At 41.0% G+C, this 119,252-nt stretch overlaps 3 protein-coding genes across 4 annotated transcripts; 1 reads left to right on the forward strand and 2 right to left on the reverse strand.

The window, feature by feature from the left end:
• Positions 1-1,960: 1,960 nt before the first annotated feature.
• Positions 1,961-47,231, forward strand: il16 (interleukin 16). Its single transcript, XM_073464235.1, has 26 exons — positions 1,961-2,263; positions 5,955-6,198; positions 6,496-6,775; positions 10,524-10,663; positions 12,851-12,968; positions 17,938-18,078; positions 18,215-18,320; positions 19,484-19,632; positions 20,907-21,017; positions 21,591-21,705; positions 22,371-22,444; positions 23,928-24,177; positions 24,843-24,960; positions 25,643-25,775; positions 26,041-26,128; positions 27,825-28,051; positions 28,237-28,374; positions 31,441-31,587; positions 36,046-36,142; positions 37,879-39,044; positions 40,055-40,206; positions 40,465-40,630; positions 42,848-42,949; positions 43,073-43,301; positions 43,783-43,911; positions 44,396-47,231. Exons 1-26 carry the CDS (start codon positions 2,251-2,253, stop codon positions 44,560-44,562), a joined length of 4,800 nt encoding a protein of 1,599 aa, XP_073320336.1. The 5' UTR covers positions 1,961-2,250; the 3' UTR covers positions 44,563-47,231.
• A 97-nt stretch (positions 47,232-47,328) lies between these two features.
• stard5 (StAR related lipid transfer domain containing 5) lies at positions 47,329-61,840 on the reverse strand. Its single transcript, XM_073465272.1, has 6 exons — positions 61,338-61,840; positions 60,659-60,708; positions 54,551-54,683; positions 53,943-54,060; positions 52,656-52,749; positions 47,329-52,516 (listed from the first exon to the last, which is right to left on the reverse strand). Exons 1-6 carry the CDS (start codon positions 61,425-61,427, stop codon positions 52,366-52,368), a joined length of 636 nt encoding a protein of 211 aa, XP_073321373.1. The 5' UTR covers positions 61,428-61,840; the 3' UTR covers positions 47,329-52,365.
• A 724-nt stretch (positions 61,841-62,564) lies between these two features.
• On the reverse strand, positions 62,565-108,320 carry LOC140994983 (transmembrane channel-like protein 3). 2 transcript variants are annotated; one of them, XM_073464855.1, is made up of 23 exons: positions 108,199-108,320; positions 104,208-104,354; positions 99,986-100,061; positions 97,402-97,483; positions 96,882-96,988; positions 94,462-94,560; positions 92,355-92,497; positions 90,590-90,737; positions 90,260-90,303; positions 88,834-88,981; positions 87,146-87,255; positions 86,958-87,036; positions 85,786-86,040; positions 85,187-85,315; positions 83,742-83,809; positions 83,217-83,345; positions 81,070-81,180; positions 79,205-79,330; positions 79,012-79,090; positions 71,068-71,110; positions 70,701-70,974; positions 65,965-65,967; positions 62,565-63,558 (listed from the first exon to the last, which is right to left on the reverse strand). In XM_073464855.1, exons 1-23 carry the CDS (start codon positions 108,318-108,320, stop codon positions 62,565-62,567), a joined length of 3,516 nt encoding a protein of 1,171 aa, XP_073320956.1. The 2 variants fall into 2 exon arrangements, with proteins under 2 accessions (XP_073320956.1, XP_073320955.1); XM_073464854.1 differs by lacking the exon at positions 65,965-65,967.
• Between the last annotated feature and the right edge of the window lie 10,932 nt (positions 108,321-119,252).

Raw genomic sequence — 119,252 nt, forward strand, 5'->3', positions numbered from 1 at the left:
CCTCCCCACCCTCTCTTTCTCCCATCCGCATTCTCGCTCTTTCAAGGAAAATCATGTCATCATGTTCATTGATGATTATCAAACCCAAATTCATTCATTCAGGCAGGACTCGCGCTGCAGCAGCCGTCACGCACCACACAAGCAGGCAATGTGGCCAGCGCGTAAGACATGCATTTCAACATGCGTCTCCAGTGACCACCTGTGATTGGATGTCACTTTCCCCTTCTATATGCAAATAAATATGTACATTAGTGGAACAAACGGACACCATGTTCTTGACACATCTTCATGTGTAATGTTTGCCGAATTTATAAGAAAGGCCCAAATAATGAAGAATTTGTCAGAGACAGCGTTTCACAAAGTTTATAAAGTTTCTCCTCACTCAAAAACTCTTATATTCAGGCGATTTGTTAAGGGAGTCTGGTGATATTGTGGTTACTAGCTCAACGGTTGGATCAGTTGAAACAGACAGTGTGTTCACAAACATCTGTCGCTAACATCGGCAGGTTAAGACAGCTTCTTCTTTTTCTTCTTCTCTTCTTCTTCTTCTTTTTCGTCTTTCACAGAGGACGTCAGTTGAGTAGGCGGTCCTTCAGTGTGGCCCAAGACATACTGGTAAGAGAATGTGGTCACACTTGTCACAGACCACCTCTGAATGTAGCCTGACTGATGGGCTGGGCCAGCCACCAACACAAAGCATCAGCATTTGATGACCTGGGATTGAGACTCAACAGTCAACTACAGTACCTTACATATTGCACTTCAGGTGCATTATCACTGAAGTCACCCGGCAGTGTGACATAGACAAAATGGAGGTAATCTGTGGAGACTCTAACCTACATGAATGGAAAATAATTACTGTCAGCTGAATTTTTTGACATATTAAATCAAATCAGCCTGTGTTGTGTGTAGAAGTGTTCACTGTGACGCATTTAAACATTTAAGGGGTGATGAGAGTATTTCAGTCTCACTGCCGTTTTCCCCACACTTAGGTGCACAATTTAAACCAGCTCAGCAATACATATCTTTGTCTATTGGCTTGAATGTCATCAAATGAGGAAGTGCTTTATGAATCCCTTTCCATAGAAATTCAGTTTTCATCACACACGTGCACAAACAGGACCTATACACGTGCATTAATGGAGAGGTGTCAGAGCGAGGGGGCTGCCCACTATGGAGCGCCTGGGAACAGTTAGGGGTTCTGTGCCTTGCTCAAGGACACCTCTATAGTGGTCAGGAGGTGAAGTGGCACCTCTCCAGCTACCAGTCCACACTCCGTATAGACTGGTCTGAAACAGCAACCCTCCGGTCCCTGCTGACTGAGCTTCTGCCGCCTCAAAGCTGAACGTGGCTGTCGTGTGTCGACACAAAAAAGTTTGACAGCTCCTGCTAGACAGCATCTTGTTTGTTAAGAATCTTGGTTTCCTCCAAGTTCAAAAATAGCCCATATTTAATGTTCATCCATATCCTAAACCACACACCAAACTCTGTAAAGGCCAATCAGAGCCCACCTCAAACTAACTCAGTTCACCCAGAGTGGTCCTCTCCACTAAAATCAACCCAGTTATGTATATTTACTGCCCAGTGCAGCAGGTCAAACAACACTGAAAACTCTCTCTCTCTCTCTCTCTCTCTCTCTCACACACACACACACACACACACACACTTAGATGAGGGTTGTATGTTTATGTGTAAACTGGAGCGGGCCACAGAGAATCTATTCATCCTCTGCAGCATACAGAATGTACCTACACATACTGTGGGCACACACACACACACACACACACACACACTGACACACAGACACACAGACACACACATGCACACACCTAAACACACACACACGCACACACACACACACACACAGAGAGAACCTTGTAAAAGACCAGTGTATGATGCAAAGTAGGTGTGAGGTCAGGCCCAGTTAAGTGCGGTGTGTTTTCCTCTGGAGCCAGCTCACAGGAAAGGGGCAGTGATTTTGGGGAGCTGTGCCTTACTGAGACACACTGCTGTGTTCTCCAGACAGAGGGGGAGGAAAAGGAGGGAGGAGGAGGAGGACGGACGAGGAGAAGAGGTACGGGCGTGTTACCCCAGATGAATCACAGCGACGGAGCCATGCTCTGAATGATACATCAGTTTTTGACCTGACGTTCTGTGCAGACTTCTGCCTGTCCGTCTGGAGTGAATCCATCCTAGGGATCTTCTGTTTGCACCTTCAGTAGAAGCTGTAGATGCTGGCGCAAAGACAACATGATCGACTACGGTGAGTAGGACTTCCACTCCCATCGCTAAAGAGGATGTTTATCAGTGCAAGTCTATAATAATCTGAACCATGTGTCTCTCAGACTGCTATCCAAGTTGACATATGACTAAATGAGAGGAAAGAAAGAGAAAAAAATGTTAGTTCTTAGGTCTGTCTGTGAGCCTTGTGTAACTATCAAATTAGTTGCAGAGCGCAAAGTTAAATGATGCACTTGTTGGCCTGAGGGCTGGATGTGTGTAATAGCCTATGTGTGTGTGTGTGTGTGTGCGTGTGTATGTGTGTGTGTGTGTGTGTGTGTGTGTGTGTGTGTGTGTGTGTGTGTGTGTGTGTGTGTGTGTGTACTTGCACACAGAGGTTCTTTATGAAAACACAAATTACATAATGTCTGTCCATTCCAAGGCGACCTTTAGAGTACAAATAGCCCATGAGGCCAGCTGTAGATGGGCATGGCTTCCTGCTCTCTCCACAGCCCTGCATATAACCATAGGACCAGGCTTATGTACAGCCACATGGCCACGCAGTGCATGAAGTTGACATTCCACACTGACACAAAAGAGGCCAAAGTAGCTGATCGTCTTCTCGTGAGAGAATTCAAGATCAGTGTCCCCTTATGGACTAAAATTAAAATTAATCTCTGATTGTACACTTTGTGAAAGTGGAGGATTATTTATTTGACTTTCTTCAGGTGGCTCTCTTGGCTGTCCTCTGTAGGTCCTGCTCCGTCTCACAGACTAGAAAAAATCCCCAGCGAAAAACTCCAAACAACACACACGTTGTTCAGCTGCGTAGCAACCCCACCCTCTGCCTTCTCTCAATCAGCTTCTGTTAGGCTGGAGCTCCTGCCCCGCTAATGCTAGAGGCAAAGAGTGTGGTTCTGTGAGGGCATGAACACATTCATACGCAGATACACACACACACACATATGGATATGCAAACACATGTACACACACTGTTCACACTATTCAGCCTCCTAAACACACCTTTCAACATGACCTGCCCGACTCACTCTCCCCCTCCTCCTTTTTTTCCTCTTCGTTTTCTTACTGAACAGTGTAAGTGCTGTGCTTACATCAATAGAATAGAGTGTGTGTCAGAGGAAAGTTGGACTCTGCACTTCTGCTGACATCACAGGAGGCAGTCAACACCTTCAAGGCTCAGAAACAAGTGCTTTTTATGAGGCTGGGCTTTAATTGTGCATACAAACCAACATTAAGTTCATTTAAAAACATATGTTACTATCAAAATACTGCGGCATTTCAAAATAAAAGGCTTAAGTGAAATGTCTTAATATTTTTGTTTCAGCCTGCTATGTAGTAAAGTTCATGCGTGCATATGCACCACCGATAAGTTACAAGCTAAACTCAAACTGTGATGACAAGATAGTAAGCAAAGGTTCAATTAAAGGTTCAAAAACACTATTTACTCGGCTCTAAACAGGAACTATTAGGAAGAGAAGTGCAAAGTAGGAGAATATTTCGAGCATCCCTGATAAAATAGAAGTTGACAACAGTGAGCGAGTGCTAGTGGCTACTAAGGCAGCACCACTGTGTCCACAGCACCTGCTAATGTTAGCAGGAAACGGCGCAAAACAGTAAACTGAATGCAACAGTGTCATTCAAGTCATGATGGAACTGGGAAAGTCTAATATTTTCTTTTTTGTTAACAATTATTTACTTGGTTTATAATTTAACAGCACAAACTGTAGCAGGAAGCAAACATGAAAACTAAAGCACAAACATAGAATCAAAGTTAAGTCATTAAAATAAAATCAGTCAGATTAGGTGGCAGTCACAAGGACGCAAATTCAGATGAAACAACAATAAGTAACAAAAATGTTCTATGGTAAAGCATGAGCCTGATGTTTTCTGAGGTGATGCAGCTGTTATAACTGGGACAACACTTTCCTCTTAAACTCACTAATTGCTTGCTTGTGTAATCTGGACACAAAGACAAACATTCTCTTACATTTTATTTTTATAAAATGATGTTTGGAGCTCTTCTGTCCTGAGCATGTGTTTGGCTACATAATAACTGCTCTTAAAAGATGCTGTTCAACCCTCCCTGTCCATTCTCATAACTCACCACTCGACTCCAGTCTATCAGTCTGCTGGCAATTGGCTATATATACGTAAAATATGTGCTAAATATGCTCAGCTGCAGTATAGGAGCACAAGCAGGTCAGCTGCAGATGTGACATGGCTTTTTCTAAATGCACCTTGGCATTTATATTCACCAAGAGCTCAGAAAGAATATGATGCTTCAGTAGTTAGTTTAGAGACTGAAGCTAAGATTGATTTCCATACTACTGTAAGTGTTCCCACTGTGCTGGCATACATCCAGCTGGAGAGTGTATAAGCGTATGAAAAGAGAGGAGATATGGAGTCTGTGGGGCTCGTAGGCCTCCAGCATAGAGATCCATGTCTCTGTTTCCTGTCTATCTGGCCAACACAACAAGCAGACTAATGCTCCATAATTGCTAACACATTTCCAGGATCAGATTCACCAGAAAAGAAAGCCTGTCTTCCACACATTCACCAGATTTCTTTTCTTTTCTTTCTTCAGTGGGGATATTCAGATACTAATCTGTTTAAATTAAAATAAGTGAAGAGATGGACAGTCATTTTAACACATTCATCTTAGTGAAAGAATTCTCAGTATACTTCTAATCAAATCTATGTGATTGATTCCGATTATAGTTTTACATTTGTTACATCTTCTTACTTATTTTAGTTTTATTTGCTGAGACTGAGAGCTGTGACTCCAGCTCACTGCCTTGATACAGTATACAGTAGTTACTGTTTGAGGAGGTCTGTTATATTCCACCTGCATGCTGTAATATTCACAGCACAGAGAGGCATTTGTCAGCATGAGCTGCCACATCACTGTAACAGAGCAGCAAAGCCAGCTGCAGTAAGTCTTATCCAGGGTCTCATGGGGTGATTAAGGTTAACATGAAGATGTGCTGATTTGCTTTCTTCTGGAGAGTTAAATGAGAAGCCATACCACTCGTGTATGTACGTTCAATATGCAGCTGGAGCCTGGCAATGCTTAGCTTAGCTTAGCATAAAAGAAACACAGGGAAACAGCTAGCCCCTCTGAACCAGTCAGGCTCTGTGTGACTGTGGTGGTTTTGGAGAGAGGGTAGGGTAGAAGATAGTGATGTCAGACCAAAGGCCTAATTGGCTTCAGTTAAAGAGCATCTGCACATTGTTTACTAAGTGTTCATGGTAAATGTGAGAAGCCATCTACGCTAGCATGTATAATGCATTTGAGGGTCATCCTACCCTCTGGGGTGTGAGGCGTTGAAGAGTACAGACCATCATTCACTCCAGCCCATTAATGGGAGCTGTCCAACATCGCTTACACCATTATCTGTTCTCACAAAGTACACAGTATGTGTACATTAAAAGAGAAATTGAGCTTATAGTGAGCCTCGGCTCCCTCTTCAGATGCTGTTTTGTCCACATTCCGTTCCAGACTTTGCATGTCACTGTGTGTGTGTGCTTGTGTGTGTAGTATGATTAAGCAGCAGCATGTGGACTGAGGAAATCTTTGCCTTTTTTTCAAAGCAGGGAAAGAAAAGCGCTTTTATCTCCGCTAGCCTCCACAATTGCCTCAGCAGTTTCTCAGAACACTTACACACTCGGATGCAGTCAGACTGTCCTAACTGAATTTTCTAATTGCCCTCCAGAGCGTCCCTCTCCATTAGGCTTCAGGCCGGCTGGGAGGAGTGTGTTGGTTCCTGAGTTCCCGGTGCACACACATACGCACATGCTGACAGCCATGCCTCAGAGATACTCCCACCAGAGGAGGAAAGCCAGCACAGCGGCTGCTAGGAGGATGGAGAGGAGACGCAGGGACCAGGGGAAGAGCAGCAACAACAACCCAACCAGCAGCCACAACCACCGCTCCAAGAAGCTGGCCATGCTCTCCAGGTACCAGCACCACTTAAAGGCTTACAACTAGAGCTGTACGGGGAGCTCAAGGCACATAAAGTTGGGTTTCATTGGCATCAAACCTTCTCTACAGGCTCATGTCAATCTGGTTATATTATTTCATAGTCTAGAATAGGCAAAACATAGGCTTAGTTTTGTCTTGTGACGTCCTTGATAATAGTTTGAGTACTTTTTATTTTATTTTTCTATCACTTTCATGGCTGCATTACTCCAGTATTCCATCTTTCAGGGTTGCACTTTATGTCATTTTAAATGTCTGAAACTGACTCTGTCCAGGTCCCTGATCCTGTGTCACTCTAAGACTAACGATGACTGTCCAGAAGAGAGGCATGCTGGTGAAGTGTCAGACGGGTGCAGGACATGGGGTCCAGGCTGGACGACGGACGTGACTGCTGGAGATCAAACACGGTACAGAGACACAGAGAACAAGCACTGGAGGACAAGCCAGCAGTCAGCCCTGGAGAAACGAGGAGGCACTGAGGCAGATAACCCGGTGCATCATACCACCACACTCAGGGAGAGTAAAAGGAGCGTAAGGAGGTCCTTCAGCATCAAGGTACGACTGCAGGAGTTTGCATAAGAGTGATCCTTTGCATGTAGAAATTATTTAAGCAAAGTCTTTGACTAATTCTCACCTTTCTGGTCACAGTTTGGTCACAGTAGTAGCATTGCTCTAGGGATGAAAATAACAGTTGATTAGTTGGTCCACCACCTTCATCCAGACTGAAATATTTCAAATAGAGACATACAGACATTCATGGCCCTCACAAGACCAACTCTGTTGACTTTGGTGATCCCTCCCCTCCAATTTCTTGCTGTTGAGGATCGTTGTACTCGGACAGTGACATTGAGCTGTGCCCTTTATATTATGAGATATTTCTCTTGACATTGTCAACAGAGAGGCTTTTGAGAACTTGTGATTGTGTGATTATCAAACTTAACCAGAGGGTTGTGTTTGCGTGAACCTGCTCTACTATCCATCCCATTGGTGTGAAAGCAGCATTACTTTCACTTACGTCGCTTAATGATGATGTCAGAAAAACAACTGGGACAAGAGATTTTTCTGATAAGACCTGTCCCATTCCGCCTCTGATTAGTTTGTGTCCATCCTTTTCATATGACAAAAGCTTTGACGCCTTGTGGTCCTGATCACAGGACTCTCTGCTAAATATACTGTATATACATCATGTTTTTCAACGGGAAAGGCGAGAAAAGTTCAACTGATAGACGCCTTCTTCCCGACTAAGAACCAAAAAATCTGTCAGACACTTTTGATGCCCTGGTAGTCCGCTGGACAACAAGAGGAAGGAAGATCGGTGGGGCTTGTTCCCACGGCCGAGTGTTCATGGATGTCATCCCATGTCCACACTCCCGTGGGTCCCCTGGTAGTCGAATGGACAAGGGGGAGGGAGGTCAGTGGTTAATTACACCACAAAAGAGAATTAGCTAGCTAGGGTACTATTTCCTAACTGTATGACATATTAATGGGTTGTGTCTGTGTTTTTATAGCAGTTGGCTTGTAAAACAAATGTTTCAGAAATAATCTCTGTCCACACAACACCCCTGAAAACTCATATCTCATGGCCATTCACATACACTGGGCATGTGTGTACCATCGTAAACAGGAAGCAGATTGTATACTCCAATCAGTGGCATCGTTACAGAAAATACACTGAACAAGGCAGGGTCACATGACTACTCTTCAAATACTACTTGGATAATGACTATATATTCCTATAATATGTTCCTGAATAATTTCTGCCCGTCCAGATGTTAACTCTGAAAAAAGAGTCGGACAGGTATTAGAAAACCACTAGGATTCATAATGACGCAGTGTAGCATTTCTCTGTAATCACCACTTGTGGCCAGAGTGGCCGATGTTCAGCACAGATGACCTGGTCTTGCTTTGAGTGTGCCGGTGCTGTTTTTCCTGGTGAGAACCGTCTCTTAATCTCAGTTCACTCACTGAACTGTGAGTGACCTGTGTTTGAGAACAACATGGATGAGTTCCAACACATTTGATTGACAAATACATTTGATTTATATTTCTTTGAACTGACGAGTTAGAACAAGTTAAGCACATCATAATCACGAGGCATTCACTTTCAGTGTGTCGAAGCCTTCAGCCACAGTCACTTGACTGACTGCAGCTGATACAGGAATGAATTGTTATATTCATGTTATAGTAAAACTAAGTCATGTGTGCTGAAACGTGCTGAAAGTACTCATTACAGCACACATGGCTCCTGCATCCTCCCAGTAAAGCGTGATTCATTCCTGTCAGATGACAGAAACATCCACTATTTAACACAGCCTTCACATGGTCAGATTTATTACCTAGACATCAAAAACTGATGTTCAACAACTGGAGATGAGTGTTTATTATGTATACATCCCAAGCCTGAGCATGGTATCAACATACTAACACTGTGTTATACACCGTGGGGAATGCTTCTTATCTAAATGTAATGATAATCACATGCCCTGTGTTAGTGTGTTGGTAGACTGAGGGCTGTGTCTGGCCTGAATGTCAAACATCCAGACAAAGACAGGGCTTGTTGTGCTGTCCTGTTTCTGCTGCTCGGCTTCATTCTACTAATATCAAACACGATTAGACTGTGGGTCACTCATCACTCACCTCACATAAATGAGTAATAGATACTGTACAGCAGTTTAAAACTACCATGTCTGTGGTCTACAGATGTGCCCACAGGTTAGTCTCATGCTGCGTCTGATACTGTGGACAATATTGAGCTTATTCTAACATTTAGTTCTGGACCAATGAGCACCATTGGTTATGTTTCCAATAAATGTAACACATGTATTATGCACACTTCTGAAATTTTGAATTGGTCTTGTCTGATCCATGAGAACCCTGTGTGGTTTACCCACTGTTGCACGGTTTTGAGTGTAACCGCTGTGAAACAATCAGAAAATAACATTTTATTTCTCTGATTCACTTCTTTGTTGGTAATGTAAGTCATTTCCAGATTAGACATGATTGTAGAATAACATTGTGTTATCTGCATTTATTTATTCATTATTCATTCAACAGTAATAGACTTTATTGGAGAAGAAATCAAAATGATGCATTTAAATATTTGCCTACATGTCGTCTTCTTAAGCAGTTGTGGGTTTTGTACTTTGTGTTGTGGTTCGATTGCTCTAACTAAAACCAGAAACTATAATAAATAAAAATGAGGCGACTGCCTCCTTCTTAATACAGTACAGTGTACAGTTAGATTATAATCTCTGTGACATGCTGACATTTTTAGGTATTTTTTACCATGCTCACTATTTTATCTAAGCATGTTAGCATGCTAACATTTGCTAATTAGCACAAAATACAAAGCAGAGCTGAGGCTGATGGGAATGTTTTACAGGAACGTGGTCACAATGTTTTTTTAAAATGAACCAATTTTTAAATGACCTGATGATGGTCAGAAATGAAATCACACAATACAGAACCAACTTTTATTACAATACATTCAATAGTTTTTGAGATATTTCAGTCTGGACCAAAGTGATGCACCGACCAACATTGCCATCCCCTGTTATCGGTTAAAAAATATCCAAGAACACATTAAGACTTCTGACACAGAAGTTACTGAAAAAAAGCTTTATGAATTTAACCAAAAGAGATTGCATGCCAGTCATAGTGAAGACTCTCAGCTGGTTGCTCTTACTTCATGGACTCAAGCCTGTGCTGCTAAACAACCCTGGCCGAGGCTGAGCTCAACAGTAATTTAATGGAGCAGTGATTTTCCTCTGGGAGTAATTCATGCCAGGTTAAACATCAATCACTCTTAATCATCTACCAGACAGAAACAATACCGTAACCATATCCTTTCGGCGTTTCTTGTTGAGTCTAAACCCTTTAGAGTCAAACAGAGGTTTAGGAATGAAGTCTGTGTGAATAAAGTTGTCATAACCAACGTAATAACAAGAACCCATTCAAAGTACTATTCTGCTCATCAGTCATTGGATTTTGTGTTTAAAGTAACTGGCATACAAGAGATACCTCAGTGCAGATATAAAGAGCACAACCATTCTGTCTGTATTATTACATTTAATATTCTGGTCACATACTGTCCCCACTGAAACATCAATGACATGACCTCCAAACACTGTTGCCCAGTTCATTCACCTATAAAACCTTACTGCTGTTTTCTTTTTCCTTGCCTGTCACCTCGTTCAGCCAGATGGTTGATATGCTCATAAAGCTGGCTTTCTACCTCCAAGTATAGAGGTTCTCTTATGCTTGTTCACTGTGTGTGTGTGTGTGTGTGTATGTGTCGTTATAGGAGAGTAGTATCTGGAGGATGTGTGTAGCCACAGGGCCCGCTGAGGAGGTGTGTGGACCACAAAAGGCTGATAACAGCGTCCAGACACAGGACAAAGACACTAATGTGGAGCCAGGAAGGAATGGAGGGAACGTACACAGGTAATAAAACAGTACCAGCTCTAAGTGCTTGAAGAAAGGTGAAAGCTGCACATAAAATACACTCAATCATCACTAATATACACAGTTCATTGCCACAATTACATTGACATATAATCTGTGTCATTGTCGTGTTAATACAGCTGTACAGTAAATGCACACAGAACTGTAATCTGTACAGTGCTGGTGAAGGTGTGTTGCATCATGTACAAGTGAGACGATGGAAGATGATCCACGTCCTACAAAATATTGTTGGGTTAGTCTGACGTTTATCATTTACAAATATGTAAAGCTGTCAACAGTTGTTTTATCCATCATTGTGATGTTTGTGAAAACAGTAAGAGTAATCTACCTGCAACATGTGCAGGCATGTGTTTGACTGACGAGACAAAATCCAGACAGATTCAAGTGTTTTTGCCGGACAACTTTCTTTTGCTGAGTTTCACAAAATGCAGATGTTGGGGCATCGCCATCAGAAAGTGCCACTGCAAAGAGGGGGTGCACTTGGTATGCAAGAGTGTTCAGGTGGGCGGTGCGTGTCAAGTGGCTTCCACATGAATACCAGAACTCCTACCAGGATTTCCCTGCAGAACAATGCGTTGTAATGGGATGATTAATGTCATTCACTTCACTTGTCAGTGGTTTAGATGTTGTGGCTGGTCAGTGTATCTCCTACATCACCGAGCGATTGCTTATCTCAGAGAAAGCTGAATGCACCAACATTTAAGTCTTCAGTTCATTCATGGATAAGAATCCAAAATCCAGTCTGTTGCTGGTTCTCTTTCATTCAGTTAATATCTTTGCAAAACCTTACCTTAGCATTCTTTAAGTAAGCTTTCATCAGGTATCCAAGTATATTGTAACTAAACTGACAATGACACTCTCCACTGAGAGCTCCAATGCTGAAAGCTGCTGATTTACAAAGCTACACTGATGACTCAGCACAGTAACTTCATCCTGAGAATTTAGTGGTGAAAATCCATTTGTAAATGTGCCGAATGCCTGTGATTGCATATGTGTTCACTTTCAGCTGTTTCAGCAGTCATGTTTAGTTACTGCTGGTGAAAACACAACGTTTCCTGTCATGCTGCTTCATAATAAAAGCTTTTAAATGACAGGGGGCTTTTATTGTGAAGAAGTCATAGTAAATGAAACGTGTTTGTAACTGAATTAGCAGAGCCACTTTGTTAGCGGTGATTCTTTGATAATACTGTGGGGATCAGAACAAGACGTCATTTGTTTAAGACACGCCTTCAAGCAGTTGTAGTGGAAATGCAAATCCCTGCTCCGCTGAGTCAAACCGAGAAGAGCCAGGCTGGCAGATGTGATAGAAAAACGGCAATAGAAAGACTGATGAGAATTTCAGCATGTCCACAGAATGCTTGTTTATTAAGTAGACTGATAATTAAGTGGTGTTAGTGGTGTCACAGCTGCATATTGAGATGAAACATTTCTGCAGCATGTCTAATCTGGTACACCGACTTTCTTGTGATGACACATTTAACTTTAACAGCAGTTTGTGATTTTTTTTATCCTGGTCATGGAGACTCTGATTGGCTGCAGGGTATATTATATATATTATATTCAATTATAATAACATTTAATTAACTTAAGTTACAAATATGTATGGATCCCAAATGATTTGCAGTATGCTGGTGAGTGGCCATGGTAAAAAGCATGACAGCAAGTGGCACCAAATCCAGATCATGCATCGTTTTTTGGTAATCAGACAGCTCATTGAGGATTACAAAATTATCCTAAAAAAAGGGCTGAGGTTCAGATTGTGTTTGTCTGATTTCACGGCTGGCTGATACTCATTGGAAGTCAAGACCACTCGAGTCAGTTCCAAGCAGTTTTGAGATTGGGTAGCTTGCAATGATGGTGCATTGCTTCGTTTCTTTACCGCCAACAACTGTCAGTCAGTGGAATAACCTGGAACTGGTGGCAGGAATTTATGTTTGACTGTAAATGAACCCACTTTGTAAAAATGTTGCTCTATATCAGAACTACAGGTCCAAAATTCTGCAGGATACCTTTCATCGGCTAAATGGCCTTCAATAATATGCTAATACTTAGTGTGAAACACTAAGTGACTTCTGGCATTTCAGTCTAACTCTACTAATATAATGTCTTTTTGAATGAGTCATGCAGGTTGTGGTTTCTCAGCTGTCTCTGTGTGTTTTTCTTCAGAGGCTGCAGCTTCCTGAGCCCAGACAAGCTGGCACCCTTTAACGGACAGATTCTAAACGGCGGTGCTCGGATGGCGGGGGAGGAAACGAGAAGCATTCACATTAAAGCCTATAGTGAGGTAACAGAAGCGGACACGTGGAGTGGACTCGTGTGTGACATTGGTTCTGCTTTTCATAATGCATGCATTGATGTGTCTTATTGCAACCTCTACAACCTCACATCCTGCACTTAGCTTTACTAATATTTTAGGGCACATGATGTTCGATACCTATTGTTTGCTCTGTTCTTATCAATATATTGTATTATGAAAAACAAATTATAAAAAGTAAGGCTTTATAAGGTGAATAATGCCTTTATGTTGGGGCTATGCCATGCAGGACTTTGTAATTGATTAAGAGAGGCTGACCAAAAAAAACAGTTATAAATAAAGTCCTTATCTAGCAGATGCATGCCCTGCATGGCTAAAACAGTCCCCTCTTCCCTCCGTTTCTGTGTGGGCATGGCGTGTTTCTCGTGCTGCAATCACATTCCAGGTCTTCCCACGAACACTGACACACAAGGCTCTTTGTAATCAAGTCAGAAATGTAAGACACATAAAGGAATTTAGAGAATTTGAGTTTGGTCAACACAAAAGAGTAATGTGAGAAGAAAATTCATTAATTTTATATAATCCGTAGGCTTCACAATGCTGGTGGAATTTCTGAAAAAACATGAAGAAGAAGGATATTCCAGACAGGGACAGTTCAGGAATTTGATACATTCTGACATCATTGACAAAGCAGGAACAGAGCACGCTTTGGGAATCTCATCAGCTGGTCATGGAAATTCAGGGAAGTGTTATGTAATTGTACATCCTGTTCCAGGTGAAATCTTAAAAATGTCAAAAGTTATTGTAAGAAAACGAATTTTTGTTCCTATATACAGAGACTCTTACCTTTACACAAGGAACTGCATCAACAGGAATGAGCAGCACATGCTGGATGTAATAATGTGTCAGTCTGAGCAGAGGAGTTCATACTGAACCCAGCGTGGTGTGTTTTCATTGCTCCTTAGCAGCCACAGAGGCAGAGTTGGAGAGTTTTTTTCAGGTATTGGTATTTTTGTTGCTGCGGCCGCTTTCCTGCTGGGCAGTGTAACACCCTGTCATCGTGCCAAGTCTATTTGAGTCACTTTTAAGAGGCTGTGGAAACCTGAACAGCAGAATGAAGTAAAGATGGAGAAAAAGAGCAGTAGGAAAGAATGTCTAACATGTGACGTCTGGGCTCAGCTGATTCTGTTCAACACTGTGTCTGTTTGAGTCTCTTTTTTTTTTTTATAAATGCTCCCTTCAGCAAGAAAACGCCCCTTTCCTGTGGTTTCAAAGAATAAATTGCCTCAGCCAGCAGCCATTAAACAGGCAACAATAGGGAATGGGAAGCATTCTGGACCGGTGCTGTCATTTTTAGAGGTTTGTGTACTAGTTGTCATCACTGCCACCCATCATCTGTCAATCATTCATCATCAGAAAGGTATAAAGTACATGCAAAAGACAAATGCCCATACAAAGAGAAACTCTCAATACTCTTGTCGGAGGAAAAGGAGCGATATATTACAAATCTTAAGTCAATTTAAGGTGTAATATGTAACATTTCTGCATTAAAACGTCTGAATATGACCAGACCTTTATATTTATTCTGTTGAGTTGTGAAATTTTCATTATCCAAAATGTTTCCAACAATGTTCAAACCAGCGAAATCTATAATTTTACTCGAGGTAACGGTGCGTTTCATTGGTCGCCTGTCACTCTAACTTACACTTACACACTAACATTTCTGCCTGGGTCACGCAGTTTGATTTTCATCAGCAATAGTGGTTGCTTAACAGTGAAAAACAACAACCCATGATCCTATGCACTTTTTGACAATTAACAGCCAGCAGGTTGCACTCTTACCCGTGTAGATTACGTTCTGTATACAGTTGTTCAAAGATCCTGAGTAACAACCATTCTATGGAGCCTCTGTCTGTGTAACACACAACATCTTATAGCCTACATAACTAGTAAAATGTCTAATTTTAACTACCTACCAATAATATCTCCCCATCCAGCTGAAGTGAGAGAATGTTAGAGCTGTAGTCACACACTGGGTTTAGTTCCTGCTCTCACGGCACCTCAGCATGGTCTCAATGTTTGTGGGTTGTGTAATTGGCTCTTACTACAGAGTTTATGACGGTGACACTGAGTTGAATGGGTTGAGACTACCTAGCTCTGTGGGCAGTGATATACAATACTCTATATTGTACTATATCATAATACACTATTTTATGAGATACTTTGTTATACTCTACTGTCTGATAATAGACCTAACCATACCTAGGAGGGGTGTGCATCTCTCCCTTATAAGACCATTTGATATGTATTTAGATACGTGGGCTACGATGTGATTCAGGGACGACTCTTTTTATTACGGAACGATTCGAATGCGATCCAGTTTCAGTACGATACGATACAATCCGAGACAATTCTTTGCTTCATGTAGACGTTCATTTTCTATTATAAATTAGAATAAGCCAGTTCTATAAAAGAGCATTGCTTACCTTCAAAATAGATATTTCATAAAAGAGCAGGGAATCCTATGTATTTTTCTTACTATTATGTATATCTTTATCTTAACCTGCTTATACCTCAGTGTATAAAAACACACCTGTTGTCTCATCCTGATCTGAGGAACAACTATCCTGTTGTCTGGATCTCCATGAGCAGGCAGGGTCTGTCTGAGCTGGATCTGTCTGCATTGGCCCTCTCTGAACTGGATGTCCCTGACTGTCTGTCTCCTCTGCTTCCTAATAATCAGTGTATAAAATCACACCTATGATTAACAATCAGACAAATGTTTCCTACTGATAACAAACTCAACAGTTGGATTAACTCAACAGTGTGCACCGTGCAGCAACTGTCAGTAGACAGTAAACCCTGTGCAGTATGGTTCAATTCAGTACATAATGTCAGTAGACAATGACAGTTTACAGTGTGCAGTACTACCAGCAGTCACAGAATACAGCTAATGATAGCAACATGTTCAAAAGCAGACAGGCCGTAAGTCCTTAGCAATAAAACAGGCTATAGATGCTGTGATTACCGTAGACCTCGTTGTGGCTTGAAAAAGTGTTTAATCTCTGTGTTTTTGTCTTGCATGTTCTTGCCAGTGCTTGCTGAGCTTACAACCGGCCTGCTTTTGGTCCAACTCTCCATCCTTCTTATGAAATCCAAATCTCTTCCAGACTTTTGATTTTAGATTTGACGGTGCATTGTAAATTTTGCCGGCATTGTCGGACATGATGCAGTTTGTTTAGCTACGCTAACATTACTGTGAAGCATCTCGTGAGAGCCTCGCGCTGACCTTTGAACTTTTACGTGAGTTTGAAGACACTGTGAGGAAGTAGCAGCATAACAGCCTCAACCAATTAATAAAATTGGCCCACTGAGCGGTTCACAGTACATTTAGATCGATCCATAGGTCTGCGTATCGGTTTAGTCGTATCTTTAACTTTAGAACCGATTTCCAATTCATATCGGTTCATTTTTACACCCCTTATACCTAGGCTATAAATGCTGAGGTGTATGGTATCACTTTATGCTGTGTGCAGTACTTGTCCCTACACAAATAAACATACATACAATAACATTGAATATAGTACTACAATGTTTTTAATGCATTATGTATAGCACTCGCCTTGTCTTGCCTACTAACTGCTCAGTGCAGTGAAGTGTCCTGATAGGCAGGAATCAGATCCAGAAAGATAAGTGTGATTATTGCTTTGTACTGAATTAGTACAGTCCTGTGTTTATGACTTGAGAACTGGAGGGGAAAAAAACTAAAAAACCTTTATTTAGCAATGAGTACATAATGTTTTACAATGTGTGAAACCGAGTGGGGAAAAAAATTCAGGAGGAAATAAAAAATAATTCATGTGTGAAACCGAGGCTGTGTTCGAACTCACACACTCACTCACTCACTCACTGCTCCCTACTCACTGCATAGGGAGCTCTACACAGAGGACTATATAGTGAGCTGATCAGTCAAATGAAAAAATACTTTTGAACACCGTTCCAGTCATTTTTTTTTTCTGTCCAGCTCAATGCAGGATGGTATATAATGCTGGGTTCATCCCCATCAGTTGTACACTACTTTTCATGATGCACTGTGGGATGCTTTGAGTCAACTGTATAAGGCAGAATAATTCTTACTATATATTCGGACAGCGCTACAAAATGGTGAACTCACTATATAATGGGTAGTGAGGGATTTCAGACACAGCCCGCATTAATTTTGTTTTGTTTTTCTCAGGAGAATTTTTATTTCATGTGTGAGAGTGAGTGAGAAAAAGCTTAGCAGGCTCATGTTTCCAAGTTTTTTTCCAGGGGTGTTCTAATTACTCTCTGCACACAATGATTATAATGGTAACTGTCAGTTGCAGCAGTTAGAGTACAGTACCTTTGTGTTTTCTGGTGTTTTATGTTCACGCTGCCATTATAACACCAACAGTAGTAGTTACCAGGGGGCTCCAGCAGGGGGTGCAACTGTTGAGCTATGTAGCTTTATCCTTTCAGTCATTATACACATGATCTGAGGAAAGTTTGTGTCACTCATCTTTTATTCAAAATTCAAAAGTAATTTTACATAACCTCCTAACATACAATAGATATATCGTGTGTTTAGTGTGCACAGAGAAACTGAAACTCCCCTGACAGAAAACATGAATGCTTTTGGTCCTATTGGGAACACGAGGTAGTGGTGCACTGCAGCCTCTTGTCGGCACAATGACTTACAAAAACAAACACTTTTTAAGAAAAAAAAATCACTCGGTTTCACAAATAAAGGAACTTAGAGAGATCATCCTAGCAGAATGTTATTTTCCACCAGTTTCAAAGTCAATAACACAGGAGAGAAAGCAATTTAGATCAGACTTAGAAAATGGATCACCGGAGAAAAAAAGGCTTCACTTGCCCCTCAGGGCAGGTAAGGCAGAAGTGAACTATACATGTTTATTCTGCCATTGGTGTGCCTCATGTTGGACTGCAGTTGAATGCTGGTGTGTTGTTACTTCAGGGCATCTCCACATGTGAAGACACTCTCCATTCACATAGTCTGACAACAGGCCCACAGCATCCAGCTGTCATCTCCCCATCTGATCTGTCATTGCCTGGATACACTGAGGAGGAACTTATGGCCAACAACAACCACCTCAAGGTAAACTAATCTTTCTGCCAAAACTGTATTCTGAACCACTGTAATATTTGTTATTATGTCATCCTTTCATTTTTTTTTTTCAAGGGAACTCCTGTTCTCTTTACATAAATGTGTGTCCATATGTGTGTGCATGTAGTTACCCATCCCAGAGGTGAACGAGGAGAGATGCTGGGAGACGGAGAAGACAGAGCAGAGCCCGCCAGGACAGATGGCCGGCAACAGGACACGCTCCAATTCAACCAGTGTGTATCATACAGTTTTCACTCAGTTCAATTGCCAGTCATCTGTCATCCACCAAAAGGAGTGAGAACCGTTAAATCTACTGCGTTTCATCTAGCATGTACAGTACACGAGTGAGATTTGAGCAGAGAGCTGCGCAAACAGCAGGAGGCTGCTGCTGTGTCTAGCTAAAGCTTTTAGAGTGTGTGGTAATGACACATGTTGCAAGGGGGGGGGGGGGGGGGGGGGGGGGATTGTTTCTAATATGTTTATTGTCTTCAGGGAGGTGTGAAGCCAGGGAGTAATATCCTTTTAGCACTGGGAAGCCACGCCGCTTATGGGAAATGTGGTCCTAATTGTGAGAAGTGCTGTGCTTACACCCCCACTGGTGTGAGATGCACGTGAACAGATTGTAGTGAGCAGTGCGGGATGGCTCAGATATCATTTCACTTGCACTTTTGATTATGAGGGATGGGAGAGCCTGTGATTATAGAGGATCCATTGACAATATGCTGAAACTTTTGCCCCTTTGCCGAGCTGTTGGACCAAACAAATGTTATTATTAAAAATTAGATGGATTAATAACAATAAATCAAATAAAACTCCTTTGAGTACGACGATATAAAATGTACCACAAATCTGAGTGAACAGGTAACTAGTAGCAGTCGTCTCAACATGAACTGAACATTTTAAGTAATACAGTTCAAGGCTGCAGTATTACATTGTATCATGTAGTGTAGCTGGATCCACTCTGTGTATAATTAGACAGAGAAACAGAGATTTTGGCCTATTTAACCACTATTTTAGAAGATTTGAGAGGACTTTTACATTCCCTGTGGCTGACCTGTAAAACTAGGAAATTATTTTTTTGGCAATTAGTTTTCACAATTGAAAAAGAAACATTATATATATAAAAGTACATTAAAAAAACAATGTACCTTTTTAATTAGACAAGAGTATTTTTATGAATAAAGAATGGGCTCAATACCCAACTAACAAAAATACTGACGGGCCAGAAGGAGGTTGTTGAAAGGCTGCATTTGGCTCATGCGCGGCCTGTTGAATAGCTCTAATTTAAACCATCTCACCAAAGGCTTGAATGTAGGTTCTGGGTGTATTTTTACTTCATTTTTTCGTTATTATTGTTGATTTTCTGATGATACTGTGTGTGTGTTTGTATAACCAGGTGTTCATCCTTATTGGATTGGGGATCTGGACAGCATCATCATGAAGACCCCAGAGCTGTACACAAGTCATCCTCATGGGAATGGTGGTTTATATGGAAACAGGAAGTCTCTGTCCCAGCAGCTGGAGTTTCCTCACACCACCACACAGGTATGTCATTTATCTGACATTCTAAACAGAATATACATCAAGGATCACACCATCACAATGACCAGAGTACAGTTAAATTGCATGCGCAGGGCCCTGATTCAATAGAGCACACGCAGCCTGAAGGTGTTTAAAGAAGAGCTGTGAGTTTTACAGTGTCAGTTCATGTCAAACACAAACAACATTTTATTGAATGAAAATAGAAATGACAGAAGAACCTGAATCATTGACTGTGGTATCCAAAAATATGTAACAATACACAAGACTAACTTGATGCAGCAGATGCAAAAAGTTATTGTTTCAATGAAACATACTCTCCAGTTCTCTTAGAACTGATGCTATAGCCACAGCTATGCTAACCTCTTGAGGAGCAGCCATTGCAGTTTTCAAACAAACAGTTGCCTATCTCGCTTGTTGTCACATCCAAAAGACACACCAGTAGCCTGCCAAAACACACACCTGTAGCTGCCACAACAAACCAGTAGCTGCCAAAACACACCAGTAGCTGTCAGAACACACCAGTAGCTGCCAAAACACACACCTGTAGCTGCCACAACAAACCAGTAGCTGCCAAAACACACCAGTAGCTGTCAGAACACACCAGTAGCTGCCAAAACACACCAGTAGCTGCCAAAACACACACCTGTAGCTGCCAAAACATACCAGTAGCTGCCACAACACACCAGTAGCTGTCAGAACACACCAGTAGCTGCCAAGACACTCCAGTAGCTGCCAAAACACACATCTGTAGCTGCCAAAACATACCAGTAGCTGTCAGAACACACCAGTAGCTGCCAAAACACATACCTTTAGCTGCCTAAACACACCTGTAGCTGCTATCTCTAGCTGTGTATTCCTAATAGGACGATGAATGGTTGAACCACTGTGTTTGGCCACAAGCACATTTTTGAAGCATGGCAAGATGGATTTGTGAGCTCATGTGATCTCGTGAATCCAGCTTCCTGACAAGATAAACACAGGACTAGCCAGCAGTAGAAGACAAAGGCTGTGTGAGAGTGTAAAAGATGTTCTAACAAGTAAACTTAAAACTTCCTAACTTCCTTAAAACTACCATGATCAAATCATGATTGATTTGATCAATGTCAGCAACAATGTTCTTAGTTACTGGTAGTGAAGGGAAGAATTCAATTGTGACATAATTCACTACACTGTGTGTGTGTGTGTGTGTGTGTGTGTGTGTGTGTGTGTGTGTGTGTGTGTGTGTGTGTGTGCGTGCGTGCGTGTGTGTGTGTGTATTCCATGCTGTCCCTCTCCAGCCTGTGCCCCGTCCCTCCCGCTCTCTCAGCTCTGCCCAGCTTGTACACTCCTGCAGCAACGTGCAGGCCTTCATAATCTGTAATATTGTGCTAATGAAGGGCCACGGCAAGGTAGGAACCACCACCAACACCACCACAACACCACCTACACCACCACAACACCACCACAACACCACTACAACACCACCTACACCACCACAACACCACCACAACACCACTACAACAACACCACAACACCACCACCATTTCCCACGTCATCACTTTCAGCAGAATACTTTAGTTGTAATTATGGCTCTACTTTATGACACATATATGCTCATAATACTCATTGTCACAAAATGTACTCGACTCAAAATGTCCTCGACTCAAAATGTACTCGCTAGCTTTTTATAGCAACTGATCTTAAGGTCTTGATGAGCAAGTGCAGTTTGCTTCCTGTCAGTCTACACAACTAAAATATCTTCACTGCTTAATGTGAGTCTGAACAAACTCCATCCTTACATGAACTGCTCTACCCCTAAACGTGACACTCGACTGCTAATCTAGTCTCAGTTTACTTCTCCTGTATGTATATTGCATTCCAAACTGTTCTGATTGCAATAATGATTTAACTTAGAGTATATTGTTGTTTAAAGATGTTAATCACTGCTAATGTTATTACTAATCATTCTGCTGCTGTTGCAGGGTCTGGGCTTCAGTATAGTGGGAGGGAGGGACAGCATGTATGGACCAATGGGGATCTATGTGAAGACCATTTTCCCGGGAGGGGCAGCAGCTGCTGATGGACGGCTGCAGGAGGGTGAGAGACGACATACAGCACATGAAGCTCATGCACACACTTTAAGTGTTTGAGTAATCTGATTAGTGGCAGTCTTTTGACTAGGGCTTTAATTTGCTATGGCTCTATGCACTCTCTATATATTATATAATATTATATAATTTCAAATGGAAACTTTTTAATCTGGCTTTTAATTTGGAGTAATATTATATCCTTAGTTTTTAAACTTTGAATCACCGTTTTTTTTAATCTTATATTATCAATCAATCAATCAATCAATCTTATCAATGCTTTGGGCTGCATGTTTGTATCTATGAAGTGAACTCTTATTTAAAAAGCACATGATTAGAGCAGTCGAACATGTGTAAGCAATGAAAGCAGTTGAAATGTGAGTTGAGGTGGACGTAGTTGTAGCGTGCACACTTACAGCAGTAACAGCTGATGTGCATGTACTGACATGTTGTTTGAGGAGTGAGAGGTGACAATAGTTCACATCTCAGACTATGTGTTAATGAAGTCTTACAGTCTGTGTGTTAAAATTGATCAGTCTCATCCACATCTTACATATAGTGTCATCTGACATGTCACAGAATACAGCCCTCAGTGCTCTCAGATCTACTGTTTGTGTGTGTGTGTGTGTGTGTGTGTGTGTGTGTGTGTGTGTGTGTGTGTGTGTGTGTGTGTAGGCGATGAGCTCCTGGAGCTGAATGGAGAGTCACTACATGGTCTGACTCATGATGAAGCGCTGCACAAGTTCAAAGTAAGGCAACTACATTATGATACTAACAGCAGTGTTCCTCTCAGTTCAGTTCAGCGGTTTCTGTGATCAGAATAAAGAGGTGGTGGCACAACCATGACCTACTACACCACATGTATTCATATAAAAATGTCAAAAAACAACTTGGCTAAAACTGACTTAACTAACTAACTAAACTAACTAACAGGGAAGATCCACATAAAACATCCAGTAGTTACACAGGTGTCTGATAAGAACTCTATGTGTAAGTTTGGTGGAGCTGTGCATGGAAGTATGTCTTCACCAAACTCTATGCACTAAGAATGACAAATGGGTAGGTTGCCCTGCCCGAACAGGTGCAACATCAATGGAGGTGTGAGAGAAATGGCCATCCAGCACAGCACTAATTAGGACTGTGGGTGTGCAGGGCCTCTAAGATGATACAAATGATATGATACACTTCTAAAATGTGACATATTACTATTGATTAAATTACCCAACAGTACAACAGAAGTAGTTGGCCTTTGCGTTGGCTACCTACTTACTTACAGCTACTAAAAGGAATTTTTAACTAGAAACAAAACAGTCTCAGTGTAATACCGATGCCTTTTAATGACCTACACAAGCAAACAAGACCACCAGCATGAAGATTAACTATTTCTATTTAGTCTTTTTTAACGCCTCTGACCGGGTCCGTGTGCAGACTGGAGGAGGCCGTGTTTACATTTCCCCACCCGACCAGTTGGAAAGAAGCAGGAGGAGCTTTTTCTTCATAATATTTTGTGGTTTTGACGGTGGAAACACAACCGCTTTTGTCCCCAGGGGCCTCCAAAATCAACAAAATAACAAAGTTCCATGTAGTAGCTTTAAGTAATATTTTAAATGCAAGACTTTTACTTGTTAGAGAGTGTTTTTACCCTGAGGTATTCCTACTTATTCTTAAATAAAGGATTAAATACTTCTTCCACCGTTTTTTCCCCAACATATCTCCTACAAGTTCATCTGGAGGAAATACAAAACACACAAACAAAAATACATACAGCAGTTTTTTAGCTGTACACTGTAGCTTGAAAAATAAAGTTAATTATGTGACCTGTTCAGTAAGTAACACGCATTTTTGTGAATGGGGAAAATGAATCAAGTTAAGCACAGTGGGCCAGCTGTTGGATCTTTGTGCTAATTTGATTGGTCACATAATCATAATCATAATCTTGTTTAGGGGCTCTGAGTTAAAGTCTAGTTTTAAAGCCTTTGTTATGTCAGTGTAGCTTGTGCTGATATTGTCCATATTCCAAATAGAACGTGTTAAGTTAATGAAAATATCTCAAACTAAATTTGCATTCCTCATTAATACATGCATGATGAACACAGAGTTCAGGGTCCAGAGCTCATTTTTGCTCGTGTCAGAGTTCATCCAGCTTCACTTTATCTTCAAAAAGAGTTTTAGCCAGCAAACATTTGTAGTGTATGCAGATTGAAATATGAACTGTGTTTTTTGTTTGTGCAGCAAATCAAAAAGGGCCTGCTGACTCTGGTGGTGAGGACCAGCCTGCGGGTGGGGGCTCTGTGTGGTCAGACACAGGTAGCTCAGCTGTGCAGATCACGCTCCCTCAGCTCCACCACAGGCATGGCCAGGGTCAGCGCTGACATAGGCGACTGCAGCTACCTGAACAACAACTGCAGCAACACAATGAGCATCCCGGGTCAGCCTGCTAAACCCAGAGACCGCATCATGATTGAGATTATCCTGCAGAAAGGTCAGCCCCAGGGACAGAATGGACACTGTGGTTGTTGATTTTGACAATTGATTATTGAGCTCATTGAAGTCTTTCTGCTATTTTAACATTTAAAATACCAAACAATTCTACTCACAGTTTCTCTTACTGGAAGAGATTATAAATAAAATATTCAGTTGTTTATTATTTTTCTGTACTGTGCAAAATAAGCTGTTTATTCAAATTCACAAGAGAAAATTTGAAAAGATTTTACAAAATGGTCAAACGTTGGATCCTACATTTCCCATTAGGCAACTAAAAGTATATTTAGGTTGCTTTTAGTGGTATTATGGTCTGCCTGGTAAACACCCACATCTTCCTGTTATAAATTTGTAGCTTCCGAGCCAAGAAACACAATCTTCACAAAGGTCAACATGCAGAGTCGTACCCCATAGGACTAGTAAAACTGAATGAGTTCCCTTTTACAAAGCACTTCTGGCTCTGGTAACTTGTGATGATCATTTAACAATATTTTTCATATTTTGATTGACCAATGAATAATGAAAGCATATGTTAGTTGCTGCTCTTACAGACAATTGTTACCTGATTTCTATGGCTCTTCTGTGGTCTACTGAGTTTTTAATGCTAAATTAATATCATCATAAAAGTATCATTATAAAGGTTAATATGCATGTGTAATCTCCCAGAGGCTGGTGTTGGTCTCGGTATTGGACTGTGCTGTGTTCCATCTGGTGACGGATGCCCTGGGATCTACATCCACACCCTTTCTCCTGGATCTGTAGCACACATGGATGGTAGACTCAGGTAAGGAGAAATTACTACAGCGGTGTAAACAGGGTCGGAAAGAGAACTAAAAATTATTTAAATTTGTCAAATGGCAAATGTTCTCCTTCAATGGACATTTGAGAGAAATAACCCTTTATATGCACAGTTCTTGGATCTTTTATTTCAACTAGGGGTGTCGCTGATAACCGGTATCGACAATAACCGTGATATTCAAAAAATGAAATATTGATATCGTGTCATTAATAGACACATGATGAGATTGTGTAAATAATCCAGTGCCTCTTAACTCATTCCTGTTTCTCTCTTTTCTTGCTTTGTTATAGTAGGTGGGAGTAATGCACCTCAGAAAAAGCTGCAGTAACAGTTAACTGTTTCATAGCTAGCTAGTGTATGGCTGCAACTCATACTGCTACTACTTGCTACTGCTGTGCAAAATCATGTTGAAACAAAAGACATTTATTGTTACGTAGACTTGAATAAGGAATCTTTTTCATTTGACAAAAAACAGACAAAACACACATTAACAAAGTTAAGATGAATTTGCAAGAGAGCAATTTTATGTTTCCTTTTGTGCCTTACAATAAAATACAAATGTTACTTTAACAGATCCTCAGATCAACACTGTGCATACTCTTGTACACACTTATGTTTCACTTTTCTTTCCAAAACTTTTTTTCCTGAACTTCCTCCTTTCCTTTAGGTGTGGTGATGAGATCATGGAGATTAACGACACTGTGGTTTACAACATGGCGCTGAATGACGTCTACACAGTCCTGAGCCAATGCGCACCAGGTCCAGTCCACATCATCATCAGCCGACACCCGGATCCCAAAGTATGCAACGCCTCCACCTTTTTTACAAGGGCAAAGCCTCTGCTGAGTCAGAGTTAATGTTGGCTCATGGCTTTAACTGTGGGTCCTGTGCTGTTAGCTGTTCTGCTCCCTTCATCATTTTAAACTCCCAACAGGTTGGACTGGAGGCTCTAACTTTGTTTGTGTAGTGTGTGTGTGTGTGTGTGTGTGTGTGTGTGTCTGTTAGCTAAACCCGGTTTATGCTCTTATTGATATTCCCATCTTCTGCACTGTTTGTGTGTCACAGGTATCAGAGCAGCAGCTGAATGATGCTATCGCTCAGGCAGTGGAGAACAGCAAACTGAGAAAGGATAAGAGCCAGTGGAGCATTGATGGTGAAAAATGTATTCATTTTGCACAGTCACATACTGTATTCCTGTTCAGGGTCATGGTTGGGTCACAATTTTTCACATGGAGCATGTTCACCTGGATTGTCTTCATTCATTCTCTTACACACTTTAAAGCATTCTTCCATGTTGTTTTTTGCTCTACTGTAAATTTAAAAAGGTTTATGCTACATTTACTGTCAAAGTGCCATTTTTATGAAATCTTTTATTCAACGCATCATTACATTTGCAAGCATTTGCATATTTTAGAAGATTCTCCAAAACATTCTTTTTTATAGTTATACATTTTTTTCCTATGGTTGATTTGTAAAACAAACAGCCGGCTGTAGTTTACCCAGTAAACATACCAACCTTCTCAGCTGCTGCACCTGTGTCTCTGGGCTATGGAGAGTGGATAGGCCAGGACTGCAGTCGAATAGTCACCTCATAAGTCCTTTCCTAACTTCTTTTCCTTAACCCCGATGGAAAACATCATGAGGTCAAGGAAAGGACATTTCAAAAGGACTTACTAAAGAAAACTGTTGCTGTGCTGAGAGAATCTAACTCCACTCACACTAAGCTACGTAATTAAGTTATGCGACAACATGGGTCTGCTGTGGTGAAACTACAGTGTTCTGAGGATGGACCACTAAAAGTGCATATTTGATCATTTGCCCCATACATTCTTATTGTGCTTATTGTAATCGAGGCTATATGAACATGACAACCTGGAGAAAAACACTACTTCAATTGGGGTGCTGAGAGGACTGCAGCACCACCTAACCAGGCATTATAAAAACCAGCAACTGGTTAAAAATGTGATGCAGACTAACGGAGAAACAGAGGGATGTGGATGAGGGAGCGTAATGACAGAATGTCGACGTGATATAAAAACTTCTGAAGACTAATGTAAGACTACACTTCTGTGTTTTTCAGTGAACTGTGTCCACAGCAAAAACAGACAGACTGATCCGCATTATATACGCTCATCAGGATTGTAGACTACCCATAATACAACTCAATTGCAACCCCGTCATGTCTTTCAAACCCCCAGTTTGAGACACAGGCTTGCTGTTATACATTTTTTAATCTGTGTGCCAGCCCAATCCAAGACAAGCTTGATGACATCATTGGGGTTATTTTCTCAGGCTTTAGAAAGCTCCCTACAACAGCAAGACAAAGACAAAGTTCAACTGTTTTCACAGGCTGAGTAGTAATGCTCATGAAGAGTAAATCTCATGTGTAAAATCAGTGGAGTGCCCCTTTAAGTTTTAAAAATACTCCCATAGACATCAGTTGTACTACTTATCGGTGACTGTATACTGCACAGATTCCATTTATACTTCAAAATGATTTAGTCCCACTGTATTTACATATGTATAACTCAGCACCAGTATACAGTGAAAACACCAATCAAATTTCAAATGCTCACTGTTACTTACTGATGAAGTGTGCATAAGCTCATTATGAAGACATTTACAGTTTAAGAGATACACGCCTAATGAAGAAGCATTTAAAGCTTTTAAAGTTCACTCCCTTTACAGCTCTAATTCAGCCAGTACATTAAGATCAGAGAGTGTTCTTGTGATTATAAAGTCAAGCATCAATTCCCAGAGTAATCACACACATTTTCTCTCAGAAATGTATCTCTAGTTTTGATCATAATTTATAATTGTATTATTATTATTTTTTAAAAATGTTCCAGGCCTGCGTAGGCTTGAGTCGTCCTCTCATAGCCGGCAGAGATGTGAGCGTTGTATGGAGAGGAGTTTCAGTCAGCTGATGGTTCGACGAGCACAGAAGACCATGACCCGCTCCTGCAGCGACAACACCAACAGCCACCACCACAACCACTGCTTCACCATCCACAACCTCCACCACAACTCACACCATAACCCGTCAGCCCGCGTCCACAGCTTAGACACACCCAAGGTGACCAAACATACCTCAGGTTGTATGGAGAGTGAAAAACGTTATACTGCTACTACTGAAACGTGTCACTATGTTGATTAATGATTTTCTTAACTGAAAATAAATCTTTAAGTGTGTCCAAGTTATCTCCTCTTCTGATGTGTTAGCCTCATCTTATCTTGCTGGGTCTCCTTCTTGTTGTGTAGTCTATGACAGAAACATGGTCTGACAACAGGCTGTCAGTGCCCGTGTATCCTGATGAAGACTACAATATCCCATACAACTCTCCTGCTGCCAACCTGTCCAGTCAACAGACCCTGGATCTGGTCTTCAGGGGCACCAAGGTATCCTGCCTTCCTTCTTTGATGAGAGAATATACATTTTAACAAAATGTGCTGAAACGAAAATGAAATTTGTTTCTAGCCCAGTCGCCAGGATGAAATGTTGGTACTTAATGGTTCTGCAAATCACAGACATGTTCACAACCACTGGATATGTTTGGAGAGGGACCACATAATTTCAATATTTGTAAGTGTGACATGTTTGTTGCGACCAAAACAGGTATCTTAAGTTAAAACATGATGTTTTCCTAACCCTAACCAAGAGGTTTTTATGCCTAAAGCTAAGCAGAGCATAAGCACAGCGTTGACAGAACATTAAATTTAAAATTAAACCTAAAGAAACGTAAAGTTGCAACATTAAGAAACATGTTGATAAAGGGTCTTGGTCGTCAAGTCATCCAGGTCCCGGTAATTCTAAGTGCTGTATTGTAGGCAACTGGACTTGTTTCAGTTTCTTGAAGACGTCTCACCTCTCATCCAAGAGGCTTCTTCAGTTCTAACTAACTGGAGGGGAGTTGCAGGCTTTTAAACTCTGTGTGGGAGTGTCCTTACAGAGTCGTTAAGGACACGTGTGAACTCTGAGTTTCAGGGTTGTTAGGGCCACTTGTGGGTCGTTGACCCAACCGGCCTTCATGTGGGTTGCTAGGGCTAGGTGAGCCCAGGTGTAAATCATTGTTAAGCTGTCTCAGGAGGGAACTCGGTACTGCATTGTAGGTGGGTAATAAATAATGTCGTAGGCCACCTCCTCTGTTCAAAGACGGTTGTTCCAGTTTGACATAGATGGATTCTTTTACTCCTCTTTCAAACCATCTGTCTTCTCTGGCCAAGATGTTTTCATTGTTGTCCTCAAAGGAATGATTTTTCTCCTTCAGATGTAAGTGGACAGCAGAGTCTTGACCTGCGGAGTTGGCCCTCCTGTGTTGTACCATTCGTTTATGGAGAAGTTTTTGTTTTGTCTCCCCAGTGCACAAATCTGTGCAGTCCTGTGAAGGTGATCAAGGCTCTTCTTCCATGTAGAGGTTGGCCACTATTGGTGAGCCCATGGCACAGCCGTGCTTCTATCTGTAGAAATCTTCACTGTACTGGAAGTAGGTGGTCATCAGACAGAGGTCAAGTAAGGCACAAATGTGGTCTGAGTGAAGTTGGTTCTGCTGGACAGAGTGCTGTCTTGTAGCAGGCGTTTCTTCACCATCTTTACCGCTTCTTGAGTGTGAATGCATGTAAAAAGTGATGTGACTCTTGAGGATTCCATAGATACATGGGATGGCTTCCCCGGGGTACAGTCGGTAGTATAATGGCCTGTCAATAGCTGTGTCCTTTTCCAGTTTTTGCAGATATTCTATAACCTTTTTTTTGTAGCTACTGGTAGGATCTTGCCTCAGTGTCTTATAGGAGTTAGTATCACTAAGCAGATCAGTGACTTTGGTGTGGTAGTGCATCTCCCTCTGTCTGCCGGCAAGATGGTGATGTTCCGGTCTCTTTTGAGTGATGGCAGGGCCTTCCTTTCCTCAGTAGTGAGGTTGGAGGGGGGTGCTTTTGCATTAGCAATTAACTTGTTGTTTCTGGTGGCTGACTCTGTTGCTGTGATGAGATCTACTACTGGTTTCTGTTCTGGAATTTCTGCAAAGTTCAGTCCTTTGGCAAGGACATCCTTCTCTGGTTGGGTGAGCTCACTGTTGGACACGTTTTTCACCCACTCCTATTGTATGTCCAGATGTGCTGTGTTGTTGATGTCCTTATTTCTCCAGGTGAGAGCTTCTGTTCTATGTTGCTTTGACATGCCTGTAATGTTTGGAATTTTCGTGTCTGCCGTTCCTTATGTGTGTTGTGATGCTTGTGCCTTCTCAACAAACTTGGAGACATTTTCCAGGACATTGCTTGGTAGCAGTGATGTTAGTTCCTCAAGATGTCTGGTCAGTCTTAGTAATGAGTGCATCGATGGTGAAATTATTTTGTCACACTCTTTCACTGAGCAGCTGGTTTTGAGCCCTCTGAAGGATTCTCGTGGCCCTGTTTCCTTGAAGCCTCTTGGATGATAGGTGAAAGTCTTCAAGAAACTGAAACACAAGTTTAAATTTATTTTATCATGATTAGATTTTTTATGGATTGCAGAAATGTGCATTAACCAACATTTATTCTGGCCATTTGGTTGAGAACTAAGTACTAAGTAAGAGTACTGAGACCCACAACGCTCATCTTTAAAGTCTATCCATTCTCTAGATCCATGTGTCCTGTACAGGGTCATAAGGGCTGGACCCTATTCCATTGTTCACTGGGAAAGATACATAGTAGGTTAGGGGAAAGTTGCCATTGTCAGTTGCATCACAGGTCTCATACTGGAATGAAATATTGGGTCTTGGGAGAAAAAGTTATTTTATATTATGTGTGGCAGCAGCAGAATTGTTTAATACTCAGCTAAATACAGGGTAAGTTCCAAGAGTCAACCGAAGAGTTACAAGATTTTGAGCACAGTTTCATCAGTTATGGGCAGTAAACCAACATCACTGGTCCTGTCTCTGTCTATGTATCTGTTCACATTAGCTGACTTCATTACAAACTGCATTCCGAGGAGGAGTTTGCAGTCAGAGGAGCATGACATCTGTGGATGTACTATAATTCCAGTGATTCTTTGCTCAAGGCACATCTCTTAATATGAATCGACTTACTGTGTTCATACGGCCACTGAATAAAGTTGAATGTTCCACCATATTCATATGACCCACTCATGTTTCACACGGTTTACTCAAGTTCATACAAAGTTAATGTGAACAACAACCAACCTGCTGGACATCTGACTTACAGACAACTGTTCACTCTATAATTATAACTCTTAAAGTTCCACCAGTCCCATGGCTCATGGCACATGTGCCAGTAAACATGAACATACTGCTGGTAGACAGACACTTGCATTGTTAAAAAGGTGTAATCATGTTCAGAGTCATTTCAACTGGCATTTTGTCTTGTCTTTGATCAAACAGTTTTAGATACTGTCTTAATACAGCTCTGTGTGTGCATGTGTGTGTGTGTGCGTGCGCGTGTGTTTGTGTGTGTGTGTGTGTGTGTGTGTAGTCCAGGGTGCGAGCTGTTCCACGCCGGTACTGCTGGCCTCAGGATGTGACCAGTGAGGAGGGTTATAATGGAGACTCCAGCGGCTCCAGTAGAGGATCTCCAGTAAGAGATGAAGGACTGGAGCCCTCATCACACACCAGCTGCCAGGTGCCAGCACACCACTCTAAATACAGCTGCTGAACTACAGAGGGAAAGGTTATAGATAAGTCTGTGGTAGTATTTGCTCTTGAGTTAAAAAAAAACAAACTTTTATTTTTCTTATTTCTTATATGCTTATCTCTTATTTCACGTACAGACTTTGAAGGTACCCTGTGGTAATTTGACAAAAATCTTGACCTGCATTGTTTTCATCAATGTTTGCTATTACAATTTGCACCTTTTGCTGCTACACTGGCATTATTATGGATTCCATTGCTTTTCTTGCAAGACACACCCTACTCTGCCTCTGATTGGTTTGCATCTATCATTTTCATATCGAAGAAACCTAATAGCTTTATGGTCCTGTGACTCCATGCTAAATACAACCACCACGTTTATTGATGAGAGAAGACAGGAAGAAAACCATGAAGTTCAACTAAAAGGTGCCTTCTTACTGTTGAAAAAATGTCAAATCTGACAGAATTTTTTGCGGTCCTGGTAGGCTCATGTATAACTAGAGGGAGGGCGATCGGTAGAGCCTGTGCCCACATGCTGAAGAGGTCCATGTGTTCACTAGGGAAAGTACAGCTCATAAACCACTATGTCAGAACCGCAAGAAAAACAGACATAACAACGCTACACTATGAGTTAACAGGTTGAGTCAAGGGTAGAGAAGGTGACCAACGAACCAACCAATCAGAGGCGGAGTTAGGCACGTCTTGCAAGAAAAGCAGTGCGATCCACAGTTATGCGTTGCGCTGCTACATTTCTTTGTGCTCAGTGAAATAGTGTGAAGCTGTTGTCAAACTGTGTTTTTCATATCACCTTTGTGCTTGTGCTCCTACATGTGCATGCTAGTACAGAAGAAATAAAAAGAATAGAATGACCTGCTGATAACATCATTGCTTAGTGTTTGTTCATTCATGTTTGTTGTTTTAATTTAACAATCCTAAAATCAACGCAGATACTCTGTCATACTGCAAACATACAGTCTGACAGGTATCTATCTGCAAGTAAATAATTTAACACATTAACCTGATGACTAAAAATCCATAGGATCAAAAGTACTGCATGGTAGCTGACTGTTTACGTGGTTTTAGGGCAAACAGCATCTTAAAGTAATAAATGCAGCAGGACTTTTCATGATGAAAATTGATGCCCACACTCCTAACACCCTAACTTGACTCCATGGCAACACTATACTTGCTGTTGAAGTTATAAAACTAACGACATAAGTGGTCGCCAGATTAAAAAGTCCATGAATATGAGTTTTTTTCTTTTGTTTTTTGGATCATTAAAATAATACATTTTTGACAATTGACACTACCTCTCTCTTCTATCCATTCATATACAGATATAAGATCATTAATATTCATATAGAGAGCGCCATACAGGCCAACGTATTTAGGAGACTCACTAAATGCCACAGGCTTAGATGTGACTATGCCACAAGCCTGTACATTAAAGGCATAGAAACTGAACCTAGGGTTCAACAGTTTCCACAGGACAACATACTGGCTGCATACTGGTCCTTTCCCTCCTCCCACTGGGAACATAACGTGCAGTTGGCAACAGATAAAGGGTATTTTTTAAATGATATACTTGAAAATGACCAAAACAGAGCTCAAAGTTTGGCACTGCAAAATTGGTCAGGAACTGCCATGTTTGTGTTCGATCACTGTTCACCATTTGTGTCAGAAGAATCAAAAGAAAAACAACTTCACAATCATCCTTCCATCACATCATTTTAAACTTGAAAGTGTATAATTTGTGTAGATTTTTCTTATTCAATGTCTTGACCTTCCACCGTCTGACAGATGCTGCACACACAGTAGCTACATTGGTTTCTCAAACAGTACCTTAGTTTAGCTGTCAGCTCTCTGTGCATCACAGTCTTTTTCACTTTCACTCTGTTTGACTGTTACCTACTCTTCCACCATCTACTGTTCCTGTTGGTACTAATCATGCATCCCTCATTGTACTAACCTTCTTCTTATGAAAAGAGTCATATGTAACTCGCTCCTCTCCTTCCACGGCCTGCAGCTCTTCATCAGTATATACAAGGCCTTACGAAACATCCTCAGGTCACTCTTAAGGAATGTATGTGAAGTGATGTGGCTTGCAGTGTTTTGCTGGTAAAAGCATGCTGAGCATGTATAGCTTTTTATGAATGAAATGTAAAGCTGTCAGCTTCAGAGTCACACAAAATAGGGTCATTGTTTTAATCACAGTACTTTGACAGTACAGTGTTTAATCGCTTTACCTTTTACATACATACTGCTTCAGAGGATTTACAAGCTGTAACCACAGGATTTATTAAGACTCAATGCCATTTGGACAACTTGTTAACAGTTACACTGGCAGACTTAATGGAGTAATGTATGAGGTACCTCAAGATTTCCAGTTGTTTTCATGAATGACCTTTAACTTTTCTATAGATTATTATTAAACGATTTTATTAATACCATTAGTTACAGCTTACAAACTCTAAAGATGCCTTAATAGTTGTTGTTTTTTTTTACCATAATATGAGAACTACTGCCCGGAATACTAAATTCTACAATCAAAAGTATGTGGACACTGCTGTCCAGTGTAATTTTGTGCTGGAGCTGTTTTCCATCTCTAAATCGAGGCTGTATTCGCAGCAGATGGTTGTACAGCCAATACAAGAACACTGTAATCAGAAGATTCTGATTCTCTGCACCCATGATGCTCAGTGATAACATTCATATCCAAGGTTTTTACGGTTCCCTTTTCTACAACATCAACTGCAGGTCTGTGACAGACTGTAAAGTCTGGTCTCCTTAGCTACATAACAGTCACACTACTTCCTGCAGATGATTTGAACATTGGTACTGGATTTACTGTACATTGTGAAATTGTCTAATATGAATGTAATTCCTGGGTAAACTGGGCTGGAGTGTAATGTCCAAGTGTGCACATACTTTTGACTGTATATAGTCAATACCCATCTTATGTCCCCTTCATGCATATTATGCCTGCTTTTTACTACTGTATCTGTGTGTGTGTGTGTGTGTGTGTGTGTGTGTGTGTGTGTGTGTGTGTGTGTGTGTATGTGTGTGTGTGTGTGTGTGTGTGTGTGTGTGTGTGTGTGTGTGTATGTATGCATTTCAGCATGCAAGCACTGCATGACATGTGTTTGCAGGAGTTAAATTGGGCAAATTCCACCCTGTTGCGGCTCAGTGTCCTCCAGTGTCCCAGCTACCAAATCTCACACATTTGGCCTGAAACATCCCCTATCAGACACTGTCTCACGCTGATCAAAGAGATGTAGACTGTGTTAAATAGCTGTGGCCATCCCACAGCATAAGGACTTATATGTTTGTCTTCAAATTGTTTAGGCTTGTGCGCAATTTACGCACCTGGCACAACAGCAGTAGCATCATTAATCGTTTCAAACTCGTGATGTGGCATTGTGATCATATGGTAGCCTCATTAAACTCAAGGCTTTTCTGGACTGCAAATCAGTGAGCTGTTGCACACAGATTCCAAGTTTACACACTGAAATCATTAGGAACAAAGAGGCAGTGTTCAGGATGAATCCAGCAACATCAAAGCTGTCGATTTTTATTTTTTCAACAAAATCCAAGTATTAAATCACAGTCATATTTTTTTGTGGATCATTGCAATTATGAACATGAACCGCTTAAACCAAGAAATAAGGCCCCAGATAGTTAGCCTCATGATGAAAACACACTTTATTGGACTAAGCCTACTACTGTATACCTAGTGTATTTGTTTCAGTGCACAGATATGTCTATTTTGATGAATGGACAGGAATTTCACTTTTTTGTCAACCATAAATTTAAAATCACTGGTAGTGCATTTGGTTATGGGCCTCTGTTTGCAGTGTTGTATTATAATCTTTTGGGACTTCACGTTTGTCCCTCTTGTAAATTTAATTGGTTGATTCATCCAAATTTGCAATAAATACATCAAATAAAAATAAAAATGTTTTCTTTCTCCCCACTGGATCTTTCCATTTAGATAGTTAGATTAAGTTTTAGACGTGTGAAATTTAACCAGTATAATGGAGGTGAATGGAATTTAGTTTGTGCGACATCTTGGAAATTCAGCATCTCTCTTCAGAAACAGTGCCATTGTTACTCTAAACAATTCATATCCACACAACACAGTTTCTACAGTTTTCATAATTGCAAGTGAAGAAATATTCCCTATGAAAACTGCAGACTGTGTGGTCTGTGAAACCAGCCGACCTCATATCATTGCACAAGGGAACCCCCTCGTCATAAATCCCAATTCAACCCCTGTCTGTATGCATCATGCTTGTTGCTGGTTAGGATATAGGCCTGACACTGACTGAATGAAAGAGTGTGAACACAGCAGCACCGATGAATGTCTGAGCGGAAGCAGGGTACATTATTGCACCTCTCTGTGGTTGTTGCTAGAGAAACTGTTGTGACACAATACTTCCTGTTTGTGTAGCAGGAAGGAGAACGAAAAAGAGAACAGTCAGAGGGGTGCAAAGAAGGTTTCACTCATCCAGACACTGCAGCCTGCACCACCGACAGACTACACCCAGGTAGGAGACAAGTGCTGGTACCTTTCATTTAAGCACCTGAATGCAACTTCAGGACTAGCATTGTAGTTAGTTCAGCAGTGTGACAGCAAATGCACCTGGTGCTGTGGTTATCAGTATTTGGCTGGAAAGTAACTGAGATTCCATTTCCTGTTTGAGGCAGAGTTTTATGTGTCAGTACATAAAATGCAATCAGGATATAATGATTGAGTTGAAGTGAAGCTGCAGTGATGTTGATGATCACCTGCTTTAGTTACACCAGGGCTGTCAGGGATCCTTGAGCAAAAGCACAAAAACTAAAGTTCAACTTTTGTATGATTTACTTTACTTGAAACTATCCTAGTTGTATATAGTTGTCCTACAAAGAGCAACTGTAGCATCACATGGTTGAAGGTAGTAAAGTTAGACACCACACCTAACAGTGTATTACACGTATAGGATTGGCAATGAGAATCCTCTTTTGTGGTGTAGGTCATGAGGTCCACATGTTAGTCTTGTGAAATATCTCCACTATTACTGGATAAGTTACCATTACATTTTAAACATAAAAATATATAGTGCTAAGACAATGTACCCTAGTGACTTTGGTGATTTCTAGTGCCATTATGAGGTTCACGTATTACCCTACTTTTCATGCTATGATTTAGCCCAGTCCTCCTTAAGGCCCCCTGCCGAAAAGCTAGCTCTGATTGGTCAAATCACACAGGCCTGAGCAGGCACCGCTCACTGTGTCTCCAGTCAGCTCTTCCGGTGTTTTAAGCTTCCTGTTAAGCTAGCCTCTACCCTGAATATCACCACAAAACTCTCCAGAGTGGGAGAAATCACATCAGTCAAACAACATGCTTACGCTCAATTCATTAAGCTAACCTACAAAATGACATTAAATTAACATGTTGTGGTACAGCTTCCAAGATTGAAGTCAGGTTACAGACAGCAGGATTGATCCATTCTTCAGCTTGTGCAGTTACTGGCCCTCTTTGATTGCAGTCTGTTGTAAAATCAACACATCCCATCCACAGCTTGTGAAGTAGCGGAGCAGTCGGGAATAAAATACACACAGTTCAATAGTTTTCTAGTCTACGATTTTCATCAAATACTGAATTAATCCAGTGGGTCTTTAAATCCTCACATAGGAGCAGTAAAGACTTTTGTGATGACGCTTAAAGCCAACAACAGAGCAGCCTGCAGCTTTGCACTGGCCCAAAAATTATTCCCCCTTTAACTTTTCATCTTATACAGTCATCAAGTCAAAATATTATTGGTCCAATAAAACCCTTCAAAGCTAATGACATCCCATGAGCCTCTACTGCACTCAGTGTTAACTGGTAATTAACAAATGTTAGCATGCTAACACGCTTAAGTTGGTGAACACGGTTTACATTATACCTGCTGAATATCAGCATGTTAGTATCGTCACTGTCAACATATTAGCATGCTGATATGAGCATTTAGCTCAAAGCACTGTTGTGTACAGGCTTACAAAGCTGCTAGTTTGGCTGTAGACTCAGTCTTGTTTTGTAATACATTTGTACTCACAATTATTATTGCAATTATTAGATTTAAATGTATCATGATATCACCTTCATGATAAGAGTATTAATAGCGGCAGAGGCCTGAATGATGACTACACATTGTCTCTGAAAAAGAGATCTGAGTATGAGTTAGTTACATTAGTTACATTAAAATGTTTGAAACACACGTGTCTGATTTTTCTGCTCTCCTCTGTGGTGTGTGAACAGGTGATTCATCAGCTGTGTTCTGCTCACAGCCAAAGAGAGGAGCTCTGAGGAGACAGGCTCATATTGACCAACATACCCAAGAGCAGCTTCAGGATCCCTGGGTTCGCCTTTCAGACAGCTCCCCTGAAGAGCTGCCCGAGATCCAACACCATCACCGGCACCACAACACTGCAGATAAGTCGCAGCCTACAAACGTCCACAGCCAGCCTACTATCATGAGTGACGAAGAGAACACCTCCGAGCTCAATGGCACAGCAACAGACGCAGCTTCAGATCCTCCTGGCGACAAAAGTTCTGAAAACACATCTGAAACTCCTCCAGAAGCAAAGAAGGGGCCCCCGGTGGCACCCAAGCCCACCTGGTTTCGCCAGAGTCTGAAGAAAATTCGGAATGATCAGGACCAGAAGAAGCAAGATATAAAACATAATAAAACAGCAGAGCAGAGGCCGACTGGGGGCTTCACCAGAACCTTCGGAGGCAGGTCTGCCTCATCCACAGCCAACCTGTCAATCAAACAAAAGATTCACTCATTTGAGACTTTTTCCAGTCCAGAGGGTCCAGAGAAGGGGGACAACAGGAGGCCTTCCACCTCCCTTCCTCTGGTGGAGAAGGAGTCCAGGAGTCACACAGCCCCACATGTAGATAACAGGAAGGACAAAGATGAAACCCCTAAAGAGATCCAGCCAGACCAATCTGCAAGTGTAAGGGTGACAGAGACCACAACTGTGTCTGCTGCACCCTCTGCTATCACCTCCTCCCCTTCTGAAGCTTGTAGTCAAACAACAGCCGAGTCCTCTGAAGATGAACCTCCCCCAGCCCAGTCCCTAACAGATCTCCCACTTTCTGACAGCACCAGCACTGATCTGGTCTCAGGGATACAGGATTCTTATGATGACAGGAATGTCTTACCATCAACACAGGAGTCTGAGCTAGACAGAGAGGATCTTAGCAGGACCACAGAGTCCAAGGTCCTACCTCCTGCGACACCTGTGAAAATCAGTCAGGCTGAAGAGACAAGTCCTGCAGAGGGGACAGAGGGGGACATAGCACAGAGCCAAGGTCAGCTGGTGAGCACAACTCTGAGTGCTGCACCACCCACTGACAGTCACCTCCTCAGAGGCCCGGAGGAAGAGAGTTTAGGGAAGATCCTCGCCTTCAGTAACCAGGTAATCTGTCATGTGAGGAACTATGGTAATGTACTTTGTTTGCGTTTGACTTTGAACAGGGGATCATCTGACTTCATCGCGCTACTCGTGCAAGTGTTTATTCTCCAAAAAGTCTGATGACTCTACGTTAGCCGTAAACTAGCGAGCAATGGCATCCACCGAGTGTCCGTCTGTTTAAATTCAGGTCAATCACACAGCAGAGACTCTGGTTCTCTCTCTTCTTCTTCCCCTCTCCTCTCTGTAACATTACGTTCATGAAGTAAAGTACATTTCCCCTCCAGCTCCAGTCAGCAGTCAACATTACAGAACATAAACACCTGACAATGGAGGTCAACTCCGCGGATCACTGCTGCAGTCAAGTTGATAAACAGGAGTGAAGATAAATCCACTTTTTAACCCCAAAAGTTAAAAAGTAATCCCTGAGCTCTCCTCCGGTCTTTAAACGGCTCTGGATTGAGCAGAATCTGATGTGCCTCTTGGTGTTTATTCCTCCTGGATGTCTGGCTCTTCACCTGACTCTGTCCTCCAGAAGGACTCCCTAAAAACGTATATATTGTCCAGAGGCGGCGCCTCATGTCCTGCAGTGCACTGAGCGTTGTGTGCCTGATGCACGTTCACACAAAACCACCCAAAGGTTCTTACAAGGCAGGATATCACCTTCCATGCACATAATGTACATACACAAATTCGAGGGAAACAATGCGCACTCAGAGCACCACCTTAGACGTTCACGGAGCTCACTGAAACCACATCCATTTGGGGGAAATATCAAGTTTTGAGCTTCCAGAGCTGTCCGGCTCTGAGCACTGGCTCTGCCCCCATACTATTTTAGTACACGTTATTTTCTTCAGTCTACAATTTGAATGTACCCATAAAGCATGGAAATTGTGTTTAACAGCTCAATTTGTTTATATTTTAGTTTCTAACCTAACTGTCTTTGCAGTATCATCCTTCTGTTTGGTTCAACAATAACCAGATTGTTATCTAATTTAAGATGTTGTTTTTGCCAGGTTTCTCAAGCATTCATGCGTTCTCTTCCCATACACCCCTGCCATGGTACTTCAGGCTCCCCAGACCTGCAGGAACCCTCTGCAGTGGACTTGACAAATCCACGGGAGTCAGATTCCGCCCAGGAGAGCTCAGACAGGGGATTCTCTGTCAGGTAAGACTTCTGCACGTAGGTTTGGGTAGACATGACACCTCCCCCACCCTGTTTTATATTCATAAGGAAGTGGGTTCAGGTTTAAAAAAAAAAGACTTCCTGTTTTATCTGAGAGGCAGCAACAAGTTTTTACTGTAAAACATTTTTAATTCAGCACAGTATACACTGCTGTGCATGCCAGCAGTGTATACTGTGCTCAGAGGTGTCAAACTAGCATTACATCCTCATCTCTGACATGTTTTATCTTTTTAAACACAGCTTGGCCACACTGAGGGAGTGTACCATTGAGCGAGGGGAGGGTGGATCTCATGACGAAGCAGCAGTCACGTCTGCCTCTGTTCACTCTGTCATCTCAGCCATCCCTTCAGAGGAAATACAGAGGATGATGCAGGAAGTCAAAGCTCTAGATGAAGAGACACTGAAGGTAAAAAAAAAAAACCTCAGAGACTTTCACTTGGTACAACCCACCAATAACACATGGAGATTCGTTTAAAATCAAAGCTACAAACTAACATTCAACACGGGGCGAATACACACCATTTCACCTCACACTGTATTAATCAGTTCTTACTTTGGTCATTCAATCTTATAACATTTATCAAGCAAACAGATTATGGATCCCCCACATGAATTGAAAAACACACAAGCTGAACTTTTGAACATATAATTATCAGAGGCAGGACAAACATATTTATTCCAGGGCAGCAGACTCCACCAACCAACCAACCACCTATTTCATTTGGACCAGCCACCAAAAGTAATTTTGTCATCACTATGTTAGATATCAAACTTTATTGGAGAGAATGCTTAATGAATAGTGTTGTAAAATTAATTGTAAAATGTAATGTAATGAGACTAATATCAGTCTGAACATCTCACTCTGGAAAGAAAAGGGCGTGTTTTTAAAACATTGAACTTTTCCTTTAAAGGGCTCATCTCTTCATACAAGTTTCAAAGTATTATCTTGTTGCAGCTTTCAGCAGAACATAAAGGGTATTAAGCAGGTGTTCATCAGCTCATAAACAGATGATGGATGAATTGATGGACACCACATTCATCTTGTTGAAGCACAGTGTGTGGGTGAATCTTGCGCCCCCTGGTGATTGAAGGCAGAGTCAGACACTTTATGAACAACTCAGGAATCAGGAATACGACTATATCTACTGCAAACTTTCATGTTGTATATTTTTTACATGCATTAAATATTTTGCAGTGCTCTGTTATTGGATACTTATATACTGTGCAGGCCATACTGTTACTGTGTCTGATTACTAGAAACCAAAAAAAGGCCATGCCTTGTTGAAACATTTGAATAACGTTATCTGCCACAAAGGTCTTGTAATTGGTGAGTTTTGTGCCATTTATTTTGGTCAGTGTGTGTGTGTGTGTGTGTGTGTGTGTGTGTGTGTGTGTGTGTGTGTGTGTGTGTGTGTGTGTGGCCTGATTTCCATCAGGCCACACCACCCACAGTACTTTACATGTCTCCTGGCTGAACGGGAATCTCAGTTACAACTCATATAGCTGGCCACCTGAGAGTCGTCACGTGCTCAACATCTGCTGTGTATTAAACTCCACACTGAGCTCCTTCTGTGAATACAGATGATCTGAGCACACAAGGTGCCTCAGTGCACTGTGTTGTGGGTAAAGCAGTCCCTCACACTGTCTGAAAGGATTTAACATGTTAAACTCCCTGCTCCCTTTACCTCTCACATTCAGACCTCATGAAGTCTGCCCTTGTTTTTATGACTGCACCATTACTTCAGATGTAGAACTGCAAAGATTTCATGTATCTGTCTGTACCAAGTTTACAAAGACATTTGTAAAAAGTCATTCATGTACAGTGTTCATCATTCAACATTCATCATTCACTGCTTGTTGGCACTGGTTACTAAAATGATCCTGATCATTTTATTAGTTTTTTTTGGCAGATGGTGTGTTATGGGATGCTAGCATTATGGCTCTAGGGACGTCAGTCTGGCAAAATGAAATTACATTTTGTACATTCATGCTCCTCCAGAGGTTAATCCACTGACCTAGCCTCTAGTGCCAATGGCAGGTCAACATGTCCATTTTCTCTGTGAAATATCTCACCTACTTCACAGTTTGGCGCAAAATATGGTTCATTCATTGACATCCATGTGTCCTCTACAATGAATCCTGCTACTTTGGTCACCTGACTTCTTACTGCCACCATGAGGCTCACAATTGTGCATTTTTGTGAAATATCTCAACAAATTGGATCAATATCCATGACATTTGGAAGACTTTAGAAGACTTTGATGGATATGGAGGAAACTGAGTTATGATGAGCACTGCTGGCTTGAAGTTTTCTCACGAGAGCTGTATTTATTTCTGTGCTCACAAAGCAATCATTCAACTGAAATACCGACTGCCATTGTGGATGGCAATGTCTCTTAGAATGTGGGAAGTTATCCTGAGGAACTTGGTTTCATTTTGTCAGAAGAAAGGAAGAAATGCTTTGTGAGAGATTAGTTACAGAAGCTGGTTCAGAGGATGTGAACAATGCTCTGTGGCTCAATGTCTCTTCATAGTAATACACCTGTTAAACATGTAATCTGAGCTAATCATATAAAAATAAGATTAACTTCTGTAGTAACTCTGTCTGTCTGTGTTCCCACAGCAACTGGTAGACATCCATGTTGTGATCCTGCATAAAGAGGAGGGAGCGGGGCTGGGCTTCAGCATTGCTGGAGGGTCTGACCTGGAGAGCAAAGCTACTACAGTAAGCAGCACTATACAGATTCGTACTGATCACATGAGGGCAAGGCTTAGACTGACAGATCTGTCTGTCTTTCTCTCTCAGATTTTAAACTCATATACTGTACTGATACTGTCTTCCATCCAGGTCCACAGAGTGTTTCCCAGCGGCTTGGCAGCTCAGGAGGGCACCATTCAGAAAGGAGATGAGGTGTTGTCTATAAATGGACAAACGCTGCGCGGCCTCACACACGCTGATGCCACTGGCGCTCTGCGTCAGGCCCGCGATCTGGAGTTGGCTGTGGTGGTGGTCTGCAAGAGAGCAGAGGAGGAAGGAGAGGGAGGAGGCTGCCGGAGCAAAGAGCCCAACCCTGCAGGTGAGTCGCACCACAACACAACAGGCTGCAGTCCATCACCTCGAGTGTGTGAGCCTCTCCAAAATGTACGGTGCCTTTTCAAAACATGGTTTTTCAATGTATGCAGTAAATAAGCCCTGTGGTTCACACTTTGACTAAATTAAACCAGTAAATATCTTAACTTTGAATTTTTCAGCTGTAGTGAAGGTGTGCTGGCTACTGTAGCTCAGGAGGTAGAGCGGGTCGTCCAGTTATAGGAAGGTCGCTGGTTCGAATCCTAGCTGCATGCCGAAGTGTCCTAGAGCAAGATACTTAACCCCAAATTGCTCCTGATGAGCAGTTGGCACCTTGCATGGCAGCCTCTGCCATCAGTGTGTGAATGTGTGTGTGAATGGGTGAATCTGACAAGTGTTGTGAAGCGGCTTTGAGCGGTCAGTAGACTGGAAAGCGCTATAGAAATGCAAGTCCATTTACACTTGCCCTATTTTAAATTGTGCTGCAGTGGAGGAGCAGGGAGAACCAGTGAGTGTGGAGCTGGAGAAAGGAGCTGGAGGAGTTGGGTTCACTCTCGAGGGAGGAAAAGGCTCAATCCACGGAGACAAACCTTTAGTCATCAACAGGATCTTTACAGGTATGATTATGCCAACATTATACATCATGATTTCACTTTATCTACAAAAAACTATTCCCAGTCAGTTAATAAGTTATGCTTTCATATTGACCATCACTAATCAACTATCAGCTTTTTAAATTTTCTGAGGGAAGCACTGTGAATGAATGTTACCACAGAAACGAAACGTAATTCAGACATCTTGATTTTCTTAAAGGAGGAGGGGATGTGTTCATTGTTGGAGTGCAGCTATTTTCAAAACTAGGAAAGGAAGCTGCGACAGACATGAGTGCTGCAGCAGAAGTGTCACGTCTGTCAATGGAGCAACTATGTGAAACTGTAAACTACTGAAACTTCCCAATGAATTCTAGGTCACAGTTTTAATCTCTGGTTCATTTGGCTTTGGTGAAATGAAAAAGAGGTCTGTAGGAACATTTCACTAAGTAAAAAATAATCAAAACAAATATGTAATTTGTGTGTGTGTGTGTGTGTGTGTGTGTGTCAGGTGGAGCAGCAGAGCAGAGGGGTCTGCAGCAAGGAGATGCACTGCTGCAGGTCCAGGGAATCAATCTGCAGGACATGACTCGCTTTGAGGCCTGGAACCTGATCAAGAGTTTACCTGAAGGACCAGTCACAGTGATGATCAGGAGGAGGCAGGGCGGGGCTGAATGAACAGCTGCTGGGAGCCGCTGACAAATGAAGAGATGTCTGCATTTTTTCAAAGGTGCAATATTTAAGAATTGGCCACATGTAGAATTCATACTCCAAACAAATAGGGGGCACCACATCACCAGAGTAATTGCTAACTGTAATTGGCATTAGCTGCTTAGCTCAGTTAGCTGTGCAGCTAGTGACTCTGCCTGGACTGGGAGTTCAGAGTACGGGGGTAGTGTTAGTGTTATTTACTATCGGACTATCACCTCATGAGGTACAGAGTGGCTCAGGGCTAGCTAGCATGCTAACTTCAATAGATATCTCTGCAACACAACACATCACAAGTATTATTCTGTCGACATTCTGTTCATTTTAATTAATTTGTTTAATGTGTTAAACTTAAATTCTTACATAGTGCACCTTGAACACTCTCATAGAAATCAGGGATCAGCCCACATTTGACAAAGTGGTTCAGAGAACAACTTCTGCATGAATTTTGATTATGTATACAGTATGTCACATTTCTGACCAGATAGAAAAGTTTATTAAAGGGTCAGTTCAGCCCATAAAAAAACAAAACCTCAATTTTCTCACTTACCCACACTGGTAACTAGCCGTGCAGATAGTTTCCTGTGAATAACCGTCAGTAGTTTTTCACCCTCAGTAGAAATCTGTGCATACAAATAAATAAATCATGCTCTCACGAATGGCCAACTGCTGTCCTTGTATTACTAAAATTGTGCTCTGGATCATGTCAAACATAAACAATGGTGTTCAACAGGCAAAAAGACTCAGATCCTAAGTATATCCATATGTTTTCATCAAAATGAACACAAAACTGCAGGAAATCATAGTGGCTCATTTAGATAAGACTTCCCACTGTTAATGTGACCTGTGTTGGAGTCCACAGTGATGTATGTGTGCAGCACAAGCCAGTATTCCTGAAACATTATCTAATGAAGCAGAAAGTGTTCATGGTGCAAGGACTAATGTAACAAATGTGATACTTTATTAATATGAAGGAATTAATTTTTAAATCTGAGGCACCTAATTACCAAACACAGCCGCTAGCCTGCTGTTTACACCCTGGATGCTATTCAGTAAGAAAGCACAGTGCTACAGGCAGATTGGACTGTCAGGACATGGACACCCTATCTGCTCTGATTTAATGCAGCCTTGTTTCAATTTTACATAGAGATATGTGGGTATACTCGATCCCACTGACTGTGTCGCCTTTGACAACCTTTTCATATAATATTAAAATATGTTTAATTGCTATGTTGTCATGAGCATAAAGTGGTAAAATGTAATATATATGAATTGATTCGATAGCTTCATTGTGCAAACTAGTCAGTACTTGGTTTTACTTTTTCATCATTACACCTGCCGCAGCCATAGCTGAAGAAATGGCTTAAGGCTTTTTTTGTCTCATTGGAAGATATTTTTCGTTCAACTTCACTATCTTGAGAAAGAGGTGGTGAGTGCATTATTCTCTTAAAATACATAGTGTATTAAGTGTATAACAGTCAAAACTACGGTTAAGTAAAAAGGCAGTAAAACTTCCATTGTAAAACACTATTTAAAAAATATTAGTAAAAAGCTTTGAACATTACATTGGAGGAAACATATTTCAAATCTTATTTCATACCACAGTTATGATATTAAGCAGTTTTATCCACTCCAGCCATGACAGCCCTAAACAACAAGACACAAATCAAGCCATGTGAGCCAAGTTTCATGAAAGCCTGACTTTAGCTAATGAGATGCAGGCGGTCTCTGATTATTTTCCTCCTCGCTACAACAGCTGGCTTACAAATCAGTCGTGAAGTCTACAAAATGGTTCAGTCTGATTTAAATCAGACATTTGCACAAGCGAGGGAGAAAGAAAGAACTACAGGAGATAGACACAGTAAAAGCTACACACTGTACAGACCAACGCAACTCAACACAGAAGCCCAGCAACCAGATTGGACTGGATCAATCTGGACTAATGAAGGTTGACATGTGTCTGAAGTACAGGTGTTCACTAGTTTTGCCTTGATGCTCTTGTACTAAAATGGAGTCGCGTATAAAAGAAGAGAATTATATATGTTAAAGGTCTATTTTTCTTAGCAGTGGTACTGTATATGTAAAATCAGAAGATTAAACCGTAGAATGCACTTTGGTTGACTTTGAGTTTGACTCTCCTGCCTAAATACAAAGTTCGGTCAAACCAAACTCAACTAGAATGTTACGGTTTTGTGTCTGAATCCTGAGCACGCAATGGGACAATTTAAGCACAGATTTTTTTCCAAGTACATGCATGAAATTATGTAGAGAAATTCTCTCAGCGCTTTCTGCGTTCAATACTGTGGATGTATTTGCATGTTTATTTCCACAAAAGCACACAATAATATCAATGAGACTGTAAGCAAAGGGCAAATGTGCATTTTGTTCTATTTGATCCAGCCCTGAACACGTTTGTTGCTCAAATTCAAATATTCTGAGTGAGAATAATTTCTCTACACAATGTAACTTGTGTTCAAATTTTTTTCAGTGCTAGAAATGTCCTGTTGTGCAGAGAATGTCTTTGTATGCAACCACAAAACAAATGTTTTCTACGCTTAAAGAACAGATGTCAGAGTCACAGAAGTGATACATCTGCTGTAAGAATTCAAAAACTTGAATAAAACTGTTGAAAACTGAAACTCTGAGTGATGTTTCTTTCTCCACAACTGTAGATGGTTTTAAATGTTTGAAGTGTGATCTACTGCTAAAGAAGAAGACAAGTGGTGGACAACATGATGTTCCTATTAATCATTTTAATGCTGGTGAGATACAAATTAACTGGGTGCAGAACAGTACAATATAAACAGTTTCATGTGGTCTGACAAGACATGTAAAACTCCATGTTAAGGGCAACAGCAGCTCTCATAAGAGCAGTAAATGATCAACATTTGACGTGTATCATTTTAAATATATTCTGTTGTACCGGTCATTAAATTAGCCAGGACGCTGTGTGATCAGTGTGACACAGGACACAAGAAATGTCTGAACTGGTTGTTGGAGCACAAGTTGTCAGAACAATGCACATAAGGAAACTTTGGATCGGTATCTGAATCTCAATCACAAAACACAAAATTTGGTCTCATTGGTGGTCAAAAAGTCCACCACAGTCACAATTTAGTGCTTAAAGGGATCAACCAGGATTGGCTCCGCCATAGTTTACATGCTCTTTGACCACCTTGTCATTGTGGATACAGTACGCTGTTGGTCAACGTTCACTGAGGTCAGAATATACACAAAGTGAAAATCAATACAGGATCACATGCTGCCAATTTTCAAAGAAATTACATTTTCCCACTGATGAGTTGTATTTTCTGTCAGTGGACTGTAGTGAAGAGGGTGACTCCAAACATGTTTAGTAACTAGAGGGAAGATAGTGACAGAGGTGCTGGTGCTTCTGCAGATACAGTAAGTCACAACTTTCAGCAGCAGTCCTCACAGAGACGACCCAGCAGGTGTTCCCTGTGAGCTGGATAAGGACCCAAATTCCATCGAGTATTAAAGGGGAATTCCAGTATTTTTAAACCAAAAGTGTTAGAATTGGTCAAGTAGACTGCCTAGACTGATAGCTGCAAGATGATATTTTGGGACAACTCCAACCGTCAAAGTTACATAATGTTGTTTTAAAGCAACACTAGGTAGTTTTTCGACCTTAAAATAATGTTTCTAAACTCAGCTAAGTGGTAGAAAAACGGTTAATAGGATGAATGGTGACGTCTCTGCAGCCTGAGGGGGGTCGTGCCGGCAGAAACCGCACTGTGTAACTTCTCAGAGCAGGTAGGAACCAATCTGACGTAAAGGCATCTAGTGCAACCTGCTTTACGGCATGTACGTCACACGTTTATTCGTCGGTGGATTTAGCCAGCAGCTACTTGGATTTTTCATAAACCAACGCCATGGCCGAGCCAGCTAAAAAAGCCAAGAAGGTATTGACTGAGGAGACGAAGAAAAGAAAAAGAGAAAGTGATAGAACAGAGCCCGGACACGGATTAATATTGAACCAGCTTACACTCGGTGGAGCTGAGAGAAGAAATGGGTTTCAAGACTGATGGCGACCTAGCCTTGATGCTACTGGATTTGTAAGTCATATATTACATATATACATATTTATTATCTTACCGACTTTTACTTTGAGTTGATTTGTTGTTATGTGGTGTTCACTGGGGCACTATATGTCCACAGTTTATAACCGTAATAAAGCCGGGAGATAACCTAATGCTGTCCGTTTCAATAGCTTGCACGTGTTCATGTAGTGACTGTAAACGATGACTAACTTACTAAAACACTATGAACGTCTTGTCTTGAAAAGTTGCAGAGTCCTTAGTTCATGCAGATAATCAACGTAATTGTTGAACAGTGTGGTCGGGAGGTAACGTTAGGCTATTGTTGTTATCGGTAACGTTAGCATGCTACTTACTGTTGTCGTACCGAGTTGGTTGTAGTTATTACGCCAAACACAACGTCAACTTGCGATTGTATTTAGTAACTCCCGAAAACATAGTTATATTTTCAGACGTTACTAAACAAATTCACGTGTATTCATTTTCCCCAGGGATGCTCATACAGTGACAGTATTTACGACACTGGTAACAGATAATTGCGCTTCTCAACCAGCTGGGGGTAGTAATGAGTCCAAACTACCTAGTGTTGCTTTAAGACAAGGTGAAACTGAAGAAGCCTCTTGGATGAGAGGTGAAACATCTTCAACAAACCGAAACAAGTCAAGTTTCCTACAACATAGCACTGAGAATTTAACACAAAGGTTTAGCTCCATAGGAATCATTTCTGTAATGTTGTCAGACACTCAGCCTGTCAGTGGCTATAACAAGCACTGGCAGTGGAACTAACTTTGACAGAGTACCCAGAGGTTAAAACGGTCAACTGGACTGATTCCAAAACTTTTGGTAAGTATGAATAATTTACAGTTCAAAATGTGTCAACATTGGGAACATGGGTTTAAAAATACTGGAACTGCCTTTTAAGGATGCCATCTGTATTTGTATATGGGTCAAGAAAAAACATGAGTAATGCATGCAGAATGCAAGAAATGTCTTTATCCAGATAAAGTAATTAGTTAATGATCACATGTTAAAGGTAGAAATGGGCTCAGGAAGTCAAAAAGGTGATCAGTATTGATTCACTTTGTATTCCTCATGTAATTGGGTGTTTCTTCTACTTCAGCACCTACCTGTATGTACATTGAGACAATCTAAAAAAGAAATGTAATAAAATAAAACATCTGGGTCCATTTAAACATTACACAGATTAAAATGCTTTTACATCCACGTTAGCAATTATCTCTCAAGCTCGTACGACTTGGAGATGGTGGAATGCATTTGAGAGGTCTTTAATAAAAGATAACTGGCTGCACTGTGAGGTAAAACGATGTTACAGGTAAAGCGCCAAAACATTTTAAAAGGAATGCTGATACTTAAAAAAGACTAGTTAAAACATGTCACCCTGTATGGCTTATCATACACACAAAGGCTCTGGAGAAGGTGGGTAGACAAACAGTTCAAAATCAGATCCTTCATCCAGCCTTCCCTGACTCAGATACTCATCTTCATTCATTTCATACTGAGGGATTTCTTAACAAAGTTCTGAATATGCTCAAGCAATATATATTTTATCCAGTCAGTTCAGTGAGAAAATCCATAAGTCATCAATAAGGAAGTGTCCACTTGAACCTTAATGAAGATGGATTAAAGGGAAGGCTTACAGTGTCCTTCAAACCACCAACAAGAAGCATTTGAGCTAACAGAGCCTCAGTGTGTGAACATTAAAACTGGTATGTTACAGTACTTTTGTGTTTTTTTCTGAGTACCTGATGAGGATTCTGGCAGTTGTGGATTAACTAACATTTGTATATAACATTTATGTAAATATAATGCAGTAGCAACTGGCATATTGTTAAGTTATTAAATACGGACATGATGTTAGATGATTTTCTTTCAAGTGCTGTAAGACTGATTTTAGTGCGCAGGTACAGAGGAGAGACTGTGTCTGACCTGAAAAAGTCTTTACGTTAAAAAAACGACGACAGGATACAGTGTGGAGGGACCTCTGAGTGTCTGTAAGTGTTACGCAAGAATTAAAGACTGCTCTTATCTGGACAAGTAAAAATACTCCCATCAGCGCCTGCTTTCACAAGTACATTTCCCCATATAAAACTATCAATGTGCAGGCAGTGAGCTCACCTTATGATAAACTGATAAATACTGTATGTACTGGACCTGGACAATAACAAATGGACTACGTCTACAACATATTCCAGCACATGACATATGTGGATTTTAGAGTCTGTCCACATACCTGTCCATCTCAAAATTATGTTGCCAGGAAACTTCACCTGCTTTATATAGCCTACAGAGTGAGAATTCAGCAGTCTTATAAAGTTTTGCAAGCCACGCTACATGACATCAACTTGGGTGCGACATCAAGTTTGATGTATGTAGACTATAACATGGTAACACCTACGGATTCACAGGCTAAGATGTAAGTCCAGGGTATCGTTGGCCAACCACCATCTTTGAACCTCTCTCACAGTACAAAGGACCACAGATATCAAACACTCTTCCCAGTGCTCACTTTACCAGCATCAGCTATGGAAAATGGCCTACTGACTTAATTATTTAAGATCCTAAATCATGTTATTTTACACATGCAGTGACCTCATTTCACTACAACAACAACAATTGTATCTAATTGTATCTTAAAATATGTGCTTGGCATTTGTCCATGTTACATGGGATTTTTCCCCCACATCACATGCCATTGATTAAGAAAGGGCTAGTAGCAGACCTGGAAAACCCAGTGTTAGCTGTTGTCTTCCTTTGTAAGCCAAGATAGTCAAAAAGGTTTGGAGGAGCTGGCTGAAACAGTCTCTCTAGAATGGTGAGACTCTGCTGAACTTGTGAGACAAACTGCAGGAAGCTGGTTTGATTCAAATCTTAAAACTGAATAAGGACTTTGTTTTGTACATAAAGAAAAAAAGGGAAAGGGAAATGTCCTTTAGAAACGAATGCCATGAAAAAAGGGGAAGACACTTTTCTGCTCAATAGTGCACAATAAAACTTGTCCTGTTCAAAGGCGTTCTTTTAGAAAGAAAAAAGCTGCCTTTGTTTAAAAAGGCCACCTGTGCCTTCCCACCTGTGCTTCAGTTAGCTGATACAAGATCTTCATGGTTTACAGGTGAGCGGAGACGAGTTAAACTATGGCATTTCAAGTACAACACAAACAACTAAATATGAGGTATGAGTCAGAACTCCAAACCAATAATCTGATACCAGCATAGGGTAAATAAGGTCCATGCAACATGCATGTTTACAGTACACACTGAAGTATGCAATTATAAGGAGAGGAAATGTCTGTTGTCTCATCATTCGGGTAGAAAGTAAACATATTCTGTATGTTAAGCACATGTACAAATATAGATTTTCCATCTTTAGATTGGAGAAAATAAATTCATCCTACCGATTGGGATGTAAAGAGACGGAGTTTAAGTTTCAGGATTTGTCAAATGCAAGCCCTCATTCTTACTGTGGGACTTTTCAAATGTTTTCACTGCTTTTAAATAAGGAGGCTGACTACTGAAGATTTACTGGATTCCTCCTGCAGTAACAAAGGAACAGAGGAAGGTACATTAAACAGAAATTGTGGATTGGACCTATTTAAAAGATGCAATTGTTTGATAATCTCAGTGTAAAATGGAATGAACATTTGGCCTCATCAGTCCGCAGGCCTCAGGTCTGAAGGTAGGTTTCTTAGCTCTTGTTGTCAAAGGTCCTTGAGTGATTTGACAGCCTTGGCCAGGTTTCCGTAGAACTCAGCCATGCTGGAGGGGAAGAACGAGTCGACGACGGAGCGAGGGAGGAGGCCACCCAGATCCGTCTGAAAGAAACTGAACACCTGGGTTTTGTTGGGCTCTCTGCAAATGAAGTAGAAGAAACACTCAAGATAAAATGTGATGCACAGAAGAGACGCAAAAGTAACACAGTGAAGATGGACTATAGCCAGCATATCCTCTACAAACACACACTGCACATGTTCAGTGTGTTTGGACCTACCCTGAGATGGGGACACAAACACAGCCACATCGATGGTTGAATCCTCTCACGTAGCCGGACTGGGGAGGACAGCCCGGGTGAATCACGTTGGTGGCTGTTGACATGACACAAAGAACATGTGATTCTCTACATGATATTGATCTTGTGAGGGGCTGTTGTCTAACCAGAGCCGCTGGGTTTCCTTTCAACAGAGAGAACATCTGGCCTTTTGGTAAATACATGTATTTACTTTGCTGTTGAGAAATAGATGAGAAGACCAATATTGTTCTCATATGTGTCTATTCACTATGAAGCTTCAGCTAAACTGAGCTAACCGTCTCCTGGCTGTAGTCCCACAATGAATGGATAGATATGTGAAGTGTATAAATCATCTAATCTAACTCTCTGCCAGGAATGAAATAAGTGTATTCACAAAAAGGCAAACTATTCCTTTAAACGTTACAGTGGCTGGTCTATGTGGGCTGGCTGAAGGCGTTTTACTGGATTCCCCTGGTGAAACCTTGAAGACACAGAATTTAGGATCAGATGTATCTTACTGTATGTGCTGCCTGACACTGAGGACACACTACCTGCCTCCACTAGGCCAATTATAGACAAGATTTTACCAAGATCACTTCGGAGCAACCCAAAAAAACACAACAATATTAACTCTACAATATAGCATAACACTAGTGGCACAAGCCACTGCCAGACAAAATGGGCACGCACTGTTCAAAACTGAGATTAACAGACAATACATTCATGTTGAGGTTGACAGACTGATAGATTGTCCTGTCTGCCAGCCAGGGACACTGTGGCCACCTGAGTGCCGGGGAGATTTGTTTGCACAGGACATTGAAAGACAAAGTTCGGAAGCCCTGAGAGGCAAGTGAAGAAAAAAAAATTCTAAGTCTGATCTATATAGTTCTCTCTCCTGTGTTTCAAATTTTTTGCTAAGTTCTCAATTTTTTTCCCCAACTGTGGAAACAGGTGGACAAAGGTTTTGGTAATAAACACATGTACCTGGTCTATATATATCTAATGGAAATGAGATCAGTACAATTCTTTAATTGTTGGGTGATACCAACACTGAAAGATGGAATAACATTAATGCATGTGACACATAATCTATTTGTTTGTTCAGGCCTGTAGTGTATCCCCAGCTGAGTAAAATCTTAAACCTTGCATCCACAATCACTCCTGTAAATAAAAACAGTCCAGTCCCTACTCCATGGCACAATAAATCTGAGAAAGTACAAAAGAAACAAGAACAGGAAGTAGAGGAGACAAGAATGAGTCATTACGCACCATTTGATGAAATGGTGCCATCTTCGTATTGCTTAACTAAAATAACATCTACAAAGTCTCGTGGAGCTATGATACCCATAGCTGCTGAAGGCGTGACTGTTCGGCAGATAGAGATGTCCTGCACAAGAATGGGAGACAAGGGAATGTACTCAAAGACCAAGTCGAACAAAGCAAAAGCAAAAATGGACATCACCTCTGGTATCATGTGTATGCATTTAAAGCTGCACTGGGCTGATTTTTAAAGATGTGGTTTCATACTAATTGATCAGGCTGGCAATGGTAACTAGCAAAAAGTAATCACAAGCAAAGATAAGTGAAAGTTGCCCCTTGTCTTCCTTTAGTGTGTTTTGTATACACACATACCTCATGCTTTAATAACCTTACTGGGTTACTGCTTTATTAACAGATCTTGACATGACCCTACTAAATTTCTGACATTGCAGTTTCAGAAGCCACCAATATGTCAAGACACCCAGTGCAGCTCTAAAAATAATTCACACATTCCCTGAGGGAAATCAAAAGAAATCTGACAACTATATGGAGTGAAAACTGGGTTAACTAATACAGAGTGATCATGACAAACCAGAAGAGAGAAATTAGTTACACACCTCAGTGATTTGTTCCAAAAGCTCAAACCTTTTGACGTTGTTGTCCCACTTGACCCTGAGCCCGTTGGGCACTGGTTTCAGACATTCCCACACTTTCTCCGGGCTGCCGCTGACAATGCCCTCGCCCTTATAACTGCAGAGGAAGTCAGACAATAGAACAGTCAGGAGAGTGGATTATTAAGGTACTACAGGACAATGATTTATACCAGGGGTCTCAAACTTTCATTCAGTCTGTGGGAGAAATGAACAAGAAGGAGCTGTTTGATGAAGAGCTGCAGGCGACAGGCTGCACACCTCCAACTTCTCAGTGAGGTAACAACTCCTTTTCCCTCATTAACGTTATCAGGTTCTTCATTATGACTGAGTTTAAAACTGACATATTGCCAAACAGGAGCTTTTGCTTTTCGCTTTGACATCAAATCCTCCACCATTGCCTTTTGTAGTCAGCTCTCCTAACTCTCTCCCAGCTAAAAGTTAAATGTGACTCCTGTTACTCTGAGCTGTGACTCTGCTGCTGGCCCCGCTGCTGCATCTGCTGCTGGAGTAGACGCCACCAGCAGTTTGTAATCTGAGTGTCTGTCGTCGGACTATTGATTTTTTTTTAACAAGTAAAATGACAATGGAGCGGTGGGCAAGTACTGTAACCAGTGTAAGCCCAACCACCGTGTAACCGGGAACACTGACAACCTTGGCAAGCCTGGTGCAAGGTTTAAATACGTTTTTTTTAAGGAAAAAACTGCAATTTTAAAACTAATGTGCATAAAGATGTTTACTTCTGTTGCCATTTTTTGTGTTAAATATGAAGACGATATGAGCAGGAGTGCTGCCAGGTGTGTGGCAAGAAATAAAGTACAAATGTATTTCATTTGTTAGTTCAGTGCACAGTTTTGATAAGTTGTTTAAGAGTAGGGAAAATGATAAAAGCTAATCACATAAAAATGTATACTACGGCTGTTTGTCTTTTGTATTAATATGTTAATAATGGAGATTAAACCTGAATTTTCAGAAATATTGTGCTTTCTTGTAGTACAGAGTGCTGTAGAGGCGCTCCTAAGAGATGACAATACCAGCAGTGGCCCCAAGCTAATTTGAGTTTGAGAGCCCTGATTTAACCCCTGCACACAGATAAACAGTACACTTCTTCTACTCTACATGGCTCATTTCTAGGGATGTAAGGATACAACGAGTTTCACAATATTGCGATAAAGAAATGCCGCGCTACTGTGACGATACTTACCAACCTATCATGTGGACGTTCTCATAAGACCTGCCCTACTCTGCCTGTGATTGGCTGGCTCCGTTGGTCAAAAATCGTCAAAAAGCCTGTGGGATTTTTTTAAACCGGATTTTGGAATATCGCTGAAAATATTCTCTGTGACAAACAAGTTTATGATACTTACAGGTTTTGTTCATCAGGATAATCTTCACAGATGAACACCACTTTGTGATTTTTGAAATGTAATTCAAATCTGTAGCAGTAAAAAGCTAATGTTTAATGCTATAAACAGACTACATCACGGTCACATGACTTAAATGTCACCACCACTAAGCTTCTTACTACACTGTACTATACATACATTAATATAAATTCATCAGTGTACAAGTTGTAAAGTTAGTTAGAATAGTTTGTAACTAAAGTCGGCCAGTAAAGACAGACTAGTGAGTAGCTGTAGTCTCATTTAGATACTTAGCAACAGCTGTTTTTTACACACGTAAGAGTTTTATAATTAAACTGTGCCCTGGTAGTCCCGCTGTACAACCAGAGGGAGGGAGGGACTGCTACTTGCTGCTGTATTGTTTTGTAATTGTTCAATCCACTGGCTACTTTTTACAATGCGTAGGTAATGATCAGCTACCTTTATTTTACTTAAGAAGGAAAGACTTACAAAATTAAAAACATAAACTGCATACAAATAATAAAAACTGTACACATCACAGTTATTATAAAGGGATATTGTTCAAGTCATCTTTTTATTTTTATTTTTTTAATATTGTGATGAATATCGTACATCCCTATTAATTACTGATACCAATTGGTTAATGATTTTAGACCACATCATCCTTAAAGATCCAGTGTGTAGGATTTTGAGGCATTAAACATTGAGGTTGCAGAATGCGACTGACTGAACACCCCTCGTCTCATCCCCTATGGCCACTAAAGATATGAAAGATACTTTCTAACCCTCGTATTGTCTTCCCATTTACTACGCACCTTTTGTCCTCTCAGGTCAAATTGACCCGGTCTGTTTTGACTGCTTATAAAGCGTGAGGTATGAAATGATCACCAAATTTTTTTGTTTCAACTTTTTAGTGAACATATATCTTACATATCTAACATATATTTTCATTGTAATTTATGGTATGATAGACCTCATTTACATAAAATTATACCTCATTTTTGAGTAAAAAAAAGCAGAAATTCTCAATTATTTTCACTATGGTTATGATCACAGGCACACAAGTAGATGGAATATCACAGACTGGTATATGTCAAAGTTTAGTCAGGATATTGTTTTGAAACCACTTAATTTTTTTGAATGGCAGCAAATAGCCACACCTGTTGTCCTCCCGGGTCAAATTGACCCGGTCTTGTTTGACTGTTTTATAAAGCATGAAGTATAAAATGATAACACAATTCTGTGTTATACCTTTTAGTCAACTTGTTTCCAACACATTACCACAAATTTTACATACATTTTTGTAATGTATGATATAATATACCTAATTTCCATGGAATTATACCTATTTTTTGAGTAAAAAAGCAGGAATTATGAATTATTTTGACTCTAGTTAGGATCAGAGGCACATATGTTGATGCACAGACTGGTATATGTCAAAGTTTAGTTAGGATATTTATATATATTTTTGAAACCATTTAAAATTTTTTCTGTTGTCCTCCTCTCTTTAGGTTAATTAGGTTTACACATCTGTAGCTTTGAAGTTGTGTGTGTGTGTGTGTTGTGTGAGTGAGTGTTAGAGGTCATTGTGTGTGTGTGCGTGTGTGTGTGTGTGTGTGTGTGTGTGTGTGTGTGTGTGTGTGTGTGTGTGTGTGTGTGTGTGCGTGTGTAGCCCCATGTAGGTAGATCAGAAGTTGTGATGAAATTAGGTTTACACATCTGTAGCTTTGAAGTTGTGTGTATCTGTGTGTGTGTGTGTGTGTGTGTGTGTGTGTGTGTGCGTGTGTAGCCCCATGTAGGTAGATCAGAAGTAATGATGAAATTAGGTTTACACATCTGTAGCTTTGAAGTTGTGTGTATCTGTGTGTGTGTGTGTGTGTGTGCGTGTGTAGCCCCATGTAGGTAGATCAGAAGTTGTGATGAAATTAGGTTTACACATCTGTAGCTTTGAAGTTGTGTGTATCTGTGTGTGTGTGTGTGTGTGTGTGTGTGCGTGTGTAGCCCCATGTAGGTAGATCAGAAGTTGTGATGAAATTAGGTTTACACATCTGTAGCTTTGAAGTTGTGTGTATCTGTGTGTGTGTGTGTGTGTGTGTGTGTGTGTGTGTGTGTGTGCGTGTGTAGCCCCATGTAGGTAGATCAGAAGTAATGATGAAATTAGGTTTACACATCTGTAGCTTTGAAGTTGTGTGTATCTGTGTGTGTGTGTGTGTGTGTGCGTGTGTAGCCCCATGTAGGTAGATCAGAAGTTGTGATGAAATTAGGTTTACACATCTGTAGCTTTGAAGTTGTGTGTATCTGTGTGTGTGTGTGTGTGTGTGTGTGTGTGTGTGTGTGTGTGTGTGTGTGTGTGTGTGTGTGTGTGTGTGTGTGCGTGTATGTATGTTCATTGTGCTGGAAAGCGCAATAGTGTGACCCATTGCACCACTAAATGTGGTTGGGTCAAATTGACGTGGGAAGACCACAGATGCTATAAATTTTAATAAAACACACATAATTTAAAAAAAATAGTCATAATTAATTTGACAAAGAGCATAGTATGGAACCATCCATGTAATTTTGAGGCAATTATATGGAAGAAAACCAAAGTTCTGACATATTGACTTTTGAAAGCGGGTCAAAAAGACCCGAAGACAACAGGAGGGCTAAAGCCAGTGTTGGGTTTGTCATTTATGGGCCATCTGTGCCAAACGCATGACATTAGCATGCGTCAGGTAAGACATTTGCAGTAATCTTATAATGCTGATTTGCCATTTGGTGTTAGCATGCTAAAAGTAGCTGGCTGTGCATTCGTCTTTCATGCTACTTGTGGCCAGTGCAGTCGACACGGCCAATTGTCAATCAAATGCAGGTAAATTATTATATCCTAAATAACGACTTAACTAATGTACTATGATAGTATTAGGGCTGTGTTACAACAGTAGCATAGCCCCTGTAAGAAAGAAGGCAATGGGTGATGTATGTACGTGGACATTGCTTGTCGAGTAAGAGAGCGAGCAGCAGGGACTGCCAATGACTCATTACAGACTGTTTTTTTTTAGTGAGGTTAGCGGGCGTGTACGGGGGGGAGGAAACACCCTTTTTCCATGCAGTGTGGCGAGTACTGGTGAATGGAGTGGAGCAAGAAAACAGTACGCTCTCCTTGATGTAACAGGTCAGTTCGGCTTTCTCAGTTAAAATCTACAAAGGTCAGGGACAAGGACATGAGTGAGTTAGCATCTACAGCTAAGTTCACACCGCAGGCAAATCTGATTTGTTTCTCAAATTAGACTATTTCACTAACAGGTCACTGTAATTATAATAATAGCTTACAACATCTTAGATAAAGTGAGATGTACTGAAATTCATTTTAGGTTGGATTTTATTCGTACAAAAAAGCTCTGTCCAGGAAAAGAACGCTATTTTGAGATTTGTTTGAGTGAGAGAAGTTTCTGTAACCTGGTGCAGTTTTGAAGAAAATGTTTGTGTATGCCATCATTTACAGTTTTTAGAAAGAAAGACTTTCTGACTTAAAAGAAAAAATGGAAATTTTAATTGGCCAAGAAAATCGCAATCGATGCATCTCTAGTAAACATGGTGGTGCTACATGGCAGACCCTTTGGAAGAGGTCCTTCTCCCTCTATAGACATAAGGATCTCATTCTAAGGTAATGAAAGCATAACAGTTATTAGTTTCAGTTAATTAGTTAGTTTTAATGAAACAATTATGAACAATATATTGCATTTCTGCCAATAGACCCCTCTAAACCCTAAACACTGGACTTTTAAACATACTGACGCACAATTTTTCTGAAAGAATAAATAAATAAATAAATAATAATAATCCAAAAAGATATATAATGAGCTAGAAAATAAAAGTCGAATTCCATTGCCATGTACTGAAATTTTATGTCGTAGCCTATTCTGTTCTGATCCCAATTGATAAAGTTGTAAGAGATTTATTCTCAAGTCATGTGATTCAAATTCATCCACAGGTATGTAAAATACTGTGCAAGGCGTCCTGGCGTTTAAATGAACAGTACCTTCTGGGAGCAGCGGATAACAGCTAACACTATTTTAAAGTACACATAGGTACATTTTTATTAAATTAAGTGTTAAATAGATCTATATTCCAGAAGTAATCATTGTTATAGAGTGTTTGGTCAGTAACCCATGTCTCTCCTTCTGCTCATGCAGTAAATGAAATTGAATTTTCTGGTATCCCTGCCCATTTTATCCAATCAGGACAGAGAACCCAATAAAGAGGCGGTCCTGTCCATTTGTGAACTGCAGAGAGCAGGATTCTGTGTCTTGCAATTACCACTGCACGTTCATGTGGTGACATAGAGAGAAGGGAGCTGATTGTTAACTGCAAAACTCACAGGAAGTTAGCTTAAACAGCAACAACACTTACAGCAGCTTTAATATTCTGTAAAAAAAATAAAGAAGCCTCAGTGATTTGCGCAATGCAGACTCACCACTACTGTCACAAAATCATTCCTGAGGGATGTCTTGCTGCAAATGGCTTTTATTTGATTTCAATCATGCTATGTAGTACAGATAGCATTACAAACCTTTTTTCTTAGTTGTAGGCATAAGACATCAGTGCTATCCTTGTGCTAAACTTAACACTTGCAGAACAGCAAAGTATTCTTTTATTTACTGTCTGCAGATTTCATCATTGAGTTGACAAAACTAGATGAGAAAGAAAAAGAGAAGATGAGTTCTCTCACACATTCCCGGGGAACTCAGACGAGGGACGCCACGACACAACCACGTCGTTCTGCCAAAGAAAAGAGTACATATACAGTGAGCAACATTTGCCTTTGTGTCATCAACTGCCCTGGTACATGCTGTTCCCTCAGACACTACACACTGCATACTTCAAAACAACACAAAATAAACATTATATCCTTCTGTATTTCTACTTGAGGAGCAAGTGTAAAAGGTTACAGTCAGTGATAAACCAAGCTGACAGTCAACCATCATGCACCAGTGGTTGACCGTTGTCCACCAGCCACTGACGCTGTGGTGAATCCAACCAGGCACACATTTATTTTAGAAGTTTCCATTTTTTTTTAAATTGGTCCACACTCCTGCAAACACTAAACCTAAACTAAAATTGTGGATTTCATCACAGTTCGGACCAACCACAAACCAAGAGTACACACTGTGCATATTTTTACACTTGCTTGCCAAATGGAGAGTTAAGCCTCAAGTTTCGTAAAAGTTTTTAACCCTTTCCTGTCAGGTGTCTGTGAGGAAGGCCACATCATGTGACACATGTACAAATGAACCTACCTGACGGATCTCTAACGTTATACCAAAAGACCCGGCATGTGTCAGCACAGGTGGATCCCAGCTACATATCATTCAATATTATGTCAGACAATAACAAAAGCAAATATTTACCGATTTCTTGCAGACTTTCCAGCCGGACTCATCCCTTTTGTAGCTCATCAAGCAGTCTGCCGCTGCATTGGCTTTATGTTCATAATCCATAATAGCTGGTAAAAGTGAAAGCTATCTTGTTAACCTAATTCTCTGAGGACTAGCTGACGTTACAGCGGCCAAGAGGTGGACACACGACACTGTTATCTCTGTACTCAAGGGAAATCACAGTCACACTGTAGCTGGACTATATAAGAAATAGCATTACCTAACGTTAGCAAGTACAACTAAACCTGCTCAGGTGAGTGTGAACCGCCACTACACAGCTAACGTTAGCCAAAATGAATGAAACGTGCTACGCACTGCCAGCATCGTTGACTAACAAGCAGCTAGCTCGCAGTTACGACTTATGTGAATAGAAAAAAACGTCCACAACTCGGTCAAATACTGTCATATATAAAACCTAATTGCCTCAATGCCACACTACAACCGACGTCTGTGTCTGTTAAAACGGTAAAATCCAGAGGCAGTTGAATGAATAAATACGACGGGAATGGTTTGCAGCGGCGTCAACTCATCCCAAAAAAACTAGCTTCCGGTTACGGCTTTCAAAATAAACCCCTATTCACAAACTCGAGCGTTTATGAATATGTACCATGTGCTATGATAACACTTTCACCAAATGTTCAATAGTATCCGATGATTTCATCGAGTCTTGCACCTTTGGTTTGTATAACAACTCAATATTTAACTGAGGGTGAAGTTCCACATATTTTATTTTGAAAGCAGACTCTTCTTCTTCTTCTATTCTGGTTGACTTCAAGCACCTGCAGCTGGAGTCCTCGCATTTGCAGCGAAGCATGCTGGGAATTGTAGTGGTCATTTTCTGGTCACATTCCAGATGAAATGCTGTTATTCAGGGCACAGGCCAGGTCGGATCAACGTGTGATGCAACTATTTTATTGTGGTTGCAGGAGAAGCAGGTGATTATGTGAGCTGTATATTGATGCAACATTAACAGTGTCACTGATATGTGGTTTTATTGTTATACACATTGCTACAATAACCCATTTAATCAGCTAACACTACTGTTTTAAAATGACACAAGGCCACACACATAGGAGAAAGAAATCACATTTATAATGAGCTGTGCTATCAATGCAATGTATTAACACCCAGTAGCATAATATATTCATCAATTATATTTTTAGAAACATTTGAACAGAATACATAGTTTTAGCAAAGCTGTCATACATTAGAGGAAACCAGGTCATTTGACTCTGTAACATTTAGATCGAAGCAGGTTTTGGACCTCTTTTTGGGCAGCTTTCCTTGCCTGGCATCAGACTTGAGATAGCGCTCTTTGTTGTGGATGACCTGAATGTACTGGTCAGTGCTGCTGTTCTGCTGGTCACTGCTCGAGGCCAGAGAGGCTGAGTCAGACTCAGTCAGAGGGGTCTCCAGTTTTGGTCTTGTCTTGGGCTTCACATAAGACTCCATGTGCCTGACCCTGGCCGGGGACTGATAGTGTCTGCCTGGTGAATGGATATGACGCCTGGTTCGCACAAGAAGAGGGTCTGCTTTGGCCTGGAACCGGGAATGTGACTCCAATTCTTCCCAGTCCATTTCTCCTTCAGCATCCTCTTCTTCATCCTCGTCTGGTGCTCCATGTCTTCCTCGAGCAGTGCGGCCATCTTTAGTCATGGGCACGTGGCTCTCCACGCGCTCACCGATGTAGAAGTGTGCTGGCTGGTGGAGGTCCGAGAGGGAACGGGGCCGATGAGCCTTCCCCATGGACATCCTTCTCCTGCCCTTTCCCTCTTCCTCCTCTTCTTCTTCTTCACTCAGATGCTGCTGTGAAGGGTGGGACCGGTGAGGATGCGGTTGGTGGTGAGTTGTGCGGGGTGTGTAGCGTTTGATGTTGCGTGGGTACAGCTCCAGGATCTCTGCAGACTCCTCCATGAGGTAATGCCGTGGGATCCGTGTAGCTGAGCGCAGCAGCTTCTTCCTGGGCTCGTGCTCGTTGACGATCACATAGCGGGTGGTATGACCACGTCGTCCTCCATAACTCTGTGCAGTGATGATCCCTGCAGCTTCAACAGGATGTAAGGAGCGTATGGTCTTCCTGCACAGGGGGTCAGAGTGGATGTTGTCAGAATAGCGAGCTGGGTGATTGTATGCCATGTGGTGGTAGGACTTGGACCTGCAGGTACCACTAGGGCCACCAAGAAATGGTGGAGGCCTGTTATGAAAAAGGACAACACATAAGAATCAGCTTATTTTATCATTATGTAACATCATTGTTAGCATATTATCATTGCATAAAGCTGTTTAAAAGCATGATGTGAAATGTCTGCACTGCATTGCCGCATAACATTTTTTTCTTTTGACAAAATTAAAAAGGGAATGGTGTTTACTGGCATCGATATTGGAACAGGTCTCAATGACTGTTACATTCTGAAATGAATGCAACTAACGACTGCATGGAAAAATGAAACACACCAAAAAAAACAAAAAATTACGTATGGTTTGTTCAGCTGTGATGTAATGTCAAATTTGTACAAAAATGGTTTTAAACACGAAAAAGTACTGGTATGATGATCCTTTCAAGCCAATATTCAGCAGGTTTAAAATCAACATTTTCATGCCAAAAGGGTTCCATAACTTACAAGTACTCAGTGCTTCTTGTCAGGATGGGAAAGAAACTGAGATAGCATTTAGAAAATTCCCCACTGAAACCCAGGTTAATGATAAAGGAAGTACAAATTAGGGCTGAACAATTATTCTTTTTTATATCAAAATGTACACTCTCAAATTGCAGGCACCACAAACTAATTAAAACTTGGATTAATAAGCTGTGGGAGTTAGTGTTTTAGTTTAGGGGGCCATAGTTACAGCTGTTGTGAGCAGATGTAGTCAGCTAAAGGTCAATAATGTTAATACAAATTTACTGTTGGCGTATGTATTATTCACACTTGGACAAACATGGTTAACTCAACAAGAAAAACTTAACGGTGACCTACAGTATACAGTATATACATACATGTAATATATGTGCATACACATTTAATATCAGACACTGTAAAACTTTTATGCAAGTACTATTTATATGGATGACATTTACTTCTGCCAAAGTAATAGTTCATCACCACAATTTTTACTTGTATGTATGTAATTTCTACAGTAAGTATGACTTACTTACTTTTTACAATACCGTTTTTAAGTGTTACATTTGGACAGTTGTTGTGGCCTGTCGGTGGTGTTTTTTGTGCTTGTGTGTATTCAGAGGTGCTGTGGAGTTGCTGGCCGTGTTTTCCCATATGGCCGGAGCTGCTACCTGTCACACACCTGCAGCGCATTGATGCAATCAGCGCCAGGTTACTCCCCTCACTCCCCCCAAACACTCGTTCTCTAGAAGCTTCTTGTGACTTTTGTTTTTTCCACTGTTTTCCCTCAACTCCTCCAGTGATCAGTCAACTCTAGGCCCTACCACGACCCAGCCTCCTGCATTTCTGCCACCAGCCTGCTCCACCTGTGATTCCCTGTGTCACGCCCAACCGAGTTGTAACTGTGCAACCCGTGCATCTGTGAGTCACCGCTCCTCCTCAGCGGAGCCACCAGCCTGAGCCCTAGCCCTCATAACATTTAAGTGTATTCATGGTTTTAGCTTAATCTTCAGCTCTCAAGTGCTTTGGGTTATGTCTAATAATTAAAGAACATTTGTAAACATTCATAGAACACATAACTTCAAAGTCCAGTCATAAACTACTGTGTACTGTTCTTAGTTAAACTTTAAGAGCGCCATACATATTGGTTTAAAGCTTATCAACTTAAAATGCAGCTAGTCCTGTCTGTAAAGCTAACATTAGCTCAAGCAGCTGCCCAGCTTTCATCTATCTAATGTGTGTTACTGTATCATGTTAGGGGTTGTCAGTCAGATATGATTAGTTAACACTGTCAGCGTCATTCACAGCAGGTTGTCATTATTACCATTAATGTACAACATATGGAGCACCTGACAAAAGGCTTTTGACTTGTATGTTATCATACAAGTCAAAAATATGTATACTGTTCATATACATCTATGTATGTAATTGTATACATCAATAAATAATACAGTCATAAGTCATTTAAATGGAGTGGTAAAAATAAATATAAAGCTTAATACTTGACCAACTACCCTTTCAATAGAGAAGTATACTTCAGGTTCATTTCGTCAAGTAGACTTAAGTGTAGTTTAGCTATATTTCTTAAGTCTACTTTATGCAGTAACACTAATATAATACACTAATATAATGTATGATGCTGGGCGCATCCTGTAGAAATAATGCAGAAAGCCATTTTTACGTTTTTTTACCACTAGACTGTTAGAAGCTGGAACCATTCATCGGAATTCTTACACAGAGATAAACAAACAACCGTTTTGGACCTGACAAACATTGGAAAATCATTTATTCACAATCATAATAATGTTTTTAAGGAAAAGAGATACTTTTATTCTTCACCTTTCTGTAGATGTATTATTTTTAAAAGGGGAAGAGAGGAAGTAATATCCTGGACCATGCAAATACAAATATTCATGGCAGCTACAAAGCCCTCCCACGTCCTCACTTTGGCCTATCAGATCATATTTCTCTGCTTCTTCTACCTACTTTCTCTCAGTTGATAAAGAGGCTCAAACCATCAGTTAAAACACAATAAAGTGTGGACAGACAGTACGATCATTCCCCAACCAGAAGGCCTGGATGAATGGAGAGGTGAGGGCGCTATCAATGCCAAAAAAGTTGCCTTACAGTCAGGGGACAAGGAAGCATACAAGGGCAAGTCTGAAAGCTGGCATCAAGGAGGCAAAGAGGAGACATCAGCAGAGACTGGAGAGGGACCTCAACAACAACAGCACTAAAGATATGTGACAGGAGATTCAAGTGTTACAGGCTACAAAAGCAGGAGTGCCCCCATCATATGCAAGGCCACACTGCTGGATGAGCTGAACGCATGTTATGCTCACTTTGATGTCCTCCTCCTCCTCCTTTTATGCTCACTTTGAAGAACAAGATGGTGGACGTTTGCACATCAAGGGCGAATAAAACCTTAGCTTCACAAGACTGTTGACGGCAAAGTTATTGACGAGGATGACTATCTTAACTTCTTTGCTGTTAAAATTAAGACATCAAGCCAAGACGAGATCATCCTGCTGGCCACTAACACTTTTGACTGATTGGAGAGTCCTCAAAGATACTGTTGTTTGAGATTTGCACTGCGGTGCGTTTCCCATAAAGAGCCGCAGAAAGACACCAACAACATAAAGAGCTGCCTTAAAGTATTGAATGAGTGTGGGGATAACATTCCCAGATTTGTCTCTGATTTCTTGTATGAACTGCTGCCAGTGGTGGACGCAGAGTCCGCTGCAACAACGAAGAGCCCTGGTGGAGTAACATCCTTGCCATGCTCTCCAAAGTGGAGTCGTGTTGTAAAAAAGACGTCTGGCGCATGTTCAGGGGAACACTGCTGTCCAGTCCGGGTTGCGCAAAATTCGACAACTTTGTGGCTATTGTTGGCACTGGTCAAGAAAGAGAAAATTGACGCTGCACACAGCAGATTTGGCTCATTTAAAGTGTTGTGTGTATTGAGTGCAATGACGTTTGCAAAATGTACTATCCGTACCTCTGGCCCGAAGGCGCTATTATGAACCACGCAGGGCTGGAGTTACGGAGTCTAAATCTGCACTTGCTATGGGGGGAATGAGTGTGCCTGTTGCTGCTAAAGACACTCTCTAATTTGTGCCCAGTAGCTGTGCTGGGTTGCTTGTATCCATGGTGCCTCCAGCTGATCAATGAGAAGAGAGCAAAATCTGTGCGCACGGTTTGTGAATCCGTTCCTACCATTCCCACAGATTTCCACATCTATTTTTTTTCTACCATGTGACCCTAGAGGGGCTCCGTAAAAACTGGTTTCTACAAAGTAATGTCAATTAATTAAAAATATATAATGTAAAATAAGTGATTGCATAACTATTCACCCCCTTCAAGTCAGTATTGAGTAGGTGCACCTTTTGCCTCAATCACAGCATTGAGTCTGTGTGGATAGGTCTCAATCAGTCCTGCACATCTGGACACTGCAATTTTACTCCATTCTTCTTTGCAAAACTGCTCCAGCTCCGTCAGGTTGCACAGGCATCAGGCGTGAACAGCCCTTTTCAAGTCCAGCCACAAATTCTCTATTGGATTGAGGTCTGGGCTTTGACTCAGTCAGTCCAGAACATTCACCCTGTTGTCTTTAAACCATTTCTGTGAAGCTTTCGCTGTATGCTTCGGGTCATTGTCAGACTGAATCAGGTTGTCTTCCAGGATTTCACTATATTTTGCTGCATTAATTTTATGCTCTACCTTTACATGGCCTGCTCTAGGCAGATTTACACATGTGCCATATTCCTTCAATTTCTTAATGATGGATTTAACTGAACTGGGGATGTTCAGTGACTTGGATACGTATTTTGTATCCATCCCCTGATTTATACTTTTCAATAACCTTTTCATGGAGTTGCTTTGAGTGTTCTTTTATCTTCATGGTGTAATTGTAGCCAGGAATACTGATTAACCAGTGACCTGACCTAGACCTAGGTCCTAGACTACTTTCACCAACTGGCTGGACCTGTCTTGAATTAGGTCAGTTAATTTAAATGGGGTGAATAATTATTCAATCACTTAGTTTTTTACATTATATACATTTAATTAATTGACATTACTTTGTAGACATTTTGTATATTGACTATGATTCCATTTATAAAAGCATTAAAGGGGGAAAACATCCAAGGGGGCACTGTATGTTCTGTGTATGGTGTTAAACATGGCATAAGATACAATGCCAGTAAGAGTGTTGTGTTAATCTGTAAACTCAAACAGGACAAATGTCAAATATTCCATGACTTCAGATTGTCTGATAATAATCTCAGACAATCTCGGTTGCTATGAGGTTAAATATCTTGGACATTTTATTACAGAACAAATGACAGATGATGATGACATTTATAGGCAATGCCGCAAGATGTATGCACAAGCAAACCTAATTTCACACAAGTTTAGTGTGTGTACAGATGAAGTGAAATGTCTCTGTTCAGAGCATACTGTACACTTGTGGTCAAACTACAGAAAAGCAAGCATACGGAGACTTCAATTAGCTTATAATGATGCCTTGAGAATATTAACTAAGAGACCTAGATGGAATAGTGTAAGTGAAATGTTTGTTGCTGCAGGAATCAGTACTTTGCAAGCTGTTTTAAGAAATGTTATGTATAAATTTATTTGCCACCTTAATGAGTCTGAAAATGAAATCAGCCTGGTTTTATCAAAACACAAGGTTAAGCACTACACGCTACTAATTCCAGTTTTGGAGAAATTGGTACAGCTATCTCTTTGTAAGTCACTAATTTATATTGTTTTTAAATTCTGATGTTATTCTATGGAATGTTTTGTCTTGTCTTGGAATTGAATTCAATTGAAAGATTGAAATCCTCAACAAAGAGTCCGCTGTGAAGTCTGATCTAGATAATATACCTGGCCATGTACTAAAAACATGTGATGATCAGCTAGCTGATGTTATTAGCACCATTACCATGTTATCTCACTCTGACAGGAGACTGTTCCCTCCCACTTCAAGACAGCATCATTGTTCCTGTACCTAAAAAGTCTGCTGTTTCTAGTCTTAATGACTACACTGTGGCTCTCATCCCCATCCTGTGGTGGTGCTTCGAGAAACCGGTTCTCCAGCACTACAAAGACAACATCCTTGCCAGTCTGGACCCTCACCAGTATGCTTTCAGAACCAACTGATCCACAGAGGATGTCATATCTAGTGCCCTTCACTCAGTCTTCATACACCTGGAGAATAAGAACAGCTACATCAGGATGCTGTTTGTTGTCTTCAGCTCAGCATTCAACACAATCTCACCATGAAGCTGATTGGAAAACTTAACACTCTGGGCTTGAGTTCAACACTCTGAAACAGGATATTGGACTTCCTCACAAGCAGACCCCAGAGAGTTCTGATTGGCAGTCACACCTCCTCTACATTAGTGTTCATCCCTGGAGCCCCCCAGGGCTGTGTGCTCAGCCCCCTCCTTCACACTGCACACCCATGGCTGCACTCCCAGACATCAGGAGAACTCTACTGTGAAGTATGATGATGACACCACCATCATCTGCCACATTACAAACAATGATGAGTTCATATCAGGAGGAAATCAACAATCTTGCAGAGTGGTGCACAGAGAACAATCTGCTGCTCAACGTCAGCAAAACCAAAGAGCTGATTGTTGATTTTATAAAGAAGGAGGCAAAGACACACACCCCAGTCTACATCAGTGGAGCTGAGGTGGAGCAGGTGAACCGTTTCAGGTTCCTTCGATTTACCATCACTGAGAACCTATCTTGGTCATCACACATCACCAACCTGGTAAAAAAATGACAGAAAAGGCTCTACTTCCTATGGAAACTTAGGAAGGCTAAATTCCAGAGCGAGATCCTGGTCAACTTTTACAGAGGAGCAATAGAAAGCATCCTGACTGGAAACATCACAAACTGGCATGGTTCATCACGGCCAAGGACAGGAAGGCTCTACAGCGGCTGATTCAAACCACCAGAACATCACTGGTACCATCTACAGAGCATCAGTGACATCAGTGAAGTGAGATGTCTGCACAGAGGCCAAAGATACTAAACGACAACACCCACCCAGCCACAGTCTGTTCACCCTGCTGCCATCTGACAACAGGTACAGAAGTATCTGCTGCTGTACCACCAGACTACAGAGCAGCTTATTCCCCAGGCTACACTCATTTTCTAAAATAGATGTAGCACAACAACATATTAAAACAATTTTAAATCCTTGTTTTAAAAAATGATAATAAAGTTACATTGGAACCTATATACTGTTAGTTTACTACTTATGTAATACTAGTCCAGTTTTTAGTTTATGAAAGTATACTTTAAGTATTCAGTAGGTGTAAGAGTAGTAAACTTTGAGTATACAACACACTGGCAGCTAGAGGTGGAACAGTAGAAAGCTTTATATTTAATTTACAATCCATTTTACCAAACAAATGTGTAGAAAAAATGGATGTATATGTGAGTACAAATCTTTGTTGTTGAATAATGTTTAGACCATGAATACTGGCCTGGAGGTACACTACTGGAAAATTGTAACTCTTATAATTACAATTGCAATATTGGTCAGAAAAATTACACTTGGATCCTGCGTTCAATCGTTCAGCTCTAACTAAAAGCATGCATACTTGACTAATAAAAATGTATAATAGGACATTCCCATGGGCTGTATGGGCAAAAAGAGGTCACCTGTTGTCTAAACCAATATATCAGTGTGTGAGACCTGTTAGGTACGTGCTCCGGCCTGTGTTTGGGCAGAATGGTCACTGTTGGGCTCCTGACAGATCCAGCAACACTTCCTCTGTTCAGGTCTGCCCTAGACGCTGATTGGGTGATGGTGCGGATGCTGTTTCCACGGCGAATAGGAGACTGAAAGTTTGTGACGCTGCCGTTCCGTCGGGGTGATGGAGTGTGGATGGAGGCCTCCTGGCTTGTGATGTCACTCTCCTGCTGATCAGGCTTTTTGTCCGCTGCAGCCTCTGGAGCCTGCAGTCTAGCTAAGGTTGGGTTAACAATCACTGGGTGAGGGTCATGACACTACCAGAAATAAAGGAACACACACAGGAGAGCTTAAAAAACAGCAGAGATACCTGCAGCCATCTGAAAGACTTTCTTCTTGTCATCAGTCCGCTCCTGAAGAGATTTAAAGAAAGACCCACTTTAGACACACTTAGTCCATTGGATATCATTGACTCTGATGTTTTAGTTTAGGACAGCATCTAAGGGTTATTTCCAATCATTATTTTCAAAAAAAAAAAAATTATATCAGAAATAATCTAAAATGCATATTTTGTTATTAAAATGGCTGCCAATTAATGTTCTGTCAATCAGCTACTTAAAAATAGATTCATTTTGAAAACTGTGGAGCTGAACTGTGGGCCACGCCCCTCCAGCCTGGATACACCAGGTTGAGTGCCTCTCGCAGCTGAATGCAGCAGGCTGAGTGCACCAGGTGAGGGTGGTTGGTTAATTAGCTGGGTTTGGAGTCACACACACACTCACAATCACTACAGAGCAGCAGTGGGAGCACGCAGCATGAGAGGTGACTGAGATTTGGACCAGATTACCAAGATTTGTTTGTGCAGAGCTGGGCTTTCGGGGGAGATGCAGCCGGTGAGCTTGTTGCACTGCTGGTGTCCACTTAATGGTGGTGAGCACTTGGGTGATATGGTTGGGATTAATTATTTGCTGCTTATTTACAGGGTTTATTTCTGGTTATATAAAGAATTTGTATGTTTATCTTGTTTCATTTTCTTAACATGGTGTTTGTTTGTGTTTAAAGGTTTTTCACCTGACCACTATTCACAATTGCATCCAACTTCCATAAATAAAAAGAAAGAAGTAAAAAGAGCAAAGGTGTGATGAGTGGAATCCTGTGAAGTCCTCCCGAGATTAGCTACCTTTCAAGTGGGGAGTTCTGCACTAATACCTTTCAACAGTGAGGGCACTTGACAGTGAAAAACCGGCTGCATCTGGAGAAGAGAAACCAGAACAGCGACCGGCCAGGCCTAGAAGAAGCCTGATGAGATACTGAACGTCACCTTACTCCATTCTGCTGTAAAAGAAGATGGCTGACTCAAAGTCACTGGAGCAGCTTAAAGCCAACAGAACGACGGCGAAGCGTCAATTCTCCCGGCTGGCCAACAATGTTGTGAGGATGCATGCAATATTGCCTGAAGAGGAGCTCAGAGACAGTTTCAAAAAGCTTACAATTGAGGCCAACAAAGTCATGGAGGCAAATGAGGATGTGGAGGCCCAGTGTATTGCAGAAGCAGAGTCGGATGCAGGTGCTGAAGGAGGTCCTGCGTTGAGTGAGCAGCAAAAGGCCGATATTGAAAAAACTGCAAGTGAGTGTGAAACGAAACTGAAGGAGGTGAAGGACCTCATCCAAAAGACACTCTGGGCCAACTTTGGAGAAGAGGAACTGACTATGGCAGTAAAGGCAGCAGAGGAGAAAGTAGAGTGTGTGGCGTCCTTCGAGCTCAGTGGAAACAAGGAGGCCTTCAACTTCATGTTCGACTACCTGGAGAGACTGGTCAAAAAGGCAAAAGAGCTGCATAAGCAGTGGAAGTGTTGGGCCCCTCCTGCTGAGCAGAAAGACTTCCAGTGGCGCATGCGTCAGCTTGAGCAGGCTATTCCCAAGTTAATGTCAAGAAAAGCAGATTTTATTCAAGCAAAAGCTGAAGAAGATGCTGGAAAGGTTGTGACTGCAGCTCTTAACAGCTACCCAACATCAGTCATAAGACTGAAGCCAACCTCCCTCCCTAAATTCACTGGCATCAAGCGTGACTTTCACCGCTGGAGAAGAGACTGGGAGGCCCTCCAGATGCAAGGGGAACCAACTGGGTCAAAAGAAGTCAAAAAGTTCCAGCTACTTGACAGTTTGGATGAGAGAATAATGAGAGATCTTCGCTTGACAACTTATAACACGGCAGAAGACATCTTCCGTGTGCTGCAGAATCGGTTTGGAAGCCAAACTGCAATCGCCATTGAGATAGTCGAGGAACTGCAGAGGCTTCCAGCTGTCAGAAGCCACCAGCCAAAGAAAATTGTTGAGCTCATCCAAGCTGTTGAGAAAGCTCTTGAAGACCTGAGGGACCTTGGTGACACTGGTGCTTTAAAGAACCCTCTAGTGACTAAGTCAATTGAAAGCAAACTTCCTGATGCATTGAAGAAAGAGTGGCTTCTCCATGCAGCTGAGAGGAGCAGTGCTGATCCAGACAGGCGCTTTGACAGTCTGTTAGCTTTCCTCAAGAGTCAAGAAAGCATCTATGAACAGCTGGACCAGTTGAGGGATGAAGACCCACCAAAGAGAGAAATCCGGTCTGAGCAAAGGCAAGCCAGAACCAGGGCATCAAACCAGTCAAGTAGCCATCCTTCAGAGTGTGTCGTCTGTGGTGACATCAAGCATAAGAGAAAGCTCTACTTCTGCAAAAAGTTCCGCACGCTCAGACTCACAGAAAAGAAGGATGCAGTAAGAAAACTGGGAGCCTGTGGGAAATGCCTGGAGATCCATGATCATGAGGGTCACTGCAAAACAACATTCCTGTGCAGAAATCCTGAATGCGGAGGCAAGCGAGCCATAGAACACCACTACTACCTTTGTCCCGGTGCTGAAGCATCCAGAGGCAGCGCAACCCAGAGGAAAAGCAGCATGGTGGGAGGTGGCAACAAAACTACGCCAAATTACACTGAGGCCCAAGAAGAATTCTTCAGCAAGCTATCGCCTGAGTTAGCCCAACAATGCCGAGATGCATTCAGCAACACAGTGTCCAGAACCTCCCATTCTGCAAAGAGTAACTCAAGTCTTCTGGCGGGAGGCGGCTTGGTGGAATGGCCTGTCATCATGATGCTACTGGAGGTTACGGCCAATGCTGGACAAAGAATTGGCACCCTGATTGACCTAGCTTCAGACACCAATTACATCACCCACAAGGCAGCTGGTCGACTCAATCTCAGAAGCGAAGACATCACACTCGTGGTTCATGGTGTAGGAGGCATGAAAGTCTTTGTCCAAACGAAGCGTTACCTCCTAAAAATCCGTGTTAGCACCTCACGAGGCACATTCAGATCCCACCAGCTGATTTGCTATGGCCTGGATAGCATTGCAGATGTTCATAGGCATGTGACAGCCGAGAAACTGCAAAAGTTCTTCCCAGACATTCCACTCGGTGAGCTGGTAAGGCCAAGAGAGATCCAACTCCTCGTAAGTCACAAGGAAGGTCAGCTGGCTCCCCAGAAAATCCGCACAGTGGGGGACCTTGTGCTGTGGGATGGACCACTGGGAAAGACAGTTGCTGGCGCCCATCCTGAGTTGTTTGAAGAGGTCACAGTATCAGCCCATACGTCTAGAACGCATTTTGCAAGGTCGATGAGAACTGCTGCTGTGAAATATGAAGAACGTACCTGTGTGGTCCCTATTCATCCTCCACAAAATCAACAAGCCCCAAAAGCCATCCAAGGTCAGCATTCCAGTTCAGCAGCTACTGCCTCCAACTTCCTCGAGTGGTGGAAATGGGACAGCATTGGTGCCGGCTGTGTCCCAAAATGTGGAGGCTGCCGCTGTGGAAACTGCCAGCCAGGTGGCAAAGAAATGACTCTTGCTGAAGAAAGAGAGCTGGAGGTGGTGAGGAGCGGCCTTACATATGCAACTGCTGATAACCACAGTGAGAGGCCACACTGGCATGCCAGATACCCTTGGGTGGAGGATCCAGCCGCATTGCCAAGCAACAGGAAGGCAGTTGAGGCCACCTTCCTGAGGACAGAGAGACAGCTGGCCAAGGAACCAGAATGGAAGGCTGCCTACGCTGCTCAAGTTCACGATATGGTTAACCGCCGGGCTGCAATGAAGTTGTCTGAAGATGCCCTGCGTTCGTGGACCGGACCAGTGTGGTACATCAGCCATCTCATCGCACCCAATCCACACTCGGTCACGACTCCGGTAAGACTTGTCTGGAACAGTAGCCAGAAGTTCAGAGGCTTCAGTCTTAATGATCTCCTGTTGAAAGGCCCAGATGTCCTTAACCCAATCCGTGCTGTGCTTCTCAAGTTCCGGAGGGGAGTCTTTGCTGCTTTGGGAGACATCAAAAAAATGTACAATTCAGTCTGGCTCGAAGACCAAGAAGTACATTTGCATAGGTTTCTGTGGCGTGACTCCGAAGAAGAAGAGCTGGGCGAATATGCAGTAACAAGAGTCAACATTGGAGACAAACCAGCAGGTTGTATTGCTCAACTAGCCATGAGAGAGACGGCTAATCTCCCCCAGTTTGGCCATCTTGTGGAGGAGCGCCGAGTGCTACAAGAAGACAGCTATGTCGATGACCTCTTGACCTCTCATGACAACCTGGACGAGCTTAAAATCATCACAGCAAATGTGGAGGAAATCCTGAAAGCAGGGGGTTTCGAGTTGAAGCCATGGGTTTTCTCTGGCCAAAGGAGGAAAGAGCCTGCTGGAAAACAACAACAGGAGGCAACTGCAAAGACTGTGGTCCTGCCGAACCAGCTTAAAGATGAAGACAACAAAGCTCTTGGCCTTGGCTACACCTTGGAGGATGACAAGCTTCACGTCATGGTTGGGATAAACTTCTCAAAAAGAAAGAGAAAGATGAGACTTGGCCAAGATCTTGTTTTGGAGCAAGTGAGAGTCCAGACGCCAGACCCACTGACACGACGGGAGTTGCTCAGTCAAGTTTCTGGGCTGTATGACCCCATCGGTCTGACAACGCCTGCAAAGCAGAAAGGGGCCATCTTGGTTCGAAGAGCATTCCAGGAAGCCAAACCTAAAGGTAGCACCACCAAAGACACATGGGACCTTGCGCTGTCAGACAAGCTCAGAGAAGATGCCATCAGCCTCTTTGAGGAATTCGTTCAGCTGAACAAGGTCAAGTTTCCTAGAGCCCTGACCCCTGTGGACGTCTCTGCTAAACCTGATGCGATCACCTTCTCTGATGGCAGTGAGCATGCCTATGGAGCCGTCTTATACCTGCAGTGGGCCTGTGACCATGGTTCAACAGTGAGATTGGTGGAGTCTAAAGCAAAGTTGACGCCTCTAGACCACAAGGGGGAAGCAGTGAAAGCTGAGCTGTGTGGAGCAGTCTTCGCTGCCCGCTTAAAGAAGTACTTTGAGAAACATGGCTGCATCCAAGTCAAGCAGTGGTACCACTTTGTCGATAGTCAAACGGTGCTTGGTGCAATCCAGCGTGAGAGCTATGGCTTCCAGACTTTCTTCGCCAACAGAATTGGAGAGATCCAAAGCAGCACACGACTTGAAGATTGGTGGTGGATCCCTGGACCCCTGAACATTGCCGACATCATCACTCGAGGGGCTAGTCCGAAAGACTTGGGTGAAGATTCAGTATGGCAGCAGGGGCCAAAGTTCCTGAGTCTACCGGCTGATGAGTGGCCAATCAAGTCTGCAAAGGATGTGTCGGCAACTGCCCGAGAGAGCATCAGTAAGATGCAGAAGAAATCCTTTGTTGCTGCACTTACAAGAGCTCAGGAAGAGAAAGAGCCGCCTGATCAAGAGCATCGAAGGCCACCTGCCGGCGCAGCTATCCGAAACCTGGTGAAGGAAGGACGGTTCAGTGATTTGACTCACCTGGTCAAAACGGTTGCGTGGGTCTGGAGGTCAGCAAAGAGGTTTGCAGCACAAAATAGTACCTTGAGAACTCCAAAGTGGGAGGCAGTTTCATCAAGCGGAGTCATCACTGCAACAGAACGTCAAGATGCCCTAAGAGACCTTTTCCTTGCTGCACAAGAGGGCGTGACTTTTCCCACCACCACTACAGACCGGCTGGTAGTCTATAAAGAACCAGAAACCGGACTGCTGATTTGCGGTGGGAGGATCCAGGCCTTTAATGAAGACAAAGCTGGTGTTCCCCTCTTACCTTACAGTGCTTGGATCTCAACGCTTTTGGTTCGTGAGGCTCACAGCAAGGGTCATGAGGGAGTGGCTGCGACTCTGCTGAAGGTGAGAAAGAAAGCATGGATCATCAAAGGAAGAAGGATTGCTCAAAAAGTTATTGACAAGTGTGTGATCTGTAAGAAAGCCAGAGCCAGGAAATGTCAACAAGTGATGGGAAATCTGCCTCAGGAGAGAACTAGACCTGCAGCCCCCTTCGAGTTCACAGCTGTGGACCTGTTTGGACCTTATCAAGCCAAAGACGATGTGAGGAAGAGGGTCACAATGAAGGTTTGGGGAGTCGTATTCTGCTGCATGGCCAGTAGAGCGATCCACACAGAGCTGGCCAATACCATGTCGACTGAAAGTTTCCTGATGGCTTATCAGAGATTCACAGCATTTCGAGGGCATCCTAAGAAGATTTGGTCTGACCCCGGACCAATTTTGTCGGTGCCAAACCTGTTCTGGAAGAGTTGTACAAGTTTTTAAATGGGCTGGACAGGTCTGCTGTGGAAGAGGCTGCAGCTCAAAATGGGACCGACTGGCAGTGGAAAATCCAACCAGCTGATTCACCACATCGTAATGGTGCTGCTGAAGCAGCTGTTCGCATTGTGAAGAAGGCATTCCAGAGTTTGGGGAGAGAGTCGTGCCTCAGCTACAGTGAGCTTCAGACAACCCTCCAGCTCGCTGCTAATCTTGCTAATGAACGTCCTATCAACGCCAGGGTGCAGAGCCTTGAAGACACCGTGCAGTACATCACACCAAATGTGCTTCTGCTGGGACGAGCATCTTCAAGTGGTGACTGGAAGACGTTTGACTTCACGAGCTATCCCTATAAGAGACTCCAAGAAATGCAACACCAGGTAAACAAGTTCTGGAGATCATGGAGCCAGCTTGCTGGTCCCAATCTGTTTGTAAGAAGTAAGTGGCACACTGCACAAAGGAATGTTGCTGTTGGAGACATCATTTGGCTGTGTGATCAGAATGCCATGAGGGGACAATTCAAGCTTGGAAGAGTTGTCAGTGTCAACCCGGACCCCCGTGGCATCGTGCGGGATGTGAATGTCAGGATTGTTCCAAGCTTCTGTATCCCTGAGGTGAGACCAGCAACATCAGTACCCAAGCATCCTGTCTCCAGCATCCAGAGGGACTTTCGGTCCACAATACTTCACCGGGACGTCCGGCGACTGGTTGTTCTGCTGCCAATTGAGGAGCAGGCAGGGGACCCAGGAGGGAAACTCTGACCACAAGTGCACCAGGGTTTGCGATCGTTCCAGCGGTTTCCCTGGAAAGATCGAGTGGGAGGTGTGGAGCTGAACTGTGGGCCACGCCCCTCCAGCCTGGATACACCAGGTTGAGTGCCTCTCGCAGCTGAATGCAGCAGGCTGAGTGCACCAGGTGAGGGTGGTTGGTTAATTAGCTGGGTTTGGAGTCACACACACACTCACAATCACTACAGAGCAGCAGTGGGAGCACGCAGCATGAGAGGTGACTGAGATTTGGACCAGATTACCAAGATTTGTTTGTGCAGAGCTGGGCTTTCGGGGGAGATGCAGCCGGTGAGCTTGTTGCACTGCTGGTGTCCACTTAATGGTGGTGAGCACTTGGGTGATATGGTTGGGATTAATTATTTGCTGCTTATTTACAGGGTTTATTTCTGGTTATATAAAGAATTTGTATGTTTATCTTGTTTCATTTTCTTAACATGGTGTTTGTTTGTGTTTAAAGGTTTTTCACCTGACCACTATTCACAATTGCATCCAACTTCCATAAATAAAAAGAAAGAAGTAAAAAGAGCAAAGGTGTGATGAGTGGAATCCTGTGAAGTCCTCCCGAGATTAGCTACCTTTCAAGTGGGGAGTTCTGCACTAATACCTTTCAACAGTGAGGGCACTTGACAATGTTGCCACACAATTTTCTCATTCTACATATATATGTATATGTACATATATATATGTGTGTGTGTGTGTGTGTGTGTGTGTGAGTGAGTGTGTGTGTGTGCTATGTATGTATGTATTTAAAATATGTATACATGATTATGTATACATATTTTAAATCAGTCCTACACACTATAGATAAAATGAATACAAAATAAATATTGCTTGATCCATTCTGATAATGATGAGAGACTCACAGTCTGGAGCTGCATCCTCAACTGGTTGTTGGTGAATTTGAGTGATCTGGCAATGGCCTGGAGATAATATATCAGCATGCTGAAACACACAGGGGCAAAAGTCAAGATGGCTTGTTGATATGTAGATATGTTTGTGTATGTGTGTGTGTGTGTGTGTGTGTGTGTGTGTGTGTGTGTGTTTCTGTAGTCTTACAACAGCAGTAGCAGTGCTGGCAGCACTACCACAGGGCTGGTAACATAACTCATCACTTTGCTGAACCACAGTGGGAAGTCACTGGCCACTGTCTCAGAGATGATGTCATAAATCTTCTCTTGGCCACTGAAATACAAATGTTAACATTTACAAACAAAATAAACACAACCACACCTTAGGTGCAGGCAACAGACCCTCCCTACTTTTAACTTTTACTTTTAATCCCTGTTCAGCTGCCTCATGTTTCACCTCCTTTCTCCTGTTATAATTCAAGTGTTGTCAGTTGTGTTGTTGTTTGAGCAGCAAATTTAACATTTAAAGGTTTAAGGTAAGAGTTTGAGTCCTTTCCTGTTACACCACAGAAAAACAACTACAACAAAACAAACTATTTTTGTGTGGTGGAGCGTGAAGGATGAATTGAGGAGTCTCAGTCTGAAGAGTGAAGCTCCTCTGTAGTCTGGTGGTACAGCAGCAGATACTTCTGTACCTGTTGTCAGATGGCAGCAGGGTGAACAGACTGTGGCTGGGTGGGTGTTGTCTTTTAGTATGTTTCCAGTCAGGATGCTTTTCTCTTTACTCGGCTCCAGAATTTAACCTTAAAGGAAGCAGAGCCTTTTCTTTGATTTTTAAAAAAAAAAAATTTACCAGGGAGGTGATGTGTGATGACCAAGATATGTTCTCAGTGATGGTTATTCCCAGAAAACCCATAACTGTTCACCTGCTCCACCTCATCTGCACTGATGTAGACTGGGGGGTGTGTCTTTGCCTCCTTCTTTATAAAATCACAAATCAGCTCTTTGGTTTTGCTGACGTTGAGCAGCAGATTGTTCTCTGTCTATCACACTAATATGAACTCTCATCATCGTTTTTAATGTGGCTGATGATGGTGGTGTCATCCTCATACTTCACAATAGAGTTCTCCTAATGTCTGGGAGTGCAGTCATGGGTGTACAGTGTGAACAGGAGGGGGCTGAGCACACAGCCCTGGGGGGCTCCAGTGATGAACACTAGCGTAGAGGAGGTGAGCCAATCAGAACTCTCTGAGGTCCGCTTGTGGGGAAGTCCAATATCCTGTTTCAGAGTGTCCTACTCAGGCCCAGAGTGTTTAGTTTTCCAATCAGCTTCATGGTTGAGATTGTGTTGAATGCTAAACTGAAGTCAACAATGGCTAAAGGTTTCCAGCTAACACTGCCATGTTGATCAATGTGCAGTATCCAAATAAAAAAAGTACGAAAAATGAAATTAAATAAAGTGAAAATGATGACTGTTATATACAGTAAGTTACATGAGAAAATGAGCATTTGAATATATCTATATCTATACCCTCTGTCCCCTACAGAGTTAAATCTGGGAGCTGTTAGCATGACCCCAAGCAGTGGGTGAACTCTTCATCTAAATCTACCTTATAAACATACAAACACTTAAATTAGTAATCAGCATGATGTCAAAAAGTTAGTTCAGTAAGGATAAAACTTAAATCTGGCAACCACACTAGTACAGGACCTTTGAGATGTTGTGTACTGCCTTAAGTCTGTGCAAAACTAGGCTCAAAAAAAATTCTTTGGAAGTGATGTATTAAGGGGACTGGTAGAAAGAGTGTGTTTATATTACACATGGCTTTGCCCACCTTTGGTGGGTTAGTCACACCTGCCCTCCTGAGATTTTATATAATGTACTCTGCATCCTGAACAAATGTGGAATAAACACAACTTGAGGGTGTGTATTTCTGAAATATGTTTGCTAGCTTCTTTTGCCATCATAGTAAATATATATGTATTCGACAGAGTTGGCTTTGATATCACTCTGATCGTGGTGCTCAACAAATATCTTTCGATACTATTAGTATTATTACTTTGATACTGTACCTGAATGGTCCACAGTGCTGTGACGGTCTGTACCTCACTATGGCAAAGATGGTGGGCAGCATACAGAGAAAGAGCATGAAAAGCAGCATAGCCAAGTAGAAATTGTTTGATCTAAAAAAGCCAAAGCAAAGACAACATGGATGTGTTAAAATGAACAATCTTCACATTTCTGCTGTTTTCATAAATTCAAGTCCATGTGGAAGATGTTGTTTACAGAAGGATATCTGCCTTCATCTACTTCAGATAAGCTGTTTATCTTGTGATGAAAGGCTTAAAACATGTCTAACAGCAGAACCTGGAAATCCAGTGTGCCAAGGACATAAGTTACATGGGTATTCACACTGCTGACGCCCCATTTAGATCCACTGAAGTATTCCAGTGAAATACGTTTGATGGTTAACAAAGAGAGAATGAATAAGATCAAGTTAAAAAGGAACAAAACAACCCTACTGAATAGTTTTTTTTATAGACACTGTTTCTCAAAGCTACTGCATTCTCTTCATTAGGTGGAGACCCAATAAGGTATTGTTCCTAATAACATCCTGATGAAAGACCGATGAAACATTTGTACTAAGCACAGCTGACATCATACGTATGTACCTAACCTCAGCTTTACCTGACTTTTACAACTGCAGCAAAAATGCAAAAGAAACAGTTTGGACAGTGTGTTTTTTTTTTGTTTTGTTTTTTTCGACCTCTATGGGCAGAACATTATGTATTAACCAGTATTAATTGAAGTGAAGTACAGCTGACAAGTGCAGCTTGAGCAGACACAAATCCACCACTTTTAAGCTCTGGTAGTGACCACAGCACAGCACACCGCAACATTTTGAGAATGACACATTTTCACTGTACATGTTAAACATTTTCTGAATTAGCGTCCGAGTACACAAAGTGGTGTTGCTACAAATCCTACGGTGTGCCTGGGGGCGCGCTCTCAAACCACACATTACTTTTTTTAAAAAGTTGAAATATTTTCAAATATTTTTACCGAAATAGAGTTGCACTTCTATTTCCATTAATCAAATATATGACTGCTGGTTGGGTATGCAGCCCCACTCTACAAGCACACCAAAAACACCCCTTTCCATCGCCTTTTTGAAGCAGTTGGGCATGTAGAGATGTGTTTCTGCGTAATCAGGGCCTTGGCTTCCATTTTTACATCTTGTCCACACAATCTCCATAAATAGCCCCACTGCTGTAGTTATTCACTCAAAATTAACTATTTACACTGTTAGATTATATCACATTGGGTGTGGTGCGCCTGTTTTTTTTTTCTTTACAATATTTAGCTTTGACCATACATTACCACTTGTGAAAGTCAACCTGCAAACACTGCCATTTTAGGTAGTGCAGCTTATTTAAGGGCCAAGAACACTAAACCCCTTCAATGATGCTTGAACAAAATCCATGTTATCACCAACAGAGTTATTGTCAGCGTTGCACATATTCAAGTGCCTCAGCACTCTGTACAGTAATTATGAGTAGGGGGCATAAACATGTCTTCCTTACAATCAGCAACGTGTCAGTATCAATCCCTCTGACTCCTGCATTTAATGGCTCACGTGAAATCTTCTCTCAACTGTATAGTGAACTGCCTCTGCGGTGTGTGTGTGTGTGTGTGTGTGTGTGTGTGTGTGTGTGTGTGTGTGTGTGTGTGTGTGTGTGTGTGTTTCCACTACATCTGGGAGTGACTGATAAGGACTGAGAGCAGCACTGACAGCCTCGTTACATAAATCAGAGTGGGCTGAGCGCCTTGGGCCTGTCTATATATGTGTATGTATAGGAAGATGCATGTAATGTACTGCAGGACTACACACTGATTTGTCTTCATCTTAGCAGAGCTGGAAAATGAAAAGGGATGAGAAAAATAACCTGTAAAGCACTGTTGATAATGTGTAATCAGAGCAGTGTGCTGATGCAGTTTCATCATTAACAAAAAGAGGATCACATGCACACACTGTGCACAGCTCAGTGATGAGGATGGAGTATGTGACGCAAGAGCAAATCTAGACGTAAAATCATGTGTCCTTTTGTTCTGATAGTGTGTGTGTGTGTGTGTGTGTGTGTGTGTGTGTGTGTGTGTGTGTGTGTGTGTGTGTGTGTGTGTGTGTGTGTGTGTGCGTGTGTGTGTGTGTGTGTCAGACCTGGAGGCTCGGAACACCTGCTGATGGGGAACATTACAGGTGAGGACGGCCCAGCTCCTCAGATACATCAAACCAATCAGCTTCAACACGTTGAAGGCAGGAAGACAGGGGGAGAAAAATGCTCCCATCCTGGAGGAGAGACAGAAAAGTCAGCAACACACACACACACACACACACACACACACACACACACACACACACAGCCACTGAGGTCACAGCCCATATAAAAGACATTACAGCCAGTGGCTCATGGTTTCACTTCATTATGTTCATCGCTGCAAGGCGACATTTCTGGAATGAGTTGAGGAAATACAGTCAGGACTGCCACGGAGGTGTAATGGAGACATTATAGAGGGCCAAACTCCTTTAAACAGGGTCATAGAGACTGGACAGCACCGGCCAGACTATTAACTCTGAATTAGATCCTCTGTTACACACACAGCAGCACGGTCAAGGTGATACAGTGGGATTAGAAAGATATCCTCAATGTTTCATTTCTGTCAGTTATTTTAGAGAAATACTCACCAGATCATTCCTTGGTTATAAATCAGATGCAGGACATTCTCTGCTATCTTAAATTCTCCATATTCAGGCTGAGAAGAGACAGAAAAATCAATTTATGTGGTGTTCTATAGTTATTTTTCTCTCTAAATGTTAAATGAAGGTGTCTTGTGCCAATATTTTGACACTGCCCCTCCTCCTCCTTTCAGTCTCTCATCACTCATAAAAATGAAAGTGCTGATTAAGACTGGCATTAAATCCACCCCCCAACTCTGCTACGTTGTCTGCCGCCACCCCAACCACTGCCATCCTGTGACACCGACCTTGTTGATAATGGAGACAACAGAAAGAGAAAACGAGTTTTTCCCGCCCCTGCTGGTAAAACCGTTGAGCCAGACGAGTAAAAGTTTGCTGCCTGGCATCAAATCTCCAATCATAAATACCTATCCACAATCACATGGGAGGCCCAATCCTTGATTCTTTTCCTCTATACAATCATGTTTGACAAAGTATTGAACCTCACCCCATCCTTGCTCATGAACTATTGAGCCTTTCAATCATGATACTCTCACCTGTTACCAATGAACCTGTTTACCTGTGGACTGTTCCAAACAGGTGTTTTTGGAGCGTTGTACAACTTTTACTGTCTTTAGCTGCTCCCGTCACAACTCGTTTGAAACGTGTTGCTGCTGTCAAATTCACAATAAGGAGATATTTACAGTGAAGTTGATGGGGTCAAACATTACATATATTGTGAGAGGTGTCAAGTGAAAACCACTTATCTCCAAAATGTCAACAGCCATGTTTTCAGCTTTGTGCCAGTGTATTTTTCAGATGATTCAGCAGTGTTGTAAATGGTTTATTTGGCTGAAGAAACAAGAGAATTGTCTCAACTCATAAAGGAGCATTCCCTTCTTCTGTTTTTATCTAAAAATAACACCAAACACCAAATTTAGAGATGTGGGACGATTGCCAGATAGTTGAGACCAGTGGCCATTGGCAAGCTCCTGCCAATGGTTTCTTTCTATTCCATTAATCCACAGGTGGCAATAACATGCCAAGAAACACAGCAATGCAGCAGCAAAAGGCAGCGAAGAAGAACATTTCTAGCAAGAAAATTTAATGTACACAATGCAGTTTTCAAAATGATCAGAAACATCAGATCTATAACTGCTTATCGGTGGAGAGTTAGATGAGATCAATATTCCTCTCATATTTGTCCGTCAAATACAAGACTACAGTCAGAAACTGATGAGCTAAGCACATACTGGAAGCAAGTCTAGCCCTGTCCAGAGGTAGCGAATTCTGCCTACCAGCACCTCTAAAGCTCACTTATTATGTCTAATTTCATGACAAAAACCAGTGTGAAAACATTACGTGACGGACTATTTCTGAGCCATGAACAGTAACAGTAACAGCTCAAAGCAGCTGTTTTTACAACACAAAAACTCAACTTGTGTTCAACTTACAAACTTGCTCTCTAAATCCCAGCAGCAACAATCACTCAGGTAGCGAACCACCAAACCTCTGATGAAGTCAATGAGCAGGATGCTGGCCACCGTGAAGATCATGTCAATGATGGACAGCTTCAGCATCTCCTGGAGACACACATACACAGTTCATTCAATTACTCAGCACTCACACCAGGCTAAAACCTGCTCGCCAATGTCTCAGTGATGTCTCAAGCTGCGTGCGTCAGCACTCAGCACATCAGGGACTTGCATGGAGAGAAGGCATTGCCAGTATAATGCACATGCCCCTTAAATGTTGTATAGCCACTGAAACACCATTTTGACCGTAAGGAGACACATTCAGATCACAAGTATTCTATATACTGTATACAACACACATCTGTTTTTATTAAGGCAGCACAGCACAAACACAATCTGACGTTTTCATTTCTAAATTGAGCGACTTTCAGATATTTTGAATCTTATAAATGTAATCTCTGTCTGAACAATCATTAGAAGTTGTGTGACTTTTTCCACATTTTATACTGGACCTACTTTGAAAGGTACAAGAAATATGCCATTTGACTATGAAGTGTACAGCAGTCAGAAGAGAGGACCTGTCCAACGTAGGTCTCCCAGCATTGGTCCTGCTGAGAGCGGGTGTTCTTCTCAAACAGGGCTGTCTGGTTGGAGATGGTCACTGAGCCGCTCCGAGTAATGTTCAGCACCGTGGGGATGGTCGCTATGGTGGTGTTGCGATGCTCAGAGACAGAGATGTCAGAAACCAGGGTGGAGAGGCTGTCTACCTCCGGCTGAGAGATGGTGGCCAGGAAGGAGCTGGAGTCAGACCAGTTCCCTGGATTCACTGGGACCTGGAAGACAAAGAGACGGCTCCATCAATCACTGCTATGCTACTCTCATATGGGCAACTAATAATTAATCACTACTCTTTATGCTAAGCTAAGCTAACATGATTAACATGACACCAGCTCTGTATTGAATCATGCAGACATGAGATTGATATTTATTCATTCATTCACTCATAAATACACTGGGATAGTGCTCTCATTTACAATACAGCTTTAATCTATTAAACAATAGACAGCAGGAAACACAAACAGGAGGCTGAGATAGAAACATTTGACAAAATACTGAAAATTACTTGCAGCCGGCACTTGCACCGTATTCTAATCATTTGAGCGTGTTGGATAAGGGCCCTCGGACAGCAACGAAGTGGTGTAAGCGAGTAAAAAGACAGTGAGGGCTTTAAAAACAAATGCAACACATTGTCTGTCCCACTTTATAAAGAGTAACACCAGTAGCATTAACAGTACAAGCAGAATGATAAACAACATTCTGACGTCACTTGTAAACAGCATACTGTATTCTCAAAATGTTGAACTAGAAGTTTTTTACTTACAGCTGCTGATATTGTGCCATGCAGAAGAAATTCTTTACAGTGATGTCCGATGATTATCACAAGTAACTGGGCCATTATTAGAGATAATGTGATGTTTTTCAAATGCCATTTTTAAAGTATGGGTACGCTGGCACAAGTTTCAGATGTAGACATCTCAAAGCCTGTACATAAAGCTAAAACTGTCTGTGGCCAAACAACACAGAGAAAATGTAGGTGCAGGGGCCACATCTCCAGATCTTAGGCATGCAGACTGAAAGTAGTATATAGTAGTAATGATCTTATCATAACTGAAAAGTACAAGCTACAAAAATAAGGTCCAGGTGATGGAAAGAACTAAAATAAAAACCACATGCATGTTTCTGTACTCACAGCAGAGCTCATACTGTTGACCTTATCAAGGAGGGCAATAATGAGGCTGTAGAGATTCCCCAGGTATAAAACAAGCACCCTGCAATGACATAAATACATGACCAATGTTAGTGTGCAGTAAGACCTCTGATGTATTGTATAATGGGTAATTAGTGCTGCATTAGGCAGCAGTTGGAGTGATGGAGTACCTGGCCAGCTGGAAGCGTAGTGAGGTTCGTGGGTGGTACATCTCGAGCTGAGCCACCAGCTCGAAGGCAGACGGAGCAATCATGGTGATGAGAGAAACCACCACACTAACCTGGAAAGAGCAAGGACATGAACGTCACTGACATGAAGGGTCCTCCTTGAAAGAGAAAAGGTTGAAACTGACAGACATTTTCCCCGTCCCTCCTTTATCAGCACATTTAAACTCACAGATTTTTAAACTGATTTAGTTTTTGAGTGGAGATAGCAGAGTTTCAAAAGATAACAAATATGACAATCAAAGACCTCTGGAGATTTGTCAGTCTGAATATTTCACTCTGTAATTATCATATAGCTTCAATGTGTTGAAAGCAGCAGAATCAGAATATGCAATATTGTCAGTAAAGGTGCTAATTGCAAGAAAAGTTTATTTTTGAGTCTCACTCCCAACTCGTCAAAAACTGACTCTTTGGGATGGGGGCCGACCCGTCCTACAGACTCAAAGTGTCACTTTCTGTCAAGTTAGGAATGGGACTCAATCAACTTCTTACAATTAGCACCTGTGTAATTTTGTTCTAAACATATATAATCACTTTAATAAATTAATCTTCCTAGTGTATGAAAATACAATCATTGTAATGTTCTGACCGGCACCGTCCCGCCTCCACACTATCCACAGACAATATTTCTGACAACATAATGAATTGTTATGAATGAGCTCAAAACCAGAGCTGACAATTTAGCCTAATTCACCATATAGTATCTGAGCATTCGGAGGACCCACCAGCTCTCCTTACACTACCAGCAGTGACTCCATCACATGTGTCAGTTACATTCCTCATAATTTGCTTTTCCTGCACAAAAATCAAAAGAAACTGATATTGTTAGTTGTGGCTATAACAATAAACTGCAACAAGATGTGATGTATAGCTATCATTGTAAACTGATCCTTTTTTTTAAACATTTGTTCTGATTAATATTAATAATAAATATAGATGCAAGCAGCTATAAGGAAGGTTCAAGCTGTTTTTGCTCAATAAGCTCAGTCGGCTGAAACAAAAGCAGCAACAAGCCCTTCAGGCTTGAACCCTAATAATAATAAAACAATATGTAATAGAATGTAATTAAAATTGGCTCGCTGTTTCTTGGGTTTGGGTTTGATGTTGCATTCCGGACATATGGAACTCCTGATGTTACCTCCTGTGTCATTTTCCCCTCTACCTTGTTTATATCTGCAGGGAGGCTGCACTGCTGAGGGTTCAGCTGTGTTTCTTGTAGCAGAGACTTCATTTTGTTAGTCATTTTTTTAATTAGTTCTTGGATTTCCTTGTGTGAAAAAAAAATTTAAAAAAAATATTTTCATATATTTTGTGGCTATACTCTACTTATATTGCCATATATAATCTAACATTTACAAAGAAACTTGTGTTTAATATTCAAAGATTAAATCAGACCCACAGAGGTGGATCGTTTTACTATACATGACTTACAAACGATATTTTGATCCAGCACTAAACTCGGTAGGCTGAGTGAATGAAACGCTCACTGACGGATGGAAGTTGACATTCAACATCTCGCACTGCATCAGTGTCGGGTCTCCACTTTCATTGATTCCTTAGAACTGTATTGTATGTTAGATAATCTGATTAAACTAATGATGATGATGATGATGATGTCTGCTCCACTCTGCTACCTCGTTCTTCTCCCACAGCGTCAGCTCCGGCTTCTCCTGCTCCAGTTTCTGAGAGCGGTCCACCACAAAGTAGATGATGTAGATGCTGCCGGCCAGAGACAGCAGCACCAGGATGTTAGCTAAAATACGCAGACTGATCAGAACGGCCCTGAAGAAGAGTACAAACACAGAAACACATTCATCAGTTAGCACAGATTTCCTTTTCAAAAATCAGGAAGTTGATAGTTCTTCAAAATGTTCCATATATGTATTGGTATCCAAAACATTAAGTAACGGCAGCTGGAAAGTAGTCCAGGCAGTCAGCTTGAGTCTGCCGCTACACTCACATGACACACTCTTTACTCGCTCTGCTGCCACTGTTACTGTTCACATAACCAGCATCCACCCAGTTTTAGTTTAAACTAAATACATTTACTCAAGTACTGTACTTAAGTACAATTTTGAGGTACTTGTACTGTACTTGAATATTTCCATTTTCTGTTACGTTATACTTCCACTACACTACATTTTGGAGGCAAATATTGTACTTTTTACTCAATACATTAATTTAATAACTTTAGTTACTAGTTTTCTAATAACTAGTTTTCAGATAATGTTGCATCAGAGCCAAATGAGTGAATGTTTAAATGAAATTATTTATCATCAACGATCAGATTTTTTTTTAAAAACACAAAAAAAGCCGTCCAATAATCTGAAAAATGCTAACTATCGGATCTGATGATTGACCAGACCGATAATCAATCAACACACAGTATACAGTATATGCAGACATGTAAAAATATGTATACTTTACTTTTACTTTAGTTAAGTTTTTTTGCTAGAAAATTACTTTTGATGCTCAAGTACATTTAATATCAGATACTTTAAGACTTTTACTTGAGTACTCTTCATATAAGTGATCTTCATTTTCACCAAAGTAATATTTTATAAAATTCCTCTTTACTTTTACTAAAGTATGACTTTAGTAGGTATGCACATACTTTACATTCACATAATAATCTATTGCATGTGAGTTGGCTGACTGGAGAAACACAAGGTGACTCTGTACATACAGTACAAGAAGGAAAGATTTAAACCTGTTCTTCCTCCTGCTCTGACACCTGTACAGTATGTCAGAGTGGAGGATAACCAGTGGAGCTGAGATATGGAGGGAGATACAGGGCACTTATTCATCTCATTTAATCTCTTCTGCCACTCCAGTCATGTCCTTTTTGTGATTTACTTTCAGCTTCTGTAACTCATGTCTGGATGAGTGCACGTCACTGTGTGTATTGATTTCAAATGCAGAGTGCAGTAAAATGATTCAAAGGGGAAACAAGCGCAGAGGGATATGGAGTCACTACTTGGTTATTTACGCTGACCTAACAGAGGAAGACTAATCAAGAACATGCACAGAAAACAAGAGACGAATAACAAAGACTCCTACAGACTGGTATCCTTCTTCTTTTCCTGCTCCTCCACAATGGCCTCCTATTAACAGAAACATTATTATTATTATTATTATTTAATATTATTATGTGATAAAGAGTGAAACACAGTCAGTCTCACAATTTTCAATTCATAGTATCTGTACATGTTGGAGATACATTAATACAGAAATACACTAGGGGGGGAAGAGGTGTCCTTGTACTTGGACAGTCAATAAAGATATATGTCAGTGTAAAAAGTCATGTAAAGTCAATTTAAACTGTGTGTGTGTGTGTGTGTGTGTGTGTGTGTGTGTGTGTGTGTGTGTGTGTGTGTGTGTGTGTCTGACCCTGATGTTGTTGACGATGGCAGCTCCTTTGCTCTCTGCAGCCTCTGGGTTTCCTATCAGGTAATCCCAGGCACAGAACACCCTCCAGCAGAACGTGAAGTTCTCATCAGAGGCACTGGCCAGACTCAGACGAGAGTTTTTAGCCATTCTGCAGGAGTATTATCATTCAGAGCATATTATCAAACCAGACAAAATATTATCATAGCAACATTATAGAATGGTGATGTTAGTCAGTCGGCCAGTCCAACACTTTGGTTCTGAGTGAGATTAACAGTCTCTGGACAGATTTCCTAACCAACATCAGAATACATTTACATTTATGGCTTACACAAAAATGATTTATGTTAGGGATGCACAATATGGATCATTACCTGCTTCTCATTTATAAAGAAGTTCCTAACCTGTGGTTTATGCACAGCTGATGGTAAGAAAGGCTCACAGACTTTCCCTCCTCTCTGAACACTTGTTGAACATGTATCGCAAATTACAATTGTGTTGTCTTGTAAAAAACAAACAAAAACATCCACACCGGCCACATGTTTGGCTCTCTAGTCTACACATATAGAGGCTGCATTGCAATTTGGTTTGGTATTATCACTTTTATTTTCAGGCTACAATTTCATTATGAGGCAATAACTGATCATGTAAATTTCCCACTATCAGGACGATAATTTATTGGCCTGATTTTTAACGTATATATAGTGCATCCCTAAGAAATGTCTATTTTAACAGGTAGATTACTGTGAAATCATTCGTGGGATTACCTCATTCACTTAAAATACCTTTCCTATGGTGTATCCCTCAGGTCAAACAAACCACTCTCTAGGCTCTGAGAATGTTACAACTATGAAATTATCATTCTTAAATATATGGTTGAGTCTGTTCACTTCATTTGTATTGTGTGATGTAATGAATACTGCCTCAAGGGGACACTACAGGGGCTTTAGTGGACATGGTGTGGTCATATCAGCATGTGGTGCTGCGAGACAAATATTTGTACCATCAACCCCTGCCTCATAACTGTCCGCTAGAAACCATACAGCATCTGGCTCATTTAATCAGCCGATATTGGCCTATCACGGATATATCAGTGTCAGCATATAATTGTCTGATATAGTGCAAAAAAATATGCTTGGGGTTATTTGTAACGATTGAATTCCCAGTGAAGTGCATTGATGTTTTTTAGGACAACACAGTTTGTTGTTGAACTGTATAATATCCTGCCTCTGTTACATATCTTTGTCACAAGTGTTGATAACAACATTTGCAAAAATATGTGGTTATTGGCCGATATATCGATATCGGAATGCTTTACACCCTAATATCGTTATCAGCATCTGCGCCAAAAGTCATGTATCGGTCGCTGCTAACCATCTGGCAGAGCAGGGTCATGTAAAAAGGCACAACACAAATAAAAACCATAATAGCCTTTAAAGTCATCACTGTCAAGATGACTTGTTGATCACCAGCGCAAATTTGCATGTCAAAGTCCCATAAAAATCAGCCCTTAGCAAAAAAAAAAATGTGTAGATGTACTTCACCCCTGTGAGCAGATCAGCTGGTGTGACCAGATCATTATAGTAATTTAATAATCTCTGACTAACCATTCAGCAACTGTCACCCTTACAGTGAGCAACAAGTGTTTTGGTGACATGACACAATACTGATCGGCCGACCTGGTCAAGTCATCGTCAACCTAACATTACATTAATACATCATCAAATCGTTATCACAACAGTGTCAGTTGTAGTGGTGTAATCATTACTTTCTTAACAAAATGATGAAACTGTAGGCAAAGACAGCCATCCCAACCAGGAAGTAGGCGAGGGGCAGCCGGTACCCTGCACTGCCAATTTTCCTCACCCTGCCATAATAACCATAGAATAACACAGAGTACTGCAGGTAGCCCTGTGGAGATCAAGCACACACACACACAATACATATTCACAACAAACTCTAGGAGGTGCAGTACATGATGACTGTACATGACAAAAAACATCAACGACAATTAGAGTACAAAAGCTATGCAGTCGAACACCAACACTTTAACAGCAAAGCACAGAGAGAATCATTGTGAATGCTAAATCTCTTTGATGGATCTTGTACTCGGTCCACTACTGACCCAAGTGTCTGCATTAATATGCAGGTGATATAGATGGTACACAGAGGATGAATTCTAATGTTTGTGGTGACTCCCTGACCTTTCCTTCAAAAGCACTGTCATGTCGAATATTCATACAGTATGTAATGGGCAGATTGCCATGAAAACATCATGCAACTATTTTACCTTAAAATAATAGCAGATCATCTTAATGTTACAGTGACTTGTATTAGGGTGAATGGTGTCTCTGTCTCAGTCACTCTGCCTCCCTATCACTTGTTTCTAAACTGTGTATCTTCAGTGAGAGGGTAGGATCACAGTGTGTAGAACTTTACAGCAGTACATCACACACAGCACCAACTATCACTGATTTCAGTGAAACCAGATTATAAATTTGATTTACAGAGTTTCCTCTCTGGTTAGCTCTGCTAGCTGACTCTGCTCAGAGCACACAAGATTTTTGGGTGTGGGACCAGAATGGGCAGCAGAACCGGAGCTGGGCGAGCAGGCAACAGAACCGGGCTCAGCAGCCTCTACAGACATCATGACAGAGGGGAGAGACTGAAGAGGACGCTGATGGAGGAAAAGACACAGTGACAAGTGTCAGACTGGCTTTGAGTTGTCGGTGACAGCCTCGCTACATAAAAGGTGGTTACACCCCACCTTTCCGAAACCCTGCTGTTCCGAAAATAGACTTCCATTCTTCGTAATGGCGGAGTTTCCCATTTTTTCTAAAGACCCCGCTATTCCGAAAAGGCTATTGGGGAACCCCTGACCCTAACCCTAACCCTATTGGGAAGTAATTGGAACTTGAAAGTCGGATTCGGAACATCGGTGTTTCGGAGTGGGGGTGTTTCGGAATGGAGGGGTTTCGCAATGGAAGGCCGTCTCCATAAAAGGCTGCAGACAGACGTGGAGCTGGACTTGTTGCTGATGAATAATCAGTGATATTAGCCACATGCTAAGTTATATGTCTTGTGTTGTTGCACTTGCTTGATGTTTGGCTGAGTTAGTCAAGTTATCCACTCATTAGTTTTTGATCATGAACCACGTCAACCCATTTCAACAGAGGTTTAGCTGGTAGCATGCTACAGACAGGTGTTATAGTCTCTGGTTCAGGTGACGTTAGCTTAGCGGGCTGTGACTGTCCTGAGTTGTGTGTAACGTTTGTGCAAATTTTGACTGCTGCGTGGCAAGAATGCCTGATCAGCATGTTTACTTCAAGACAAACATTTTCTAGACATCACATTATCATGATGTGCTGAGTTTTGTTTGTAGTTAGCACGTAACGATGTAGCGATACATTACATCTGACAAATTGTTACAGAAACCTGAGATTTGTATTCACAGCAGTAAATATGAAAAGGTTGGGGGCGCCAAATTGTACAAATTACAAATGATTACATAACGTTACTTTAACGTTCATTATGGTTTCACTCAGATTTGACAGGACAGGAACTATTCTTGTGTCATATTTGGCACCTGGTGTGTGAGAGAGACAGTGGTGTCACTGAAGAGCAGCAGTGACTGATAAACAGCTGTTAAAATGAAGAAATAAAGAAAAGGTGTTTGAATGTCCTCAATGAATGAAAATTGGCTCATTCAGTGTTTGATCACAGGTTAATTTTCTTAATGCATAAGAGACAATCATGGAGTGATAGTGCCTTGGATTAGAGGTCAGGGAGGCAGTAAAGTAATGTCTGAATAATGGCCCATTGTGTCTGTTAGTAATGTGCTATTGACAGAGCAGTAAAAAGAAAGAGAGGCTTGCCCCAAGAGACCAGATGGTGTCCAGGTCCTGGGCTGAAGCCAGATGCTCCTTGGGGATAGTTTTACTCCTCGTTGTTCCAAACGGAGCTCCCGCCAGCAGCTAGTACACACAGACACACACCAAGTCAATACATTATGATGGTGATACATAAAAACCCTTCATCCACTGTATATACAGGGAGAGAGAGGGGGACATAGCAGTTACTTTAATTTAAACTTTAAATCTGGTGAGAAAAATTGTGTTATTGAATAAGTCTCGGGAAAACAAGACTTTCTTGAAGCATCTAAAGAAAAACCTCCAAACACCCAGCCAAGTTACCAAATAAAATGTTGGCAGTTAACATATCTTGAAAACCACTGATATGGTCACATTTGTGTCACGTGTACCATATTGACATTTATGTATTATATATGGTGTACACATTACATGTTTATGAGCTGACTTTTTTGTCAGGAGTTGGAGGGGATGGTGGTGGAGATAAACTGGGCGAGAAGCCTGCCTCAGGACAGTTTCCAGCCGTGATGACAAAACCAGGCATTTTCAGCCAAAACACAATCATCTCCTAACCCTAACCAGACCATAATGACAGCACTGTCACAGCATGGAATTGAAAATTGAGCCTAAAGAAATGTTACATTTCAACAAATCGGTGGTTTGCAGAAACGTACACTACCAACACTTATTCTTGCAATTGTGTCAAATTACCTAACTGTATATGCTGCACAGAACAGTTACATACTGCACAACCTGCTTACATTACAATAAATACACTTTACTATTGCTACATGAGTACTGTACTTTACTTCTTATTTTATTTTTTTAGATTTCCATCACAGCACAGATCTAACAATTCAGTGTATTTGATGTACATATAATAATAAACAACTTAAACTTGTACTTGCTGGGCAGAAGGATAAACTGTTACGGGTCAAAAACAGTCCCGGCACGCTGGGTAACTCCTCCTAATATCATCAACTGTTATTTTTACATTTTTGTGTATAGATTAAACACAGAAGATACACAGTGTTAATTCATTAGGTTTAGAGGTTTAGGGAAAGTTTGGTTACGATAATAAACACTCGGTTATGGTTAGGGAAGATCCATGGTTATGGCTCAAAGAAACCAACACTGACTATCAGTAGGAAACAGGTAACAAACAGCTGTCTGCTGTGTTAAAGACTGATGTTTTCCACCCTGAAAGCTCAGAGGGAGAGCTGCAGACTGTGTCACTCTATAACAGCATCACATCTCTCCTTTGCACTTGTCAGACAAGAGTAATAATTACTAAAGCCACTAGAGGGCGCTGACACTTGATCTGAAACATATGTCCTTTTTGGACCTTTGCTTAAATTAATATAAATAAAACCATGTTTGACAGTTTTTGTCTGATATAGACTCACAGTTATTCAATGAAATAGTGATGCGGAACTCTTGCCTCTGACTTACCCTAAAAAAGGCAGACTCAAGAAATTAAAAGTGAGGAATAACTGAGCTGATCCTTCGTTCCAGACTTGGTCACAACATTTACAGTCACAGGCATCTAATCTGACGAACATCCATGATGTTTGATGTTGGATGATGAAACTCATTAAGCAGAGGGAGACAGACAGTAGATGGTGTGTGAGGGGAGACAGTGGGAGGTTTGTCCCGACACATGATGGAGGGGGAGAGAGGTGTAAAAGACATAAATGGAGGAATAAGGTCAGGCGTTGGGAATGATAGGATAAGTCATGTCTGGAGAAATTGCTTATGTCTGCAGGTCACTGACAAACATAAATCCAGCAGCATTTTCTTCTTTTGTTCTAATCTACAGTTTGTGCTACTACTGCTTGAGCTGAAGCTGCCTCAGAATCACCAGCTACAAGCTCTGTGATCAGTGAACATGCTGTATGAACAGAACATTGACAAAGGAGAAGAAGTCAACAAAGCATCTGGAGATTGAATCTACACCACATCATTAAATGAAAGCGTTTCATACATGGGTCATTCCATTCCAACTCACCTAAAACCTCCCAGTTCATGTCATGGACTAAATTTGGTCCTGCTAATCGTTATTAATAGTTCCTCACACATATCATTTCACAATATCGTACTTTTCTGAACTTTTTGTGACACATTTAACTCTGCGCTCTCTAAAAAAGCCTGGAAACACACCCAGCCAAGCAATGCTATAGAACATTTTCTGATTATATCTGATAATGATAATAATAATTGAGTCGTACCATCTCAATAATGTCAAATTATTGTTGTTGTGCTGATGTACATGGTATACAGAATCAAATAAAAAAAGCTAAACTGTGATTGCTCTTTAATTAATCACCAACCACACAATGATAAATCACTGTTAAGGCAACTATTCACACATGATTCACATGTGATATGCAGAATTGTATGTTAAACAGTGTCAGAGGCTTGCTGACCTCTGGTAGGACGATGAAGGCTCCAGTCATGATGGTCAGGACAATGTTGATCCCAAACAACCAGCGGAGGAAGATAAAGTAGGACGCCACGCCTGACCCAAAGTGACCTTATCAAGACAGAGGACACATCTGACTGAGGCTGACTGACATGTAGCATGCACCTCACACACACACAGTTATATAGCTGCACATAACCAATATTAAGTTATATAAATGACATTTTCCTGACAGTTTAATGTATCTTTCTGTGACCTGAAAAGGTCCAACCTCATGACTTCGGCCAACATCCTACAGTTTGACCAAATCGGTGGACAAGTGTCCAGAACAAAATGCATTTGGGTTAAGGTATGTCAAGTACTACAGTGGTAAGTTAACTGAGAGTAGAGTGGGGCGGCTTGCCCTCCACTACATCCTCAGATATGACAGGACAGATATAAAACAAAATGAATGATAGCATATTGGGCTTTATCCAGTAATAGAATTACTTGAATTAATTCTGTTGAGAAAACTGTTGACTCACTTTCGATTTTCTTGATCCTCACTTCCCAGGGGATGAACAGAACCACGATGTTGTAAAGCACACGGGAAAGTTTCTTTAGCAGCTGCAAGAAGAGAAACACTGAAACTTGACAGACACACACTGCCACAACGGGCAGGAATCGTAATGTGCTGACTGTGGATATATCTGACCATTTAGTGATGGTTCAGGGTGAACTTCACCTCTGAGAACTGCTTTTATAACTATACAAAATCTGTCATATTAAAATGGCGTCATTAGTCACTCCAGTCTTGCATCTCAAGGTGCACAAAAAAATATAGATATTGGTTTTCATATCTGATCAGACTGGATGATAGGAAACAGTTTGTAATGATTATACATTTTATTTTTGAAGAGTTTTTCAATACTAAAAGATTTGGTGACTATTTACATTGAATTCTAGAAACCTAAACCACAATAAAAACGTATAATTGCATGTATCATATTTATCCTGCGACTCTATCTAATAGCAGTATGAACGTGCTTGGTAGTTTCCTCCATAATAACTTTGTAACAAGTCCTCAATGATTAGTGACTTAACAGGGTAGGGTCAGAGGACGTACATTTTGCAGTGTTGAAGTGTTGAATCTTTGAAGAAGGTCCATAAATGTCAGAATATCTCAGTATTTGGTTTGTCCCCCTTCATGCACTTGAGCTGCATGGACTTCACAAGTTAGTGTCAAACCTGCTGACTCATGTTATCCCAGCATATTTGACAGTGTTTCACAAAGTTTCTTGTGGTGTCACAGAATGCTTGGCTCAGTTATCAGGTCCATGCCGGCTTAAGTGCATGCTGCCATATCTAACGCCTCTATTGTTAATGTTTGGGCCACTGACTGTACTAAAACTGCGCTGTTAAGGTTAGGCTTCTGGTTATGGTTAAAAAACACTAACATTGACTGTTGCTTTTGCAAAGTTATAACAATAAACACCACCTCTGCCTTTGCTGTTGAGACATAACTGTCATCAGCATACACAGAAGAGAAGAGGTCTGATCTGGTAAATGTAAATGATAGGTGTGTTGAATGTTTGAGCAAACAACCATGCTGTTTTTTCTAGAGAGGCCAGTCTTTGGCCTAAAATGTTATCTTCATGTTATTACATTCTTTACAAATTGTAAGTCTTGTAGAGTTTGCATTACTCTCAATGTAATTTTGTTGCAGCTGAAACAATGTAACTGATGATGTGATGAAAAATAAAATCGGACCTGAGATGATGATTATTAATCAAGATAAGGTCAGCTGGACCAATGATTCTGATTTTCAATTAACCAGGAGCCAAACTGTAGAATTAATAACTCATCATCAGGCTGCTCACTAAAAGTCAATTTATTCTAATGGGGCCTGAGCAGCCTGAACATTTTAATTAAACTGAGCTATAACATCAGGGCTATAAATTCACTCATGCTGCTGTGCCATGGCTGCGTAGCTCTCATTCTCTCTGCCTGTCTTCCTCTCTGTTTATGTGTGTATGAAATACAGACAGACAGATCAAGTAGATGTAGTAATCTACAGGATGTGTGTGTTCTGCCTACAGGAGGAGAAACGCTGTGTTGGAAGGAAAAGGAAATCCAACATGTTTTATTATTCTGGCTCTGATCATCAAGTTACTGCAGTGCAGTGAAATAACACAAAGCAGCTCCACGCAGCACACAGTTAGAATAAATGAAGCTGTGGCTGTACAGTATAGAGCACATATTTCACTGAATCTGCTCACAGTGACACACTGGAGGAAAAAGGATGTCAAGTCAGCCTGAGCAGATAGATTTTTAGTTGTTTTTAATTTCACATTTCTGTGGCTGTATCTGTCTCAATCTGTGGCGTTTTGAGAGGCTGGGTTCATTTTATCTTGTGTCTTGGCCCACCCTTGAAGGGGCATTTCCACCATGCTTAAAGGGTAACTCAACCAACTTTACACGTAAAGTGTGTTTACAGGTCTTGGGGAGCACTACTGCATGTGTGAAAAAGGTATTTTAAAGCCTCTGTGGCTCCAGAGGAAGCTGCATGTAATCTGATAAATTGCCCCCAGTGATGTCACTGAGTGACTATGTGCATTGTGGGTAATGTAGGCAGCAGGTTTTGAAAAGGAAGAAGTATGCATGGAATAAAAAAAGGTGATATCTACATTACCCACAACTCCACTTAGCCACCGAGTGACATCAGACATTTATCAGATCACATGCAGCTTCCTCTGGAGCCACAAAAGGCTTTCCCCCTTTTTATAGTAGTACTCTCAAAGACCTGTAACCACACTATAATTTGTTAGTTGGTGGTTACCCTTTAATGGATCTCTAAAAAAGAGCCTGTAGAATGCAAGAAATATTTTAACCAGCTGGACTGAAGGAACTATTTACTATTCACCCTCTGATTTGCTAGTATTCCTATTTTCATCAATCAGTGGTGGTTAAAGTTGCAAAGCATCCTTGAAGGTTAACATATGCAACATATTACACAAGTGAACATGTCAAATCAAACCATTTTCTGTTCTCTACAAAGATGCATTTAAAGCTGGGATCATGTCAAAGAGAACTACTGTGAACGACAGCGGATGGTTGGAGTGAACATACATCAGCTCCTGCAGTCTGGTATCCTCGGGTTCTGGTCAGTCGGCCCTCATACTTCAGAACAATCTCTCTGGCCTGCCTGGGAAACAAACACACACAGATGGAAGCTCACTAAGTACATTTACTCACATACTATCTTCACATTTATAATTCTATTACTACTCCATTACATTTTTGATGATGAGTACTTTTGGCCTGTTTATCTGAGGACTGTGATACTTTAACATATTTTTAAAGAATGAATGATGATTGGGGGTCAGAGTGTGATTGCACAGTTTGAGGTATACTGGTAAAGATGATAATGGATGAACTTGAGGTCTGGATAACCCCAATATGAAAGTGAATGGTGTTGCTGCCATTATTTCCTGTACAGAGTACATTACAATTAATCAACCACTCAAGAAAACAAAGAAACTAACAGAAAACACTGAAAGAGTTATTATTGACATTTTACTGTCAATAATCTAATGCTACAGTTCAACAGGGCAAAAGAGTTGTATTAAAGATATCACCATGAAACTAACCCTAACCCCAGCTGACCCAGTACTGACATTAAGACTGTAAATTAGAGTCAAAGGTTTTTACAGAGGTAATTTTGGATATGTCCTTTCATCACTCTTTAAATCAGAAAATACTGTTACCAGCTTAAAAAAAGAAATACATTTATGGCATATTTTTTTAGGAATAAAACTGGAAAGCTTGGTTATGTAAGCGCTACTGAAGTGGAGATTGTGGCTCAGAGTCAGAGTCAGACAAAAAAAAGCCTTTAAGATATGAATTATTATATTATTCCATGCATTTTTAGGCAAAAAATGATTATCGTAAAAAAATGATAATAAATAAAAGCAAAACACTGATAGATATCACCATGGAACTTCCCCAGTTGATTGCGTACATTGAGACAATTCGTTTTTGTTTTTGGAAATTTTAACCATTTAATTAAATTCATTTGCATAAACATATGAATCAAAATAAACACTTAAATGTGTATTTTGGACATTTTCTTTCCACTACTCTGAAAGAAGACTTGTTATTGAAGTAAAATAGCTTACAAACTCGAAATTGACGAGTACGTGAAAAAATTGTGCAGTGTCTCCCCTTACTGGAATACTTTCCATTGTGGTCCTGCCATGTTTACTTAAATGATCTGAATAGTTCTTCCAACACTACATACAGAACCAGCACAACACACAAATCTTACAGTATTTAGATTAAGTAACAAAGCCAGCTTATCCTTTAAAGGATAAATGTCAATTCTGCAAACATTCTGCTTTTAAGAAGGTTTGAGTTTAGTATTTTGTAAAATAAAAAATGGATTAGCGAGTGAGATGAGGAGATGAGAAGTGAGAGTGAGATGAGAAGATGAATCATGACATATAAAGACAGCTAGCCAAACAAAACAACCCTTTATGACAAGCTTTACACATCCTGACTCCAGCTACGACTGCTATTTGAGCATGACACTGTTCTTGGCCATGTCAACAGTCATGTGTGCTCAAATAACCTAAACACAAATCCAGCAGAAGCTTTTTGGAGCTTTCGCCTCATTTCTTTTGTTAACTTGTGACCAAAACTCCACAGTTGGGTCACAATGATGACACCCAGCCAGATCCAGACAATTGAGAGAGATGGTGAGATGTGGTAGGAATGAAAATCTAGTGTGGATGTTTGAGTTTAAGTTATTTTGTCACACAAATATTCATCTTTTTGTGTCAATCTCAGAAAGAAAGGAAATGTGTTTCCAATTTGTATTTATTTTCTTTATTACCCACTTTAGCAACACATGTAATTATTGTTATTTAACATTATTTGGAACCTTGAACTATTTTATGTAATGGGTGGTATTATATGGTTTTACTGTTACTGTTATACTGTCCACCTCTTGTAGACTGTATTATTCCAGTAGAAATATTTTGTTTGTTCTGTGGTTTAAAGGTGACAAATTTGTGTGTTCTAAAATGTACTCTTTAATACTTTACATACATTATGCTGAATAATAAGGCCATAACATTTTAAAATTATAATGCAAAGCAGTCACAGCAGACTGATCACAATAAAATAAACTGTCTGAAGGGATTCTGTAGCTTTACAGTCTATAAGGGAGTGAAACCAGCTCATCCTGTCACAGCACCGGGGACAATTCAGAAAGCTATGAGCCATGTCAGTGAAGAGACTTAACGTGCATTTTACACTCTCCAGTGGATAACTGTAGATTTTACAATTATGGAATATACATGGATTCATTCTGTGATATCACGCCAGTAGTTAGGCTGAGAGCTGTGGTAAGAGTCAAAATTACAATAACTCAAACTAGAATTTGTCAGAAAATCCCTGATTTGTGATGTGAAATACGAGCTGTTATTGCAGCGGGAGTAATCGCAGACATTCAGCCTGAGATTAAAGAGGGTGTAAAAGCGCAGACTTGCATCCCATCCCTGATGATGGTAATAAAACCTCTGCGGTAATAACAAACTGCCCATATAAAACCTGTTATCCATGGCACATACTCAGCACATCTTAGAAGCTCTCTATCTACTCGGGTTCTCCCTGTCTCAGCCTGTTCCCTATCTACTAGTCTAATGACATTTAGCTGAATGTTACAACACAGTCTACACAGTTTTGTGTCTGATCACAACACAGGGATAAGCTGCTTTAAAAATGTGGACCTCCACAAGGTCATAGAAGAATGTTAGCAGCGATAAGTTTGTGCCACAGAGCTGTTTGTGGTAAATGGTAACAAGGTAAACCATCGCAAATGGTTACGTGTCATTGGAAATTAAAGTATATCTAAAAAAATTTAAACTCAGTTTAAATCCTGCAGCGCACCATTTATACTCCACACACAAATGTCTTTAAAAAAAAAAACCCATACACTTATATGTTTATGTGTCCTCTGCCTAATCTATGGTCAGGCCGTGAAATAGAAATGATGAATCAGTCAATATTAACACAATCAATCAACAACAACAATCAAAGTTGCAAACAGCATTGGGATGCAGCTGCAAAGGCTCTATAACCAACCTCAAAATCACCTTCTTGTATAACTAATGTACAACATCAAATATGTTTTGAGAGAAAAGTAACACAGATTATGTTTTCTACAGCCCGTCCTTATCAGAAAACGACCATTCAGTCCATTGTGAAAGCAGCTTATTACAACCCATATTGATGTTTCTTGTTAGGCACCGACCCATAGTGGCTGTAGTACTTATTAGGGCAGCAAAGGAGGAAGTGAGGTGAAGGAGTTTAAAGAGCAAACCCAGGAAACTGATTGTGTCCAGTGTGAAACCAAAAGGCTACAGTGAATTATTTGAACTCACTAGTGTATGATGTAGGGTATATGTGTGTTGATGTAGTGTGTTTACTGTATTGTGGTTTATGATACTGACCATTGAAAGCTGTATCTTTTAATTGTGCCGTAAATGTAAAAGCCCAACTAGGGACAAGAGTTAATAATAATAATAATAATAATAATAATAATAATAATAATAATAATAATAATAATGCAGTAAAGTCACACCAAGTACTGTTACCAAGTTACATATGTAATGTTCATGCATTCATAACCAGACTTACATAATAGTTATTTTAACCCACATCCCGATGTTTTTCCTACATCTAACCAAACGAGCAAGTGCTTGCAGACTCCAACTAACAAAAAACCCCTCTTCTCACCCTCCCCTACAGTGACAGCTACAAACCTGAAAAACAACAACACATATGCTTGGTTTGTCTGTTCTGGGCTCCTGTAGAAAAACAAGGCGGTGCAAAATGGCATACTCTGTGGAAGAGGACCTCACTCTGTAGATATAAAGGCTCATTCTGCGGTAACGGGACACAACAATTCTTAGTTTCGGGTGATTACAGACGGATGAAAACATAATTATGAATATTGTATTTGTCTACAGACCCCCTAAATCCTACACAGTGGACCTTTAAAGGCATGACAGGACGTTTTTGTTTTTTCAATTTCTTTTACCAAAATGCCTTCATAGGAGACTAATGTGGGTGTCGTTGTGTATATACACCTCTGGAGAGTTTGGTGGGGGAGCTGCTGGGGTTTTGACACACTCACTGTAAAGTCAGTGACATATTTATTTGCAGAGCACTTTCATTAGGAAAAGTACTCTTTCTCAACTGTACAGTGTGGTTAAGAGCAGAAGAGGAGGGGCAGAGTAAACCAGCACTCAACAGATACAGAGGGAACAAACAAACAGTGGGGTACTTTAGGACTTTAAGCTTGCGTCTCATTGGCCATGGTCTGGTCCGAATGTTGGCAATGATCTCTTTCTGGTACTGAATGTTCTGGAACATCTCTTCTGGGTCATTGCTGTCCACCCTCTCATCCTCTTTATCTTCATCATCGGAGGAGCTGTAGGAGAAGACACAGGGGCACAATGAAAATATGGCTCGGGCTGTTACATCGTAAAGATAAAAAAGAAATTGTCATCTCAGGGACTGTATGAAAATGTATTGGGAGGGGAGGCGAGGGGAGACTGACCCTTACATTTTATTTAATAAAAAAGCAAACTAAATTAAACTAAATGTTACATTATTAGGATATTGTTACTAATAGTTTTATCCATCCATTACAAAAAGTAAAAATACATCTGAATTAGATCAGATGATGTTGTAGAGATCAGATATCTGACTGTCAGTCATAATCAAATCACTAACATGAGACCTGAGTCACATTTCCAGCTGTGATGGTTACTCAGAGGGGACAGTTTCCTAAAGACAAACTCCTGTCTGTTAATGGTTACAATCCAGTCCACACCAACTGTGAGATCCTGTTATGGTTGGTTACCACTAAGCTTTTTTTATTCATGGCTGATTTGGTTTGTGATAATGTTTAGGGGGTAGGGGGGGCTGGAGCCGGTCCTGACATTGGGCGACGGTGGGGTACACCCTGGATAAGTCACAAGTTCATCACAGTCAACATTTTCTTCTTTTTTTTTTACCAATTAATAGTTCATTAAATTAGTTGTCAACATGTAATGTTGAACTGAATTATATAACAGGCTAACTTTATATGAATTACATTTCACTGAAGTTCTGCTTTCAGCCTAATTGATGCACCTGAGCAATCAGCAGGTACACCTGCTTTTTATGAGCTCTTGTTTCCTGACATGTCCACCTGCTCCTGATGACGCTTCAGTTAAGAAGTCTCGGATGTTTGAGCATCAATGTGCTGAATGATGTTTGTGTTCACATCACACACAAATTATTGTTCTAGCACTATATATATATATTCTGAAAAATTCTGAAAATAATTAAGTAATATACAAACATAATTTGGAGATAGGGTTTATTTTGCCATAGAGGATAAAAGTCCTATGTTAGTGTCAGGTCTATACTTTCCTCATTAAAATGTATTTAGTAATAATTTTACCAAAATTAAAAAATTAAAAAAATTAAAAAATAAATATATATATCTATATATCTATATCTATCTATCCATCTATCTATCTATCTATCTATCTATCTATCTATCTATATATATATATATATATATATATATATATATATATATATATATATATATATATATAGTTTTCCCACAGTTTGGTATGCATCACAGTTTTTGGGCCACGGTAACGGTACGGTTTCAATATCTTTATATAAAACTACTCACACTAGCAAAGGCAATATTGCATGTAAAAATAATTAAAAGCAGATATAGTCAAACCACAAACCTTATTATAAAAAATTAACACTTATCTTAATTGCCTTCCATAAAAAACATATGCATTATCCAATCAAGTTAAACAACAAACATTATTGTAGTATTGTATTGTACTGTATTGTATTGTATTGTTTGCCTTTGTGTATTGAACCTAATAGGGCGTATTGAACAGTTCGATAAAATATTGAATATTGTTGCATCCCTAATATATACACACAGTATATATATCTATATATATATATATAGATAGATAGATAGATAGATAGATAGATAGATAGATAGATAGATAGATAGATAGATACTGTGTGTATATATGTATATATATATAGATAGATATATAGATATATACACACAGTGTATATATAGATAGATAGATAGATAGATAGATAGATAGATAGATAGATAGATAGATAGATAGATAGATAGATAGATACATATATACACACAGTGTATATAAATATATATATGTTGAAAACTAGTTGTATATATACAACTAGTTTGCCACAGCAGATGCATTTCTGGGAAACAGGGCTGGGGAAATGGCACCTTTATGTATGTGCACCCAAAGGCTGTACGATGTAATTTTCTAAAAACATTTTTTTTTACAATTAATCTTATAAAACAGAGCAGAATCAAATGTTACCCTCTCCCTTGAAATAGCATGTGTACAGTCCTATCTCAAACATCAACAATTAAATAATTAAATACACCTGTGTGTTTTATGCGAGAGAACAAAAAGAAATCTGAGATTCATTAGGAGCATATTGGTATGTAAAATGGTAAACAATATCAGGATTACAATTTTAAAGAGATGCGGGAACACAACAGAAAACAGTCCAAATCTAGAACCTTTCTCTTTTCATCAGTTCAACTTGGTATTCTGACTCCTCATCTTTATTTATTTTTTTTAATGTATTAATTATAACATCCTCCTCAAGTGGCTGATTTTTATTCATAAGTCATAAATCCAGAAATGATGCAAACACAGGATAATGCATTTCCTAACAGCCAATAGTGCTGATCAATATTTTGTCATGTGAATTCTGAATGTCTCGTCCAGTAGTGCCTAGTGAGCAAAAACCTGATGATTTGGTGACATAAAAGGATGCATGCTCAGGGATGAAAGATTAACAACAGAACTTGAAGGTCATTGGACCAAATCATGTGTGAAAAAAAACACTGTCATACAAAAATTACATTTCACCACCCTTCACCCGTATGACATAGCTTGTGTAGCATCTTAGAATAAGTGAGTTAAGTCATATAGTTCCTTTCAGAAAGAAATGTCCAGTGCTCTTCTTCACTTGCAATAATTATAATAATAATTATATTTATATTTAATAAATTATTACATTGTAATAACTTTCTGACCTGAAGGCTGTGTACATTTTAGAAACAGTCATGTATCTATATCACTGTTTAGAATAAAACTGAGTTGTGAAGAAGACTGCTAACCTTTGAGGAGAGTCAATCTGTAACGTGTATACGATTTAAAAAAAATAAGAGAAAGACAGAACAATCGATCCCAGAGGATCGATCGATGTTGCTGCTCACAATAGTCTTTTCTTTGTCCCATCCAAAATAAATATCTTCCTATTTAGAGATCTCTGAATTCTAACCTATTTCTCCTACACACAGAGTTAAGACTTGAATTAGATCACTGAGACGCATTTTTGATATTGTGTTAGTTCATTTATAAATCAATCAAGTTTTCATTTGGATGTTACTGTTATTTAAAGAGATGATTATTGCAGAAAGAACAGTGCAGTGAGAAAAAAACAAGAGATATTTTAAGATATTAAACTGGAGGCTAATTCTCAGTAACAGAATTTAAGAAGTAGTAAGAGTAAATGGTCTAAATCTCATACTGATGTTAAACTGACTTCAGTTATATCTAGGAAAAATAGGCTGGCTAAAGATGAGATGTTAGTTTGAATATTCCGTTCCTGTGACGAGTGTTTCATCTTTAAATATATGAGATACATGCATTACTTCTGTTGCATGCCATAACTCAACTACATCACCATTACACTTTGTTTTTTGCCAGCGTTCCCACATCCAAACAATTACTGGCGTATTAGTTAGTACTAGTTATTATCTAAATTGAACCAAATGATTGATGGCATAACAAACTGGGTTTGCTCCGTTTGAACTGTATTCATGCAGATACACTGCCTTTCTTTTTTATAGCAATCATTTATTCAAAACTGATCAATGTTTCGATTTACAGAGCCAAACTCTTTGATAACCAGTTAATGAGCTCAGACTAAATTCACAAAGATGACCAGGTCAAAATGGAAGTCAAGAGTAACAGAGCACACAGGAAACTCTTTGTAGTTTTCCCAGATGATTAGATTGAGTAAATGACTAATTGTATAACCTACAGGATGTCATTTGAGGCTCAGAAAGATGACAGCCACAAAGTGTGAGAGAAACAGACTGATACACAGAGACACTTAGAGAAAAGCAGAGTATCTGCTCAGATATCCTGATAGAAGGAACATTGATAAAAAAGAGTGAGCACACTCACCCCTGCTGGTGGTCCTGGTAGGCTGAATAAATCCTTCTGGAGTTCTTTCTGATACTTTTGTGTCTCTTGGCTGCAGACAGAGACCTGCTGCTGCCAACCAAAGGCTCAGATACTGTACTCATGCTGGCTCTGCTCAAAGCGTGTGTGCTTGACAGGGTTCTTCAAAGTGTGTGCAGGTCAGTGTGTGAGCAGACCCTGCATGCTACCTGACTGGACTGGAGGGTCTGTACTGGAGCTACCTGCTGAGCTGGAGTCCCACTGGAGCATGACACACAGCAGCACAGACTGAAACACACACACTCATCAGTCCAATCACAGCCATACTGACTGCTTAAAGGGACAGCACCACGCAGACCGGACGACTTCTGTTCTTAACTTGAAAATCATGTAATCATTACAGTAATATGCTGTAAGTGCATCAGTTATGACCTGCAACTGTCAAATTTACATCACTATTACCAAAACAACCGGACCTTCGTACGCCTGCAGTTTGGTTGGGTTAAGGCAGCAAAATGATTTTCTTAGGATTAAGTTAAGTTAAGGTTACTGCTTAGGTTTAATAAACATTGTGGTTGTGCTTAAATTACTGTTACTTTTGTAACTTCAGTTCAGAGCGTACATACATTATGTACGTATCTTGAGTTACATTATGTAGACAACATCCATCCCTGACCTCCTCCCATCTGTCATCTTTGTTGCTCTGTATTCTACTTCACCTGACTGAATATGGTCCAGCTGTAATAAGCTACTTTCATAGCCTATCTGATGTTTTTTCTGAACAGGACAGCCTGTACAGACTGTTATGAGATGACAGTAGGTTACAAATGACATGCCTTGATGTCACAATTGTGTTGAACATTGTCTCATTAGCAACCAAAGGCTACTTAGCTTAGAAAGCTATTCTGGCTGTCCAATGCTAGCTTGTTGTTGGGTTGCTAGCTTGTTAGCTCATGAGCTACAGTAATTCACTATAGACCTAAATTACATCATTAAGCTTCTAGCACCACATTTTTTGTGAAGACGCAGATACATTTCGCTGTGTAACCAACTTTAAAGGGTAAGTTCACCCAAAAATGAGTCCTCCACCCTCATGCTATGGAAAGTCGGATGAAGTTTCGTAGTCCACAAAACATTTCTGGATCTGGTTAAACTTATCCTTTAACTACTGTTTTGTTCTCACTGTGATGTGGGCACCTGTAGTTAAGTATGTTATAAGGATGTTGCAAGGACTGTGAATTTGGACAGTTACACGACTTTGGTAGGAAACTGAATAGTATGTGGCACAACTACTGACTAAGTGAGAGGCAGACTGTTAAGAGAAGCAGATCTGACAGGTTACACCCCGCCTTTCCGAAAACCCCGCTGTTCCGAAAATAGACTTCCATTCTTCGTAATGGCGGGGTTTCCCATTTTTTCTAAAGACCCCGCTATTCCGAAAAGGCTATTTGGGAAACCCTAACCCTAACCCTATTGGGAAGTAATTTGAAGTTGAAAGTCGGAACAGCGTTGTTTTTGGGGGAGGGTCGGAACAGCGGTGTTTCGGAGTTGGGGTGTTTCGGAATGGAAGGCTGTCCCCGATCTGACACTAGAAAAAGCCATTGATATTTGCCATGCAAGAGAGATTACAGCCATGTCAAAGCTCTGACAGAAGAAACAGAAGTGAACAGAATAAGAACAGAAGGGCCAAAAGACAACAAAGTTAAAGCTCAAACAAGACAGACTGAACAAAATGTGTCAAACTGCAGCAGCACAAGAAAAACCCATTTGCCAAGACGGGCAGACCACAGGGTCATCAGCAACAACATGGAAAGAAAGTGCATGCAGTTGAGCAAAGTGAGAGTGAAAATGACATGTTCATCGGAACAGTCAAGATTGAAATGAAATCTTGACTGTTCATGAAAAGCACATCGAAGCGATGGAGTCTGTAGAGACAGATACTGAGGGAGAAAATTGGTTGAAAGCCTGAGGATGAATAAGAAAGTTGTGACTTTTAAACTGGACACAGGTGCAGACTGCAATGCAAAGTCAGTTCAAACCTGTAATGCACTTGATGTTAGATGCAGGCTCCGGGCCAGTAAAACTAAACTAGCTCCTTTCTCTGGCCACAAGATAGTGCCACTGGGCAACAGAACATGTGAGTATAAGGGCTAAAAGCTCAGCACTGAGTTTGAAATCACACAAGAGGATGTTCAAGTTATATTGGGAGGTGACACTTGTTTGAAACCAGGCTTATTAAAGAGAGTGCATGAAGTTGGAAAAGAGAATGACCATCTTTAAGACTATGATGATGTCTTCAATGGACTGGGTTGCTTACCCGGTCAGCACCACATACAGATTGACCACACTGTCTCACCCGTTGTGCACGCTCCCAGTAGGATCCCAGCAGCACTCAGGGACAGATTATAGTTGAAGAACTAAACCACATAGAAAAATTGAAATGCAGCCCCTCGGCCCTCACACACAGAGTGAATGACAGGACGTTACTGTACGTGTCCAGCTCTTTACATATATGTTACATAATGTAACGAGTTGTGCATGCAGAGCTGTTCAGCTTTGCTGATGACAAGATGCCAACCGTCGTTAAAAACATGCCATAAAACAAAGTAGCTTTATTATTTCATCACTTTAATCTTTCATTCAACCGGATTATGCAAACTGTGAACATTTTATTTCCTCTTTTGGAGGTGGTGGGGCAGCGCTCCAATATGCTCCAGCAGCACTACACCTATGATCTTCAGGGCATCATGAATGTGCTTTGCAATTTTAATTCCAATCAGCATATTTCATTGTCTTCAACAATCTTGTGAGATGTGGTGGGTGGTGCAAGAGCTCAAAGTGCCATAGGCACCAAAAGCCATAGGGTTCATCCTCTGGGGAGCATGAATGTATATATTTTTTTACAATTTATCTCTATAGCAAAGTGTACAGACCCTCAGGAAAAGAAACTTGAATTCATCTTCTGAGATATTTTCCCCTAAATTTTGTTTTAGATCCACCCCTTTTCAAACCTTTTCTAAATGAAGGGATGGGGTTATTTATATGTTTTTATTCAACCAAGTATGCATGAAGCCTTTTTGCTACACTGATAGTGTGTGAGCCTTATGTTCACTTGGCTCCTGTCCTGACTCTGTACAGTTATCACTGAAGCTGAGGGGCAGTATCATCGAGCTGAATGAGACTATGAAAGCCTGACAGATGTCTCTTTTTAATTGGTGGCTGTTTGACTCTACTCAGAGGAGTACTTTTAACCAATGAGTCTTTGTCCATGAGGCACACACCAGGCACACCTTATAATACCAGATAGAAAACCTTGATGGCCAAGTCAGACAGACCCCTTGAATAATTCAGCGGAGTTTAGGCTGAAAGCTTGTTGGAGCACAAAGGCTGTATTTAAACACCAAGGTAAGAAGGTTCAGCCTTTTAGTGCCTGTGTTGTCATACATGTGCCTGTGTTGTACATCATTGCTACATCCTTTGCAGGGTAGCAGGAGTTGGAGCATCATGGGTGAGAGGCAGTATACCCAGGTAACCAGCTTAGCACAGGGCTAAAGGCCAGTCCCCACCAGTGTTTTTGATGTCTGTCACTCATCCATCTCATGCAAAAGCTACATGTCAAGTTTATCAAATGTAACAATCTTCACTTACTCAGAGGGTCTTTTTGTGTCTGGTGCACTTAATGTTCCACTGCAGCTGTTCAAATCACCTCCTGCTGACTTTGTTACTTATCAACTAGTTATCTGGTTCTCTGTTAAAACAATATCAAGCCCATTGCAAAAATGTCTCATTCACTCGATTTGAGTTATGTTTTGAGAAGCATACCATAGAATTTGTTCAATTGTGTTTTTATCATCTAAATGTCATTCATGATATTTCAAAAGTATGATCAGTTGACTTTCATTTCATCACACTGTGATGAACACAACATTAGAAAGTGCTGCCTGTATGGTACACGTCAAGCTATGACTGAACATGGCATAAAAACAATCACTTACTGTCATTGTGATATGGTGATTGATCTTGTGTTCTGCTTGAAAGGGCAAGGAACTCCTGGACCTTGAGTTGTCTCCCTAATGTGAAGAAGCACTGAACCCATCCCAGAGGAGCAGTGGGCAGCCAACGTCAGCAACCAGGGCCCACCTCCAGAACTCAGCCAGTGCCTTGGTCAAGGGTACTGACTGGACAGTTAGCCTAATATACATGTTTTTATGGTGGGGGGAATCTGAGCACCCAGAGGGACCACACTCAAGCAAGTAGGGAACATGCAAACTCCAAACAGAAAAGCCTTGCCCCAGCCCGAATTCGAACCCAGGACCTTCTTCTGTGAGGCAACAGTCAGTACGTTTCCATGCACACTTAAGTCGAGCTACGGTCACAGCTCGAAAAGGCCATTTAATTGGACTACTGTTTCGGTTTCAGTTGGACTAACACAATAGTCCATCTTTTTCTAACATTATGTAAAAGTACTGAGTGCTAAACACTGCACCAACGTGCACACATTTTGAGTTGCTATTGTTTTTCTCCTCTGACTAAGCTGCTATTTAAATTTTCTCCTTGTGGGTCGCACATTAACACGTCAAAACATCACACCCTGTCCCATCCTGTCCCTTTGCTTGGTCATTTTTAAACAGATGATGATTCTGCTCTGTTAGTACCTCTGCTGCCAGCTCAGAGGCAGAACAACAATGACCCTCCAATCTGCCTTTGTACCTTATTTACAGAAGAGATATATAAAGGCACAACAGTCCTGCCTTGACAAGCTTGCAACAAGCAATTTTCCTTGTTGTGTTATGTTCCCAAAGATCCTGTAGATGCCAATAAACAATAACTACGCTGTGTTGAATTTCCAAGGAGACAATATCCTTCATATCTCACAGTTTCATGATGCACTTATGTTTTGCTTGATTGTGTTACAGAGTTATAGTCCTGACCCACACATGTAAGCTGACCCTCAGCACAGATGAGAACATCTGTCTCTGTTCAGCTCTGAGGACTAACCAGAATCGACTCACATCTCTGAATTTGCTTAGAAGAATAGAGGTTGTCCAGCCAATCACACTCATTAGTCCTGTCAGCTGTAAATTATATTACCCATTGTTGTTATTGTAGAAGCGCCAAAGTCTGTACTTGAATTTATGTCAGAGTGATGTGATGTGTTACTATTGTCTGATGCTTGTTTTGTGCAATTATTTGTCTCCCTCTATCTAGAGATCCATTACATTTAAAATTGATTATTAACCACCTTTACTGTAAGTCATACAGTTGTGCTCAATCCTCCTGAGAGGTGAACAATCATTTCAAACCGCATTTTCCTTGTGAAAGTGATACAATGAGAGCTTTGCTCAGTGTTTTTTGAGGCTTTTGGTAATCTCTAAAATTCTAAAATAGAATGGCAGCATCAAACTGACCAGTAAAAAAAGTATTGTTTCCTCTCTTTTGTTAGCCTCCTGTTGTGTGATCTGAAAGAAAATATGACCAGCAGGCTCACATTTATACATGAAAACAGATACATTTTACATATTTGAAAATGCATATGCACTTTTGCAATTAGGTACACTGATCAGACATATCATTAAAACCACTGACACATAACCACATAACGTTTTTCCATCTTGTTACAATGTTCTGCTGGGAAACCTTGGGTCCTGGCATTCATGTGGATGTCCCCAGGTCCGATCGCAACATTAAGAGACCACTGACATCAATCGTTAACATCTTGATGTTTCAGTAAGGATCTGAAGAAACAATAAAATCTTTCAACAACAACTCACTTGCAAACAATTTGAACCAGTATGCATAAGGAAAAACTCAACTCTGGGGGATATGTGAATATTCATTAGCTTGACACTAATGCAGCTGCATTATTCATGACTAAGGCAAACATGCTGAATCTAAGTAAAGGAAATGATTTGGGGCACATTATAGCCAAGCTGTGCAAAGGTATCTGTAAAAACACATCAGGTAGTAAAAACACATCAATAAAATAGACCAGTGAACATTCTTATGTGTGCATATTATTGTGTAGGACCTATTCATCAGTGAGGTATTAAAGTGTTATAGTGCTGCATCCTGTTTGTGATAACAGGCACTAAATTTCATCTGGCCCTTTGTGCACTGTGTGCAGATGCATCTTCCACAGTGAAGATTTAACATGATAATGTGTGATGCAGCTTTATGGCGCTCCCTAGTGGCTCTCAGATGGTTCAACTGTCAGTCAGTTGAAGTTTCAGTGGATTAAAGACAGGGTGTATTATTACTTTAAAAAGAAATTCACCATATTTTATGTGGATATCCCTCAGTGTTGATGGTAAATGCGTCCTCACTGTGTTGGGTCTTGACAGAGAAAGTCAAGAGTGTTCCTGCTTGCACAGCCTGCCTACATGTACCAGGATGCAATCTGTGCAATCCTGATGCTCCACACCCTAATACTGGGCGTGTCAAATGGGGTTTTGTACAAAAAGGAATCTGAAATAAGTTAGCTACGTCATTGCCAGTAAAGAGGAAGAGGAATGTGTCGAGAACATCTTAGTTTTAGTTTTTTCCCTCAATGAGTCTGAGTTTGAGCCTCGTATTTTCCTTTTTTCTTTTTCGTTTAAAAGGGTTCCATAGTGATGCATGTTTACTCAAACAGGAAGCATAGATGAGAAAGTGTATTAAATAAAGGTTTATTAGAGATGCACACTCACAGGAAGAGCAACTCTCCCTTTTCCTTTGCCCAACCATGGATCAGGTATGTTTTGCACAGAAAAAACCATATCATAGAAGCTGGTCTTCTATGATATGGTTTTGATTGTAAAACACTTTTTTCTAAAGATTGTCCTTGAAGACTCCTCCCCTTTTCAGCACTATAAGTGCTCCTGTGTGGCAGTGCTCATTACTCGCAGGTTAAACATCACTGCTGTGCCACCTGTTTTGGGCTGCACAGAGACAGAACAACGCTGGCACAAACCAAGAACTATGGTAAGTTTTAAGCAGCATAATTCCATTTAGGCAAGATTTTCCATGTGTTACATTCAACCACCTCTGTTATGCTTTTTTATTTTACCTTTATTATTGATGGGGTGTGAAGCCAGGCTGCATGAGTGACAAGGTGGTGCTGTCTGCCAAGCCCAAGCAGAGGACGCTAGCAAATGGTGTCAGGTATGTATGTCTTGTTCATTTGAAACCAATTATGAAAATGTGACTGTCATACAGTATAAATGTATGTTGTCTAATTTGAATTATGATATGAAATTCTACATAGGTGCACTCTCTACAATGTGGTGCGGGGGGATCTGCCTGATCCTGATGTTCTGAAAGTGGCAGAAGCCTATGAAGGCTTTCCATTGGACATAGCACCTCCCATTACCACAATGTCCATCAGTGCTGATGTCCCGCTGGTCGAGTCAGCATTGAGCAAAGTTCAGGACGGCAGCCCAATCTCGTGCCAGTACCAGTCAGCCGCATTGTCCTTCTACACACCAGAGCTCCTCCACCCCCACCTCTGCCTTTGGATGGCTACAAACTGGAGCCCACTAGTCGCCAATTCATGTGCAGTCTCCACCAGCAGCTGCATCTGCACTCCCTACAGACCACCTTGGATATGGCAAGAAAAATTGAAGAAGCCACAAGGGAGCAGAGTATGTCTGCGGAGTGGGACCAAGTCAGAAGAATGAGAATAACATCATCTCACTTCAGAGAGGTATGTCATATTCATGGTCAGAACTCAGCGGAACATCTTGCTCAAAGAATGCTTAGATGTGTGGCACAAACAGCATTGATGAAACAAGGTCTGGTATTGGAGGCAGCTGCCATTCAGTAGTACTGCAAAGCTAAGAACACCAACTATTGGCCATGTGGCTTCATCATACACCCTTATGCCTCCTGGTTAGGGTCTTCACCCGATGGGGTTGTTTTCGACCCTACAGACAACCCACCCTTTGGCCTGCTGGAGGTGAAATGTCCCAACATCAAAAGTTATGTTGGCTGCAAATACCTGAAGCTCCAAAATGACACCATGAAACTGAAAAAAACAACATAGTTACTACTGGCAGGTCCAAGGACAACTCTTGCTGACAGGTATGGACTGGTGTGACTTTGTTGTTTTTGCAGAGGAGGACATGGTCATTCAAAGGATCTACAGGGACCCAGAGGTTGCTGCAGTCATCAGGGAGAAGGGAGATTATTTCTTTTTCTATTTTTACTTATCATGTTCCATGTAAATTTGAAATCACCCCACCCCCTAAAACGTGTTTTTGTGTGAAATTAAATTTTATAGTATCCATTACAAACTGCACATGCACATGTCTGTATATAGTTAAATGGTTATGTATATAGTTATAATTACAAACCTATACAGGGTGCCTTTCATGTATTTGTGTTTTCCTGGCCCAATCACAGTGTCAGAGACAATAAAAGGCAAATGTAAACATTGTTAACATTGCAGATAATTGACTTAAAGGTTAAGCATTTTCAGTCTGTGTGAATTTAGTAGGTGATAGGTGAGATGACACTGCCAAACTGCTGCATCTATGTTTTGTGTTTCACATAAACCACTACAATACTAAGCTCTGTAATAAAGGAAAGAGTTACATAGGTGATAGGACCATGGGGGGCAATGCCAATCATGGCCTTGAAAGTGGAATGCGACTTGTAATGGGAGAACACCTCACTTTGCAGAACAAGAGACGAGGGTGTTTGACAAAAGATTTCAGTACAGTCCAGCACCACTTGTGTATCTGCGTATGGGGAAAACTCTGGTGGTAAGTGAGCTTTTATGGCTTCCTTTGGTAGCCACAGACGAATGGAACCAAGAAGGTGGTACAGACAGTGCGTCCAGGTGATTATAATTCTGCTAGAGGCAGACCCACGGAGAGGTGCATTAAAAACAGAAGCAACTCGTCTATGGGTCAGACATACAAAAGAAAATGACAAAAGATTAGCCAAGATAGTGCATATGTACAATTATATTTTACTGTGTATATAACAGTATATTTAGCACATACATAACATAGTTAAAGATGGAACTGAAATGGTGTGGGGCCAAGTTAGATGATTAATTGTAGCCTTTGTGATTACGTTTGCATTAGTTCAAATTGCAGTTAAGATTAAGCACCAATAGGCTAACCTTTCAGACTAAAGTAATATTTAGCATAATAAATATGCATGCATCTATGAGACCCTGATAACATAGCTTACTGTTGATCTGTGTTGAGTTGAGGCTGCACCGGCTGCACTGGCACTGGTTATCCGCACCATCTTGGTGTTCACAGCTGGCTCCACAAGTTGCCAAAAGGCCTGGAAGTGCCTTGGAGTTACACAGTAGTTGTGGTCCGGCAGTACTTCCATCTCGCAATCAGAGTCTGACACAGAGTCCAGCAAGGGAGAGGGGCATTTTGGGCGGCGCTCCCACACATTGCGCCTCGGTGCTGTTGTAACATAGTCATTCCATTCATAAAGGCAGGGTACCGCTCCTTTTTTAAGTTGTTTACGTCCCCCAGCCGTTGCGATTAAATGCTCTTCCTTAAAATGCCGTCTACAGACCTGAGCATTATCAGTGGGAGTGAAATCATCTCTTATCTTGACTAGCCACTGAACTCGCACCTCAGGATCACGGGGGAAACGATGGAAATTCACTTCAGAATTGTACCTCGATGAAACAGCACATCGAGGAACAGTACAATGTAACTTAGAGTTTTTGTTTTGATATTGATAAGTAAGGCGCTTCCTCTTTATCGTTAATATTTTTCATACACTCACTGTTAGCTTACCGCTCGATCTTCAGCAACAATCCACAATCGGAAATAGTAGTAGCCTAAACCGGAAGTAGTAATGCCCACCACACAGATTTTGAACGTGAGTGGCGACATCTTGTGCATGGAGGGAATAGAACAACAAAGGCATACATGTCATAGACATCCAAAAATTTCAACAGGGAACTTGATGATCAGATGATAATGCATCATAATTATTACTGAAGGAATGTCTGCCGTGATTAAATCTACACCTGGGCTGTGATCCCATGTGTCATGTATCTAACGCCTGGTCACCATATCAAAAACAGAATTACCTTACATAATATTAGTTTACGGACTCAAGATTTATGGTTGGGTTTTATGGTTGGTATTAATGTCATGACCTAAGATCATGACATTAATACTATGAGCAAACCCAAAAACACTTTTGACTCTTTAAATGGAGATATTTATTTATTCCAATGAAAAACTATTGGCAAGCCTCTCAAAAAAAAATAATGGCCCCTTGAACTGATGCAAATACATGCATCTGGATTACAAACTGAAAAAGTGCATTCCAGAAGTTCAAAAAAATAAATATATAGTTGAAAGTCTGTATTTAACCACTGCGCGGTCAGACTCATCATGCTTACAGGGCTGACATCACAAGTCCATATATCCATGGTGAAGCTTATGTCTTTCACTTTGTTATCAAAGTGTGAATACATTTGGTGATCGCATCATACTTAGCTGGAAGGCACACATCAGAAAAGTAGCAGCAGCTCGGCAATGTAAACCGTGTCTCCAAGTGATTAATCAGGCGAGAAAGCCTCTGTCCTCAACGAGGGTAAAGAGCTGGTCGCCAGGTGCCATCATTTCCATGATTAAGTCTTCAATAGCCTTAGCCCGTGGGTCATTTCTGGCAAATTTCTTGGATTTTTCGAAAGCCTCGCCGATGTGTTAAAGTCCCGGTGGCTTCTCTGCGGCTGGGTTTAAGTTGCTAGCATCTTTAGCAGCCCGGGCGTCCTCATACGCTTTCAAAACTCTGTCGAAGCGATGGCTATGTTTCAGGTGACTTATCAGGTTTGACGTATCAGCTCGTGCTACTTTTACCTCCTCGTGGAACTTCCTTGGAACATTTGGTACAAATAACAAGCGACCAGTCTTCTTCAAAAACTTTGAAAAAGTCCCACACAAACGACGCCATGTTGTCTGTTTTTAAACGTAAGCACGCTGTGCTGCATTCACGGTTTGACGGAAATTCCCTGTCCCCACGTTTCTAGTCTGTCTTTTTAAGTTCATTTTTCTATTGTTTATGTGTAACAAGTGGAAAAATACTGTGGA

Source organism: Pagrus major, chromosome 4 (assembly GCF_040436345.1).
Source record: "Pagrus major chromosome 4, Pma_NU_1.0".
NCBI classification, from domain to species: domain Eukaryota; kingdom Metazoa; phylum Chordata; class Actinopteri; order Spariformes; family Sparidae; genus Pagrus; species Pagrus major.

Excerpts from the sequence above, each read along its gene's own strand:
- stard5 (XM_073465272.1), bottom strand. The coding sequence starts at position 61,427 with ATGGATTATGAACATAAAGCCAATGCAGCGGCAGACTGCTTGATGAGC. Across the intron at positions 52,750-53,942 it reads TGGCACCATTTCATCAAATG|CCACCAACGTGATTCACCCG; the intron begins GTGCGTAATGAC and ends TCATGTCAACAG. Across the intron at positions 52,517-52,655 it reads GTTTGTGTCCCCATCTCAGG|AGAGCCCAACAAAACCCAGG; the intron begins GTAGGTCCAAAC and ends CTTCATTTGCAG.
- LOC140994983 (XM_073464855.1), bottom strand. The coding sequence starts at position 108,320 with ATGAGTACAGTATCTGAGCCTTTGGTTGGCAGCAGCAGGTCTCTGTCT. Across the intron at positions 97,484-99,985 it reads ACCAGACTGCAGGAGCTGAT|CTGCTAAAGAAACTTTCCCG; the intron begins GTATGTTCACTC and ends CTCTTCTTGCAG. Across the intron at positions 94,561-96,881 it reads CCTTCATCGTCCTACCAGAG|CTGCTGGCGGGAGCTCCGTT; the intron begins GTCAGCAAGCCT and ends TGTGTGTACTAG.
- il16 (XM_073464235.1), top strand. Across the intron at positions 21,018-21,590 it reads TAATGAAGGGCCACGGCAAG|GGTCTGGGCTTCAGTATAGT; the intron begins GTAGGAACCACC and ends CTGCTGTTGCAG. Across the intron at positions 40,631-42,847 it reads TAGATGAAGAGACACTGAAG|CAACTGGTAGACATCCATGT; the intron begins GTAAAAAAAAAA and ends GTGTTCCCACAG.